We start from the raw sequence: 144179 nt of genomic DNA, 5'->3' as shown, positions 1-144179 counted from the left end.
TGTTACAGCAAGAGCACCAAATAATCTTAGCAGTGGGATGAGACTTGCACTTCCTAGATCTTTGTTTAAGAGACTGTGTTCTGGCATCAAACAGTTTGAATTTTGTCTTAGGCTTACTATAGCTATGAGATATTGTGACCAAAAGCAAGTTGGAGAAGAAGGGGTTTATTCGGCTTACACTTCCACATCCGTAGTTCATCATCACAAGAAGTCAAGACAGGAACTCAAACAGGCAGGAACCTGGAGGCAGGAGCCAAGGAAGGATGTTACTTACTGGCTTACTGCTCATGGCTTGCTCAGCCTGCTTTCTTATACAACTCAGGACTACCAGTCCAAAGATGGCACCACCCACAATGTGCTTGGCCCTCCCACATTGATCACTAATTGAGAAAAAGCCCTACATGCTTGCCCACAGCCCAGTGTTATGGAGACACTTTCTCACTTGATGTTCCCTCCTTTCTGGTGACTCTAGCTTGTGTCAAGTTGAAATAAAACTAGCCAGTGCAGTTTGATTCCAGTTCTGTCAGGAATCCTTGACAGGAAGCAAATGATCATGTGGATTCATTTGCCTCTGGTTTTAGGTAGTTTAGAAAGGGCTTGGCTACCATCACTATTCCAGGTAGACAAAGCTGCTCCTATGACCTTTGGTATGCGGATCCTGGCCCTCCACATGTTTGATTCATTGTGTGTCCCTGAAATGGGAGATCCCTTGTTAGGAATGTTTCTCAGTGCCTCTTAGAGTATCTATACATATGTGAAAAGTGTTCATGTCAAAATTCACTCTTCTTGGGGTACTTTCTGTCCGGAATCCCATGCATTAACTTGGGCAGAGCCTACCCTTGCTGATAATTAGACTACACACCGTGCTTACAGAATATCTTAGCCTGGCCTGTGAAGAGACATAATGAGATTTCTGGGGACAGAATGCATTCTGCCATGACTTTGCTAATGAACATAACTCACACACAAATCCTGTGCTTTATCTCCTCCATGTGGTACTACAGGCATGTGTCTGTGATTTATTGGCGTTGTGTATATTACAGTATTCTTATCTGTCAATGCCACCATGTTAACACTGCATTCTCAACCTGTGGGTTGTGACCCTTCTGGCAAACTCTTTTTTTTAAGAGTAACAAACGTACTTTTAATTGATTTCAGGTAAAAACTCCATAGGGAGGAGGAGCAGTAATTAACTCTGGCCCTAACATATCAGAGCCATGTCATCTACATTAGGAAAAAAAAACCAAGGCATTATGTCCTCACAGGCATTATGTCACACATGTGGCTGGCCACCAAATCTGGTCGTTTATATTCCATATTTCTTCTTTAGCTCTTCTACCTTTTCCACATAGGTCTTCATGGCATTTTCCTTGGAAGTTCCTTTCAGCTTGTTCCACAAGTCCCACTTGGCTTTGCCCTTGAGGTCCAACAGCCCCGGCCGATCTGTGTTTACATCGCCCACAGTAGCTTGTTTGAAGTGGCTGTAGATGAACAGCATCTCTTCATCAGTTGGCTGAGTCTTGAGCCCTCCTCAGCGGCTTTGTCGAATTCAGCCTGAGACATACTGGCAAGGTGACCTGGATGCTGAAAGCACAGGAGCAAGCTCAGAAGAGGGAAGCAATCAAGTTTCTGGCAAACTCATCTCCAAAAATATTCATAACAATAGCAAAATTATAGCTATGTAGTAGCAACAAAAATAATGTTATGGTTGGAGGTCACCACAACATGAGGAACTGTATTAAAAGATGACCGTAACCATAATTGTAGGCTACCTTTTTCCACCACAATCCCTTCCAATTCCCAACACTAAATAAGAGAGAAAGAGGGTTAGAGGGGAAAGGGGAACATTGATCTCATTAGACCTCATTAGACTACTTTTTGCTGTTTCGGGGAATTGAGTTCCTTGGAGTAAGTCCAATCATACTCATCAGGATATCTCCAACTTCCTTCTCCTCTTCTTCCTCCTGCTCTTCCAACTCCTCCTCCTCCTCTTGTCTTTTTGCTCATGACCACTTGACAAGCTGTAACAACAGCAACCACCAGCAACAGGGGAAGCAGAAGCCTCCTTTATCTGGGCTCTGCCATTTTTATACCCTCACAAGAGTCCCTAGAATTCTAAATGTAAACTATGTTCACCTGACAAAAATCACACCCCTGCCAGAGCATGAGACAAATCATAGTCAGCTGCTGTGGACAATCTGAAGCAACCCCATATCCCACACCTGTGATTAAAACAAGACTATATTCACATAGCATAACTGGGGTTTTCTTAAGAAACCAACATGGCATCAGGACTGTGGTACCCTTTGATAATTACACAGTGCTTGCATTGTCTAACCCACAGTAAACAATAAATATTAGCTTTTGTGATGACCATATTGAGATCAGAAAAGGGTCTTAAGGTTGTTGAGTTCTGGGCTCTCATCAGATTCCTAAAGAACAGACAGAAATTTTTTTTCTTTTTTTTTAAGAGCTGGGGACCGAACCTAGGGCCTTGCGCTCGCTAGGCAAGCGCTCTACCGCTGAGCTAAATCCCCAACCCCAAGAACAGACAGAAATTAAAACAAGAAGACACGCACACAGGGCTGGTGAGATGACACTTTCTCTATTTCCAGGGGATCCAACAGTCTATTCTTACTTGCATGGGTACAATACACACACATAGACACACACACACACACACACGCACACACACACACACACACACACACACACTGCATGCATGTATACACACATACTTAAAATATATACACACATTTTTTCCTTTTTTCTTTTTTTTTCCTTTTCCCCATCTTTATTAAATTGGTTATTTCTTATTTACATTTCAATTGTTATTACCTTTCCCGGTTTCCAAACAAACATCCCCCTAACCCCTCCCCCTCCCCTTCTATATGGGCTTCCACTCCCATCCTCCTCCCCTTACCACCCTCCCCCCAACAATCTTGTTCACTGGGGGTTCAGTCTTGGCAGGACCAAGCACTTCCCTTTGCACCCATGCCCTTACTAGGCTAGTCATTGCTACCTATGCAGTTGGAGCCCAGGGTCATTGAGTAGTGGTTTAGTCCCTGGAAGCTCTGGTTGGTTGGCACTGTGGTTCATATCGGGTCTCAAGCCCCTTCAAGCTCTTTCAGTCCTTTCTCTGATTCCTTCAAAGGGGGTCCTGTTCTCAGTTCAGTGGTTTGCTGCTGGCATTCGCCTAAGTATTTGCCATATTCTGGCTGTGTCTCTCAGGAGAGATCTACATCTGGTTCCTGTCACCCTGCACTTCTTTGTTTCATTCATCTTATCTAGTTTGGTGGCTGTATATGTATGGCCCACATGTGGGGCAGGCTCTGAATGGGTGTGCCTTCTGCCTCTGTTCTAAACTTTGCCTCCCTATTCCCTGCCAAGGGTATTCTTGTTCCCCTTTTAAAGAAGGAATGAAGCATTCGCATTTTGATCATCCTTCTTGAGTTTCATGTGTTCTGTGCATCTAGGGCAATTCAAGCATTTGGGCTAATAGCCACTTATCAATGAGTGTATACCATGTATGTCTTTCTGTGATTGGGTTACCTCACTCAGGATGATATTTTCCAGTTCCATCCATTTGCCTATGAATTTCATAAAGTCGTTGTTTTTGATAGCAGAGTAGTATTCCATTGATATACACACATTTTTAAAAACAATGTGATTTGATCATAATACAAGGAAAGGCATATGTACACAATGCCAAAATACATTCATGATTTATTCAGGAGCTCATTCGGAATATTCCTTAAGTACCAGGACTAGGTCTTAGTCACTATTTATGGAATTTTCCCCTTCCCATCTACCTCCCTTCTGTAAACTCTGATCATCCAATACTTTTTATCAGGGTCAAAATTAAAAGTATCAGGCACTGTTCTGAACATTTTTACATATAAAGTCATTGAATCCTAACATTAGACTGTACTATTATGTGCATTTTACAAATGAGAAAACAGGTTCAATGTGGTAACTTCTTGGATAGGAAGTGACAGTCACCATTTAAATCCATGCAACACAGCCCTAGAACCGTGCTTTTTTTTTTTTATCTTTATTAACTTGAGTATTTCTTATTTACATTTCGATTGTTATTCCCCTTCCCAGTTTCCGGGCCAATATCCCCCTAGCCCCTCTTCCTCCCCTTCTACATGGGCTTCCCCTCCCCATCCTCTCACCATTACCGCCCTCCCCCCAACAATCACGTTCACTAGGGGTTCAGTCTTGGCAGGACCAAGGGCTTCCCCTTCCACTGGTGCTCTTACTAGGATATTCATTGCTACCTATGAGGTTGGAGCCCAGGGTCAGTCCATGTATAGTCTTTGGGTAGTGGATTAGTCCCTGGAAACTCTGGTTGGTTGGCATTGTTGTTCATATGGGGTCTCAAGCCCCTTCAAGCTCTTCCAGTCCTTTCTCTGATTCCTTCAACGGGGGTCCCGTTCTCAGTTCAGTGGTTTGCTGCTGGCATTCACCTCTGTATTTGCTGTATTCTGGCTGTGTCTCTCAGGAGAGATCTACATCCGGTTCCTGTCGGCCTGCACTTCTTTGCTTCATCCATCTTATCTAGTTTGGTGGCTGTATATGTATGGCCCACATGTGGGGCAGGCTCTGAATGGGTGTTCCTTCTGCCTCTGTCCTAAACTTTGCCTCCCTATTCCCTGCCAAGGGTATTCTTGTTCCCCTTTTAAAGAAGGAGTGAAACATTTGCATTTTGGTCATCCTTCTTGAGTTCCCTGTAGAACCCGTGCTTTTAAACATTCTTCTGTACCTTCTCACCACAGTCACCAGGCTCTTCTGTGGTGTGTATACCCTTAGATTCCTTCAATATGTAAGGTAAATCTTTCAATGATAAAACAAATAAACAAACAAACGAACAAACAAAGGGACAAAGGGACCGGCAGGATGGCTCAGCAAGACTTGCTTCAAAAGCCTGATAACCTAAGTTTGTTTCCTGGGACCTAGGCAAAGACAAAGAGTGAACATAGTCCACAAAGTCATTTTCTACCTGCACATGCCCCTCCCCACCACACACATCATACACACATAGTAATTGAGGGATTTTTAATTTTAAGACTTTTTATTTTGTGTGTGAGTTTTGTCTGCATACATGTATGTGTACAACATGTGTGGTTGGTGCCTATGAAAGTCAAATGAGGACATTTTGTCCACTGAAAGTAAAGATACAAATGATTGTAGGCTACTTTCTTTGTGCTGGGAACCAAACGTAGGTCCTGTGCAAAAGAAGAAAGTTCTAACTACACTGAAAAGTCAGTGATCTGTTAAAAACTTCTGGTTTCATGGAATCTACTATCCCAACCAATTTTATAGGAAGTTTTGCTTAGCTAATGGTCCCAGGTCTCTCCAGTACCAAATAAAAATTTAAGACAAAAACAAATAAGAAAGGCAATGCCCCAAAATATAGTACCACAAATACTTATGTCATTGACAAATGAAAAGAGGTGGAAGAAGGTCAATGACAGCAGCTGCCACTGTGGAGCACTGTTCAATGCTAGTTACACTGTGTCCCTGTGCATTGTCCCTTAATCTTCACAACACGACTTTGGGATTAATAGCAACATGACCATTTTTAGACAAACAAATGGTGTTTGCACAGGGAGGACCTGAGTATTAACAAAATCATGCCGTTCACAAAGCTAGGGCTTAAGAGCTCTGTGCCATCTTCCTAATCTGTTTTTTGGCTTGGTTGAGTTTGGCTTGGGTTGATTGGTTTGGTTTGGTTTGGCTTGGCTTGGCTTGGTTTGGTTTGGTTTGGTTTGGTTTGGTTTGGTTTGGTTTGGTTTGGTTTTTATAGGCTTGGGAGATCTGAGCTCTGGTTTTCACTTTAAACTGGTCATTCTATTATCAGGCAAGTATGTCAAAGAATGATTGACCCCCTCATGCAGTCCCTGAGATAGGGTGACCAGACAAGGAACCAAAAGAATGATGAAGTAAGGAATCAGCACCTTGGCAATTTTATACCATGCTACAATCATTTCATGTCTAAGAATTCTTATGCATTGCAAGCTCTGATTTTTAGAGTATTTTGCAGTTTGGTAGCTGATTCGGCTCTACCTGTTCTCTGACATTCCCAATGCTCACTAACTTCTAGGTAAGGTAACTTTTCCACAAGTATTATTCTACTCTAAATATTCAGTGATTCTCTCTCTCTCTCTCTCTCTCGCTCGCTCGCTCGCTCGCTCGCTCACTTGCTCTCTCTACCCCCCTGATATTTTATTTTGCAAGGTATTAACAAGAGGCAAAGTGAATGAAGCTAGGAGAAAATTGGAAAGGCAGAGAATGTCAGAGAAGCTTGTCTCTTGGGACTGCCTGCTAAAAGCAAGGAAGGATTCTCAAGACACATGAACAATTAATGTCAGGCTTCCCAGAGCCATATAAAATGAGTATCTCAAAGCTTCCATAGTTTCATTCTTAAAATATGGTAGAATGGAGTTGTTAAAATCACTGAGAGGATAGCTAAGTGCTCAGGAAAGCTGCATGTCTGGCACATAGTGAAGACTTCCTTAGTGGTACCTAGTACTCCTAACCCTATATCTAGTCTTAATTCTCATGCTTTGCAATTGAGGTGGCTCTTTGCTATGTGTCCTTGCTATATGATGCTCATGTCATGATTCTTCTTCTCAGTGTTTTTTTTTTTCTGTGAGCATGGAAGGAAATTGTTGACTCCCCTTTACATTTATGATGGAGTGGTTCCAAGACTCCTCTGCAGATATAAAAATCCAAGGATGCTCAAGTCTCTTATATATAATAGTATGGTGTTTGCATATGACTTTATTTGCATCCCCATATACTTTAAATCACCTCTGGTCTACTAAAAATACATAAGCTTAATGCTACATAAATTTATTTTAACTGTAAGTTTGTGGAATAATCACAAGAATAAAAATCTGTACAGGATAATCACAGACATCGTCCTCTCAAATATCTTGACCAGCAGTTAGTTGAATCTGCTGATCCATAACACAGTTAGTTATAGATGCTTAACTACATCTGCCCTGTGTGTTTCACCTGAATATATAATATGAAGAGGAGAAAGATAAAAGTGTAATATGACGGTACAGCAATAAACAGTGTTGTTAATTGACTTCTAGTAAGCATTATTTCATGGCAAACAATTTAATAAAGTTGGCAACCAGGCATTAGTCAGTACCACATCTCATTATTTTCATCAATCATCTCAAGATGAGAGATTTCTGGGTCGACTTGCAAGTCATCTTGTGCTCTCTTTCATAGAATGTTTAATTAAAATTTAATTAATCTGGAGCTGTAGCCTCATTTGCTGAAACCTGGACAACACATGTCATACTAGCACTGAGTAGAGAGGAAAAAAAGAGCTATGACACAATGCTAAAGATGCTGGCCTGTGTTGAGGCAGACCATGGTTGGCCCTCTCAGAACAAGGGAGCAATTATCTTTGTCTAAAAGACAATGGAAGGTGCTGCAAAGTCTTCTTGTGAGGGGAGGAGGGATGTAGTAAAACCATAGTTGGAGGGGAAAGGAGGCAAACATGGAGACAGAGAAGCCATTTAGGTGGCTATTGTAGATGTCCAGGTTACAAATGTTTGGTGTTTGTGTCTAGTGGAACATCTGCAATGATATAAAGAAAAAAAATATTTAGAAGGCCATCTAAAAGGGAAAATTATGAGGAATTAGGGACAGATTTAATACCCACGAAAGAGGAGTGCCATCAATAGGAACCCAAGTACCACCACCACCAGTCTTCTTGTTGGAGTAAGTGGGAAGATTATGATGTCTTCCCCTAATACAGAAGATAATTGAAAGGAATCAGATTTAGTATATGTTTATCACAAGTAAAAACTGGAATATGTTGACTTTGAAGTGGCCATAGTCGGGGTTGGGGATTTAGCTCAGTGGTAGAGCACTTGCCTAGCAAGCACAAGGCCCTGGGTTCGGTCCCCAGCTCCGAAAAAAAGAAAAAGAAAAAAAAAAGAAGTGGCCATAGTATTTCAAATAGGGAAATGACTACATACAGATATGTTAAGAGCAGGAAAAAAAAAGAAATCTTAACTGAAGGTATATATTAGAGATTCATCATGTCTCTACAATTAATAATTTTCCTTTATCATAACTTTAGCCTATTACCTGCATTTGTTTCCCTCTCTCAACTGAATATGTTATGGTTGTGGGCTCTTGCTTGTTCAAGCCAGTATTTGTGTCTATTTCCAACTCCTGACTCTTGCCAGACTGACACTGTCCAGTTAACTGAGCCGTGGCTTATTGTATTCTGAGATGTAATGCTGTGCTCATTAGGTGTTTCCAGATCACAGATGTCTCATCTCACAGCAAGACAAATTAAGGCACGTAGGTCATGGCATTAATGTGCTGTACAGGAAATGAATGAGATTCTAAACAGAATTCAAGTGGCAGTGCAATGGGAGGCATTTGCCTGCGCATCTTGAATTTTGAGAGCAAAAGTGATAACTTGATACCCCAAGCCAAGAAAGGGGTACAAGTAGAATTCTAATGAGGTTATATTTTGCTGCTAGCATTTTGGACTTTTTCAACAAGGACCCTCAGAAAACAGATTGAGATCAGAGATTAGTCATGGAAGGATACCTTGGGCATCAATGTGTGCTGGTCTCAAGAACATGTTGCTAATCATTCACTCTATTCAAATTGTTTGATACTACTTTACCATGCTTGCATTTTCATGAATAATCTTGAAACCTGGAATAATTAGCTTCAACTAGAACGTGGGCCTGATGTAAATTCTCTTCCTTGGCTACATCTATTGATATCATTGTACTTTATAAATATTTCCATAATGTTTAAAAAATTGAGATACATGGGACTGGAAAATGTCTCACAGAGGACCAAAGTTTGATTACCTACATGGGGTTCAGAACCATCTGTAGCTCCAGTTTCAGGGTATCCACTGCCATCTTCTGGCCTTCTTGGGCACAATAAGCTGCACAGACATACAGACAGACAAAACATCCATGTACATAAAGTTAAATTGAACTTAAATTTTGAAAAATTAAAATAAAATAAAAATTAAAATAAAAACATAATTTAGGTTACAGCCCAGATGTGTTAGCAAGGCCTATAATCCCAGTACTCGGGAGCTGAGTTCCAGGTCATCCACAGGAGTTTGTTGCAAGCCTGGGCTATATGGAACCCTGTCGCTTTACAAATATTAATATGTACTTATTTTCTTATTTCCCACAAATTAAATGTTGTCATCATCAGTCTAGTGATTTTGTAGACTTATGTATCTGGCGTCTTTGTAAGTGTTAATTTTAAGTGTTTAATTTGTTGTTTTGTGAAGGCTAATGACACTACAGTATAATTCGAGCACTTACCTGCCTTCCCTTTACTGTCCCACTGATGGAAAATTATAGTATTTCCAAAGAACGGTATGTGTTCCATTAGCAGTACATAAATTGCTTTAAAATGGTAGCTGGATGAATAACTTTCTCTGTGTGTCTCTATCTGTGTATCTCTGTCTCTCTGTCTCTCTGTCTCTTACACACACACACACACACACACACACACACACACACACACACACGGTTTTCAAAATTGTCAAAAGAGAAAAAAGTAAGTAAGATAGTAGAGGTGGAGGCTGAATTTCAAAAGGCTGAATTTGAAGGCACGGACAGAGTACACAATGCATTGAAGACTAGAGATTGGAATAGACGTACATATTTGTTTGCCTCTATGAGTCTACGTTTTTCTCACCTGCATTCTGGGGTAACAAGACTGTTATAAGGGCTAAAATATAATAATTTATAGCATAATACCTAATAGAAAATAAGCCTTCAGGAAAATATAGCTCCTATCTCCCTGAGTGTAATAATGACCTTTAAACTAAGTAACTGTTGGATCTCACATTCTGTCTGTGCTTTCCAGTGGACAGGGTGAATCTTTAAAGTGCTGGGCATAGCAAGTTTACATCAGTTTCAATATTCAAGTGTTGATATCTGAGGTAGATTTTAGCTGAATGTGACACCGGATGAGAAATTTTCTAATTTGAGCATGGACCTCGGAAATCATAAAATTGTTCTTGTCTTTGGAGATGTCTCGACTGGTTTTTATCTGATTATATTTTCCCATAGTTTTGCGAACTCAGTGACATAAAAAATGAAACTACATGTCTGGGGGAAATTTTTTTTCCTAGATGGTCACAGAAAGGTGTGACAATCTTAAAGGATAATAAATCTGATCATTTTTTGGTCTCACAAATCTTCAGCATAATTAAAGACCTTGAGATGGATATGAAACAGATCAAAATAGTAGTTTTTCCATGCATTGGCTCTATGCAATTCCATCTCCCTTATGTGATTCCAGAAAATCTCCTTGCCCTAAACATCAAAGATATCACACTCAAAGGAAAGTCAAAAGCTGAGAGTTAGATGAGAAGCTACATCTAATAAATTGAGAAAAATCCAGAAGAGATCATTAAAATGTATGAGGATGAATACATATATTTTTAAAGGGGAAGAACTACCAGAAGTTGGAAGGTCAGTCATAATAGAAGTGTGGTACAGACAAGAATTAGGAGGAAAATCTGACCGTGAACAAAGTCATGGGAAAAAGTGCTACTTTTCTGGCTCAGTTTAAACAGTCAGAGCCATTTTTTAATGAATACTTCCCATTTCACATACACTCCTTGACATTCCAAAATGATGTGTATACAGTAGAGAGATAGAATAACACACCACTACCCAGAACTCCTTGAGATTAACCCTACATCATTTGAGTATGAGTTTCTTGAATTTACCTCATCTTGTACCTGACAGCCAGCCACACAGACAAATACTCAGTCAGCTCCTTGTGTTTGTCTATGGCTTCTGTTTCTGTCACCAACTTAAAGATTGAAAGAGGTTTTTTTTTTTAATATCTGTACTGAACATATGCAAACTTGTCTTTCTTCTCATCTAAAGACGTTACAACAGATACAGTACAGCATTTACAGTGTCGTAGATGGTTTATGTAATCTCAAAAATATTTAAAATGTATAGAATTATGTATATGGGTTATACGCAAATGCCTTGTTATTTTACCTAAGGGACATGGGTGTCCTTAGATGTTTGTATTCTCAGAGCTTCCTTGGATGAAACCCTTGTAGATACTGAAGGATAAGTATAGTATATCTCTACTGGGCAGTTAATGAGCACTTCAAACTCATTAAATGTAAAGATGGACTTCGAGAAAAGTCTGTTTCTCTTCCTGTATTACTTACTTCAAGTATATACCACTCTGCCAGATTAAATGTTCATTATTGAAATCCCTATGTTATTTTAAATACTATTCATTTCCTCACTTTTGAGTATAATTTTCAAATACCATCACTAAAGACTTCTCATCTTTATCTTCTGAATCTAAATGTCACTCATTGCCTGCCCCATCCTTGCCAAAAGAGTTGTGCACCAGGATTCACTGGGAGGATCTTATTTTAAATGACCCTTATTTATTTAGCTTGTACTCTACCCAGCCCTCCTTGTTTGTGTTTGGTAGGGGCAGGACCAGAAATGAGTATTTGTAGAAACTCCCTGGGTTCTTAGAAGACTTATGGTCTAAGGACTAGCCTTATAGTCGAGATTTTAATCCATCCCCTCTTCTCTAATCTCCTTACTTATCCAGTTCAATTATCTGAGTTAAGGAACTCATTAACTCTCCCCTACAGGTTTCAAAACTACATGTGATTCTCCCATTGTTGTGTTACCAAACCTTACTGAGGTACCTGATACATTATAAGCTGTCAACATGAGTTTGTGAAATGGACAAGTAAACCAGGGAAAGAGGGTAGCACTAAAGTATTCTGGATGGAATTTTACATGTTTCTCAGCTATTGTCATTCAGTTAAATGTAAGTTTAGCCAAAAATTTGGTCTATCCAATTGTAAGCTTATATGGAAAATTCTATTCAAGAAAATGTTTGTTAGGGCAATGCTAGCAGCTTTAACAAATAAGTCTAGCATTTGTTGGTCTTCTAATAGTACTACCTGTGTATTCCTGGTCAGCAGGTGACTTTTTAGATAATGAAAGGAAAACGGGCTCTTTACATTTTTTGGGTCTTGCATCTTTGATACAATTTCAAGATCACTATGCTCATAAAAATGATAGAAATCACTAAAGTTCACATCCCATTGGCAAGTATTAGCCATATTAAATGTAATTAGAGCTCAGATTTTGCTCCCAGCAACAACTCTCTAGAAATGGGGTAATGCTGACTTTCTGGTGATTAATTAAGCTACCTTTGTCATGCCACATGAACTGGTACACTGACTATGCAAACCCATTTAGCTAGTATAAGTACCTGGACTTTAGCCTTAGAGACAACCTACAAAATCATTATTATTTCACATATTGGTCACAACATTCATCTGTACCAGAAAGAATAGGAAGCGGATTTCTAGCAGACAATGTACCTGGGGAGCATCGCTAGGAAAGGAAGCAAGCACTCAGTGAGCTAAAGAAGCTAACTGGCTCTCCCTCCCTTCTCTTACTTTGCTCTGTATCTATTTGCTTACAAACTAGGCAAAAACACAAAACATGGTTATTTTTAAATATGGGCTTTTGACCTCAGAGCACCAAATCCCTCCTCTGGAGAAAACAAAGCCCAAAGAGCAGCTTACCTAAAACAAAGATATTACATCTGAGTGATAGCCTGGGAAAGTTGCAATGGCCTATATTCATGTCCATCAGGATTTTGCTGCCTGAACACACATACAAAAAAATTGACTGGGTATATTCATGCCAGTCAACCTCTGGGAACACAGACATTTAATCATTTTGGAATGGAATGGCTTTGGGGGACAGCATGTCTTTGGGTCTATTTCTATTCAAAGTCTTAAACTGCTTCAAGTGCCCGAATAGCCCTGATGGATTAGATACTGAACATTGAGGCTCTTGAGGTCAGTGATTTATAGCAGCTGAAAGCTGTGAAATGTCATTCTGCTGAGAGGGCCATGCAACATTCAGGCGACAGAATTAGCAGACACTTGAACACGAACTTCAGCACCAGCTGCTCAGCTCTCTAGAGATGTTCACCATATCCAGATGTAAGCTTCCCAGGAAGGACTGGCTGTCAGAGCCTCAACAGCTGCCAGAGCCAAGGCTACTCTAGCTATCCTTCTAAGATTACCAGAAATAATACCACTAATGAATGCCCTATCATGGATTCTTACCCTCTGTAATTCTGTGGATGAACAATATTTGAAGGAGGGAAAATAGTAGAAATAGTTTATCAACTCAGGCTTAACTATTTCTGGCCATTAAAAAAAAACAAAACAAAAAAAAACAAAAAAAAAAAAAAAAAAACCTTGGGCTGAAGAGGTTGCCTCAGTGGTTAAGAGAACTGGCTGCTTTTCCAGAGGATCTGGGTTCAAATCCCAGTATCTACCAGGCTCATGAGCATATGTAACTCCTGTTCCAGGGGATCCACTGTCCTCTTCTGGCTATATGCTGCACAGACATACATGTGGGTAAAACACCCATATATATAAAATAAAAATAAATAAAACTTTATCTAAGAAGAATGGCTAAGTCATATTCTGCAACCTGTCATAGTTCAAGTGAATCTAACAGAGTAACAAAATCTTGAGCCACATAAAAGAGCATTGCCTTAGGTATGTGCCATCAAATGTTACCTACATGCATTGAAGATTCTACTTCTTGCTGGCCTCCATTGACCCTAACACTAGTAGCTGGTCCTCACACTGGCATTCTTGTCCTTTATCTCACTTTTGCATCCAGATTGCCTTCCCTGTGTTTCTCAGTTCTAGGCTTGTTCAGTAAAACTTGCTGTCTACTCTCCAATCCCACTACAATAATTCATGCAACTTTTAAAAACATTATGAGCCACATCTGGTACTACAGAACCCAATGGTTGGGATATTTACCCTTAGTGACAAAGGAGCTGGATACTTATCAGTGTACATAAAATAGTCAGCACTTATTATCCATTGTTCTCATTGGTTGCCCCAGCTCAGCCCCAAACCAGTTGTTTTGGGGTAAGCATTCAGATATATGAATATCTCATACTGTCAGTTCCCTAGTACTAGGCAAAAGTTCCAGACAGTTTTGAAATAACCAAACACCGTGGGGCTACTGTATTAATTATTATCTGCTGATTCATAAGAAATGAGCAGAACACTTTGCAGCTCAAACAGCACGGATAACTAAACCACTAGGTTTAGACTCAGGGTCTCTACGGAGATGACTGCTCTGACTAGGGCTGTAGTTACCTGAGACAGATGGAGGAGCTCTCACTCATAGCTGCATGATGGTGCCTTCAGTTTCTCACTACCTAGGCCACTCTCTAAGGAAAGCTAGTTGTGCTCTTGATTTATTGAGCTCTGTTCTTGATTATGAATATAACGTGAACCAGCTGCTTCAACTTGCTGCTTCCTTGACTTCCCCCACAATGATGGATTGTAACCTGGCATTGTGTCTCCATGAGGTTGCTTTTGTTAGGCTCTGTCAACGCAGTAGCAGGAAATGAAGCTAAGCAGCAGTGGAGACTATCATCCTCTGTGTTCCAGATAATGTGTGGGTTTCAGACACCTGCTATACTTGCTGTCACTGTCAATTCCGATAAGCCAGACCTGACTCAAGTTACACCTGCTGAATCTGGGAGATCCTACTGTATTTACATCAAATATAGCTGAGGTTTTGTTGCGGTTCTTCAGTATAGGAAGATGATACTCCCAGAGCATGGTGCATTTGTCTGCCAGTACTGACTGTGGTTTTCCATGCTTTGGTTTAGACTTCATTTTTAACCACAGGACTCTCCTCGGTGCCGCTTACACTGCCCTCAACTTGGTTCCTGGGCTTCTTGCCAAGATTGCCATTAAGTTCTATTCATTTTTAGCTGATGACGACAAGAATGCTGAACCAAACTCTTACCAACTGAGAGCCTAATGTGTACATCCTGAACACAGAAAAGTGTCAAGCCGGCTTGGGAAAATGTGAAAGGAAATGAACTTAGCATAGCTATAAATAGCCTTGAGACCTTTTCCTAAGCCTAAAGTACCATGGTGAATATCAGGAAAGCAATTTGCTATAACTGACTGGTTTTTTCTAAATATGTTATTTTAATTACCATTTGAAATTCTCTATGCCAGAAGCTCTAATAACAGTTTTGAATATGGTCTTATTAGTGTCATATGCATTTATATATTGTTACATAATTGTGCCAATTAATTTTTTTCTGCATTTTCATTTAGTATTACTTCAAATAAAACTTTCACACCTGACATGACAGGGAACATCTAGAACTCAGGATAATCACATAAGACCATCGTGGATCCAAGGCCAGCCCAGATTATATAGTTGAGACTTTGTCACCAAAGACTCATACAGGGGCTGGCGATGTGACTCAGTGACTAAATGCACTTACTGGTCTCCAGGGAACTACAGCTCTGGTCCAGATACCCATATAGGTCAGCTCACAACAGTCTGTAACTCCAGATCAAGAAGATCCAAAACCCTCTTCTGGAGTTCACAAGTGTGCATGCACATGCATACACACACACACACACACACACACACACACACACAGGTACATACACAGAGAGAGAGAGAGATGCACACACACAAAAAATGAACTTTCAAAATCTCATATATTATAAATCTCATCTGTGTTTTGAATAGCCATCTTGCTAGGCTGGAAGACAAAGCCATGTCTAAATTTTATGTTATAGTTTTTTGTTTTATCTTATTATATTTTATTGTGTTGGGTTTTGTTGGTATCTTTTGGGAGCCTGTTCTTTTCTAATGGGAGATAGAAAGGGGGTAGGTCCAGAAGGGAATGGAGGTGAGGAGGAACTGGGAGGAGCAGAGGGAAGGAAAACTATAATCAGGAAATATCAAACGAGAAAATAATCTATTTACAATTTTAGAAAGGTATTCTATTTTTTTCCTTCATCTTTATTAAATTGGGTATTTCTTATTTGCATTTCAATTGTTATTCCCTTTCCCAGTTTCCAAGCCAACATTCCCCCTAACCCCTACCCCTCCCCTTCTGTATGGGTGTTCCCCTCCCCATCCTCCCACCATTACCACCTCCCCCCAACAATCACGTTCACTGGGGGTCCAGCCTTGGCAGGACCAAGAGTCCAGGGTCAGTCCATGTATAGTCTTTAGGTAGTGGCTTAGTCCCTGGAAGCTCTGGTTGCTTGGCGTTGTTGTTCATATGGGGTCTCGAGGCCCTTCAAGCTCTTCCAGTTCTTTCTCTGATTCCTTCAACGGGGGTCCTGTTCTCAGTTCAGTGGTTTGCTGCTGGCATTCGCCTCTGTATTTGCTGTATTCTGGCTGTGTCTCTCAGGAGCGATCTACATCCGGTTCCTGTCGGTCTGCACTTCTTTGCTTCATCCATCTTGTCTAATTGGGTGGCTGTATATGTATGGGCCACATGTGGGGCAGGCTCTGAATGGGTGTTCCTTCTGCCTCTGTTCTAAACTTTGCCTCCCTATTCCCTATCAAGGGTATTCTTGTTCCCCTTTTAAAGAAGGAATGAAGCATAGAAAGGTATTCTATGTGGCTTAAGGTAATAGTACACTTATAACATGTAGCCAATATTTGTGATAGATATTGGATAGGAAAGTTAGCGATATAATTGTGTTTTTAAAGATTCATGTTTGTAGCAGCTTTACTCATAATAGGCAGAAACTAGAGACAAATAAATGTTCCTCAAGAAAAGAATGGATAAAGCAAATGATTTATATTTACACAATGGAGTATTACCCAGCTGCTAAAAAAATGAAAAAGAAAAAAAAGAAATGACACCATGAAATTTTCAGGCAAATGGATGGAACTAGAAAAAAATCACCACAGATTCAGAAAGACAAACATGGTCAGTTTTCAAGTGGACATTAACTCTTAAATAATCATGCTATAATCCTCAGAAAGTAACAAGGTAAGTAACAAGGACAGCTCAAGTTGGAGATGCCTGGATCTCTCTGGAACTGAGACATAGAATATATTTTGCAAGTGGGGTGAGCTTGGGTGGGGATGAAAACAGGAGAAATCAGGCAGGAGGAAGAGATGGGGGAAAGAGTATGGTAGGAAATGACTGGAATGAAGGTGGGGAGAATTGGAGGACAATGCAGAAACCCAGTGCAGTGGAAGCTCCTGTGAGGGTGGCCCTAATGAGGACTCCTAGTAATGAAGGATATGGAGCCTGAACAGGCCATCTTCTGTAACCAGGCAAGGCTTCCAAGTGGTGGGACTTGGACATCAACTCAGCCACAAACCCTTTGACATACAATTTTCCTGCTTGCAAGATGTGCTGGAGTAATGGTGTCACATAAGTCATGGGAGTGGCCAACCAATGACTCTGACTTGAGACCCATGCCACAAGAAAGAGCCCATGACCAGCACTTCCTAGGAAGCAGAAGCTGGATTTCCCAGAGACCCATGACAAAACCAAACACAACTGGCAAAAATAAGTCAGTGAAATGATTTCTAATGATATTCTGCTATGCTCATAGATCAGTGCCTAGATCATCATCGAAGAGCAACTGATGTGAGCAGATGCAGAGACCCACAGCCAAATAGGTGGAACTCAGGGAATCCTGCAGAAGAGGAGGGACTTGTAGGAGCCAGAGAGGTCAAAGATACCAGGAGACAGGACCCACAGAATCAACTAAGCAGGGCACATAGGGGCTCACAAACACTAAAGCATCAATCAAGGGACCCTGCATGAGTCGAGCTAGGTCCTCTGCATATGTGTTATGGTTTTGTAGCATGGCCTTCTGATGGGGCTCCTAACAGTAGGAGTAGGGGTTGTCTCTGACTCTTTGGGAACCTGCATGGTCTGAGCTAGGTCCTCTGCATACATGCTATGGTTGTTCAGCTTAGTGTTTCATAAGCCCCTAACAGTGGTAGTGGAACTTATCGCTGAGTCTTTTGCCTGCTCTTGGAACCCTTTCGTCCTATTGGGTTGCCTAGTCCAGCCTTAACATGAGGGTTTGTGCCTACTCTTATTGTAAATTGATACGCCATGTTTGGTTGATATCCTTGGAAGGCCTGCTCTTTTCTGAAAGGAAACAAAGTTTCAGTGATTCTGGGGGAGAGAGTAGGTGAGGTCAACTAAATTAGTGGAGGGAGGGAATGCTGCTGTGGGGATGTACTGTATGAGAGAAGTTTTTGTTTGTTTCGTTGGTTTGGGTTTTTTGTTGTTTTTGGTTGGTTGGTTTTGGCTATGTGAGGACAATGGCCCTAAAACGTGTGATTTATAGTCTGAGAAAAAAGTAATGATGGCAAGTTCAGGCTTCACTTGTGTAACTCACTCACCAGGGAGATTTCCCTCACAACCACAAATATCAAATCATATGTTATTTAAGGCAACAGGACATGGGTGGGACTTGCTACCTGTACTAGTTATTTCTCCTGTTGATATGATCACAACAAAACAACTGAAGGAAGGAAGGGGTTATTTGGTTCATAGTTCAACCCACTGTGGCCCTGAAGTTAAAGCTTGTAGGAGGTAGAGGAATTGGTCACATGGCACCCACAGTCACAAAGCAGGGAGCAATGGCTGCTTGATCACAACGAATTTTCTCCTTTTTAAATGAACTCAGGCTCTCAAGCCGGGAAATGACACTTTTAAACAATCTCTCACAGGCATGCCCAGAGGCTTGTCTCCTTGGTGATTCTATCAAGTTGTTAATCAATAATAGCCATTATACTATACCTGACTGACCTCTAACAGGTCTCTGAATCTCAGTGTTCCTCAAATTCCTTGTCTATAAAATACCATAGAACCACTAAGGGAAATAAATTTGTTAATACTGTTAAATTTCTTATAAGACCCTCCTATGAGACTTCCATGAAAAATTTAGAGAAGAGAGGGATGATGGTGTGAATGAGCATGGCCTGCACAGATTCATGTTTGAATGCTTACAGGTGCTGTCTGGGAACGATTAGGAGATGTGGCCTTGCTGAAGGAGGTATGGCCCGGTTGTAGGAAGTGTATCACCAAGAGTAAGCTTTAAAGTTTCAAAAGTCCACCCCAGGCCCAGTCTTTGTTTCTCCCTCCCTCTCCCTCTCTACCCACCTCATTCTCTCCTGCTCCCAGCAGTCCAGGATGTGAAGCTTCAGCTATGTCTCCAATACCATGCCTTCCTACTGCCACACTCCCCAACACAATAAGACTGAACTAAGCCTCTGCATCTGTGAGCAGATCCCAGTGTTCCGCAAGCTTTCTTGTGTAAGCCTTGGCCATGATATCTCTTCACAGCAAGAGAACAATAACTAAGTCAAGAGAAAAACTTTTTTAAATCACAAGCTCATATAAACATGAACATATGTCACAAGCACTTTTCACACACAAAAGTTCATATCATTTTTGGAGGTTTTATTTATTAATTAATTTATATCCCAAATGTTGTTCCTCTCTGGGTCCCCCCTTGAAGAGTTCTTCACCCCCATCCCCTTTGCCTCTGAGAGGGAACCCTTCACTCAGGTATCCCCTGGACCCCGGAGCATCATAACCCTTTTAATGTAATATTGTTAGTCATTATTTGGAAAATTCACATGATGCACCCCAATCACATTCACTTCCCAGTCCTCCCAGATCCACCCCAGACCCTTGTAATCTCCACCAAAACAAAGGAAAAGAAGAAAAAAAGAAAATACCAAGTCCAATTGAGAATATATGGCCAATGTGTCCTTTTTTAAATTGTTTGTGTGGTGTTTTGCCTGCATTTACATCTGTGCACTCACTACCTGCATGCGGTACCTATGGTAGGTATCCTGAAGTATAAGTGATTTGGGGGACATCATGTATATATATATATATATATATATATATATATATATATATATATATATATATATATGTCCTATATCTCCTAGAATAAGTTAACTTGCTTGACTTGAATGTACATCACCCCCAAGAATCATTTTCTTTCATACAGTGCTTGGGATTTGGAATAATACAAAATTTCTGAGAGGTTTTCCTTCCTCTCCACAATGAGTTTTTCCATTCTAAAAATCAGGCCATTTAATATCTATCTGGTACAGCAAATTAAATATCAGATAAATTAAAGATTAAAATATACCAGAATACAGTTTCTACTGTGTTAAATATATTGCTGCTATTATACACTCTCGGCACTGTCAGTCTTCCCAAGCATAGCCCCAAGCTTAGAAAACCCAAAGAAAAATTATTTGTTAACCACACATTTATAACTTCTGTCTAAAATACCACAAATAAAACTGAAAACTCAAAGACAAGCTTGGAAAAATATTCAGAATGTGATTGCAAATGAATAATCTCCTCGATATATTATCATATAATCAACCCATAAAAAAATCCATAGTAGAAGATAAATAGCCCAGTTCTTTTCTATTAATCTCAAATAAAGATTATAACTATAAAAAAAACAAAAACAAAAACAAAACATACCTTGCCCATCTGGGTCTTTCCTAATACACAACCTTGACATCTCCCACACTGTTTCTCTTTTCACCTTCACTTTCTTTGAAGACTCAGAAAAATAAAGTTTCAGCAAACATTTTCTGTGAAAGAAGAGAGAACAGATATTTGAGGTCTTCCCATAGGACCATATGGTCTTTGTGGGAACAACTTGAGGCAGCACTTTCTCAGCTTTGCAACCAGAGATCATCAGGAAATGAATCAGCAAGCACGGCGTCATCAGATAAAGTTTCATATACAAAAACGAGAATGCTCTGGTCACAGTTTGCCACCCCTGTCCTCAATCACTCCATATTCCCCCCAATCACATTCTGCCACTTCTACTTAGAAAAAAACAGTCTTCCCTTCCTCTTTGCCCTCCTTTTCCCAATCTCTTTTTCCCAATGTTAACCTGAACCCCTCCTAATCATGTTTAATATTACAAACCAAATGCCTGAGACTGTTAAAGGGAACCCCCATCTCCCTGAGGCATTGGAGATCTGTGCACTGTTAGCAGTGCTAATATGACCACTTGCTTTTATGATAAGTTCCATAGGTTTACACTGCAAGCACCCTTTCTATAGCTCACTTTCCTGTATATGAGCAAGGCATTTGGGAAAGGGAAATTTAGCTGCATAATGAGCAGCTGTTGGACTCTCTCTTTGTGGCTCTGGCTGCCTTAGCCAGCTGGACCACCATGGTGGCAGCAGCAGACCTCCGGAACACTAGAAGATGATCACAGTTGATTTCCCCAGCTCCTGAAGACACAGTCTCAGCCAAGGCCATTTGAAACTATTCAGAGCAGAATTGTTTTGCTACCACAAGGCTAAATAAACTTTAGATGACCATACATTTTTCACCTTGGCCACAGTTGAAGCACTGTCTCGGGATTGGGAAGAGGAACTATTGTGACTAGCACTAAGAGACAAGGCTGTCATTAGTCCAAAACACAAGCTTCCAGGGCTGTAATGGATGCTACATGGCAAGATTGGGATTGGCCTGAATAAATAACCAAAGAAATGTCCTACTAGAACTATATAGGCATGCTTTATAGGTTCACACAATATGCCAATGCGTTAGTTGGCTGGGAAGTACTTGCCTATGCTGCCCGGCATGGCTACATCAGGCCCCATAGTGGTTTCTCTAGAACAGTCATTTCATTCAAGTAGCGCAATCTGAGCTGGCAACATGGAAGCAGCAACAGCAGAGATGGCAGAGCTAGCAGAATAGCATAGGCATGAGAACAGAGGCAGCCATAGCTGAGCGGTTTCCAGGCCACACTGTAAAAGCAACAAAGCAGCCAACTGATTAACAGCTGAAGACGGGAGCTCTGCAATTCTAAAGCAGCCAGAGCAGAAAAAAAAGAAAGGCAATGGGAGCTGAGGCAGGAGAGGACAGAGAGCTGATGCTAATGACGTAAAGGCCTCAGGAAGCCAGCAAAGAGCAAACTAAAGACTGGGGTTACCAGAAGAGCTTCAGAAATATTCATCTAGCCTTCAAACCCAAGGGTCTCAGGTCCCAGGTTTAGAATTCTAACACAAGCTTCTAACAGTAACCAAAGGTCACCACGCCCAAGGACTGCATTCAGAGTTTAACCCATGGAAGGTTGAGTTACAGTAGCTGGGGCCTACATAGAGACAGTAACACTCGAGGATGCCAGTTGCTGTTGCTTCTGTCCACCATCCGCCACCACTTGAAGCTGCCAAACATCGAAGGGAAGGAGAGCTGCCTGCAGCCAGCACCTAAGAGCTTCTCCTTGCCTGCCTATAATTTCTACCTAAGTAGAGCGAAAGACTCTTTAGTCAGATGGTTAGTGGCAGTGCTTTGTCAGATATGTCTTCCTTACATCCAGACCCAGATTGGTTCCCTTTCTTAAAACGTTCTTGTGGTGAACTAGATCTTTGATTCATAGCATTTAAACCAATTTGCCACTGTGTACCCAATTTTGTGATTAAAAAAAAATTCATCAAATTGTAAGCCTCGTGGAGACCGTTTTGTTCACTATTATACTTTTTGTTTCCACTTCTTTATTTTTTAACCTTTTATTGATTCTTTGTGAGTTTCACATCATGTACCCCAGCCTCACTCATCTTCCTGCTCCCCTTTATTTAGCCTTCCCTCTTATAATCTCCAGCCAAAATAAAACACGCACATGCGCACGCACACACACACACACACACACACACACACACACACACACACACACACAGCACAGCACAGAAAAAAATCTTATCGTAGAAGCTGTAGAATGTTTGTGTCTCACAGGATATCCCTCTGTCATACATCTTTACTTGCAAATGTTCATTGCAATGAATCACTGGTCTGGTTCAAGGTCTCTGGTCCTCTGACATCATCTATATTGGATCCTCACCCGGACTTCTCCTGGTTATCCTCTCCTTGCATTGTATCATGGAGATCCTGTATCTTTGGATCAGTAAGACTGACCCTTTCACAGGTCCCAACCATTCACAGATGATATAGATGTTGGAGCGGGCCAGCTCAGAGCCCTGCATCTGGGCCTAGGTGGTAGCTGAGCTGGTCAGCATGCTGGTTCTCCCTTATCTGCAGCACTATGACCATCTCTCCAGTATTACTCCAGCTAGGTTACACAATGCTGCCATCAGCAGGATGCAGGGGCAGCTCTCCTGCTCTTGTGCCCTCCGGGCTGGCTCACTGGCACCCACACGTGCAAGAGCCTGCTCCACTGTTCTGCCCAGTCAATGCACAGGGCCCACTCTCCCAAGGGCAGCAGCCTGGGAGGGACTCACTGGGCTAGCTGTCCTGCTCTCACTCCCTCAGGGCAGGCTCTCCCATGCCTTTACCAGCCAGTCCAGATCTATTCTATTGTCCAGGTAAAGTGCAGGCCCTGCTCTCCAGAGTGCTGCAGTTAGTGAAGAGGCATGGCTAACTCTCTCACTCTCAGAGCCAACTCTCCCAACTATCCCAGGTGACCAGGAGGGAAAGAAGAAGGGCATCACCCTGCAACCTTGCCACCTCACAGCAGATAAGTGATGGAGCCAGGTCTCCCTCACTCTTGACCCCAGGGTCAGCTCTCTTGACTGCCTTACATGTTGAGGTGCAGGGGGCAGGGCTTTTCCCCTTGCCCAGGCCACCTCATAGCAGAGGAGTGGTGGGGCCAGCTCTCCCTCAATCACATCCTGAAGGCCATACCCCCACCCCATCACCAGGACCAACTCTACTGTACTGTCTGGGCAAGGTGCAGGGCCACTCTCCCAAGTGCTACCAACAGTGAGGGGAGCAATTCTCCTAAGCACTGCATCCAATGAGAGGAGGGACCAATTCTGCACAGTCCTTGGACATCCACATAGTCCTTTGTCACTGGTCTGACCAGGAATAGCCTCATATTCTCCAGAGTTAATATGATTCATGGGGTTTGACGCTGAGCCCTTCTACTAAGTAGCCATGGAACCACACAAGGCCCACAACGACAGCTCAGGCTGGGACCTCACTATGGCTCTAGACAGTGGGGTTGGCCACTCACAACAGGTTACTCCTCTCCAGTACCATCTGAGAGTCTCCAGTTCCCTCTCTTCAGAAAGATCAAGGTGTCCTACTACCCGTTCTCTATTATCTGTCCACCTGAACATTATGGTAACTCCCACTGCAGACTGGCCACATAGCTCACTGTGCCCAGGGTGACCATCCTCAGTGACAGCTGCATGGCATGATGGCAAATGCTTATGTATGGTGTGCCTGCGCTATGCTCTAGAGGTCAGGCAGGTCTATGGGTGGTATGGAAGTCCACAGGTCTCGGTATGACTTCCTCCTCCCTCGCTGAGCTGTATGGTGGTAGGCCGGGCTCTGTGTGTCTGGGACCTACCTGTGCTGTAGATGGAGGGAAGGTCTGTGGGTGTCTTCACCCCACACCTGCCCACATCGAGTGGCATGGCAGGGCTCAGGTCTCTATCTTCTTCCCCCTGCCCCATGCTGCATGGATTTGACTTGATTTTTATGAGTTCTATGCTGAAAACAGCTTTGGCCACAAAGCCGAGCATCAAGCTAGCATGAGCAAAGCATGGCTGTCTGCTCTGCCCCTGACTGATGTAAGAACAGCACCACCAATGCGGTGTCTCTGTGCTTATTGCCCCCGGAGAGGGCGGCTACTATTATACTTTTAAAGCTTATCCAAGGGACAATAAATCATTGCTCAATGTATAGTTGATAAAAGAATAAATAAACGATATGCACCAAAGGATTATCTTTAAGTAGTAAGTTTATGGGTGATTTGTTGTTGACACCTCCTCCAATTCGGCTTAAATGTGTTTTGTGTGTGGCATTTTTGCAGTGGGAAGGAAAATAAACGTCTAAAGCAGCATAAAATCAATACATTAGTAAATGTGAATGATTCCAGAGTTATAAGACCATTTTGAGTAAATGCATAATCAGAAAGGGTAGGGTTGCTATTTTCAAATTGATCACTGTGTGCAAACAGGTAAAGAGGGACAGAAGGACACATAAAATAAGGTGAGCAAGATCTACAAACTTAGGATGGTAAGAAGTTACAACTGTTCCTATACTGTTACAGGAAGTGGAAATGGTATGCCATAAAGCCAAAAAAAAAAAAAAAAAAAGAAAAGGAAAAAAAAGAAAACCGAACTTGGAGGGTCTCAAAACAAATAGAATGAACTAAGGTTTACAATGTGTTTCAATTAAACTCTTCCCTTCTCTTCTTTTCCATATTGTTTTTCAAAAGTGTGAAAAAAAAATGAGAAACACCCAAAAGTGCTCCCAATGTGCTTTCCAAGGAATCTTTGATTGCTCACATTTACAATCAAAACTTGGGTGTTCTTGTTTAGCCTGGCTCCACTCAGACATGTGCACGCAGACAAAGCAAATAAAGTCCCATGCTAGAGAGTACGGCACTAATTAAGTCACTCCTATTTTTAAAAGAAGAAATGGCTAAGAGGCTTTCCTTAGGGATTGTCGGTAGACTCTTAGCCCCTTGAATTTCAGTTCTTGCTCCTTATCTATCAGAAAGAGTCACTCCCCAGCTATGAATGTGCCAAACATTTTGACCAAGTACTTATCTGCACAGCCAGAAAACCAATATCATCAGTTAGGGAAAAACAATTTCCTCTGGCAAGTAGAGACAGCCTAATTGCTTAATCTGACATATTATTAATGGTTCAAGCCAACCAAAAGCATAATGGATATTGATAACCAGTGGCAGGTTGGACGTTTGATGCATACAGTATTGCTGGAAATTACTTACATCAAGGGTTGCTACTGACCGTTAGACTAAATTGCTCAATCTCCATGGATTTCATTAAACAGTTCCATCAAGTTGATAAAGTGACAAGACAGAAAGTTAGCCCATTAACTATAGCTCTAAAAAAAAGGCTAACAGAGTGGAGGACGTTTACAATATTTATATTCTGTATCAATGTAAAAATATAAATCACCTTAGTAAAACTGTACTTCGGAGGTTGGGGACAGTTTTATCCCCTCTCCATTTCAATGGTCTGGGGAACTAGACCGAAAACTGAGCCAGCACCTGGAAACAAGCATGAATTGGAAAGGGCTGACAGTGGCATTGAGCATGCTTCTAAATGTTCAGGATTCATCACTTGAGAAAAAGCTAAGCCACATTCAAGGCTAGCCTCTTTTCCTTCCCCATTTACAGAGCTATTGGTATGGGTTAACATACAGACAGAAACCTGGATTTTTCCCAGTCTCCTTTGCGTGGATGCAGTTCTGAACCTCATTTGGGCTTTAAAGAAGTATAAGGAATCACTTCTAAGTAACCACAGGAAAGTTATTTATGTTATATTAGGAGTTCCAATCTACAGCCTCCTCTCTAAGACTTTAATAATACTCTTTCCATATGGTCAGTAACAAAAGAGAGCCAAATCTTGAAGGTTAACTTGGACTCAAGACTTAAAGTGAGAAATTCTCTATGAAGCATAAGAGAATAATAAACAGTAAAAGCCAAAACAGCAAGACAAAGAAGAACAAAAAGAAGCCTTCAGCTCTCTGGATATATAGAAAAGTTATGCAGCCTGATCTTCATGTGTGACTCCTAAAAGTGAGCCTGTCTCTGACTCTGTTGCCTGCCTTTGGATCCCTTTTCCTTAACTGAGCTGCCTTGTTTAGCCTCAGTGGGAGAGGATGCACCTAGTCCTACTGTAACTTCATATACTAAGACTGGGTAGTATCCATAGCAGGGTTACCCTTTTCAGAAGAAAAACAGAGGAATGGATAGGAAGTGGAAAGAGGGAAAAATGGGGGAAGGACTGGGAGGAAAAGAGGGAAGGGAAACTGCAGTCTGGATGTAAAGTTTAAAGAAGTCATCAGAGCTAGGTGTATCCGACCAAAGTACGGATGCTTCTTAAAAGAAAGAACAAGGTTGGGGATTTAGCTCAGTGGTAGAGCGCTTGCCTAGGAAGTGCAAGGCCCTGGGTTCAGTCCCCAGCTCCAAAAAAAAAAAAAGAACAAAAATACTCATAGGAGGAAGTATGAAGACGAAGTTTGGAGCAGAGACTGAAGGAATGGCCATTCAGAGACTGTCCCACATGAGGATCCAGCCCATATATATACAGCCACCAAATCCAGACAATATTGATGAAGCCAAGAAGCTCATGTTGACAGGAGCCTTGATAGAGCTGTCTCCTGAGAGGCTCTGCCAGAGCATGACAAATACAGAGGCGAATGCTAGCAGCAAACCATTGAACTGAGAACTGGGTCCCCATTGGAGGAATTAGAGAAAGGATTGAAGAAGCTGAAGGGGCTTTCAACCCCATAAGAACAACAATACCAACCAAGCAGGGCTCCCAGGGACTAGACTACTACACAAAGACTATACATAGATAGACCTATGGCTCCAGCTGCATACATAGCAGAGGATGGCCTTGTTGAGCACCAGTGGAAGGAGAAGCCCTTGGTCCTATCAAGGCTGGACCCGCCAGTGTAGGGGAATGTCAGGGCAGGGAGATGGGAAGGGGAAGTATGTGGGGAGGGGGAACACCGTTATAGAATAAGGAGGAAGGGGTGGGATAGGGGGCTTATGGATGGGAAACCAGGGAAGGGAATAACATTTAAAATGTAAATTAAAAATATCCATTTTTTAAAAAAAGAGCTGGATGTATGGATATATTTCTAAAATCCCAATTCTGGAGGCTGAAATAGGAAACTCAGTAAATCAAAGTCAGCCTGATCTACTTAGGCACCGATGAGGAAAGGGGCACAGAGTGAAAAATCTAGGATGGCGATGCCACACACAATCCTTCAAATAAAATTAAATGACTTAAAAACTGCAAAGCACTGCGAACGGTGCACGGCGTGAACCACCTATGAATATCATTAGCTTCCCAATGAGACTGGAAGAAGAAAATCCCAGGACAGAAAAAAGTCCATATTTGACAAAAGCAGTTCTGTGATATTTTTAAACATTTATTTATATGTTATGTGTATGAACATTTATCTATATGTGTGTATGTGCACCAACTACCATATACATGCCCAGTGCCTAGGGAGGCCATAAGGGGGTGCCAAATCCTCTGTAACAACTTGGTGGTTGTGAGTCATTGTTCGGGTGCTAGTACCTGAGCCTGGGTTCTCCACAAGAACAGCAAGAGCTCTTAGCTGCTGAGCCAACTCTTCAACCCAGATTTTGTGTGTTTTAATTCTCTGGTACATACCATTCCAGACACACAGGTAACTGGCTCGAGACAAGGGCACTGTTGGCATAGTCTCACTAACATTGACCTATCACTGTACCTTGAACAAAGTGCTGTGCAGTGTCTTTTCCTTTGATTCCCGCAAGAACCCCAAAAAGAGAGGCAGAGGTGAGGTGCAGGCTCATTGCTATATGTTCAATGCTTTCCTCATTTCTAGCTCACATTCTTTGGGAGCGAGAATTGTGTCTTTTTTTTACCCTTAGCATGCCCTAAAGAACCTACCGCTCAGCAGACAATTATAGGTACTCACTTGAATACAGCAGCAATATTAAAACTACTGACTCATGGGATGGAGTAAAATGCTTGATAGGCAAGTATGAGGAATTTAGTTCAGAGCCCCCCGGCACCTAAAGAAAAAGTAGGACATGGTGGCATATGCCTTTAAGCCCAACTGTAGGGAAGTGGGGACAGAAAGGAGGATTCCGGGGACTTGCTGAGCATTTGTTCAAGGTGATACCGTGAGTTCTGTGTTCAGTCAAAGATCCTGAAATAAATAAATAAAAAAGTAAGTAAATAAATAAAAGTTAATAGAGGAAGGTTTCCTGGTGTCAATTTCTGGTCTCTACAGACACCTCCTCAGGTATACACACTGCATGTAAATATGCACACACACACAAACATACACACACACACACACACACAAACATACACACACACACACACACACACACACACACACACACAACTGACTCAAAACCAAAGAACCAGGAACGGAAAACCAATTTTACCTCTGCATAATCTTTTTTTTAAGATTTATTCATTTATTATATATAAGTACACTGTAGCTGTCTTCAGACACACCAGAAGAGGGCATCAGATCCCATCACAGATGGTTGTGAGCCACCATGTGGCTGCTGGGAATTGAACTCAGGACCTCTGGAAGAGTAGTCGGGTGCTCTTAACCGCTGAGCCATCTCTCCAGCCCCTGCATAATCTTAATAAGCTAGCTCACCTATAAGCCTCAAAATATCCCATGTGTAAAACAGAAAAAAATAACAGTATTTTTCTAAGACAGTGCCCAGAGAAACAAGAGGTAATACACTGAATGCATTTGACACAGGATCTGTCCTGTGTCCAAGAAAAGATTGTTACACTTAGTATGTATTTGAACATATGAGACACAATTAACAGAAAGAAACTAAAGAATAATGAAAGCAAGAATTAAGGTACAAAGCCTTTGAGATGTCTTTGTCCCACAAAACGATGATTTAAAACAGTACGCACATAAAATGAGATTTGCACCGCACAGACCCAGTTCCAGGAAAGCTCTAAAGGTAAAGAGGAAAGGAGATGAGGGAAGAATGTCCAAAAATAGATTCAGAAACCCATCACTTGGCCTGGAAACCTGAAAACTCTGAAGTCAACTCCTTTGAATATTGTTTTCTGATTTGAAAATGTGAGCTCTGTTACATTAGGATCAAAATACCCTGGCATGAGCTGCAAACATCTGGGCTCTTGCTATAAATTCTTGCCTGTGACGGAAGCATAATGAAGTTGGGGCTTTCTGTGTACATTTTTTTAACCTGTGTAAGAAGGCTAGAGCTCCAGAAAAGGAAGAAATGCAACTGTTCCTATTAGAGTCTATTTAAGTCTATTCAAAGCCAGAAACAGCAAGCAGTTGTCAATCAAATCTAAAAGTCCCAAGCATCCCAGCTAGCAGAGAGAAGAAGGCATGTGCAAGAAGCCATCTGTTTTCCTCCAAACCCTGAGATACATAAAACCCCTTTTGTTTGGTACTCTGAAGAACCCCAGCCCAGCCCACCCACAGAGGTGGCAGCTAGGTTTGACACATGAAGGATGGTAGCGAGGCAAATGTTCCTCCCTCTGGTTCAGTGGCAGCTCTTAGTGCCTGCCAAGATGGAGTTGTTGAGCATTTGCGTACTCTCACCTGGTATCCTCCCAGCTCATAAAGGAACTTGTATTAAAACATCGAAGATCGAAGATCGGGGTTGGGGATTTAGCTCAGTGGTAGAGCGCTTGCCTAGCAGGCGCAAGGCCCTGGGTTCGGTCCCCAGCTCCGAAAAAAGAAAAAAGAAAAAGAAAAACATCGAAGATCTGATGGCTCCAGCTGCATATGTAGCAGAGGATGGCTTTGTTGGACACCAATGGGACGAGAAGCCCTTGGTCCTGCTAAAGGTGGACCACCCCAGTGCAGGGGAATGTCAGGGGGTAGGAAGGGGGTGGTTGAGGAAGGGGAACACCCTCATAGAAGAAGGAGAGGGGGAGGGGATAGGGGGCTTATGGCCAGGAAACGGGAAAGGAAACAACATTTGAAATATAAATAAAAAATATCCAATAAAAAAATAAACATCAAAGATCTGAAGAATATCACAAACCTACTTCTGACCATAAAGGACTGGTATATGATTGTTTGTCCTAGGACATTCCAGGCACAGATATGGTTAGAATTTAACCTGGATGGGATAGGAATGGAACTCCACAGGGAGAACAGCAGGGTCAACAGACCTAGACCCTTGGGAACGCTCAGAGACTAAACCAGCAAGCAAAGACCATACCCAGACTGGACCTAGGCCTCCCTGCTCATATGTAGCAGATGTGCAGCTTGGTCTTCATGTGGGTCCTGAACAGCTGGAGCAAGGGCTGTCCCTAAAGCTGTTGCCTGTCTGTGGATCCTGCTCCCCTAACTGGGCTGCCTTGTCTGACTTCAATGGGAGAGGATGCACCTAGTCCTGCAGTGACTTGAGGTGCCAGGGTAGGTTGGTACCCGGGGAGGGGGGGACCTCCCCTTTTTCAGAGGTAAAGTGGAGGGAGATATGAGGAGAAGGGCTCTGTGAGGAGGGACTGAGAGGAGAGGGGGCTTCAATCAGGGTGTGAAGTGAATGAATAAATTAATGAGAAAGGAATGTATGAAATTCTGCCTGAAATGTAAAGGCAGAAAGTGCTGAGACAGAAAGGCCTGGCACAGAGAGGATAGGAATAGTTGAGAACTTCAATTTGAAATAATAGCTCCGAGTCGGCACACACAGTACCATCTTGAGTACTGTGAGTACTTGGCCACCCAAAAACCAATACTCCAATGTGAAGGGCTGTTGTGCCAACTCAAAATACTTGTCTAACCAAATACTGGCCCTGCTTTTCCACCACCTTTACTGTGGTTTATGAACATGATGATTGCCTTCTTCAACTATTTTACGTTTTCCTTAGACCAGCACTACTAATTGGCTATACTACTCTCATGCATGAATTATAAATGACTCCATACTGGTATATATCTTTTTATTACTCTCTACATTTGCAGAATTACTGGTAAGGTAGTATCCTATATTCCTTATAGAAACTCCCAGAACTTTCAGGGCTACTAAGTATTAGAAATAACCTTTGGGAAACCTAAGTTCAAATCTTGCCCCTGCACATATGAGATCTGAGACAGTGACTCAGTTACATAACACCCCTGAGCCCCAGGCAGCCCTGGAATAAGAGAAATGATTTCGGGCTGGGGAGCTGGCTCAGTGGTTAAGAGCACTGACTGCTCTTCCAGAGGTCCTGAGTTCAATTCCCAGCAACCACATGGTGGCTCACAACCATCTGTAATAGGATCCGATGCCCTCTTCTGGTGTGTCTGAAGACAGCGACAGTGTACTTATATATAATAAATAAATAATTCCTAAAAAAAAAAAAGAGAGAGAGAAATGATTTCATGAAGACTCAAAGGTACTTCTAGAAACGAGGGTAGTGAACTTGAGGTGTAAGAAGCCAAAAGATGCACACGGATTGCCTTTAGAGCACCCATCTTATCTGCAAGGTGAAGGACAAAATTGTTCATATGTCAAAACAATCTCATAAATAGTATAGAGTAAAAGGAAAACTTACCGTTCTTTCTTAAAGATAAGGCATGAAATTTCAATACAAAACTGCCCTGGTTTAAAGTGGAACACTGGGAGAGCACCTGATTCCTACCCGCACTGTGGATTCCCATGTGCCTGCTGCTCAAATAAAAATAGAGAAAGTATACTGTTATTTAAATCTTATAATTGACATTTTTCTGTTTAACACAGAAACTCCCAGAAGTTGAGTATCATATCTACCTGACTTTTAGTATGAGCTGCATACATTTAGTAACATCCATACTTTTAGTTTTACATCCATGGTCTGATCCCTGATCACCTCATCGGCATCATCTCTGCTGCTTTGGCAAACCCGAAGGCCCAATATTGACAGAATTGTGTGTAATTGCTGAGCATGGTAGAGTACACCATCTGAGCGTCTGATGAGATAAGGTGTGTTCTGGATACTATAGGTATAAACTGTAGGATGATGTCATTACACAGGTAAAGGCAGGTACAAGATAGAACGAGACCTGTCATTGGATGAGAAGGAAGGATGGGCGGGAGAGAAGTTTTAGAGAAGAGGAGGAGACTGGAGCAAGAAGAGGAGAGGCAGCCAGGAGAAAATGGAGGCGAATGTTAAGATTCCTCTCTGTATATTTATGGGTTGTTATCAATATTCTTAAGGGATGGATGTGTGCAGGGCTTTGTGTGTCTAGGTAGGCAATTATATCTTATCAATTGGATCAGAGGTTATTGTGTTCTGTGTTCTTTCATGTGGTGATTTAATTGAATTTAAGAGAGTATGTGGTGGCTGGAGACATGTGTATGTCTAGCATAGTGGTAACCTGCCTTGAGAACTACATGGGTAGAGAGATTGTCGCCAGGGTCAGAGAGCAGCCATCGGCAGTGTGATATGGGATACAGCAAAGTGGGTGAGAGGCTTTGTTGACTGAGATTAATATATCTACCAGATATTATGGGGCATTATGGTACCAGATCTAGTGCAGGGTAAAAGACTGCATTTTTTATAATTTTAAAGCAACAATAAAGTAATGCCAACATCTGGTGAGAGGATTGTGAGTTCAGTGCCAGCCTGGGCTGCATACTGAGACTCCATCTCAAAGAAACGAAAGTTAAAAACAGGATAATAATGTGCAACTATCTCCTGGCTAGCTGAGCAGCCCCAAAACTATAGATAAGAAATTCAGTTTCTCCAGGAAAATATTGGAATACAACCTAATATAACATAAAATGATTCAGAGGGAATATGCGGAGAGGAAATGGAAAAGGAGAGAGGGAAATAAGGGAGAAGGAGAGGAAAAGAAAGAGGGAAGGAGGGGGGAAAAGGGAGGTGAGGGACGAAGTGAGAGGAGGAGAGGAAAGGGGAGGAGAGGGGTGAAAGAATTATAAATGAAGTGAACTGAACAGCAGCCTCTTCCCCAAAATATAAAACAGCATGTCCACTTCAAGCCTTACAATCAGAGACACAATAGACAGCCTTACAATGGAGGCAAACTAGAGTGGATTTTCCACAGCCACAGAGCACCTGTACCACCAGAAGCTAGAAGAAACAAGAACATATTCTCCAGGCCCTCAAGAGAAACAACACTAACACTTCAATTTCAGACTCTGGCTCTCCAAAGATGTTATAATTTTCTGTGTGTCAAGTTACTCAATCATGGTGTTTTATCATAGCAGTCTTTTTTTTTTTTCTGGAGCTGAGGACTGAACCCAGGACCTTGCGCTTGCTAGGCAAGCGCTCTACCACTGAGCTAAATTCCCAACCCCTATCATAGCAGTCTTAAGAGTTGAAAATACCCAGAGATGGTCTGCCTGAGTAGTTTCTTTTTAAACTGAGTTTTGGATCACAGGAAGTAGTCAGCCTTGGGGAGATTGGATCTGAGAGGATACTCAAACAAAGAAGAGAATGTCTAAAGATCCTGAGGCAGAGAGAGCTTGATAATCTCACAGAACAGGAATAGAAGCAGGATGCCTGGGGAACCAAACAGAAAACAAAGGTTCACAGGAAGAAGGTTGTGCACTGTTATGCTAATAGGACACAGAAAGGAATTTAGCACTTGTTTAAGGTGTGATGGAATGGTTTTAAAGTTTTCCTCTACATTTAGAGTAAAATCCTAACTCCTGACTATTCCAACAGACTTGGGGCTCACCCTACTCCTATCCTTTTCCCTAACATTGTTTGACCCTCACTGTTTTCAGTCAGTGAGGCTGTTCCCTTTGTCAAGGTCTGTGGCTTCTGAGTCCTTTATCCTGGAATGATGTCACATATCTCTGACTGACAAACAGTTTTGAGTGTCAGCTCACATATCTCCTTTTTTTGTACCTGACATTAACATTCTAGTTTTTATCATTGGCACGTATTCTTTGTACAAAATAAAGGGTTTCATTAGGAGATTTTCATGTATACATTTGAGTGCTTTGACAATAGCTCCCATCTTGTCCCTTCCTTTCCCTGGTTTGCCCCTCGATGATTCTTGTTCATCTTCAGAATTGCTGGAGTCCATAATAAAAGAATAAAGGCTGGAGAGATTGCTCAGTGGTTAAGCATGCCTGCTTCTCTTCCAAAGAACCTGATGTCAGTTCTCAGTACCTATGTTTGGTAACTCAGAAGCAACTCAAACTTCAGCTCCAGAGGATCTGATGCTTTCCTATAGACTCTGCAGGCTTGTGCATGGTCCCAAACAGAAAACACATGTAAAAACATAATTGAAATAATAAAGGAATAAATGATTGAACAAATTAATTAATTAACTGACGGCATGAGGGAAATGAGAACTGATGGAAATTTAAGCAGTTACATTTGGGGAATGGTATTGTGATATGTACGTGCTACATGCACTTACTTATGTGCACACACATAGAGAAAGCAAAGGTCTTCCTCCTTCTCTTTGTGCCTTATTGCCTTGGGACAAAGGATCTCACTCTTTTGGTTAGAGGACAGATCAGATAGATCCACAGCACCTATTGCTGGTATTATGGGGACGTGCATTTGTCATACCCAGAATTTTACATGAGTGCTGGAGAGTCAATCTCTGGTACACACTGAACCATTTCTCTACCTGCCCCCTAGAAGTTACATCTTACTAAATTCTTGCTTTAACAACTAATCTGCTGTGTCCCAACAATGCTAGATAAGAAATTATTCACTCACCAATACATATTAATTAATTACCCATTAGAGTCAGGCATTGTTTGAGATTCTTCAGGAGACAAAATAGACAAAAGCTGTTCTCCTCTTGGAGATTGCAATCTAGTCAAGCACAGTTGTGGAATATTGAAGAAGGTAATGAAAGCCTGGGAAAGGCATGGAGCAGTACAGGGAGACAAATCTAGCTACATTTGTGATGTACTTTAAAAGGAAGATAAGTCAATGAAACTCACAATTAGAAATCACTTTTTCTAAGACTGAGGATGTAGATAAGTAGTAAAGCGCTTGCCCGGAATGTCCAAGGCCCTGGGTTCAATCTGCAGCACTGCATAAAATAGATGTGGTGGCACATGCCTTAATACCTCAGGAGGTGGAGGCAGGAGGATCATAAGTTCAAGGTTAGCTACATAGTGAGTTTGGGGACACCCTCAGATACATGAAATTCTGAGTAAAAAGGAAGCCCTCTCACAGAGAGCTGAAACCTAGCCATGAGCAGTGACTTCAGGTCTAAGACCAGAGGTAAGACCAACTTTTCTGCTCCAAGTGACCTGCCTGGTGGACTCAGGACACAAAGTCAAATTTCCTCTGAGACCAGACACTTCTGGTTTCTATCTAGCAGAATTCTATCAGACCTTCATTGAAGACCTCATACCAATACTATCCAAACTATTCCACAAAATTGAAACAGATGGAGCACTACAGAATTCCTTCTATGAAGCCATTACTCTTATACCTAAACCACACAAAGACCCAACAAAGAAAGAGAACTTCAGACCAATTTCCCTTATGAATATCGATGCAAAAATACTCAATAAAATTCTGGCAAACCGAATCCAAGAGCACATCAAAACAATCATCCATTATGATCAAGTAGGCTTCATTCCAGGGATGAAGGGATGGTTTAATATATGGGAAACCATCAACATAATCCACTATGTAAACAAACTGAAAGATAAAAACCACATGATCATTTCATTAGATGCTGAGAAAGCATTTGACAAAATTCAACACCCCTTCATGATAAAAGTCCTGGAAAGAACAGGAATTCAAGACCCATATCTAAACATAGTAAAAGCCATATACAGCAAACCAGTAGATAATATTAAACTAAATGGAGAGAAACTTGAAGCAATCCCACTAAAATCAGGGACTAGACAAGGCTGCCCACTCTCTCCCTACTTATTCAATATAGTTCTTGAAGTTCTAGCCAGAGCAATCAGACAACAAAAGGAGATCAAAGGGATACAGATTGGAAAGGAAGAAGTCAAAACTCACTATTTGCAGATGATATGATAGTATATTTAAGTGATCCCAAAAGTTCCACCAGAGATCTACTAAACCTGATAAACAACTTCAGCAAAGTGGCTGTTGAAAGAATCAGAGAAAGGACTGGAAGAGCTTGAAGGGGCTCGAGACCCCATATGAACAACAATGCCAAGCAACCAGAGCTTCCAGGGACTAAGCCACTACCTAAAGACTATACATGGACTGACCCTGGACTCTGACCCCATAGGTAGCAATGAATATCCTAGTAAGAGCACCAGTGGAAGGGGAAGCCCTGGGTCCTGCCAAGACTGAACCCCCAGTGAACATGATTGTTGGGGGGAGGGTGGTAATGGGGGGAGGGTGGGGAGGGGAACACCCATATAGAAGGGGAGGGGGAAGGGTTGGGGGATGTTGGCCTGGAAATCGGGAAAGGAAATAACATTTAAAATGTAAATAACAAATACCCAAGTTAATAAAGATGGAGAAAAAAAGAAGTCCTGTGTGTAGAGCGATGGCTCAGCAGTTTACTTTCCGCACTTGCAGAGGATCTGGCGGCAGTTCCATGGTGCCACTTCTAGGAGATCCGGTACCCTCTAGTTCCTTCTTCTGGCCCATGCTGGTACCAGCTTGTCCGTGGTGCTAAACATTCATACACATAAAATAAAAGCTTTCTGTATACTTCAACCCCCAAAGAAATGAACGCCCTAATGAAACTCATTATTATATGTAATTAATATGTGCTGATGAAAATAAATAAAATTTTAAAGAGAGAAAAATAAAGCAGTTCTTCCACGAAGTATTCTGATTTTTCCCCAATCTTGAATTATGTCACAGCACCTGTCCTGTTGGAACACACCCTGTAGTGTTTTGATTAATTTGTCTTTTTCCTGTCTCTTCAACATATCGTATCAAAGTCCATGGTATGATGCATATCTCAGAATAAATACTCTGCACATTTATTAAATATATTTATTTATTTATTATAGTCATCTCTTAGTATTCATGAAGTATTGATTCTATGACTTATAACAAATACTAAAATGTTTTCATTGTAAAGTTCCTTATATAAAATGGTATACTATTATATATAAAACTAGTATATTTCTCCACAGACTTTAAATCATCACTATATTAATTAGAATACCTAGTACATTATAAAAACTATGGAAATAACTGCTGTACTATGTTGTATAGAAAACTACAACAATAGATTGTCTATATGAGTTCAGTTTATATGCTATTGTCTTCGAATATTACGACTCTAAGTTTATTGAAACGTGTATGTTTGGAATGTACAAGTAAGAAGTTAAAAATTGGCGGTGGTGATACACACCTTTAATCCCAGAACTTTGGAAGTGGAGCCTTGTAGTTCTCTAAGTTCTAGGCAAGCCTGGTCTACAGACCAAGTTCCAGGACATCCAGGGCTACACAGCGAAACCCTGTCTCAAAATAAAATAAAATCTGGGTTCTTTACAGCTTCTGGTCCCCCAATGGAGGAATTAGAGAAAGGACTGAAGGAGCTGAAAGGGTTTGCAACCCCATAGGAAGAACTACAATATCAACCACCAAATCCCCCAGAGCTCCCAGGGACTAAACCACCAGTCAATGAGTACACATGGAGGGACTCATGACTCAAGCTGCATATGTAGCAGAGGACAGCCTTGAGAGGGAAGGCCCTTGGCCCTGTGAAGGCTTGATGCCCCAGTGTAGGGGAATGCTAGGGCAGGGAGGTTGGGGAGGGGAGCAGTCTCATAGAAGCTGGGGGAGGAGGACAGGATAGGAGGTTTATGGAGGGTAAACTGGAAAAGGGGACAACATTTGGAATGTAAATATATAAATAACCAATAAAAATATAATAAGGATGATGAACTACATTTTGATAGTCATATTTATTGTTAAATAAATTTACAAACTATATAAGCTATGTCCCTTATCAGAATAGCATTTATTGACCATTCTGTAGAAATTTCTTTGTTTCAATGAGCTGAAACTTTGATCAGGTCTTGTATTAATACAAAATTTTCCTTTCTAGATTGACATAAGAGTCCCTATTTAAACCATAAAAGCATTTGTGCAGATACTGAAAAATCACACTGTCTCATTGTGACAGTTTACCCTGATTAAACATTGCAGTGTCATAAAAGTAAAAAAGTTCGAGATTATAAATATACTGTCAGAAATATTAATGAGGAACCAAATATCCATTCAGACTGCTATCTCACTTTATCAGCAGGCAGTAGCCTGGCACAGCTTTAGATAATTGTCACCACAATCATATTGCAGAAGTACAGCTGAGAAAATATACTAGAAATGAAACCTTTTATCATCCATTTATATTATAAGACAGCAGTGTCCCAGTGTGCGTGTGTGTGTGTGTGTGTGTGTGTGTGTGTGTGTGTGTGCGCGCGCGCGCGCGCGTCTGTGTGTGTCAATCAATTCTCTCCCTCCACCGAGGATTCCAGGGAACAAATTCAGGTTATTCGACTGTATCAAAAGCACTTTTTTAAAGATTTATTTATTTACTTTATGTATATAAGTACACTGTAACTGTCTTCAGACACACCAGAAGAGGGCATCAGATCCCATTACAGATGGTTGTGAGCCACCATGTGGTTGCTGGGATTTGAACTCAGGACCTCTGAAAGAACAGTCAGTGCTCTTAACCACTGAACCATCTCTCCAGCCCAAGCACTTTAACTCAATGAGCCATCTCACCAGCCCTGGATTAAAGTTTTAATAGAGTCAGAATTTACATTATCTAAAAATGGACAACCAAATTGAACATGAAATAAATAAAAATGTCACATGCAGCCAAATACCAGCATCTGGAAAGCAATGACTGCTGCTGTCACTTTAAAAAGCCATTTTTCCACATCTCTAGAACATCTAGTATTATAGAATTTCTTGGATTACCCAAAGAAAGGTTAAAATTCTTGTTCTCAGTGACTGACATATGCCTGATTTCGAATCTTTAAGTCCATTGCAAGTTAATGCATATGGATGTCTATGAGTTGTCTAGCACCAACACGAGTTACAAGTCAGAAGGAGGAGAGGCGAACATGTTAGGCTGACCGTAGTAACTGTAGTAGATTGCCTTTCCTGAAAGGAATCTTCAATTAGACAGCATAATGACTGTGGGTCTCCCTCCTCTAGGCAAACCTTTCTAAAGAACCTAGTTCCCTTGTGACTGACCATCACTTCTCACATTGTCCAGTCAGCAGAGGAACTAGTATCTCTTCTCTAGGGTAAATTTCACAGAAACCTCCGCCCTCCGTAAAATATTCCTAGGTTGATCAAAGGGCAGCGGTTGCTTTCTCCAGTTCCTTGCTTTTGACTTATATCATAACTAAAAAATCCACAAATCCACAGAGAATGCAACAGTATTTACATTTATAGTTTTGCACATTAACTTTTGCAAAAACCTACCAGTTAACCTGTGCTCCAAACAAAAAAAAAGGCATTAGATCCACTGAAAGGCACAAAACACTTGTCATCCTGGAACTAGGGCAGCTGAGGCAGAAGGATGGCAGTAAATTCCAGGCCAGGCAAAGCCACAGCATGCGACACTCTCACAAAATATCCAATATAGGGGCTGTAGAGATGTCTCAGCAATTAAGAGCACTCATTGCTCCTGCAAAGGACCAGGTTAAATTCCCAGGACACCCTTGACAGTGTACAACCATATGTAATGCCAATTCCAGGGGATTGAGTTCCCTGTTTTGGCTTATGTGGGCACTGTATGCATGAGGTACACAAAGATATATGCAGGCAAAACACCTATATGCATAAAATAAAAACAATCCTTGAGTATGTATATGTATAATGTATACATAGTTACATATGTATATATACATGTATGTATAGCAAATATACAACAAAAGAAAAGAATGCCACCTTTGTGATACTCCTGCCTACAATGAATAACATAAATCTAATCATGAGTATACATCGTACAGTCAAATTCAGAGACATTAATTTTAAAAAACTAGCCTGGACCCTTTTACAATTTATTGTTTTATTTTCCCCTTCTTTAACATCTTTTTTTCTTCTCATGGTCCTATTTCTAGTATTATCTGCATAACTCTTACCCAAGGCTTCCAACATTTAGTAGTAAGAGTGAAATCTCCAGAGAATCGTTTACAAACATCTGGTAAGTGTAAACATAGCCTGCGATTTGTAAACATTGAAAGTTGAAAGCATTTAAATATTTTATGTGTATGTATGTTTTGATTGCATGTATATCTGTGTACTATGAGCATGTCTGATGCCTACAGAGATGAGAAGAAGGTGTCACATCTGGACAGCAGTTACTGACAGCTGTGCTCAAGCATATGGGCACTGGGAATCGAACCCTAGTCCTCTAGAATGGCAGCCAGTGGTTTTAACCACTGAGCCATCTATCCAGCTTACTTGAAGTTTTTATTTGTTTTGTTTTTAAGAAATGCTTGTCTTTATAAGTGTATTTTCTATAAACTTTCAGCTAATACTGCAGGTAAAAATGTTGGAAACCAAGAGTCTCTGCCTTATTTTGTTAGAGCTAGGCTGAGAGAGTAATGTATCAAATGCTTTAAGCTGGGGAAAGGCAATAGAACACTTCAGCTGTAGAGTAACTGTGCCTGCAACTGAAATTTTTTAAATGTCATAGTTATGAAAGAAGATTTCAGATTAAAGAAGGGTCCAAGAGACATAATAATTGTGTACCTGTTTGGGTTTTCAAATAATAAATAAAATGTTATTTGAATATTAATAAAAATAGACCTATAAAAGAAGCTAGAGATAGAACACATTCTCAGATTCTATGAGTGTCTGAAGCCCTGGGTTCAGCTTCAGCATGCACAGAGAGAAGGGCGCAATGAATAATGCTAGGCCAGACCATGATTTATATTTGTAAAGGAAAATGTTAGAGAAATTATTCAGAAATTTGAGTAAACCTGCCGATTAGAAAAAGACTGTTGTTGATGTTCATTTAGATAACTGTACTGTGGTTTTATAAGCCTATGTCCTTGTTTATGAAAAATACATACTAATTTAAGGATAAAGGAGAACTAATTTTCAGACAGATAAAATATGCACAGTTATAATTAAGTACAATTATAAAGCAAATGTGACAAAATGTTAAATTGAGGAGAATCTGTGCAAAGATTATCCTAGAAATTGTTTTCACTACCTTTGCAAGTGTTCTATAAATCTTAAATTATCTATGACCATTCCTCCTTGTTCTCAAGTCTGCTTGGCCCACTTACCTAAAAGAGCACACAATAATAAATTCTGTTGGGAAGAGAGCTGAACTCCCAGAAGTGTGGACAATCCTCAGACCTCAGGACAGACTGCCACTTCTGCCCACATTCCCGGCCCAGAGGAAACTGCATAGTGCCTGTGGATACAGGAATATAGGAGCAGTCAGTGGCAGCAACCAGCTGGTTCCTGCCTGCCTCCAGAACTGAACTGAACCAGTCCCACAGCTCCCTGCACCCAAATCCCATAGTGGAGAGAGCTGGACCCTCAGAAGTGTGGGCACTCCTGAGAACCCAGAGGAGACAAATATTTTCTGCCCACAGTTCTGACCCAAGAGGAAATCGACTAGTGCCATCTGTGCCCCCTGGGCACAGGGACATAGAAGCAGTCAAGGGCAGGACCCCTTTGGGTTTCTGCCTGCACGGAATGCTGAAAGTCAGTCGCCAGGAGCACCTACACACCTGAGAGCAGAGGCAAGACCAACTCTTCTAGACTAAGCAACCTGCCTGGTAGACTCAGGACACACAAAGGCAGAAGTCCTCTGGGACCAGACACTTCTGGTTTCTGGCTATGACTAGAACTGAACTGAACCAGTCCCACAGCTCCCTGCACCCATTCCTGTAGGGGAGAGAGCTGGACCCTCAGAAGTGCAGACACTCCTGAGAAATCAGAGGAGACTACTCTCTGCCCACATTCCCAACCCAATAGGAAAGCACCTAGTGCCAGCTGTGTCCCCTGGGCACAGGGACCTAGGAGCAGTCAGGAGCAGGACCCTTTGGGTTTCTGCCTGCGCAGAAAGAGTTTAAAGTCAGTTGCCAGGAGTGCCTACACACCTGAGAGCAGAGCTCTCTGTTCCCAGATCCGGCTAAAAGAAAACAGTCTATAGGAATGCTGACACACAGGCCTACAGGAGGGCCAAGCCATTTTCAGAGACAGCAAGACAAGGTAACACCAGAGACAACATGATGGAGAGAGGCAAGCGCAGGAACACAAGCAATAGAAACCAAGACTACTTGTCATCATCAGAGCCCAATTCTCCCACCAAAGAAAATACTGGATATCCAAACACACTGGAAAAGGAAGATTAGGATTTAAAATCACATTTTATGATGATGATGGAGGACGTTAAGAAAGACATAAATAACTCCCTTAAATACAGGACAACACAAGTAAACAAATAGAAGCCCTTAAAGAGGAAACACAAAAAAATCCCTGAAAGAATCCCTTAAAGAATTACAGGAAAATACAACCAAACAGGGCACTGAGGGAAATTTCCTGAACAGAACACCAATGGCTTATGCTCTAAGATCAAGAATCAACAAATGGGACCTCATAAAACAGTAAAGCTTCTGTAAAACAAAGGACACTGTCATTAAGACAAAACGGCAACCAACAGATTGGGAAAAAATCTTTATCAATTCTACATCTAATAGAAGCTAATATTCAATACATACAAAGAACTCAAGAAGTTAGACTCCAGAGAATCAAATAACCCTTTTAAAAATGGGGTTCAGAGCTAAACAAACAATTCACAGCTGAGGAATGCCGAATGGCTGGGAAACACCTAAAGAAATGTTCAACATCTTTAGTCATAAGGGAAATGCAAATCAAAACAACCCTGAGATTTCACCTCACACCAGTGAGAATGGCTAAGATCAAAAACTCAGGTGACAAGAGATGCTGGCGAGGATGTGGAGAAAGAGGAACACTCCTCCATTGTTGGTGGGATTGCAGACTGGTACAACCATTCTGGAAATCAGTCTGGAGGTTCCTCAGAAAATTGGACATTGACCTACCTGAGGATCCAGCTATACCTCTCTTGGGCATATACCCAAAAGATGCTCCAACATATAACGAAGACACATGCTCCACTATGTTCATAACAACTGTCTTCCTTCATAATAGCCAGATACTTGAAGCAACCCAACTATTCCTCAACCAAAGAATGGATACAGAAAACATGGTTCATTTACACAATGGAATACTAGTCAGCTGTTAAAAACAAGGACATCACGAATTTTGCAGGCAAATTGATGGAACTAGAAAATATCATCTTAAATGAGTTAACCCAAAACCAAAAGGACATGCATGGTATGTCCTCACTGATAAGTAGATATTAGCCAAAAAGTTCAGAATACTCATGATATAACCCCACAGACCCAAAGAAGTTAAACCAGAAGGAAGGCCCAAGTGAGGGAACAAAATAGTGGGCAGAGGGAGAGGGGGCCTTGGTCAGAGAGGGAAGAGGGAGGGGAATAAGGAGACAAGATCAGGTATGGGGAGAGACTGGAGAGAGGGCCAGAGGGCCAAGAGAATGAGTGGAAATATGCAGCTGCTGGATTTTGGGGGCAGAGGCTCCCAGGAGTTAATGCAGGTGAGCTTAGCAGGAATGCTCAACAATAGGAATATGGAACCGGAAGAGACCACCTCTAGAAACCAGATAAGACCCCTAGTGGAGGAATGGGGACACCAACCACCTACAAAATTTGTGACCTAAAATTTTTCCTGTCTAAAAGAAATGCAGGTACAAAAATGGAGCCAAGACTGAGGAATGGCCAACCAGGGACCGGCCCAATTTGGGATCCATCCCATGCACAGTCACCAAACCCTGACACTATTACTGATGCTATGCTGTGCTTACAGACAGGAGCCTAGCATGACGTCCTCTGAGAGGGTCTACCAGCAGCTGACTCAGACAGATGCAGGTACCCTTAGCCAAGCATTGGACTGAGGTCAGGGACCCCTATGGAACAGTTATGGGAAGGACTGAAAGAAATGAAGGAGCTGGCAACTCCATAGGAAGATCAGCAGTGTCAACTAACCCAGACTCCAGTGAGCTCCCAGAGACAGAGACATCAACCAAAGAGCATACATGAGTTGGTCCATAGCAGAAGGCTGCCTTGTCTGACTTCAGTGTGAGAGGATGCACATAATCCTCGAGGCTTGAGGTCCCAGTGTGGGGAAATACCAGGGGGAGCACGCTTTCAGGGGTGAAGGAGAGTGGAGATGGTAGAAGAACTCTGTGAGGGGGCACCAGGAGAAACAGCATTTGTGATGTAAATAAATATAAGAAATGTTTTCAAAAAGTCAGTGCTGCAGTATGCTATTTGGCCACATGAGGGCGTGCTAAAACTACTTTTTCCCCTCTCTAACAAGTTTCCAGCACTTTAGGAAGAAAATGTGTGGGATATCTCAGCTATCTATCTTCAGGTTTCTCCAAAGATTCCTTACTGGACAGAAATAGAAGGACTTAGCAAAGCTAGAATGTCTTCAAAAATCCATTTTCAGCGTGGGATGCATGCACTGCTAGTCCCTTTTGCCTTATTAGTGAACAGCTTCCAAATATGTTCTTCTTGACCTCTATCCCATTCCTCCAACACTTTGGCCCAAAAACATGGATTCCCAGTCATGAGTATGGTTGATGTGGATGATAATCACAGAAGCAGAATATGGCAGTGCAATGAGGCTGGAGAGACTACTCAGTGGTTAAGTACTTGCTGCCCTTGCAAAGGACTAGTATTCAATTCCCAATACCCAAATGGTCTGCAACTCCAGTCCCAGAACAGCTGATGCACTGTTATAGCCTCCCGGAGCATCAGGTACATAGGTGGCACATGGGGAAAACACAAAATATTTCCATAATAATAAAAATTATAATTTTTTTCTCAAGAACATGGAGGTGTATAAAACTGATTGTGGTGAGAGACAGAGAGACACAGACACAGACAGAGAGACAGACAGAGAGTCAGAGACACAGAGAGAGTGTGTCTTAGGGCTTTATTGATGTGAACGGACACCATGACCTAGGCACCTATTATAAAGGACAACATTTAGTTGGGGCTGGCTTACAGGTTCAGAGGTTCAGTCCATTATCATCAAGGCAGGAACATGGCAGCATCCAGGCAGGCATGGTGCAGGAGGAGCTGAGAGTTCTGCCTGCATCTTCATCTGAAGGCTGCGAGCAGGATACTCTCTTCTACAAGCCACCAGGAAGAGGCTCTCTTCCTTAATGGGAGGAGCTTGAGCACTAGGAAACCTCAAAGCCTGCCTACACAGTGACACACTTCCTCCAATAAAGCCACACCTCCTAACAGTGCCAGTTGTTATGGGCCAAGCATATTCAAACCACCACAATCTACCAAAAATTAATCTCTCAAAATAATAGAATTAAAACATCTGGTGACCACCATTTATTTTAAGAGAATTGAGTACTGATGTAATTACAAAATAAATATTTTCAGCCTTCATCTGAGGATAGAGGTAACCCATTCTAAGTCACACCACCTGGAAGGTAAGGAATGTGTGTCTTTCATCAAGGAGCCTATACCAACTATCATCTGGATACCTGATGTTTGCACATTTCTAGTTTAATAAGGTTTGAATGAGTAAACTTATAATTATCAGTTGGAAGTTAGTCTGAAGGATTTTTTTTATAAAGTAACATACCACTTCAAACTGACAAATCCGAATCATGCACTTCAATTCTGGTCCTGCTAAGACTGAACCCCCAGTGAACTAGACTGTTGGGGGGAGGGCGGCAATGGGGGGAGGGTTGGGAGGGCAACACCCATAAGGAAGGGGAGGGGGGAGGGGGATGTTTGCCCGGAAACCGGGAAAGGGAATAACACTCGAAATGTATATAAGAAATACTCAAGTTAATAAAAAAAAAAAGTAGGAACCAACCAGAGCTTCCAGGGACTAAGCCACTACCTAAAGACTATACATGGACTGACCCTGGACTCTGACCTCATAGGTAGCAATGAATATCCTAGTAAGAGCACCAGTGGAAGGGGAAGCCCTGGGTCCTGCTAAGACTGAACCCCCAGTGAACTAGATTGTTGGGGGGAGGGCGGCAATGCGGGGAGGGTTGGGAGGGGAACACCCATAAGGAAGGGGAGGGGGGAGGGGGATGTTTGCCCGGAAACCGGGAAAGGGAATAACACTTGAAATGTATACAAGAAATACTCAAGTTAATAAAAAAAAATCTCAATGAAAACCACATTCCTTAAACTATAGGAAGACAAATATCAACAACCACTATAAAAAGACAATTTTTGTGAGTGAACTTTCATCTACACTAATATCTGACTTATCATACACCTTGTCCTTTAATTAACTTGAAAGAACTAGGTCCATAAGAAACACACTGTGGGTGTTCATCCATGTGGAAGAGGGGTGTGATGTAATGAGCAGAATGATCTGCATATTGCCAAAAATGTATCACAGTAGTGTTAATAGCTAAACCAAACTGTCTTCCAGGACACCAGCTTGTTTTTCAAGACAAAACTAAGGGTTTCCATGTCCCATGACACGTTTCTCTTTAGAGACATACTCCTGTCAGCCAGTAGATTCCTCCAGTATTTCTCTCTGCCCTGCCCCTTGCTGTACCACTACACACATCTGCCATGTCCAGAGCATCCTTTATCACATTGGTCGGCTCCCTTTTTTTTCACCACTCTCTTCTGCGAAAGATCCTGGCTGTATTTAACCTTTTAGCTCTGCATTTGATAACCTAATATCTCTTCGCCCATGTTCTTGTATTTGGATTTGTTCCGACTTGTACGTTATCTTTGCCTGCCTGCTGCTCCTTTTAGTTGTAACCAGATGACTCTTCAGAGGAAGTTAAAGCACTCAATCTTAGAACCAAGGAGGACGCTTGAAGCCTGGCTGTCCAGCAGAGGGAGCTCCTGATCAGCGCAGGGTGAGTCGGCCAGCTAACCGCCCCAAACTGCAGGCCGGCTCTTAGCCTTGCCAAAACATGACCTCCTATTTCTCAAGAAAACCTGTTTTGTTTTGGCTTGTTTTGTTTTTCAGTGCCATTAGAAGTAACTGGATATAATTAGGGACAGTGCATGGCAAGCTGCAGGTATCTTTTTCCAACAATGTATATGTTCAGTTCATAATCTAAGATGCAGAAACGATAGGAATGTAGTAGTATCATCTCATCTGCAATAAGCATTTAATCCAGGTGCCAAATGCCTCTAAAATAATAATTCTTGTTCTAATTACCAAACACTTGATGTGAGCCCTGTAGCAAGTGTTTGGCCTTTGTTTAACTTTCTGAACAAGTCTGTAATAGAGAAGCCACTATTGCCCCCACATTACAGAGGCTCAAAGAGGCTGGGCTTCGGGATTTAGCTCAGTGGTAGAGCGCTTGCCTAGCAAACGCAAGGCCCTGGGTTCGGTCCTCGGCTACGGGGGGGGGGGGGGGGGGGTTAGGGGGGATTAGGGGGGTAGGGGGTGAGGCTGATAAAACTTTTCCTATTTGTTTAAGAAATAAGGATACAAAATCTATCTTAGTTTATTTAGAGCCCCACACACGTCTAGTGTGCTCTACTGCTTTTTGTTCAAAAGAAAAAGTGGCAACAGAAATGCCATTCTCCAAGAATGAGGATAGTAAATGTGAGATGGCAGGATAGTTCACTGGGTATCAAGCCTACCTACCTTCCATCCTCAAGACACCTACAGAGTGAAAGGAGAGTCTTCAGTCCTCAGACGTTCTCCTGTGAATCATGGCATGACCTATAAATAAATAAATAAATAAATAAATAAATAAATAAATAAATAAATAATTTTTTAAAAAAGAAATGGAAATGTGTAAAGCATGGTGATGTATGTCTGTAATGGTAGTATATGTCTATAATGTAAACATTTCTGAAGGGCAAAGATACGGCTCCATAGTAAAAGTGTTTCCACCAAACCTGACCATCAAAGTTCAACCCTCACGGGGACACACATGATAGTAAATGACAACGGACTTCTACCTCTGTCCTCCGACCTCTCTACCTATGTCCCAGGTCACAATCACATGCAGAGGGAAGAACAGGCAGGCGGGCAGGCAGACAAGTAAGACATGAGTGCCGTTTAAATATTTTACAGAATAGGATCTGTGACTCACATAAGAAGAGGGAAACCCATCCTGGTACTGGAAACCCAGCATTATTGGCAACACCATAGACCTTGGAAAAGTAGTTATGACCAAACCAGCACAATCCCTAACTACAGAGAAGTGGAGTCCTCAGACCTCATCAAAGAAACTTTTCTTTGCACTAAATAGAGACAATTATGGAAAAACAACCAATCAAAATGTGGACAGTAGAAGATACACGTACAAAACAACTCCAGCACCCGGAGCTGACCCTGTCCAATAGCTCACTGTACCCAGATCCAGCTGAAAGCAAACAGGTCTGTGGGAGTGCTGACACACAGGCCTCCAGGAGGGTCAAGTCACTGTCAGAGACAGCATGACAAGCTAACACCAGAGACAACTGATGGCAAGAGGCAAGCAGAGGAGACTAAGCAAGAGAAACCAAGACTACTTGACATCATCAGAGCCCAGTTCTTCCACCAAAGCAAATACTGGATATCCAAATGCACCAGAAAAGCAAGATTTGAATTTAAAATCACATCTCATGATGATGATAGAGGACTTTAAGAAGGACATAAATAACTCCCTTAAAGAAATACAGGACAGCACAGGTAAACAAATAGAAGACCTAAAAGAGGAAACACAAAAATCCCTTAAAGAATTACAGGAAAGGGCTGGAGAGATGGCTCAGTGGTTAAGAGCACTGACTGCTCTTCCAGAGGTCCTGAGTTCAATCCCCAGCAACCACATGGTGGCTCACAACCATCTGTAATGGGGTCTGATGCCCTCTTCTGGTGTGTCTGAAGAGGGCAACAGTGACTCATATATAATAAATGAATAAATCTTTAAAAAAAAAAAGAACACAACCAAACAGGTGAAGGAATTGAACAAAACCTTCCAAGATTTAAAAATGGAAATAGAAACAATAAAGAAAGCACAAACAGAGACAACCCTGGAGATAGAAAACCTAGGAAAGAGATCAGGAGTCATAGATGCAAGCATCACCAACAGAATATAAGAGACAGAAGAGAGCATCTCAGGGGCAGAAAAAAACATAGAAAAAAAAGAAAGAAAAAATAAAGGTTTGGAGCAGAGACTGAAGGAATGGCCATTCAGAACCTGTCCTACATGTGAGAATATATATATATATATCCACCAAAACTAGATAAGATGGATGAAGCAAAGAAGTGATGTCTCCTGAGAGACACAGACAGATAACAGCAAATACAGAGGCAAATGCCAGCAGCAAACCACTGAACTGAGAACGGGACCCCCGTTGAAGGAATCAGAGAAAGAACTGGAAGAGCTTGAAGAGGCTTGAGACCCCATATAAACAACAATGCCAAGCAACCAGAGCTTCCAGGGACTAAGCCACTACCCAAAGACTATACATGGACTGACCCTGGACTCTGACCTCATAGGTAGCAATGAATATCCTAGTAAGATCACCAGTGGAAGGGGAAGCCCTTGGTCCTGCTAAGGCTGGACCCCCAATGTAGGGGAATGTCAGGGCAGGAAGGGGGTGGTTCAGGAAGGGGCTACTCTTATAGAAAAAGAGGGAGTGGGAGGGGATAGGGGGCTTATGGAAGGGAAACTGGGAAAGGGAATAACATTTTAAATGTAAATAAAAAATATCCAATATTAAAAAAGTAAAAGAAATATATTTTAAAGACTAGAATATATGCTGTGCATAGTGACTGTTAATTATAACAATCTTGGAGTGGCTATTCCCTCGGGGGTTAAGAGCTGACTGCAGAGGATGTAAGTTGAATTCCCAGCACCACATTGGTGACTCACACCCATCTATAACTCCAGTTCCAGGGTATTGGATGCCCTCTTCTGGCCTCCTTGGGCACTAGGTATTCATGTGATACACTGACTTGCATGTAGTCAAAACACCTATACACATAAAATAATTTTTTTTAGATTTATTCATTTATTATATATAAGTACACTGTAGCTGTCTTCAGATACACCAGAAGAGGGCACCAGATCCCTTTACAGATGGTTGTGAGCCACCATGTGGTTGCTGGGATTTGAACTCAGGATCTCTGGAAGAGCAGTCAGTGCTCTTAACCCCTGAGCCATCTCTCCAGCCCATAAAATTATTTTTAAAAAACACTCTTGGGGCCTAGTGAGATAGCCTAGGAGATAAAAAAAGTCCCGGTACTGAAGAAGAGATCTGACTACTAGAAGTTGTTCTCAGAGTACCGCATGTGTGCCATCACAGATGTGTGGCATGAGCAGAGACAGAAAATAGGTAAATGTGACAGAACATGTAAACACATTGTGGAGGTGGTGGCATAGAGCACCATGCGTATGGGACAATGGACCTTGCCAGGAAACTTGGTAATGTCGAGCGGATCTGAGTCCCCAGAAACTCATACACATCTGAGATGGTAGGCAGCTCCCTGCTCCCTGCCAGATTCCTGGCCTGGGACTAGTGCCATTCTTCCCACATAAGAAAATGTGACCTGTGATCACACAGGACATAGTTTTCCATGCTAATGAGGTACCTAAAAGCCATGATGGTTTAGCCAATACACTCCAATTCCCGAACATTCCTCCTTAATCTCTGCCCACCCTGAGAAGTTGGCACACATGCATCTTCCAAGGTGCAACAACCAATAAACAGCTTGGAACCAAGAACTGTGTCTGTCACCTACCACAGCCATGGCGAGCATGGAGCAGGCCTTTGCTTATGGAGCCTCTGTCTAAATCCCCTGTAGAAGGCCTCTCTGCACTTCCAGCCGCTGTTACCTTCGCCAATGAGCTAGGCCAGAGCACCCTGCCCAGGACCCCTGGCTAGACACTGTCCTCAGCCTACAGACTCTCAATGGTCCTGACTTTGTCATAGCCCATGGATCCCCTATTCTCCGTTCCTGACTCTTCTGTGAAGCACTCTAGTGATGACTAGATGTCTGGGGGTCAGAGAATACCAGCTTTGGTTTCCCACATCTCGGACTATGTTTCCCCACCCCTGAGCAATACCTCCTTGCTTCCCTGAAGACCAGCACCGGCCCAGGCAAGCTCTCCGCATTTCACCTCCTCAGGAGCCACGCTCAGCAGCAGGGCAGAATGCAGCCCCACACATGAATTTTAGGACATCCTGAACTTCACAATTGGTTTGGGGCCAACCTGTCAGATCCTGTCTCAAGAGAAATAGCAGGTAATATGGTCAAATAGGATACAACAACATGGACTAGTTAAAGGATGGTTCATATTTTTAGAAAACTTGTCTAAAATTATATTTTCATTATGCATGTGTATATGATAGTGTGACTGTGTATATGTGTATGGTGTGTGTTTGTGGTATGAGTGCATGAGGTGGTTGTGTGTGTGATATAGTATGTGTGGTATGTGTGGTATGCGTGTAGAGTGTGAGTGGTGGAGGTTGTGTGTGTGGTGTCTCTGTGGTGTGTGGTGTCTGTGTGGTATGTGTATTGTGTGTAATGTGTATAATGTGTGAGTAGTGGTGGTTCTGTGTGTGGTATCTGTGTGGCGTGTACAGTCTGTGTGGTATGTGTATTGTGTGTCTGGCCTGTGTCTAGTGTGTGTGGTATGTTGTATATATGTGGTGTGTGTGGTATTGTAGTATATGTGTGGTGTGTGTGTAGTATGTGTGTGCTGGTTGTGTATGTGGTGGTTGTTGTCTGTGTGGTGTGTGTGTGTGGTTGTTGTCTGTGTGGTATGTGTATGCTGTGTGTGGTGGTTGTGTGATGGTTGTGTGTGTGTGATGGTTGTGTGTGTGGTGGTTGTGTGTGTGGTGGTTATGTGTGTGTGGTGTATGTGTGGTGGTTTGTGTGGTTGTTGCCTGTGTGGTGTGTGTGCATGTGGTGTGTTTGGTATGTGTGTAGTGTGTATGTGGTGGTTGTGTGTGTAGTGGTCATGTGTGTGGTATATGTGTGGTGTCTGTGTGGTATGTGTATTATGTGTGTGGTGTGTGTGGTATGTGTGTGGTGTGTGTGTGGTATGTGTGGTGTGTGTGTAATATATGTGTGGGGTTGTATGTGTGGTGGTTTTGTATATGGTGTATGTGTGGTGGTTGTGTGTGGTTGTTGTCTGTGTGGTGTTTGTGTGGTGTGTGGTATGTGTGTGGTATATGTTGTATGTATGTGGTGTGTATATGGTATTATACTATATGTGTGGTGGTTGTATGTGTAGTAGTTGTGTGTGTGTGTGTGTGATGTGTGTGTGTGTGTGTGTGTGTGTGGTGTATGTGTTGTGGTGGGGTATGTGGTATGTGGTGTGGTGTGTGTGTGAAGCCAGAGTAGGATGCCAAATGTCCTGCTCTTTCTACCACTGTCTGCCTCATCTCCCTGAGACACTGGCCTCTCAGTAAACCTGAGGCTCACCATTTTGTCTAGAGCGGCTGGCCAGTGAGCTCATGAGATCCACGTGTCTGCACCCTACGGTGCTTGAGTTATGGGACTTTATGGTCATCCTAGATTTTTGTGTGGTTACTAGGTATTCAGACTCACAAGTGTGCATGCATAGCCAGTACTCTTAGCCACTGAACTATCCCCTCAATCTTTGAAGTTATATGCCTAAAACAATATTTGTTCATAGATTAAGGCATCTCTCAACTCTAATCTGGGAAGCTTTTATTTGCAGTAGATGAAATTATCACAGAGACCCACAACTGGCCAAGATGCATAAGTGAATGCTCTGCTTTAAGGTGGGGGAGGATACATCACTGCCCCACCCAAGGCTTAGAGATGGAGCAGAAAGTTCGTCGGAGCCAGAGTCAGAGAGTAACTATAAGACAGATCTTCGGCATATATCAAGGCAGCGCACATACAAATTAACAGTGCTTATGACAGCAAGCAGAAAACCTTTACAAGCCCTGGCCAGACCAAATCCCAGTAAATAGAGGGGAGTTAGGCATGCAATTCCATTGCTAACCGTTGAGCAGATGGTGGTTGTTACCTGATTGGAAGGGATGGGTTAGTCTTCTTTAAGACTGTAGTTCCTAGTGGCTCAACCACTAAGACCATAGAAATAAACATATTTTGGGCAGCACAAATTTGTCTGGAGGGTATTTTTAAAGGACACAGAGTTGATCAATAGGGAAAGAGAGTGGATCTAAAAGTAGTAGGGATGAACATGGTTAAGGCGTGTCGTGCGAAACTCTCAACGAACCAATAAACCTAACTTATGTTATATTTAAGACAGTCTTTGTAGCATAAACTTGTATGTAGGTCCAGCACTAGGGAGAATGAAGCAAAATCATGAACTACTGAACCATTGTCAACTAGACTTTAGTCTTTTTAAAAATTGTCTTCTGAAAAAAACAGAAGAAACAGAAAATTTCCTCCCATCCTACTCACTAAATGGGTCCAAAGCAGCCTGTGCCTGTAACCTAAAGGGGGAAGGAGTTGAAACCCATTACCATATTTCATTAAGTTTCATTACAGCCTTGACTGTAAATACCAAACATCAATGCATATTTTGGGCTAATTACAGTCTCACCTTTTCACTCATTTCAGCCCTACGGTAATTGGTTTTTTAATCTATTACACTTTAGTTTTGTTTCAGGCTGATCCGGAACTCCTCCTGCCTCTGCCTCCCAAGTGTTGGCATTTAAAGCATGCAGAGCCACACCCAGCTACTGTCTTGCTTCTTAGCAGCTGTCACAGCAGTCACTCTGAGGCAAGGAGAGCAAGTGTTTCTCCCCAGTCAAGGTGAAATCATGAGCTATCTAGTGAACCACTGTCAACTAAACTAAATTAGCCCTTTTTTTAAAATTGTCTTCCTAATAAACCAGAGAAAACAGAACATTTCCTCCCATCCTACTCATTAAATGCGCCACAAATCAGGGCGGAGTAGAAGGCACCCGGGCTTGTGATAGCCACAAGTCTGTTACGAATAGTCTTGGCTAAATATGCTGGCATCATTGTCTCAAGGCATCCACGGAAAATCCAAGACAGCTGTTGAGAGCCCTAAAGTAGGCCAGCTGGCTGGTTTGATTAGCAGTCCTTTTTGCTGAGTCAGCCAGGGGCAGCTCCGGGAAAGTCCCCACAGCTGTTAATTGCGAAGCCAAATTGCTCCACTCCCACCACACCTGTGCTTGTTTATGAGAAAACTGAAGCCAAGGGTGTTTTCAAATATCAATTTAAAGAGCTGTCATTAATATTAATAACTAGAACATTTACAGGTGCTTGAGGTAGGGACCGTGAGTGACATGCCCCAATAAGTAAACGGAAAGGTGCTTGACGCCAGGCCTGACAACCTGTCCATCCCTATGGCCCACGTGGTGGAAGGAGAGAAACAGTTCCTGTAAGCTGTCCTCTGACCATACACATCACACACACACACACACACACACACACACACACACAGGCATGCACACACACACACACACACAGGCATGCACACACACACACACACACACACACACACACACACACACAAATAAATGAGTGAAACAGAAAAGTTTACAATCAAATTATTACAGGTCTCGAAGACTGCTTCCTGGATCCCTTTTCTAACAATGCGAGCCATGGAGATGTCTAAGCTCAGCTTTGTGAGGAAGAGAAGCGTCTGCCTGACAATAGCTGTTATGGCTCTATTGCCCTTATAGACTCCCTTCCAAGGGTAACTAACTGCACTGCTTATATGTCACCTCAGGGTGTCTGAATCACATTCACAGTCAATTCTTTGTAGAGAAGAGGAACGCCAGTGAGAAGGGCCTTCTATTATCCTAAGCACCGCCCCGGTGTCAGGGAGGCCTTTTGTAAAGTCTTACAAAGCCACTCCTGCAAACAACTCAGCAGAATAAAAAGTCACAAATAAAGGCTTTTGCCACCGCAACCAAGACCAGAGCTGTTTTTTTCGGTTTTTGGTTTTTGGTTTTTGGGAGATATATATATTTTAGTCCCTGCCCAATTTCTAAGTGGAGCCTGATTTAAACGCTAAAGAACCAATCTAGCCTAGGAATGTGTATTTCTGGAGCTCCTGACCTGCAGTGTCCTTGAAAATGAGAGAGCCTTGGTGAAGCTGCAGGCCAAGCCCACTGCTTCTCCTAGAGAGGCATTTGACAAGAGTAAAACTAACACTTCAAACTGTGATACCATGAATCTGAGTTAGTTCAGGGGGTAAGTAAAAAATAATTCTCATGTTATTTTCCCCTTCCAGGTAAGCATGTCTGTTGGTATTATTATTTGGATCTTGTTTCAGTAACTATTTTGCTGAGATCTTCTCGGGTGTAGTTTCCCTGTCATTTGTAAGAGACACAATCTTGACGCATACTTCCTGGTCCCCTGGCTCCTATAGTCTTGCCAATCCCTCCTCTCAGATGTTGCTCCTTGAGCCTTAAGTGCAGGAGTTGTGCTGCATAGGTTTTAATTAAGGCTGGGCACCCCACAAGGAGTTGTTCTCTGCATTCAACCAGTTGTGATTCTCTATGATGGTCTCTATCTTTTGCAGAGAGAACTTTCTTTAATGAGGACTGAAAAATTCACTTAACTCTGGCTATAAGGATGCTTAGAATACAGTTAGGAATTAGATACAGTGAAGTGGGATCCACTCCAACCAAGCAAATGACGACTGTTGAGGGAGGGAGAATTAGTCTTCCCCAGGGATGAGTCCCCTAATTGGTTATCCAGTACCAAGTGGTCAGCCCTGAAATAATATACACATAAGCAATACTCAATGAACTCAGCAGGTTCCGTGTACATATTTATGCATATATGTATAGCAATACTATTAATAAAGGAGACCATGAATTTGAGAGACAGTACAAGACATGGAAGGGATGAAGGAAGGGGGGATGGTAGAAATTATATAATCTTAAAAGTTGCAAAAAAAGAAAAAATCACAGGTATCACACAATTGTACAACTCTTTTTTTGGGAGGTGGCGGTGGTGGTGGTGCACATCTTTAATCCCAGCACTTGGGAGGCAAAAGGCAGATGGATATATGAGAGTCTAAGGCCAGTCTGGTTTATAGGGTGGGTTCCAAGACAGGCAAGGCTACACAGAAAAATTCTGTCTCAAAAATCAAACGAAAAATAATATAACATTTTATATATTGGATAAAAATAAAATTAAGGAAAAACTAAACTACATTTTATTTGTATTTTTTAATTTTTAAAGTTCTTTTAAAAACATGTAGGTATTGGGTATTTTGTGTGCACGAACATGTATGTGCCTGCAGAAGCCAGAAGAGGCTATTGGAACCCCAAAACTAGAGTTACAGAAGATTGTAAGCTACCACATAGATGATGAAACTCAAATCTGAATCCTCTGGAAAAGCAGCCAGTGCTCTTAACTGCTGAGCCATCTCGTGAACCCAATCAATCAACCAATATATAAATAAGTGGAAATAAAATGTTTATTAAATGATGACTTCACAGGGTTTACAAAGGTAAATGGTAAAAAGAAAAATAATTTAAAAATTGACTTCCAGGGGCTGGGGATTTAGCTCAGTGGTAGAGCGCTTGCCTAGCAAGCACAAGGCCCTGGGTTCGGTCCCCAGCTCCGAAAAAAAAAAAAAAAGAAAAAAGAAAAAAAAATTTTAGAGTGTGTGTGTGTGTGTGTGTGTGTGTGTGTATGAGTGCACACACAGTATGAGTGTGCACACGCAGGTGTGTGTGTAGGTGAAAGGACAACCTCTGGAAGTCAATTTTTTTTCTTTTCTTTTTTTCGGAGCTGGGGACCGAACCCAGGGCCTTGTGCTTGCTAGGCAAGCGCTCTGCCACTGAGCTAAATCCCCAACCTGAGTAAAATTTTTTTAAAAGAAAAAAATTCGGGCTGGAGAGATGGCTCAGTGGTTAAGAGCCCGGACTGCTCTTCCAGAGGTCCTGAGTTCAATTCCCAGCAACCACATGGCGGCTCACAACCATCTGTAAAGAGATCTGATGCCCTCTTCTGGTGTATCTGAAGACAGCTACAGTGTACTTATATATAATAAATGAATAAATTTAAAAAAAAAAAAAAAAAGAAAAAAATTCCCGGGGGAAGGTCCTTGTAAAAATCGTATTTAGAATTTCGTCACTCCTAGAGGAACATTTGAACAGCGGAAATCCTAGCCACAGGAAGCTTACAGTCACTGAGGTGGTGAACAGTATGTTCTCCATGGAAGTGGACTCGGTACCCTTCACTTCCTCAGAATCAGTCCCTCCTGCCCATAAATGAAGAACACTGCACAATATTCAAAGACGGAAAGATGGTACCAGGGCCAAAGTCTGCTCCCATTTAACAGAAACCTCAGTAAGGCTTCTAGGCTGACTTCTCATTCAGCCCAGGGAGGTAGAATGATGGGGCCTCATTCACACATTAAAGGAAACATTTATTTTCCTCTTGCCCCTTTCTTCATTTTTTAATTCCATAAAACTTTCAGGCCTTATTAGGCTAATCAGATAATATATTTGAATTAGTTACCATTAGGGGATTATTGAATTCAGAAAACAAATGTTTACAAAAAATTAAACTGCCTAGTTAGTTTAGAAAACATAGTCTTTTTCTACTTGATTACATGGTTATTGTAGAAAAAGTCATAATCCGGGGTTGGGGATTTAGCTCAGTGGTAGAGCGCTTGCCTAGCAAGCTCAAGGGCCTGGGTTCGGTCCTCAGCTCCAAAAAAAAAAAAAAAAAAAAAAAAAAAAGAAAAAAAAAAAGAAAAAGTCATAATCCAATCATTCATGTGTGTGGGCGTGTGTGTGCAATCTCCATTCGGCTACATCCCTTTTTGTATATTTTGTATGTTGTCATATTATAAAAACATGCTAATCTGAAATCTGTTTATATTCTATTTTGAACACTAAATCATATTACAATATTAATCATATTACAAATATATCTTTGACAATCTGTGAAAGATTCTGTGGTAGGCACTCAGTCTCCACAAGGGTGAAGGTGTCTGGGTCACTCATTACAATAAGCCACATAGGCCTGCAGAAGTTTCAGCTTGGCAATGTGAGCCAAAGACTGAGGACCCAGGGCGTTGCCTCGCCAGCGGCAGCGGCAGATCTTGTCTTATCTGTCACTGTAATTGGACCTAATAGCTTCCACCAGCTTAGCCAGAGCCACCTTGTCTTCCGAGTTAACCTGTGTGAAGGCAACAGTGCTTGTCTTCCTGTGGACCAGGCGCCCCAGCCTGGCCTTTCCCTTGGTGATGCAGTAGGGCACCCCCATCTTTCGACTCAGGGCAGGCAGGGAAACCACCAGTTCAGTGGGGTCTACATTATGGGCAATCACCACCAGCTGAACCTTCTTGTTCTCCAACAAGGTGGTGACTGTATTGACCCCTGCCCCGAGGACTCAGAGGACAGGCGGTCTCTCAGTTGGGACGTCCCCTTTGCCAGCAGCTTTCTTCTCAGCACCGGCCAGCAGCCTTTGCTTCTTCTGCTTTGTCTCTGGCCTGTACTTGTGGGCCGCTTAAGCCGATGCGTAGCTGTTTGCCTGCGGAGGGCTTGGGGGAACTGGTTAGCGGCAGGAGGTACTCTGAGCGGCTTCTAGAGGGTGGTCCTTTGCCGCTGCAGCCCGGCCATTTGTCTGTTTTGGGCTGGGTGTCCTGCCCAGAAGTTGAAGTTCTCCGGCCTTTTCTCAAACAACGACTGACCACCCACCTTTTTGGCTTCCTGTTGCTTCATGACAGCAGAGGGCCTGGCCACCTTCTTCCCCTTGGTATTTTGCTCGGCTGGAGGAGAGAGCTGCAATTAACTCTTTTTTTTTTTTTTTTTTGTTTTTTCTTTTTTTCGGAGCTGGGGACCGAACCCAGGGCCTTGCGTGCCCTACCACTGAGCTAAATCCCCAACCCCAAATGGTAACCTTTCCCCCCCCCCCCCCCCCGGAGCTGGGGATCGAACCCAGGGCCTTGCGCTTCCTAGGCAAGCGCTCTACCACTGAGCTAAATCCCCAACCCCTTGCAATTAACTCTTAACTACAAACTAAATGCCTTTATTATGGTTTACAAACAGAGGTAATTTCTAGATGACTTTAACTGTCCCTTCCAACCAGTCAAATGAGGTTTTGTGCTTAGAGTGTGAGTTATTTGGTCATCGGAGGACAGCGGGTTGGAAAGGTTTTCTGTTTACGGAGAGGCCAGCAGCCGCCCATTCACTGTACTTTGTGATTTCTAATTGTTTTCCCTACACAAGCCAGACACTTAAAACTTTTTCACTACAGGCCCCAAATAGCCACCCCAAATATTAAGACAAGAGTCTGATGGGTATTTTTTATTAAATGTAATATAGTTTTATGGATGCAGAATCATCGTTTTATTTAACCCCGTTCATTTTTTTTTTTCACAGAAGATCATCATCTTTAGACAAAGAACAAATGGCTGGGAATATTGCCTGGCCCGAGCTCTCGAGCTCTCGGCTCCTCGGCTCCTCGGGGCCAAGCTTTAACAAACTTAAGGAATACAAAGCAGGGCAATAGGCAATCGTCAGATTTGGTCTTGAACTCGGAGGTGGGAGAGTGGCAGGAATCTAAATGAGGACAGCCTTGGTGACGGGACTGGGAGGGAAGGCACTTGACTCAGTCTCCTGTTCCCACCCGGGCAAGAGCCAGTTGCTCCTCAACCTTCAGCGGCCCAGAGGCTGCTCCTGGTTGAGCCTCTGGAAGAAGCTTTTGCCCAACTCTCAAGTGCTGATCACGGTGGAGCAGGACGGTGCAGCCTTAATGATCCTGGGGAGGAAACCTGCAGAGTCCCCTGGTGCCAGATTCAGCCTGGCTTCTCCGAAGCAGGAGCTAGGGGGAGGCAGCTCTTGGCGGCTTCAGTCTCGTAGCCTCCACTGCTCCCAGTGACATTTGTCGCTGTGTCTTCACCACATCGAAGGGTAGGGTAAGGGTGGCAGCCACCATTCTTGAGATGCCACCAGCCAAAAAGCTGACGCCCACAGATGTCTGTTCTTTTTGTCTTAGCCCATTCAGCCAGCTCTTCTCCAGTCACAGCGAGCGCCAGCCACCCTGAGCCACTGCAGTTCGGACACAGGTAGCCAGTTCGCGGGCGTGACACATGCTGAGCCAGCAGCTTGGTCCGCACAAGCTCCAAGGGACTGACCAATGTTACAGTGCCCATACGGGCGAGGGCAACAGACACCATGGGTGCGTAGAGGTCAGAGGTCAAGGATTGACTACATAGGAAGGCCTTGAATTGGCCAAAAGCAGTGAAGCAGATGGAGGTAGCTCACACAGTCTTCACCGGGGTGGCTGGGAGGCCTCTCCACAGGGTCCTAGCGCCCACATGCCTCACAGTCTTCCAAAGGCATCCAAGGTGTCTACGGAGTGACTGAAAGCGGACCTTCAACATATTCAGGGGTGTCATGAAGAGGGAGGCGACCACAGCCCCAGCTCCTAAGGCCACCATTTGCAGAAGGGAGCTAATGACCCCAGGATTCTAATCATCCACATTGGAGTTTCAATCCGGACTCTGATCTGGTCCTTGCGCGCCACTCCAGGGGCCTGACAGGCCCATAGCGACTCCGCGGCCCGCCGCTGCAGGGTCCGCGCGTTCCCGCTTCGCATAGCGGTCCAACCCCCTTCATTTTTAAATATTGCAGGCAGATTATTTTCAACATTTTATTTTTGTTGTACATGTTTGCTTCACATTAATGAATTTCTAAGTCAGGCCTTTTATGAGGAGTTTATACTGTCTAGGCCCAAGATACGCTGCAAACACAGTCTGAAGCAAAGTAGGAAATAACATTTTTCTAAAGACCCGCTTAGAAACTGTAATCCTGTAATTGAAGATGTTTCCCCTCTATGGTAGAGGGCTTGCTTCATACCTGGCAACAAGGCCCCCATTCACGGGTGTAGCCAAAAGGATGGGGTACAGACCACCCAGAACAAAACCAACTAGTGCACCCCGTGTGTGTCGTACATGTTTCACAGTTCAAATCACCTCTACTCAAACGTAAACTTACAAAACTATGGTAGGACAGATTTGCTTCAAAAACAGGATCACAGCCACAGGTGAGCTAGAAGCTCCTAGACCTTGTGTCACGTTCAAGATTCGCTGAAACAGACTGCTATTAGGTCCCCCAAAGCAGCAATAAGTCCAATATATGTTGATCCATATTCAAGCAGATTCCTGTCTAGTTCTGAAGTTATTTAATTTTTCTGGATATGATATGAAATATTAAATCATCTTTGTTATTGTTTGGTTTATGACTTTCCATCTTGGACCACTCCCACTCCACAGAGTGACTGCAGCTTATGGCCACCTCCCCAGCCGCTCGCTAGCCCTGTGCTTGCTCAGAGCTTGCTCAGACCCTCCCGGGCCGGCCCAATCCACCACAGCCTTCACTAAGGTTGCCTGAGCTCCATCTTCGGAGTTAGCAAGCATGTACTTAAGTTAGCCCTGACTTTTTAAAGTCAACACAATTTCTTTTCAAAACAAAAGTATGAAGCATAATAAGAATCCTCTTACCCACCCTTTGTTTCCTTTGGACTCTTAGGATCTTCCTACAGTGGTGATGAGACACGAAAACTCACTGAGGTTACACACACACACACACACACACACACACACAGAGAGAGAGAGAGAGAGAGAGAGAGAGAGAGAGAGAGAGAGAGGTGGAGGGAGAGGGAAGAGGGAGAGAAAGAGCAGAAGGGGAGGCAAAGGACCTGTGTGTGTATATATACATGTATATATACATATTATATGTGTATATGTATATCTATGTCATGCAAATGTATGCTATATGTATATAATATACGCATATATAGTCATATATATATGACTTGCAGGAGAAATATATATATATACATATATATAGTTACAGGCGGAAGAAAAAGAAAAATAGCATAGAGATATTCCTGCTGGTGATTGTATGTGGCAAGATAAGTGATATCATTTTCCATTTCCTGCCCTATCATGGAGCACAGGGACCTGCAGCTTCATTTCAGGAAAGCAAACCATTTGTGCACTAAATCATGACCTAGAGGCAGGGACAAGTGACTTTTTTTTTAAATTACCATCAGGAGGCAAGAGAATCATGAATCTGAGGCCACCCCAACTCAAAGTTAATCATGTAATATCACCTTGGTTTAAAAAAAAAAAGTAGAAAACAACAAATGCCAACAAGGTAAAGAGGAACCCGGGGAGAAGCTCAACAGGTAGAGCATTAGCCTCCCAAGTCTGACTACCTGAGTTCAGTCCCCAGAACCCATGTACAAAGCTGGAGGCAATGGCACAGTCACAAGATGGAGGCAGACATAGATGTAGCCTGGAGTATGCATCCTGGCAGAAATGAGAGAGATCCTGCCTCAACAAGGAGGAAGGGATCAACTCCCAAAACTCATCCTCTGACCTTCAGACTCATAGCCACTCCTATACACACAAAATTAATTATTAATTAATTAAAGAATGCAAAGGGATCAAAATCCCCGTCAAAAGGGCTAGCGGATGGCTCGGCAGGGAAAAGTACTTGCCTTGCAAGCCTTGTGACCTGACTTTGATCCTGGGAACACCTATTGTAAAAGAAGAAAACCAACTCTGACTTCCATGCCCAGGCTATCTCACACACACACACACACACACACACACACACACACACACACACTCACACACACACTCATACACACCATACACAAACTCAAACACACACACACATACATACACACCACACACACACTCACACTCACATACACACTCATACACACCATACACAAACTCAAACACACACACACACATTCACATACACACCAAGTACAGGCATGCGTATGCACAATAATAATAATAACAATAATAATTTTTAAAGAACCCTTTACCAGTACTTACTGAAATGCCTTGGAGTTTGTTGTTGCTGCTTGTTTTATTTTTGATATGCAGATTGCAGGCTGGATTTGAGTTTGTAGCCATATTCCTCCCCATCTCTTCTGTTACGATTATAGGCATATAGCATTACATCAAACACTATTTGGATTTTAGCTTGGTTTGGGCTTTTTTAAAATTTGCGTGTATGAACTTTTTACACATCCCATGAGTGTCTAGTGCCTGCAGAGGCCAGGAGACAGTACTGGGCCCCCAAGAACTGGAGGTGTAGAGGGTTGTGAGCCACTGCACGGGTGTTGGGAACTGAAGCTCCTCAGGCTGCTGTTAGAGCAGCCAATGCTCAGCCTGGAAGCATGCTCTCCAGATCCGGGTTTGGACTTTTAACGCGGATTTAATTCAGCAGGCAGGTAGTTTTACTGAGGTACATTCCCATCGCTGTTAATGAGAATGTGAAATGTTAGAGCTGCTCAGCAAAAACAATCTAGTAATTTCCCAAATAAATGGACTCATCAGATAACCCAGAAGTTGTATGTTATACACATAAATCTCAAAGAGTATTCAAGCAAATCTCCTGTATAAATAGTCATAGCAGTGCTGTTTAAAATCACCGGAAAGTGAAAACAAAACAAATATCTTTCAATCAACGTGTGGATAAACAAACTATAGCTTATATGTACAATGGAATTTTATTCAGTCACTGAAAGGAAGGATGGGCAGATAAATAGTACACCATGAACTCGCATTAGGTATAAGATGTCAGGCACAGAGAATCGTATATTGCATCATTCCATTACAATTTGCCCACCTTGCCCTCAGAGGATATGTTCTAAAATGTCTCCTCCAAAAAGATCTCTAAAACAATGGATGCCTGAAATTTTATATAGTACCAAACCATTATATATGTGTGTATGTATATATATGTAATATAGTTTTTAAAATATATAGTATTTTTATAAATACACACATGAATCTATGATATATACATACCCTATGATACATTTAATTTATAAATTAGACACAGTAATGGTTTAATAATAATAAAATATAAATAAATAAAGTAAATTGATTATAGCAATATATAAACAAAGTTATATAAATAGATTTCTCTCTTTCAAACTGTATTAGTGTTTTCGTATTTATTATTTCATCACATTTGAAGTCTCCTTTTGAATGACATCTTTTTTCCTTAAATTCTTTTTCTAATATTTATATATTAATTGTGTATGAGTTTCATACATATATACAGAGAGATCAGAGAACAAATTTTTGGAGTTAGTTCTTTCCCTTCTACCTTGGAACATGGGGATTAAAAACTCAGGTCATTAGGCCTGAGCAGCACATACATTTTACCCACTGAACATTTGCCTTGCCAGTCTTTTTTTTTTCTTTTTTTTTGTTTTTTTCCCTCCCCCTCCCCTTCTTTATGGGTGTTCCCCTCTCCACCCTCCCCCCTTGCTGCCCTCCCCCCAACAATCACATTCACTGGGGGTTCAGTCTTAGCAGGACCAAGGGCTTCCCCTTACACTGGTGATCTTACTAGGCTATTCATTGCTACCTATGAGGTTAGAGTCTGGGGTCAGTCCATGTATACTCTTTAGGTAGTGGCTTAGTCCCTGGAAGCTCTGGTTGGTTGGCATTGTTGTACATATGGGGTCTCGAGCCCCTTCAAGCTCTTCCAGTTCTTTCTCTGATTCCTTCAATGGGGGTCCTATTCTCAGTTCAGTGGTTTGCTGCTGGCATTCGCCTCTGTATTTGCTGTATTCTGGCTGTGTCTCTCAGGAGAGATCTACATCCAGCTCCTGCCGGTCTGCACTTCTTTGCTTCATCCATCTTGTCTAATTGGGTGGTTTGCCTTGCCAGTCTTTAATTAAATTTTTTAACTCAGCCTGAATATGGTCCTGTCTTCATCACCAACTTCTCCAGTATCTCATCAATATTTTTCAGTGGAAATCTACTCCTGAATCTAGACACCCATTCCTTTTTTCATGCAGTGCACTTTCCACATACAAACTTAATGCTATTGCCATCCGGCCTCAGTGCTCGGGCGCACAGTTCAGCTGTAGCTTTTACTAAGTGGTGGCAACACAACTAGTGTGACTAGCTGGGTTTTTTTTTTCTCCACAGTTTCATAGAAAAGGACTTTTTAGCCTCCATCTCAGCAACCTCAGCAGGCAGGCTCTTTCTTAGTTTAGGAATCTTCACTGTGGGGTGGGAGAGATGGCCTAGTGGTTAAGAACCCTTGCCACCCTTCCAGGGTGCTGGGAATGGGACTCCCAGCACTCACATGGTGGTGGCTCTGATAAACATTAACTCCATCTTATAATATCCGATGCCCATCGTCTGTCCTTTGTGGGCAGGAGGCAACTGAGTGGTACACAGACAGACAGACAGACAGACAGACAGACAGGCTTGATGTGTTAAATCTTACTAAAATTAAGATCTAATTTTTTCACCTTTTGTATTTAAAAATAATGGAATATATTTACATTCATTAGAATTTTGAAAACTATTACCTTGAGACAACCCTCAGTACAAAAAAAAAATTCTCATGCAGTTGAAATTAGAAATAGGACCATGAAAAGAAAAAAACCAGAGGCAGAGGCTAATAAAATGCAGGATGTATCAATGCAGGCCTGGCAGTTGGAGGAAAGATGGGATTAACCAGAACTTTCCTTCCACCTTTGGATCAGCAGATCAAAGTTACACGTTCAGGGAGGGGGTGCAATATAAAACGAAAGGCACATATGAGAATTCCTAAATGAAAATCAGTATCTTGTGTGCTAATTTAAAAGACTAATCTGAAAAGTGAAAGTCTCTTGACCTGCTGGGCAGTTTGGCCCTTGCTTGTAATTTCAGTACCTAGGGGGTTAAGGCAGGAGGATTAATTTTGTGGGCTCTTGTACAGGGTAACAGAGGGAGATCCTTTCTGAACAGCAAAAATATTATTCTGCCAGGTGTGGCAGGACATATCTGAGACTCCAGCACTCAGAAAGCTGAAATAGGAAGATTATCCCAAGGTGAGGCCTGGCTCTACATAGTGAATTCCAGGCCATCCTGTGCCAAAGAGACGCTCGCTCAAAATATTTTTTTTTCATTTACTGCCCTTCTTAAGAAAGGACCATTAAAATGTAAAGGAGGAAAACAAAGTGCTTTCAATTACAGTATAAACCTGGACCTCAACGCACCAGAAGCCACAGAGGAGGAATTGGGCGGGCTAGAGAAAGGGTCGAGGCTTTGGCAGCCCAGTGAAGTTGCTAGTATTTCTTGCCTTGGAACAGGGGCTAGGTGTACGACTTACTAATGGAGGCTGTAGTGTTCTCCCCCGGAGCCTGCATCACTATTAGAACTGGAGGCAGCTGGTGGCAGTTTAAAAAAAAAATCTAGGTTCAGGGAGCTTTCTCGGAGTTGTGCGCAAGTTTGTGGTCGAAACTAAAAGGCATTTGGGCCTGCACCCACGCAAAACCAAACCAAACCAAAAAATCGGCAGGCCTTAAAAATCGGCATCAGAATACGCATAAAGAAATATTTAATGGCCCCCCAAATGTTTTTGGGAACCCTCCCGTTGTTTTCCAGCACCTGGCACACGTGGGGAGCAAAGTTGCAGTCCCCTAGCCAGCCGAGGCTTTGTAGAAGCTTAACGATGGAGCTTACGATGTAGAAGCTTAAGGGAAAACAAGGGTCCTGAAACTTCTGGATCGTGGCTAGAAATTGCTGGAGAGTCTCTGCCCAAGGCACCACCAGATCGTTTCTTTTTCTCCTCTCTCCCCTTTTCTGGGCTCATTTGCTCCTTTTCACTCTCCACACATCTCCTAAGGAAGAAACTCTCCAAGGATTTTCTCTGAGAAGGCGCCTTAAAGTTTTTAACTGAATTCCTGGAGTTCGGTAGTGGTGTTTTAACTACTGTCGAAGCATATGAAGTAAAATTTCAATTTTTGACTGTAACTTGAAGTGAAAATAAGGTGAAGTTGGGGAATTAATAAGACCCTCCCTCCCTCCCTCCCTTCCTTCCTTCCTTCCTTCCTTCCTTCCTTCCTTCCTTCCTTCCTTCCTTTCTTTCATTTTGACAGGCTCTCACAAAACACCGATCTTACTCAGGAACCTCCTGCCTCTGTCTCTCACATACTGGAATTACAGACATTCGCTACCACACACCTACTCACAAGACTTTTGAATTGGCTTCTTCAGATCCAATTATCTAAATGTCTGGGGAAATTTATAGCTAAATATCATGTGGGTGTATAATCTAGAAAATGCAATAAATATACTAGTCATTTTTAAAAGTATTTTTTAACCTATAAAATGTATTTGGGGGATTCTGTCTAGCATATGAAGGCTGCCAACATCACTCCTTGTTCGCTGGGACTATTACTTAGTATAGCAAGAGTTAGTTTAACATAAGCACTGAGCTATCACAACCATCAATCTAAGAAAACACCCGTAGGCAGATAGTTTACAGGGACGGGGTCGGTTGGCTAACAGCAGCCTAATGTGTCCTCACAATACTCTGTGTAACACAGAAATTCCAATTTATGAACTGTATTAGAAGTTTCAACAGAATATTTCCCTGCTGGAGGTGACCAAAGGCAACTAAAGCTCGGAGGAAACGGACGCCCCGAGGGGATGACCCCTTTCCTTCCTTCCTTTCTTTCTTTCTTTCTTTCTTTCTTTCTTTCTTTCTTTCTTTCTTTCTTTCTTTCTTTCTTTCTTCCCTCAGGCATATTTCGGGCCTGCCCTTTAAAGTTCTCTCCGTGGTACTGAGCAAATTGAAGGGGTAGCTTAGAAATCCACTACTGGATCCCAAATCCCCTGTTCAAAGCAATACAGGTAAAGCTCTGTGCGAAGGGAAGCGGCCTGGTCTTACGAGGAGGAGCAGAACCTCAGATCCAGATTTGAGGTTCTTCTCCTCTTGCCAACAACCAAAGGACTTTTCCTTCAAATTAACGCCCCCAACACACACACACACACACACACACACACACACACTCGTGTCTGGATCATCCTTCGAATTAAGACACAGATGGTAAAGTGAAAAGTGCTCGGATTTTATAATGCAACCGCAAAGTTGCCTGGCCTCCTGCGCAAAGGGCCGCCGCCATTGTGAGTCTGGGACAGACAGGGCTGGCTCCACTGGGAAAACCCTGTCTCGAACCGCCGACTCCCCCAACAAAAGTGAAAATGCTGATCAATGTGCCTATAAAGATAAAAGCGTACAATAGAGCAGTGCCAAACACAAGGACCACAAGACAAGGCATTTAATATTAAGGCTATTAACACACCGTGAGGCACTTGTGAGCATCTTTTGGAAAATTATACAGTCGTTTTAAATTTGACCCGCCATTTTCCAGACGGTGCGGGGGTGGAGGGGATAGTCCCAGGAAAAGGAAGGGGGGAGGGGCGCGAATCAGCACTTTCCCGCCTTTCGAGCTTAGATATCCCAGAATTAGGCGGGCTTTTGGCTTAAGGCAGAGCAAGTTTCTGGTATGCATTTTGTACTAAGAGGCGCCAAACACAAGTAACTTAAGCATTCTTGGGGTATGTTAAGCTTTTGGCAGATTCCTTTACAGTAAGCTGGTACCCTGTTCATTCCTTAAAAAAACTACAGCTCTCTGGAGGTGTTTGAAGAGGCCTGTGCCACACTGAGTACATTGCTACAGTTCGTCTGCAAACCCAACTCGCTACGCTCTGGGGACGCTTCAGGATCCGATTTTAAAACCAATTCAAAAGCTGGAAAAGCTGGCCATGATGGCTCCCAGCACTCGCGAGGCAGCAGCAAGCATGTCTCTAAGTTCGAGACCAGCCCAGTCTACAGAGCGCGTTCCAGAACAACCAGGGGTACACAGAGAAACTTTGCTTCAAAAAAGCCAAAAAAAAAAAAAAAAAAAAGACACACTCACATCCCCAAATTCCTACAAAAATCGACTTCAAGCGGTTTCCTGCCTACCTAAACACTGCTCTAATCCAGATTCTAGGTGTGAGCAATACAAAAACAACAAAAAAAGCCCTAGTCATAAGTCACCGAGACCTTAGTCGAGTCCAGTGTCCAAAGGGTGGCGAGTGGGGGGATCCATTTTGTTAGACTGCGTGTTCCCAGCCCGTGAGTCCACATATTTTTCCTTGGGGGGAAGTAAAATGACAAGGAACTACTGGTACATGCTTCAGAACAACATAAATACTTGAGGGTGTGCGAGCTGGTACGAACTCGGAGCTGCTAAATTACGATTTACAACCCTGTGCAGCCCCTTCCTGCTCTGGGATGCATAGGTGGAGTTGAGGAGTTAGTTAACTGCAAATGGAAGCAGGTCTCTGCGCGCAGTAAGCTCAAAGTCCGACCGGCACTTTAACAAACACTCTTCTTGTCACCAGAGCACCCCCTACAGTGTAGTCCCACCCATGCCGAACTGAAACACTCATATATTTCTTATGGGGGCTTCTAGCGGAGGCACACCACATGAAATCTGATCCCTAGGAGGTGCGTGGGCTGGCCACCCTATAAAAGGAGGCGTGAGTCCTCGACGAGCTGCACTCTGGTGCAGGAGCAGCAGCTGGCACCACCTCTGGTCCCGACCTCCTCACCAGCTCGGCAGAAGCCGAGAAGTCCGCAGGAGCCAGCGACTCAACAACCCACCTCGCTCCAGCCATGGAATCTCACAAAAAGTGCCGCTGCTGCTACTGCACTGACTTGAAGAACTTTGCAGGAGCAGTGAAGGAGGAAACACTTGAGGGTCAGTCGGCGCCTGGACGCGGTTAGATTCGAGAAGAACTCGGGAGGAAAACTTTTTTTTCCGCGCGCGCGCCCACAAGGAGACTAAGTGCTGCCAAGCTCGACGACCTTCGCAGTCTCCACTGCTGCTTTAGAGTGACTCCTCACTCTTGCCACCCTAGCTTCCAGGGCTCCAAACGGTTTTTCTTTTCTTTCCCTTTCTTTTTTTTTTTTCTTTTAATTCCTTCTCCAGATCCACAGCCTAGCTTGAGCTCGACGCTTTTGGAGGGAGCAAACTACCAGGGAAACGAGGAATTTGAAACAACTTACTACTCCAACTTTGGAGACAGCCAGAAGGAGGAAGAAGTGGAGATGGAGAGTCAGTACCTGGATAGGGATAGATTCCTGGAGGGCAATTTAATTTAGGCTCAGCCTCCTGTTCCGGGTTTGCGCTTGGGAGAAGGGGGAGGGCGTGGGGCGGCAGCGGCGGGGAAGGGGACATCGGGGGAGGAGAGGGCGGCCCGGGAGGGGGCGGCGGGGAGGGGGGCGGTCAGGGAGGGGGCGGCGGGGAGGGGGGCGGTCAGGGAGGGGGAGGCGGGGAGGGGGCGGTGGGGAGGGAGAAGGCGTGGGCGCGGTGGCAGTGGGAAGGGGGACGGCGTGAGGGGGAGGGGCGGGCGGAGCAGCGCCTTGGAGTGGAGTGGAGTGGGGCGGCGGTGAGGGGCAGTGGGGACCGGCAGCAGGGACTTGAGGTTGGTACAGGCGGCGGGAAGCGGGGTAGGGACCCGCGTGGTGGACTGGAGTGGGGACGGGCTGTAGGGAGCGGCGAGGGGACCGGCGGCGTGGACTGGCGTGGGGACGGGCATCGTGGACTGGCGTGGGGAAAGGCGGCGAGGAGCGCGATGGGGACGGGCGGCGGAGAGGGCGTGGGGATGGGCGGAGGCGGCAGGGAAGGGGCGGCTGTTAAAAGGGCGGAGCGGGGACAGCGGTGGGAGGTGACAGCGGGGAGGGGGCGACAAGTAGAAGGGCGGAGCGGGGGACAGCGGTGGGAGGTGACAGCGGGGAGAGGGCGACAGGTAGAAGGGCGGCGCAAAGCGGGAACAGTGACCAGAAAGAGGCAGTGCAGAGCGGGATCGGCGGCTAGGGGCAGCATGGGGACAGGCAACGGCGGCGGCGGCAGCGGAGAGGGGGAGACAGTTAGAAGAGCGGCACGAAACGGGGAAGGCGGCGAGGAGGGGGCTACAGATAGAAGAGCCTGGCGAAGCGGGGACCGCGGCGAGGAGGGAGCTACGGGTAGAAGAGCCTGGCGAAGCGGGTACCGCGGCGAGGAGGAAGCTACAGGTAGAAGAGCCTGGCGGAGCGGGGACCGCGGCGAGGAGGGAGCTATGGGTAGAAGAGCCTGGCGAAGCGGGGACCGCGGCGTGGAGGGAGCTACGGGTAGAAGAGCCTGGCGAAGCGGGGACCGCGGCGAGGAGGGAGCTACGGGTAGAAGAGCCTGGCGAAGCGGGGACCGCGGCGAGGAGGGAGCTACAGGTAGAAGAGCCTGGCGAAGCGGGGACCGCGGCGAGGAGAGGGCGACAGGTAAAAGAGCCTCGCGAAGCGGGGACCGCGGCGAGGAGGGGGCGACATGTAGAAGAGCCTCTCGGAGCATGTTCGGCGGTGTGAAAAGGGCGACAGGTAAAAGTGTCTTGCGGAGCAGAGATGGCGGCGGGAGCGCATGGGGATAGGTGGCGGAGAGCGCGTTCGGAGCAGCGGCGGCGGGGAGGGGGCAACAGGTAGCGCGGAACAGGGCCTGCGGCCGAGCAGCGTGGGGACTGGCGGCGGGTAGCCGCATACGGAGAGCGTGGGAACCGGCGGCAGGGACAGGGCGACAGGTAGAAGAGTAGCGCGGAGCAGGGAAAGCGGCTTGCGGAGAGCATGGAGACAGGCGGCGGGGAGCGCGTGGGGACAGGCGGTAGGGAGGGGCGTGGGGATGAGCGGTGGCGGGGAGAGGGCTGCACGAGGAGGGGGTGGCAGGGGGAGGGACTGAGCAGAGCTGAGACAGCAGTGGGGTTGCTGCAGTCAACGCCATCCGCGCGTCTCTTGGACGCCAACGAGCTGGTCTTGTTTGTGCTTTTTCCCTTCCCCAGCCTCTCTGTTCAACTCCATGTTTCTAGAAGAAACAAACTACCAGGAACCCAAGGAACTCGAACCCGCGAGCAAAGAAGCAGCAGCACCTGTTGCAGAAGCACCACGAGCCTGGAAGGGGAATGAAAATCTTGGAGGCGGCATCCTGGAGTCCAACGCTCAGCTGGGGGAGGCGGATGCCACCCCCATGCCGCAGTCCCTGATGCGGCCTCTAATGCAACCTGTTGCACGGTCTTCGCTGCAGCCCCCGCTGCAATCCCTGCCGCCAAACCCGCTGCAGCTCCAGCTCCAGCCGCAGCCCCAACCCCATCCCCAGTCGCAGCCGCAGCCGCAGCCGCAGCCACAGCTGCAGCCCCTGCCGGCAAACCTGCTGCAGGCCCCGCAGCAGCCCGAGCAGCAGCCCCAGGGGCAGCCCCAGGGGCAGCCCCAGCAGCAGCCTCAGCAGCAGCCCCAGCAGCAGCTCCAGCAGCAGCCGAAGCCCCGCCGCTACCGCATTTCCTTCACGCAGATCCAACTGCAGGAGTTGGAAGCCTATTTCCAGCGCGTTCAGTACCCGGACCTGTTTGCTCGGTGAGTGGCTTTTTCCTGAGGTGACACCTATTTCACCAGCGAGCTTGTGGCTTTGCTGGGTGGTAGCTCTCCAGAGTCAGGGGCCCGCTAGGTGGCGCGAAGAGCCAGAGGTTCATCATAGACCTATCTGCTCTAGCTTAGAGCATCTCTCAAAAGCTTGAACAGGTGGCCCGGCGAATGGGGAGGGACCTGACAGCGAAGCTATCTCGTGGCAGAACGCGAATGAGTTCAGGATGAGTTTTTGTAGTTTGGCTTAAAAATATTATAGCAAGATAGTGTTTTCCCGCATTTAGTGAACTTTTTTAAAAAACTTGGATTTTGCGAGCGAAATGGCCGTCCCTGTAGACGCCGGTAGGGCGTGGCTACACCGGGAGCTCTTCTCCCACCCCAGCCCGCAAAGTGCAAGAATTTCCTAAGTCTAGGGGGCCTGGAGTGAAGTCTCTATTTGTAATAGAGAAAAGTGCATTGGGAGGCAGGATTACAACCCTATTTTTTCATTTCGGCCACAACTCCAAATACTAACCATTGCCTTCTTTCTCCCATCAGAATGGAGCTTGCCAGACGCCTGGGCTTGCCTGAATCCAGAGTTCAGGTTAGTAAATTTTTGAAAAAGTTAGTCCGGAAAGGTATTCTAAAACACACATCAGGTTACATTTTGTCCTGGGCAGTGTTAGTTCGCTGTGTTTCTGTTGTCTTTTCTGACTTTGGCAAATGAATTTGATATCTGGGCTGCAGGTGGTTTTCAAGCTTTGATGTGTGCATACTGTTTTTCTCACTGCCAAACTACATCCATGGCATTATCCGAGCATATGTAAGGTTCAGGGCTCACCCCCAACCTATCAAACAAACATAAGCAGAATAACATTTTTATAAAATTTCACATACCTATGAAAGATAGAAAGGTTATAAACATGTGATCTCATATAGGCATTTTTTTCAAATTCCATACAACTTCAATGTTATAAAACTACAAATAAAGTTGAAGTAACTTGTCTATTCGGAAACTTATTCCCTTTTTTTCCAAGTTTAAAAACCAAATTTTATTTTATAAGTTGCCAGAAGAGCTAACTATTAAGAGTAAATCCAAATGATGTTCCTGATTTATTTTACTGCAATGTTCATTTAATTTAATGGTAACTTAATTGATCATATGATCAAAGGTTCTTGAAAGGACACTTTCTCACATCTAAGATATTATTTTCCTATTTTTGGCGGTATTTTAATGTATATTTCCTGGAATCTCATTGAGAAATGCTCTCTTCTCATGCTGCCTTCTTATCTGTGTTAATGTGAAATACTCTTTTCATTTATTCAGGTATTGATAAACTTTCTATTTCAGGAATTAAAAAGGTGACTACTCAGGGTTGTGGGGAAAATGTTTCAAATATAGTTGCATGAAATAACTATTTAGTAGAAAATCAGGATAGGCCTCTTTTGCCATACAATGGGTATGTGGTAGGAATGGCTGTATATTTATTTGGGAAGCATCCAGAAAGACACATTACCAGAAAAGACCTGGTACAGTTCATCTGCATTTATGGCCCAAAAATAGTTCAAAAATAGTAAAGAGAGAGAAGGGAAATACAGCAATATTTCAAGCTCTACCCCAGGCTTAGTTTGCTATTTGTAATTTTAGTGGCATATAATTTTGTTTTCTATTATTACATTTATTCTCCAATATCCTAAACTACTTTTCCCCTCTGATTGAAGGTTTGGTTTCAGAACAGAAGGGCCAAGTGGAGACGACTTCGGCGGGCACAAGCATATAGAAACATGGTTCCAGTGGCTATGGGTCCCCCTGTTGGTGTATTCGTTGATGATCATTATGGTCCCATCCCTGTTGTGGAGGTTATTTGGAAATGTTACCCTATGGTGCCGCGTCCCATGCACCCTCAAATGATGCCTCTTCCACCCAGGGGCCCTCCAATATTCAGAATGCCTCTACCATTTAGGCCACCCCCTCCACCTCCATTTCCATGGCCACCTGTACCACCCGAGATCCACATGCCCAATGCAGCGATGGGTTTTAACCCCAACCCCAATCCCAACCCCAACCCCAACCCCAATCCCAACCCCAACCCCAACCCCAACCCCAATCCCAACCCCAACGGAAATGTCAATTCTGCGGGTCCTAGATACTGAAGTCTACATCAGTTTTCTCAAAGTGTTTTTCAGCCAGATTTATGTTGTTTGTAGACACTATAAGCATTACTCATTACATAGGTGTTAAATGAAATTATGTGCAAAGTTAATGCCTTCTTTGTTATGATTTTCAATAAAAGTTTGGATTAGCAGCATATTGGCTTTGAGAGTTATGCTGACTTAAGGGTATGGATGGATTTAAGGTTATGGATAGTGGGGACTGCCCTACCTGGGGATCCATCTTGTCTGCAGACACCAAACCCAGACACTTTTGCCTTTGCCAAGAGGTGCTTGCTGACAGGAACCTGATGTGGCTGCTCCTTGGGAGGTTCAGACAGTGACTGACCAATGCAGATGTGGATGCTTGGAGCCAGCCATCAGACTCAGGGTACTGGTGGGGGAGCTTGTGGAAGGACTGGAGGAGCTGAGGGGGATCGAAACCCCATAGGAAGAACAACATCAGCTGACAAGACCACCCAGTGCTCTCAGGGACTAGGCCACCAACCAAGGAGTGTACAAGGAGGGATCCATGGCTCCAGATACATAGGTAGCAGAGGATGGCCTTGTCAGACATCAGTGGGAGGGAAGACCCTTGGTCCTACGGAAATTTGATGCCCAGCATCAGCATAGGGGGATGTTGGAGGGGTTGGACAGGAGGGGGAAGCACCCTCATAGAGGCAAAGTGGAGGGAGAGAAGGGGGTTGTGGGGATGGGGGGCTTCTGAAGGGGTAATCTGGAGGTGGGATATCATTTGAGATATAACTGAATGGAGTGATTAATAAAAATATTTTTTAAAAATATATGGATGAAAATTGCTAAGGGAATGAAGTTTGAACAGAATGTTGAAGAGAACTTTTATAAGATAGCAGCCCTAGGTTACTTTCAGTAGACCATGTCATTACGAAGTTTTTCCAAGTGCCCAAAAGCAAGTCTACATGGAGTAACATGCTGTAACTATACCTCCCACTCTCCATTTGCAAGCAGGGTGGTGTTGTAGTCAATCAAATGAACCCATGCCAAATCCTGGACTCCAGGTTACTCATCACTCTAAGGGAAGATAGAAGCCAGCCTGACCAATGCCCCGGTTTTGTAAAATGCTTTCTATTTCATGGAGGCGGTGGTGATTGGAGTCATTCTGATCTATAGCGTTCCATTAAACTTGGAAAAGAGGGTCAGAGAGATAGCTCAGGAGTAACAGTTCTTGCCTGGCAAGGCTGGCCACCTGAATTTCCTCCCTGGACCTGACAGTGGAAGCAAAGAACTGACTCTGACTACCCAGACTGGTCCTGTAACCTCCACACATGCACTGTGGCACGTGCACTCCAGCATTCAACTCGAATCGCACACAAATAAAATTTTATAATTATAATAATAATAATATTAATAAAAACAGACCATAGACAAGGGGTGGTAAATCCCAGCTGCTGGGAAGGCAGGCAGAATTCTGTGATTTCAAAGCCAGCCTAGTTTATACAGTGAGTCCCAGGCTAGCCAGCAATATATAGACTCACCCTGACCTTTTTGTTTCAATCTCCCAAACTGTGATTGTTTGTTAACTGACCAAATTACAAAAATACCATGGCCAACACCTTAATTCACCTGTCTATTAAGCCTGTTTATTTGCTTTTCCCGGTTGCCAGCACTCCTACCTTCCACAAATTGAGTTGTCCTTTTCTTCATTTCCCCTCGTGGGAAGATAATTTGAAGGGCCACAGAAAGTTATTTGCTTCCTTGAAGCGTTTCCCAACTGTATAGATGAATTAGAACCTCCATGCAGATGATGCCAAATTTACCAAGAGATCGAGCAGTCAAGGAATTATCTGTCGAGGCAACCGGCTTTTTATTGATTTCGCCATAGCCTCGCTTGTAGATGACTTCGGGTTGGGGTACCTGCCATGCAATGTATGGTTCCACAATCCTTGGCATGTTATTTGTTGAGCTTAACAAAGGGGCCATTGAAGACCTGCTGAAGACGAAGCAGCTGCAATGCCTTGCGCATCTTTGGGCTTACTCCATTGAGACCTCGGATTCTGACGACAAAAGTCAATTTTGGTTCTGTGGACACGCAGAAGAGCCCAGCTTTCCTTGCCGCCGCCGCCCCCACCCCCCACCCCCCACCCAGCCACTGGAATCTCGGAACATCTGCCTGCACTCTTTGTGAGAGTGTTTTGCCTTCTCAGAGAAGAACTTCCTCCTTGCCTTTCGCAGCTTCTTTGCCTTCGGGACAAACTTCCGCAGGTGCTTCACTTTCCTCCCTGAAATTCCTTAAGGGTTTCTGACACAGCAGTAACCTTTTTTTTTTTTTTATTCTCTGGCACCGCCTTCATGGTTCCAGCCAGAAAAAGAGAGACGACCCTGTTTGTTTGTTTTTTAATTCTTTTATTTATTTACGTTTCAGCCGTTAGCCTCTCCCAATCCCCCCTCCCACAGTTCCTCATCCCATCTCTTCCTCCCTTTGCCTCCTAGGGTGCTCTCCCTTCCACTAGTCCTCATCCTTCCCTGGGACCTCAAGACTCTAGGATTAGGTGCATCTTCTCCCACTGAGGCCAGCCTAGGCAGCCCTTGGCTACGTACGTGTGTGGAGCTGGGGATAGGGTGGCTCCGACCAGGTGTAGGGGGAGGGTGGTTCTGACGAGCGGGAGTGTGCTGCCTGACTGATGGCTCATTCTCTGGGAAATCCCAGGGGTCTGGATTAGTTGAGAGTGCAGGTCTTCCTATGGGGCCCGCCCTCCCGTACAACTTCTTCAATCCTTCCCCTAATTTAACCATAAGGGTCCCTAACTTCGGACTTCAGTTCATTCATTGGGTGTATCTGTCTGTCTCAGTCAGCGGCTGGTAGAGCCTCTCAGAGGACAGCCATGCCAGGCTCCCAACGGTAAGCAAGTCACAGCTTCCGTAACAATGTCAGGTCTTGTTGCTCCCCACTCCTCCTCCCACTACGATACGGATCCCAAGTTAGGCCGCTCATTGGACCACCTTTCCTTCAGTCTCTTCTCCATTTTTATCCCTGCAGTTCTTTTAGACAGGAATAAATCTGGGTCAGATATTTTGACTGTGACTTGTTAACCCGGCCCCTCCACTTTAGGCCCTGTCTATCTACTGGCGTTAGACTCTTCCCATTCCCTTTCCCCTACTGTTGGGCATTTTGGCTAAGGTCACCCCCAACGAGTCCAGAGAGTCTCTCATCTCCCAGGTCTCTGGTACTTTTTCTAGAGGATCTTAGCTTTCTACACATCAAAACCGCTCAGGTTCAGAGCCCAGCCTTTCTGATACTCCTTCTTGGTGGACGTCCCCCCCGCCCCTGCCCCGCGCCTCCAGGTTTGCTTAGAGGTGGTCTGAACCTTGGAATTAGATTTGTCAGGAGTTAGGCCAGGGGTCCGGCCTGCTCTGTGTGATCTGTGGGCGAGAGGGCTGGGCCTGTGGCTTCCTTTGCTTTGAGCTGCCTTCGCGCAACCTGTGTATTGGGGATGGGTGCATCCAGTTGGAGCAGTGAGTGCAAATCGCTCTAGGACCTGAACTGCACAAAGGTACTGCGTGGCGGCACGTAGTGCGTCCATCCGTGAGACTGCCAAACATGTACTTTTCTGGACCAGCTGACCCACACAAACTTTAAAAGATTTTTTTTCTCTCTCTTGGCAGCTAGGAATGCAAGTACGCTTTCACGCAATGCATGATGGCTTCAAGAGATGTGCATGTTACTTTTTTTAAAAAAAGGTTTAAAAGAAAGCTTTGGTTTTTGGTTTTTTTTATATGTGCATTACAGGAAACAAAACACACTTAAACTAATAGAAGGAAAAGTGGGGAAGAGCCTTGAACACATGGACACCGGGAAAAATTTCTTGAACAGAACACCAATGGTTTATGCTCTAAGATCAACAATAGACAATGGGACTTAATAAAATTGCAAAGCTTCTGTAAGGCAAAGGACACTGTCATTAGGAAACCCACAGATTCGGAAAAGAGCTTTACTAATCCTGCTTTCAATAGAGAGCTAATATCCAATATATACAAAGAAATCAAGAAGATAGACTCCAGAGAATCAAGTAACCCTATTAAAATTGGGGTACAGAGCTACACAAAAAATTCTCAACTGAGGAATATCGAATGGCTGAGAAGCATCTAAAGAAATGTTTAACATCCTTAGTCATCAGGGAAATGCACATCAAAACAACCCTGGATCTACCTTACACCAGTCAGAATGGCTAAGATTAAAAACTCAGGTAACAACAGATGCTGACAAGAATGTGGAGAAAAAGAAACTCCTCCATTGTTGGTGGGATTGCAAGCTGGTACAACCACTCTGGAAATCAGAAAATTGGACATAGTGCTACCTGATGACCCAGCTATACCTCTCCTGGGCATACAGCCAAAAGATGCTCCAACATACAACAAAGACACATGCTCCACTATGTTCATAGCAGCCTTATTTATAATAGCCAGAAGCTGGAAAGAACCCAGATGCCTTTCAACAGAGGAATGGATACAGAAAATGTGGTACATCTACACAATGGATTACTACTCAGCTACTAAAAACAGTGACTTCATGAAATTCTCAGGCACATGGACTGAATTAGAAAATATCCTGAGTGAGGTAACCCAACCACAGAAAAACACACATGGTATGCACTCACTGATAAGAGGATATTAGCCCAAAAGTCCCTCCAGTCAGCCTAACAACATGAATTTCCCCACACTGTCCAGACATAGCTTAATGATTCCACGTTCAAGAGGAACCCTCTTTGTCAGTTCTACCATATCCACTAGCTGTAGTTTTAACCATGTGCTCTCCTTTAGGACATTACATTCAGATGATGAGGAATGAACTGTGCACGATGAACACAAATATTTTACCACGATGTACATAGGGACCCCTGGGTACAGCTGTCTTCTGGACACTAGCAGCCTTTCTCTCTCCCATCCTCTTCTCTGCACAACTCCTAAATGGAGATGATGCTAGTAAGAGATTCACAAAGGCCACACCCAGAAGACAGCCCTCCCCCAAAGACTAGCCTGACTTTTAGCGATTCTTTCGCTACTTCTAACATCTTTTAGGCTCTGAGACTTACTTCTAATGCCTGGCAACATTAATCGAAATGCACACCTAACCAAAGGCTAGACAACTTGAACCAGCCAACAGCTACAGTGCCTTTTCCTGAGCACTAATCTTTGCCCTAGCTCACCTCCACCACCTGGTCATCTGCTCAAAGGCCAAGTTTAACCTCCATTTCCCCAGTGTAACCATTCCTATGAAATAAAACAATCCTGAAAAGTGATGTCAGCCTTCTTATTTTTACCATGCTGTGCATGTTTTACATTTAGGCATTACTGTGTGCATGTGCACACATGTGTGCCACTGCACTTGTGTGGCGGCTAAAAGACAAGTTGTGAATCACTTTTCTCCCACCAAGTGGATCCTGGAAATCAAACTCTGGTCACCAGCTTGGTGGCAAGCACCTTTCCATGCTGAGACACCCCACCAGTCCATTATGCACACGTTCTTACGGTTTTGAGACAAAGTCTATATAGCCCTGGCTGACCCAAAACATACATACCCACCTGCCTCAGCCTAGAATTAAAGGCATGCACGACCACATCAAGTCTGTTATGCACTTAAAAGTCTAGAGACTAGGTGTTCCCAGTAAGCACTTTCCTTTCCTCAGCACGTGTACACTGCAGTGAATACACTGCACATCTAGCAAAGGCTGCAGTCAGAAACTGCCCTCTCAACACCAAGGTCTAACCCCTCTTCCGGTTCTCTGCATTCAGCGGTCACACGCATGCAACTGTCATGTTTTGTGGGGATATTAATAATTTATTTCACTTCCTAAGTGGTGTTAGGAAGAGGTTTTTTCTTCCTACAAATTTTAACATAGCTTACAAAATGTCTTTTCACTAACTCTACTTTGTCACACACTGGCACCTCTTAACTGTCTAGTGTCGCTCCTGGGTCTTTTTAGAGGCAGCCTAAACAATTCCATTTCAAAATCACTTGTAGAAATTCGGGTACACACGTGATCTCTTACCTCTATTTTACTGCATCGGCAATCTCTACAGCCAGATGTCCAGATTTAGCCAAAAGTTTAAAAAGGGCCGGGGTGGGGGTGTGGAGAACAGCTTTTTCGTATCGTATACACAGGCCTTCTACGGTGGCAGGGAAGTCTTGGCCAGCATTTCTGATTAGCAGCATCCAAGGTTGCCGCGTCTCAGCTTCTCTTCTGTAGAAGGAAGACCCGCAGCCCAACAACTGATCGTTCCTCTCAACGCAATCCCAGGGCCCAGCAAACCTTAGTCCAGGCCCATCGAGGCATCTGTTCATCCAGGTCTGAGTGCTCATCCATAGGCAGTCCCCTCCTGCCTATGGCCCGCTGTTCTTGCGCAGATCCGCGGGCCCAGAAGGGCCAGTCTTGGTCTTCAGGTGGCGGTCATTCCACCGTGCCATGCCGCCGCCACCCGGAGACGTCCTTGAAGGCCTGGCTGGGGCTTCTCCGTGGGCCCGACCCTGGAGAGGAAGGTGCCGCGCGGTGGCGGTGGAGTCATGGAAGCCGCAGAGGCCTCCACCATCCTGGCGCATCATTGGCAGGGAAAGAGTCACTGCTGAATCACTGTGTGGCCCTGCGTGTGGCTGCCACGAGGGTTCCTGATCCCAGCGTCTGTCGGCAGGACTTGAACCGAGGCAGCTTCCCGGCCTCCTTCCCTACCCCTCCGCTCCTCCCCACCCCCACCGCGGGCTCAAGCACCGGCCCAGGCCTTGCTGGGACCCGGTGGAAGGAGGCCTCACTACCTAGTTCGCTGTACTCTTTGCCAGAATTCGTGCATATTATTTTTAAATATCATACATATTTCAGCAGATTGATGCTCCCTACAATGTAGCTTTTAAATGTTGTTGTTAATGCACGTGTGCTATAGCGCATAGCATATATGGAGATTAAAGGACAACTTGCACGTTCGCTTTTTACCATGTGAAACTCAGGTCACCAGGCTTGGCATCAAGGGCCGCAGTCTAGGCTTTAACAGAGAGAGATTGTGCCAGGCATGGAGACACCTGTAATCTCAGCAGCCAGGAAATACACAGGTAGTTGGATCAGAGGTTTGGGGCCAGCACACTCTACATAGTGAGTTCGAGATCAGCCAGAGATATTTAAGGAGGCAATTTTTAAAATGATCTCATACAAAGAATTCCTCTTAAAGTGCACTTCAAGTTTCCATAAGTTATAGATCAGAAATATATCATCCTAATATACAGAATTAATTTATATTTATATTTACTTATATTTATAAATAGCAGGCGATTTGAAGGTGTTAGTTTGGATTGAAAAGTTACACATGATCTCAGGAGAAGTGAAGAGACATGATAATTGTACTGTCGTCTTATAATTCTGGATGCACTCTTGGCTTCTAAAATTGTTTCACATTCAAGAACATAGGCTGGGAAACTCTTAGGAACAGTAATTGTCATCTTCAAATTATTCAAACAGAAGAGAGGAAATATTTGATTAGGAACAATAAGCTTTTAATTATTTAGACTTATATAACCAAAAAACCCCAATAAAACAAAAACAACAAACAAACAAAAACAAAAACAACAAACAAACAAACAAAAACGAAAAACCAACCTCCCAAACCAAAATAATCAGAAGTTTGAAGATGCTAACCTGAAAATGCTTGAATACCAAAGTCTTAAGCTATTATCTGAACTGCAAGTAGTTAGGAAAGAGGACGAAAAAGGAAGAACCAAGAAATAACTAACTAAGAATAAAAAATGTGGGGGCTAGTGAAATAGCTCAACAGGTAAACAACCGGTGCTTACTGACAAGCCTGACTGAGTTAAATCCCCAGGAACTACATGGTGAAAGAAGATCCTGCAAGTTATTTTCTGATATCTATACATGAACTATGAGCTATGGCATGTACACACACACTCTTACATACATACATACACACACACACACACAACACACACACACACACACACACACACACACACACACTGTGCACATGCTAAATAAATAAATGTTAAAGAAGAATAAAAGTAAAGTGCCTTTCTTGAAATAGATGGGAAAAATGATTGCTTATACAAGGAGGGAGAATATTGTAAATACATAGAAAAGAAGGAAACTGTCATTATACAATTTGTATTCACTTTGAAATGTGGTTAAGCCTCGCCTCCTTCAATGCCAATCTCTGCTTCTCAGATGTCACTGTAGCATTGTGGGTCCAGGACTTAAGGTACAATTGGCTAAGATATAACATTCAAGTGTACCCCAAAATGGTTTGTGTGGCTTCTCATGCAAAAAGTATATCTTATGGAGACTGTCTGCCTTTATTGATTATGTCACTATTTTTAGACTTGAGAAAAACATAAAAGAGTCCTTCTGAAAACACATTCTGTCGTGTGCTTCACAAAGGTTCACAAGTGACCCAAGAGGTAACATCCAGGCACGAGGAGCATAATCGATACACCGGGGCCCTTCAGAAACACAGCAGCCACAGAAAACTAAGCCCTCTGAGAAATGTCACGTTTGAACATAAATTTCCATTCCAGGACTACAGATGTTTCATTGTGGTTTAGGAAACAAAAAACAGGGGGGCTGGGGATTTAGCTCAGTGGTAGAGTGCTTACCTAGGAAGCGCAAGGCCCTGGGTTCGGTCCCCAGCTCCGGAAAAAAAAAACAACAGATAACATAGAAACTAAAAACAAACAAACAAACAAACAACAACAAAACACCCAGTCTCTATTCAGGTCTTCTTGTAAAAGAGACACAAATGAATAGTGCAGAAGAAATTTCAATGGCCGGAGCAGAAAATCAGGTTGTGGTGATCTATCAGAGAATGGAATTCATGTTAGTGGCTGGGTCCTATGGTGTTGCTGGGTTTAGGGGACTGTATGGTGAGTGGCCATTGTCACATGGTTGGTGTCTCTCAGAGGTTGACATTGGAGACCAGGGAGGTAGCTCCGACCATCTGGGCTTAACGGAAGACAGGGAAAAAATGAGACTCAGGCTCATAGTCCTCTGCGCCTCATTCCCCAGCTCTTCCCAGAAGGTGGTAGGCGATATAACTGTATAGGACTGCTATACTACATGTAATCTATCATTGATCAAACTGTCATTATGTGGAGTATAATTTAATATTAGACTTCAACATCTCAAGTAAATAGAATCACACTTGCCAAGAATACAGGTTCATCTGGTTTGTACATGCATTTGTTTTTAAAAGGGGAAGATCACCAGGAGATTCCTTTTTTCCTATTTGTCTTTTCACATTTAAATTTCCATTTATTTGCTTTTGTTACTCCTCACACGCACTGTGTTGAGCTTTGTGGCCCCCTGGAGACAGGAATTAGTGCACATTCAGAACACTTGAATAGTAGTCTTTTACACTTGAATAGTAGTCTTTTTTTCATTTATTGTTCTAGCAAGGAATCTGAAGGCAGCCTGACTCTGTGATACTTTGGTGCTATAATAGATATACTTGCCGTGCTCATTCCTGATGGCACTTTGTGCTATTCCGTCCTTCCTCTAGCTGAATTAGTCATGAACTGCCTGTTTGAATCCTGTCCTTTCTTTCACCTTCTTCTCCTTCTGTTTTCTTTTATCAGAGGCATTACCTCCATGTTGCATAGCACCTGAGTGCTTGAAACGTGCATCACTTACTTAAAAGGAGCTTGCCCAGATTCTAGAAGCATCTGACTGAACGGTAGTTGCTTAGTGAATATAGTCTTTTGTATCCCTTTTTGTACATTCCAGGAATAGCCTTTATTGAGTATCTTAGTTCTTCAGCCATGTTGCCTAATACACGTTCTGAAAGTTGAATACAGATGGGTGTGGCATCTCATATCTTTTACATCAGTATTCAGGAGGTAGAGGCAGACATATCTCTTTAAATTCCAGGCAAGTACAGCCTAGTAAGTTCAAAGAACTATAGTGACACTGCTATAGTTATCAGAAGAATGACTACATTCTGTTCTGCGTTACCCTGTGCCCCAGAGTAAACATACCTACAGAAAATTTGAACCAACCTGCAGCAGTGAGTGAGCCCCATACATAGCTTGAAGCACAGTCTCCAACCTCTCTCAATCAAACAAACACTGATTACTGTAGAAAACCAAATGCTAATTGTTGCATCCAGTTGAATTTTGTACTTGGTTGTTATCGAGCATTAGTTGACTAATATTGGAATGAAGAATAGTAGGTGACATTACTCATTATAGAATACAACATCTGTATAGAAATCCTTTCCCTCCTCCTTCCCCTCCACCAACAGGTACACAGTCTTTGCAAATAGGTGTGTGTGTGTGTGTGTGTGTGTGTGTGTGTGTGTGTGTGTGTGTGTGTGTTTATTTGACTTTGAACACAAGGTCTTGATCTGTAGTCCATACTGGCATGGAATTACTATGTAACTCAGACTGACCTTGAACTCGTGGCTAAGTAAATTACTCCGCAAGGAAGTTAAGAGTACTTTACTGGGGTTGGGGGTTTAGCTCAGTGGTAGAGCGCTTGCCTAGCAATCGCAAGGCCCTGGGTTCAGTCCCCAGCTCCGAAAAAAAGAAAAAAAAAAGAGTACTTTACTAAGCTAGATATACTGGTTCACACCTATAATCCAGTACTCCGGATACCGAGGCAGCATGACAAGCATTGGATGTGGTTGTGGAATTTTCCTGAACAACACAGGAATTTTTAGATATTTGTTTTGTTTTGTTTTTCTCTACAACCACCTGCTGCCTATAGCACAAATAAACCTGACAGAAAATGGGATGGCAACAGAACTCTGGAAGCAGTTCATAAAATAGAAACACACCAGCACACAGTACAATGTATAAAGTAAGTTCTCCAGAGCCTTTAAGTTTTGGTTTGAATTGTCCTGAACCTTCACAAGCCTGTACCTCCTGAAGAAGGATCAGAATCCAGCCTGTTAATGGGTTATCTTCCTGTGTGTAGAAAACCATGCACCACACTGTATGCATAATTAAAACTGTTAATACAAAACAGTATTCACTGAAATGATGTGCTGAGAAACTGGCCTAAATTACCAGTGCTTGCAGACACATCAATTAGCTTTGTACGTGTAATGAGCAGTTGAAAGAGCAGCATGAGAGCTGACAGGTCCAGAAAAGCAGTATTTGCTATGAGTAAGTTAAATTAGGCACTATCATCATTCACAGATTTAAGTTTTGTGAATTAACATGAAAATGATGATGGTAATAACTTTTATCTAGTTCAGTACTTCTTGTAGATAAGTACTTTCCCCTAGTTGTGTCTTAGTCATTGTAGTGTCTTAGGCTGCAAAATATTTAAATAATCTTTAAATAATGTACATGGTGCTTTCTCTACCCACTTCAGCCAGTTCAGCAGCTATACATGTGTTATGAGATGTCTTATAATATTGAGTTTGAGAAAATAGAGAGGTAAGAATCACACAGTTTCATGTGTCCTTTTTGATGGGTAAATTGAGGCCTCTATCCTGCACTTATCTCAGGCTTAGATTCTAAAGCCAGTCATTTAAATGATGTCTGCCCCTACAGGCTTTGCACGTGGGGCTGTTGTAGGTGGCAGAGAGGAAAGCGGCTATGTCTACACTCAGTGTTCTGACCTGTGAACATCTGAATGATTAGTCACCTAACAGTCCCTGAAAGATTTGAGCCTGAGACCTCCACCGTTCTGGTGCCAAGGGGCCCAGACAGGGAGCTAACAACACTGCACAGGCCCAAATGTCTCCCAGGGTAGGGAGCAAGTAAGAATCTAGAAGAATCCCGCCTGGAACCACAGGCCCTGGACAGGAGTGAGCCAATGACAAACAACCCTTGTATTGGGGCCACTGGGGTAGGCCTGATTGAGGAGCAAGCCTGAGACAACCACTAGATCAACTCCATGAGGCCCTGACATGGAGCTAATCTGAGATGACCACTAGTTTGTTGCTACACAGGGTTTGATGGGGAGACCATGCTTAAGATGAACCCGGTCTGGCACCATGATGCACGAACATAGCATTCCTGGGACCACTCTTGAGACAATCCTGGGATCCTGAGAACAGGAGAGATGTCTCAGCCCCTCATCAGCTGCAGCACTCAAGAGAGCAGGCCCTGTACTCTGCCTGGCCCTGATGGAGGTTGCTAACAAGCTGGCCCCTGAGGGTACAAGCATGGGAGAGCCAGCCCTGTCTCTTGACTGTTGTGTGGTGAAATCATCAAGAGAAAAATCCTTTCCCCTCCCTTTTATCCCCCCACCCCCACCACCAGCAGGCTAAAGAGTTGGCCCAGAAAGATCAGGAGAGAGGAGAGCTGGAGAGCTGGCTCCTTCCCTCATCTGATACAGCACTTGGGAGAGCAAGCCCTGAATCTCACCTGAGTAGCACAGTACAGCTGACCCTGATGGTGGGGGAAGAAGTGAGCCAGCCTGGAGGGTGTAAGCATGGGATAGCTGGTCCTGCAACTTATCTGCCATGTTTCAGTCAGTGTTGCAGATGAGAGAGAGACACCCTCCTCTCCTCTCTCAGTCCTTGCTACTTATGCTGGGCAGGAAACCTGGCTCAGGGTCATCAAAGTGGGAGAACTGGCTATGTCCCTCATTGTCTGCAACATACGGGGGGGGGGGGAGCTCTGCACCACTCTCACCTGGGCAGAAGGGTAGAGCTCCCTCTGGTTGTGTGCTAGTAAGCCAATCCCAAGGGCATGAGAGAATGAGGGCAGGTAGGCTGACCAGCTTAGACTTCTCAGGCCCAAATCCAAGGCTTTGAGTTGGTCCACCCCAACATCTACCCTATTTGATGAATTGCTGGAGTGCATAAAGGGGCCAGACCTACAGATCCAAAGCTACAGGATCTCCACAACACAGGGCAACAACAGGATATCTGAAAGGAGTCCCAGCATTGATAGAGTAGCAGAAGCCAGAGGCCTCATACCAAACAAACAAGTATTTGCAATGAACATTTGCAAGCAAAGAAGTGTGGACACTCTTTGACATACTACAACTTTGTGATGATTCGTATATGCTCTGCCCAGGGAATGGCACTATTAAAAGGTATGGCCCTGTTGGAGTAGTTGTATCACTGTGGGTGTGGGCTTTAAAACCCTCATCCTGGCTGCCTGGAAGTTAGTCTTCTGCAAGCAGCCTTCAGATGAAGATGTAGAACAAGGTCTCACTATGTATCCCTGCCCTCTAACTCACAGAGATCTGCCTGCCTCTGTAGCCTGCATGCCGGAATTAAAGATACTTACTGCTCCTGGCCTCTCTTTTCATGTTGTTGAAGTAGGATTTTGCTATACAGGCCACAATTGCCCAGAACACACTGCATAGAATACACTAGTCTTGAATTTTCAGTTATCCTCCTGCTTCTCACTCCCAAATATTAAGATTACAAGTGTGTTTCACTCTGTTGGACATCTCTTCTTGCTGTGTGATCTATCTCAAACTAGACTATTAGCCTATTTCCTAATGCACCCTATATTTTCCCTTATCTTCATATCATTAATCCCTGTGAAGTAAAACTACATTTGTCTAGACCCACTGGCCAATGATTCTAATGTACTCTTGTACCAGGTAGTATTGGGTAAGTTTTGGGCCTCGTTCCCTCTAAAAGCTCTCCAGGTGATACTGTTGGACAAAGCTAGGAGCTATTTATCCAGTTATATCGCTTTAAACTGTGATTCTTTTTCTTTTCTGTCTTCTGTCCTTCTTTCTTTTCTTTCTTTCTTTGTTTCTATTTTGTTTTGAGACAGGATTTTCCTGTGAAGCCCTGGCTGTCCTGGAACTTGCTCTATACACCAGGCTGTCCTCAAACTCAGAGATCTGCCTGCCTCTGTCTCCCTAGTTCTGGGATTAAAGGCATGCGCCACCACTGCCTGGCCCTGAATTCTTAAGAGACTACCCACATCGGTTATGAGGCACCTTCGAAAAGAGCAGATTTTTTGGGTTATATTGCGATCAGCGGTCAAAAGTATTTGTGGGTGGGGGAGATAGCTCAGTTGATAGCATGCTTATTGCCCAAGTATGAAGACCTGAGTTCAAGCCTTAGCACTCACTTTAAGATATGAGGCCTGGTTGTACATGCCTGTAATCCCAGAGCCTCTGCTTCAGACAGAGACCCTGTGTCAAAAATAAGGTGAAGAGCAATAAAGAAAGACACTGATGCTGCCTCTGGCATCCACATGCATGTGTATACTTGCTGGATATGCCTACACATACATACTTGAACCCATACACATATATGCACACACACACACACACACACACACACACACACACACACACACACATCTGGGAATTTGAAGTACAAGCAATTTACCTATGAAGGCATTCCTCAAATAATTTTTGACTTCCTAGCATTCTCCCTACCCCTTCATCTAAATACAAAATCTCCAAGCTATTACATGATAAACCATTAGCCCGATTATACACATTTAGTTAGGGAGTGACTCGTTCTCTTGGGTCTTGGGACAAAACAGTTAAAATCTCTTACCAGGTTGGGGATATAGCTCAGTTGTACTGTGCACTCCTAGCACGTTCAAAGCCATGCTGCAACACAAATGTACAAGATAGCTCCTTTCTCTGTTAACTGCATCCTGCCACCTCCACTGAAACACACCCAAAGGATGGCTGCTAAATGATTAAAATTGAAACTCTCTCCTAGGGTAATCCCTGGTTTTACCATATCACCAGGAAGGCCTCATAGAGAACATTGTATTGAACATAGACCTTGAGAGTTAGAGAAGCATTTGTCAGGTAGGGGAGGCAGGAAGATGTTACCGTTTGAGCAAGAAAGATCTTCATGTAACTATTGGAAGGAGACTGGCATAGACTCTGGGATGAGAGTATAAAAATCTAATCCAGAACCCTAGTCCCTACCACTCCTTTCATGTCAGTGTCCCCCAGTCTTTTCTGCTTTATAAAATCTACTTTGATAGCTACTGAGTTAGGAGCCTCTGTTCCTTTCATTGTGGTCAAGAAAAGATAGTATAAGATTAATAATAATTCCTCCTCTCCACCAGGCACCATCTATTTGGGCATTTGTCTTGTGGTAGCCATTTTTTCCTTCCAGTCCTCTGACTTGACAGGCTTTACCAAGCTCTTAAGACTGCTAAATTGCTAGAAATGGTTGTCCTCACTAGTGAGTGCCTAGTTTGGTATACTTGGTTGAAGATGGCTTAGCCAGCTCCCAGATGACAGAACAAGTTAAACACACAAACTCAACTCAGAAACCTCAGTCCCAGCTACTCACATGTCATCTATGTGATCTCAAACCACCAGTGATTCTTGGTGTAGTCTGAGGAAGACAAGCATTAGAGTCACTTGGAGAAAGGCATAGAGTCCTAGGCCCTACACAGACCTGCTAGATCAAAATCCCTAGACATGGAGCCTAGGAATCTGAATCTTTTTTCTTCTCAGTTGCCACTTTGCTAGTGCATGAATAGGTAAGAAGAACATTGAAAAGGCTATAGAAAAAAATTAGTAGTGGTGCATGTCCCCCTGTTTTACTTATAAGCATATTGTTCGCCATCAGTTATGAAGGATAGAGCCAAGACACTTGCAGAAGTGCTGTTGCATCTTCTGGGAAGCCTGATACCACGTTCAGGTTGGATAAGCTTAAGACATTTTGATTAATCCCATTACAGGATGGTATTAGGAGGAAACAATAGAATGGAACATTGCCTTTCCTGAAAGCTACATTTTTTTAGGCAGGAGCTCTAGGAAATAAATTTTTAATGTGTAAGTGGCCTATGAATAGAATTTCACTTCTATGACAGATTAATGGAAAGCAGAGAAAGCCATCAAGATGGAAAGAAGGGGAGAGAAAATAAAGGAAAGGTAGACTAAGTCTGTTGATGTCTCTTGTTGGCAATGAATTTATAAAGGAACTAAATTTTTATGTTGTTCTCTTAGGAACAAGCCTTGAAAGACATTACCATGTCCTGGGCAGAACTTTTTGTTTAACCTGAAACTCCTGGGGTAGATCATGTCTTGTTCTTGGGAAGTGTAATATGTATGATGGATATGACTATGCTTCTGGGACTCCAGATGGACCCTGGGAAGGACAAAAGGTTAGGTTACCAAATCCAATGGGTATGGCTAGATCTATTTGGCAGCCTTACTGGCCCTCCCTTCTTTTGTCCTTGTGAGTATTAAGGTAAATCCATTGCTATCAATGACAGTGTTTTAAGGGGGAGAGATTTGGGATCTTTAAAGATGAGCAGTTTTGCCTAGAGGAAGAAGAATATCACATTTTAACTTGATAAGCCATTTAATTGTGTTCAACAAAAATATGTAAACCAATCATACTGCATGCGGCACCCTATCCAGAAATGTCTCTTTTCTCTGGCAGGTCCCTTGGCCAGGAGTAGATGACAGCTTCTTAATCTTCAGCATTCCCCGTTCATAAGGTGACCCATTACCCGATTATTTTCCACCAAATTAAGCCCACCCATGAATGCGTGTGTGTAGAAGCCAGAGGTCAGTGTCCTCAGATATTTGTACCTTACCCACTGAGCCATCTCCCCAGACTTCACAAAGCTTCTGACTGCTGAGCTTAGTCTATTTGTTTCCTTTCTCCCCCCCTCCAATCCCCACCCCTTTAACTGAAAACTCCAGGAGAGTATCAAACTCATCTGGGGTTTTTTGCTCGTTTGTTTTTTAATATTTGAAATGTGTTTAACAAGTGAGCAGGATACTTGGAGAATTAGGGGGTCTTGAGCCAGATTTTATAGGTCCTAGCAATGTATCTGAAGACAAAATGGATTTCCAGATAGGGCTTTGAGGAGAGCTGGTGAACTAAACTTGCTCATAATTCAAGGGCCAGGTTAGGGAACAATAAGTACTGCCATTAGAGGGACAGGACAACTAGGAAACAAATGGGAAAGTCACATACACTGAGATGAGGATTTTGCATGATCCAAAAATGTCATGTGCACATGATCAAACCAGCTTAAATTCTAGCATGGACTGTGGAGGGCCTCACAAGGCCATACTCTTAGCTGAGGAACTATTGACAATTGGTAGAGAGAGTGTTTGTCTGTGGTCTGTGATAGGCTGTCATTTTCTAGTGGCCCTATGCCCACATACCTGAGTGAGCATTGCCTGGACTCTGAGATTAGTAGAGGCCACAAAGTCGAGAGGGAAAAGTTGTTGTGTGAACTGTAGGAGGTGGGAAGGAGGAAGAAGGGGTGGATTCAATGACAATACATTGTATTCATGCATGAAAATCTCAAACATATTTGTTGTTGATCTTTGATTATCAACCCAGGATTTCTCTGTGTAGCTCTGACTGTCCTAGAACTCAACTCACTCTAGACCAAGCCGGCCTTGAACTCATCTGCCTACCTCTGCCTCCGAAATTCTGAGATTAAACCGCTGCCCAGCACAAACAATACAATTTTTAAAGTGCAAAAGTTATTTATTGAGTCAAAAAGTAATGGTAACAGTGTTCAACCAATTTTATCCTAAAAGAACAAATTAGACTAAAAATCTGGTCATATTCCTCAAGGACATGCATCGCTCAAATAAACCCTGAGTGAAAACACAGCTTATTATAGAAAAAGGCTTTACCTTTTGTATGTCTCTCTTTCCTCTTCTGTGAAACAGGAAGCTGAAGGAATATAACTAGTGATACTGACACAATGAGGGTTTTATCACTAGGCAGTGATCCATACAAAAGCCAAAGTCATGAAAAAAGCAAAACCAAAGAGGCCACAAATTTTAAAGAGAGCATGGAGTGGTATGTGGAAGGATTTGGAGGGAGGGGCAAAATGATTCAATTATATTAGAACATAAAAATAAAGGAAATAATTTTTAAAACTTCATGAAGTAGATATAGTCGTTAGTACCATTTTACAGAATGAGAAATGGCATAACCAAACACCTGAACACACACACACACACACACACACACCTACATAGGAAATAAATGCGCAGTTGAATACATTGCACAGAAGTGTTACAAATTATAAATTTGTAAAAGCACCATGAAATCCTCAAGAGCATCCACTGTTTCCCTAATATTCCTGCTCCCTACTACTATTTCTTTGTTCTTCAAAGGTTAACACCATCCTCATCTTTAAAAAAAGACCAGGACTGGAAAGATAGGTTAGTGGTTGCTCTTCCAGAGGAACCAGGTTCGATTCCCAGCAATTATATAGGGGCTCATAACCTTCTGTAACTCCAGTTCCAAGGGATCTGACTGTCTTCTTCTGTCCTCCTTGGGCACCAGACATGCAAATGAGCAGGCAAAACTCGCACGCGCGCACGTGTGCTCGCACACACACACATACACACACACACACAAATCTACTAAAATAAAAATAGATAATTGAAAAATACAGAGACCATATAAAGATAAATGCCATGGTTTTGCTCATATGTAGAACCTAAGTTTAAAATAAATAAATAAATGTAATATAATTTTAAAATTGAATAATTTAAATGTTATTTTCTGTGTCTGTGTGTTTGTAGGTTACAAAGCTGGAAAGGACACAATGAGAGTGAAGGATTAGGTGAGGTTGAAAACACAGTAGGTAATGGGTTACATATGAGATCACAAGGTGCACTAACTAGGGGGAAAAGGGCATCAGCTGGAGGAGACAGGAAGGAGGAGGGCAAAGAATCAGTGTAGGAAGAGCACAGTCAACTGCATTTTGTATGCAGATATCACCATGAAACCCAATCTTATATGCTAACCCAGAAAACAAATGTAAAAAGAGCAAAGGTGAGTTGTGCCTGTTCTTGAAAGACATATGTTACAAATAGAACACTACACTGTATGCTGCTTTTTGTCTGGGATAGTTTATCCCCCATTATAATCATGAGATTAATTCATGTGGTCATTTACATTCTCCATGACCTATGGTGTGAGTGTTCTGAAGATGAGGGCTTTGTAACTTTACCTGGGAAGATGCAAACAAACATCTGTTCAATACATACAGGGTGACAAAAACAGACTACAACTATTCCATCCAAGCACACATCGATAAACCAGGGAATTTTTTGAGATCCATCAGGAATGAATTAACTGATTTCAGTGAAGGCCCCATATTTGAGACCTGATTCAAGGAAATTGTGTTGGTTCTTACTCCTGAAACCGCACTGAATAAAGGCCCCTCTGCAGCCCAGGTGACAACCTTCCCCAAGTCCAAGAATGCAACATTAAGATATGCATGTATTCATTCAGCCATAGTCCATATTGTTAAATAGGTTTTAATAATATTGCCCACATCCTTCAACCCAATTGCTATTTTAAGCTATGCAAGTTATTGTTTTATTATTTTTTAAAGACAGGGTCTCACCATGTACCCCTAGTTGGCCAGCACCTAGCTATGTAGAAGAGGAAAGGCTTGACCTCACAGATATCTGTTTGCCTGTCTCCCAAGTGCTGGGATTGAAGGCCAGTACCATCGCACTAGGCCTTGTTTTTATTTTTATTATCCCACAAAGTAGATACTTTAAAATCTCGGTAGGTTTTAGATTCCGCTCATATTTTCCTTTGGAAATTTGGCACTGATTGTTTTCTAATGTTTTTGGAGTGTAATTAACAGCAACTAAATGCACAAATCTTAAATCTTAAAGTGCATGTTCCCCCTTTTCTTCTTCTTTTTTGTAGTGCTAAGGATTGAACCCAGGACCTTGCATATACTAGGCAAGCACCCTACCATCGAGCACCCAGCCCTGTCCTTCCGTCCCCTGTGTCAGACTCCTTTCTGGAATTACATTCTTCTACCTCAAATGTGTTATTCATTGACCAAGAATTTCTCATAATCTTTATTTTTGATTCTGAAAACGCTTTTATTTTGTTCTCATTATTAAATTCATCCCAACCATTCCATCCCAATCAAGGAAAGATCAGCTTCAACAATTTATTTATAATAATTTTATTATTAATTTTATTATATTTTAGTTAGTAATAAAACAACAGGCTTCATTATGCTATTTTTTAAAAACACATATTTTTACATATATACATACCCACATATACACATACACTTTTTAAAATGTACTAACTCTTAAACATTTAATGATCATCATACAATCACCACACCAGAAAAAATAATGCTTCTTTAATATTTAAGATCATTGTTTAAATCGGTCAGTATAAACAAGTGCTGATTGTTTAAAGAACCAACACAATTTCCTTGAATCAGGTCTCAAATATGGGGCCTTCGCTGAAATCAGTAAATTCATTCCTGATGGATCTCTTTTTGTTGTCTGTTTTGTTGAGACGGGGTTTCTCTGTGTAGCTCTGTCTGTCCTGAAACTCACTCTATAGACCATGCTGGCTTCAAACTCAGACATCTGCCTGCCTCTACCTCCCAAGTGCTGGGATTAAAGGTGTTTACAGGGTTTGCCCGTGGACTCGAGTGTACCTGGTCAGTGGCCGGCCTGCAGCATTTGCCAGTCATGGCAGCGGCAGCTCATTCGGCAGCTCATTCGCAGCAGCCGGCTAGGCTGTGGCAGCTGTGGCGGCTTGTTCGCAGCAGCGGAGGCTCGCAGCAGCGGCCAGGCCAGAACCTGCCCTGCCCCGGGTTGAGAAGTACCGGCCACAGACGCTGGCCGATCTCATTTCTTAACAGAACATTCTGAGTACCATTCAAAAGTTCATCTGTTAGGACCGTCTGCCACATCTACTTCTCTATGGTCCTCCAGGGAGGGCCAAGAAAGACATCCACCATCCTGGCCTGGGCTAAGCAACTTACAAAGATAAAGAATTCGGCTCCACCATCTTGGATCGATATCATTAGGGGGGCAATCCTCAGCTTTGCCAGCAAAGGACAATCTTCAAGAAAGGGTTTAGGAGTTGGGGATTTAGGTCAGCGGTAGAGCGCTTGCCTAGCGAGCGCAAGGCCTTGGGTTCGGTCCCCAGCTCCGGAAAAAAAAAAAAGAAAAAAAAAAAAAAAGAAAGGGTTTAAACTTGTGATCCTGGAGGAAGCTGACGCCATGACTCAAGATGCCTAGAATGCCTCGAGATGAGTGATTGAGAAGTTCACAAAAATACTGGGTTTTGCCTCCTCTGTAACTACCTGTCCAAGATCATCCCTGCCTTGCAGTCACGGTGCAAGATTTGGCCCTCTGACACCCAAGCTTATGGTTCCTCAACTGGAACATGTAGTACAAAAAGAGAACGTGGATATAAGTGAAGACGGAAGGAAGGCCCTTGTCACTCTGTCCAGTGGGGACATGCGAAGGGCTTTGAACATTCTGCAGAGTTCCAATATGGCCCGTGGGAAGGTGACAGAGGAGACAGAGGCAACATTCTAAGCTGGATGCTGAATCAAGACTTAACCGCTGCCTACAAAAATATCATGGAGCTAAGGACTCTGAAGGGCTTGGCACTGCATGACATCCCAACAGAGATGATTGTGCACGGAGTTGACTTTCCATCTTCAGTTTGGATACATTTATTGACCAAAATGGCAGACACTGAGCACAGACTTTCTGTCGGCGCCAGTGAGAAGATACAGCTGAGCTCCCTTATTGCTGCTTTTCAAGTTACCATACACCTGATGGTTGCAGAGCCCTAGAAGCTCCAAGGCCTGGCCCCTGCCTCCGACTCATCGGTGACTGGATGACATGCTGCCCTGGGCTACTAGATAAAACCAGGCACAGATGCTCTCCCCAGGCATTTAGGTGGTGCTCTCTGTGGTTGTTTGGATCCACAGAGCAATTTCATAATGATAAAAAAAAACATCCAGTTCCAGTGTATCGTTTAGTAAATAGAACCACAATCTACTGCTACACAATCTTCCTGTTCTCCAGTTTCCCTTGAAAATTCCGTTGAGGAAATTCATCCAGTCGAAGTTTCTGACTATGGATCTTACATGTTGCACCTTCCCTTTCATCTCAGTTTATTCAAACTTGAACCAAATATTATTAGTTCTTAGCCACAGAACCCACATATAAAGTTGACCATCAAAACATATACTTTCCGGGGCTGGAGAGATGTGTCAGTGCTTAAAAACACGCGCTGCTCTTCCAGAGACCTGAATTTGGATCCCAGCAACTATACCAGTTCTTTTTTTTTTTTTGGTTCTTTTTTTCGGAGCTGGGGACCGAACCCAGGGCCTTGCGCTTCCTAGGTAAGCGCTCTACCACTGAGCTAAATCCCCAGCCCCTAACTATACCAGTTCTAAAGTGCCTGTACCTCCAGCTCCAGTGGATCTGACGATCTCTTCTGGGAGAGGGAGAGTCGGTTCTGTTTGTTTTTTTGTTTCTTTTAGGGATGAGGATCCTGAGAGGCCGCCCAGGCTCCAGAAGATGTTCCTATACCCATGCGCACACAGCTAGGTGACATTAGGTGAATTCTATACGATTTTACTTTTTTCTAATTTGTTGTTTTTATTTTCAGGAGAAGTTGAAACAAAAATTTAAGGGTGATTTTCTTTTCTATGGGTTCTGTAAAAAGAACTCATGAAATTGAAGGGGAAAGTATGTGTGTGTGGGGTGAATGAATGGGAAGAATTAGAGGAAAGGGAATAGAGCAATGGATTTATCAAAGCATGACATATGCATGTATGACATCCTCAAACACAAATTAAGATATGTTAAGACATATCTAGAATATCAATACTCAGGAAGTAGAGATAAGAAGATCAACCTATCCTCGTCTGCATAGGGAGTTTGAGGCAAGCCTGGATAACACAAGATGCTGTATTGAAACAGCAACAGAAAGAGAAGAAAAAGAATTACACCACACACACACACACACAAACACACACACACATACACACACACAAACACACACACACACACACACACACACACAACTAGAATAAGTAGAAAATTTAAAACTGAGATAAGCTGGGCCTGGTGGCACAGGCTGGTAACACCAGTCACTCAGGAAGCTAACAGCAAAAGGATTGCAAGTTGTAGATCTCTGACTGGCCACACACAGAGGATAATACTAAATATTAAGGGACATATGTGTTAACAAAGGAAAGATATATGATTAATTTGAATTTTTACCTAAAAACATTTAAGAAGTGAAGGAAATCAGTTTGACTATGTCGCTACATCTTTTTCTTATAAGTATTATCATACTTATAAGCAATCATAAATTTCCTAGCTTTTTAAGTGACTGTATTTCCAGTAGGGGAAGAAATACCTAAGGCCTGTCTCCTTTAGGTGTTCTTATAGTCATTGCTACACATTAAATAAATTAATACTGCTTGGCATACCTGACCAAGATGAGTCACTGAGAAGACTAATCTAAAATTAATACTAAGACTCACAAAAAGACCATTTTTCCCTTGCCAGGTACATATACAGCTCTAAATTAATTCATAAGCTATAAGTTTGTTCTTGCATTTATGATGCCTTTCTTTTATTTGGTACATTTTATAACGTTTTACAAGCCTAAAATAATAGAATACTTTGCATAAATTTTGAATAATGTTCTACTAAGAAAATTAGTATAGAATATCAATAATTATTGCTTTATCTTGTGATTATTAGGACTTACAAATTTATTAGGTATCATTATTAAAATCCAAATACTTTGGAAATGAACAGAGATATAAAACATAAATGTGTTTATGGCATTAAATATTTCCCCAGGCTGGAGATATGGCTCTGAGGTTAAGAGCACTGACTTCTCTTCCACAGGTCCTAGCAGCTCACAATCATCTACAATGTGATTTGATGCCATATTCTGGTGTGTCTGAAGACAGGTACAGTGTACTCATTACATAAAATAAATAAACAAATCTTTAATAAACAAAAACAAAAAATTAAGAAAATATGTCATCTAATACTAACTTGTATTTGAAAAACAAAACGGAAATGTTTCCCCAAAACAAGGGAAAATAGTGACAACATTCAGATTAATTAATATCAAAGCTTAATTAATATCAAATCACTATTGCTCTGCACACCATGTGTATATAAAAAAGAAAATGAGGAGTAGTGGGGAAGACAGGAAAGGAAACCTGTAAGACAGAATGGCATGTAAGGTAAATAAATGTAAAGTGGACATTTTAGAAGTATCTAGAAGAAATACATCCTAAGATGATTAGGGTTACCTTAAAATAAACTAGACCAGAACCTCAGAAGTACCTGCACATGCGGTATAACCGGAATGCAATGAAGTCTACCAAACAGGCCAAATGACAGCATGGAAAAAGGTCTTCCATTTAATGACGTATGTCTTGGTTGTTTTGGGAGACTCTGAAACCCAGACTGTGGTTTTGTTTCCCACTCATCTGCTGAAGCTAAACACGATGCAAGGCATTTCATGGACATTCCACAAGTATTGCCCAATAAACAAATAAGGAAGCAACTTCTGTGTTTGCCTTTGGAGAATGAGAAAAATCTGACAAGAGAGTTGTTTCATTTCTATTCCATACATGATGTATTTTAGTTACCTACTGCCGAGTAACAAGTTCAGGACAACTCCCATATTTCATTATAGTGTGGTTTCTCCGAGTCAGATGAGCTGCTGAAATGGGTACCGTGTCTCAGATCTTCTCACAAGGTTGCCCTCATCTGTAGCAAGTATCCACTTCAAAGCTAACTCAGCTGATTGCTGCCATGGCTCTGTTCTCCACAAAATGTTCCCACATGCCTCCTTCAGCCCTCCGCCCATGTGACCTTCTCCCCAGAGTATCACCCAGCATAGGAGACTGCTTTATCAATGAGCAACAGAGAGGAAAGGTCAAAGTGCCAACAGTACCAGAATAAGGAATACAACAGTCATGGCTTTCCTCTCACAATCTAATCACAGAGTCACATCCAAAAAGTGATGACTTTTACAGTTTCGTTTGTGAAGGGTTCTGTAGCCCAGACTGGCCAGGAACTCAAGACCGAATGTGACTTGTACCAATTTCCCTTCCAAATTTAGGTGTGTGTGTGTGTGTGTGTGTGTGTGTGTGTGTGTGTGTGTGTGTGATTATAAAGTAGTCACCAGGTTCAACAAACATCCCAGGGAAGAAGAGTATAGAAAGTCATTAATTGTCCTAGTCCTCTGGAAAACACTAGAAGCTGCATAGGATGCACAGTGGATGTGTTGGGTTGAACGTGGAGTAAAGAAATGCACAGGAGCTAAACTAGGGAAACAGTGGAGACAGGAAGATGATGGACCTACTAACCTCCTGTGTCTTCTGGACTTTGCTCTGCCTCTTGTCATCAGTCACCTGCTCCTGGCTCAGTGGATCAGTAGCATTCAGACCACCTGCGGATTTGTTTAAGAGTGGTGTGGTTCCTTCCACAGACTCACTGAATCAGCACTGGCGTTTTACAAAGAGCAAACAGCTTCAGTGAACGTTGAACCAGAAAGGATGGAACAAAGAGGGCTCCAAAGCGCACTTATTTTAATTATGGGATTAGCCTTTTCTGCATGACAATCACCTGAAGCTCTGAACAGGGAAGTTCTCCCCTGTCTGCACTTATAGCACTGTTTAAAGGGCTCCAGAAATAAAAATAACCTGTGTCTATCAGTGAATGAATAAAGAAAATGTAGTGCACACACATGATGAGACGCTATATGGCCATAAAAGAATGAAGTCCTGTCATTTGCAGTATCAAATACAGAGAACACAGTGCCAAGGGAAATAGATCAGGCACAGAAAGACAGGTATCACAAGGCTTCTGTTTAATAGAATGATTGTTACTAGAAGTGAGAGAAAGTTGGAGGCACAGCATGCCAAAGATTTGATTAAAGAATTAAGTTAGATAGGAATAGATTCTGGTATGCTATTTTCTCAGTAGGATGACTACAGATAATATATTGTATATTTCAAAAAGGTAGAAAAAAAGGTCTCTGTATTCACTATAAAATGTTTGATTCATATATATTAACCACAATTTAAACATTTAATAATGTATACAGGTATCAAACCAAAACAAGGTACTCTATAAATATGTACGATTTTATCTGTAAGTTTCAATTAAGTTTGGGGACATAACTCAGTTGGTAGAGCACTTACTTAGCATTCAGGAAGCTCTGAGTTTACTCTGCCGCATTCAGGAGGTAGGGGCAGGAGTTCAAGGGCAACAGAGGCTACTTGAGAACCTTTCTCAAATAAAAATAAAACAAAAGAAAATATGGTGTCCAAAGCCGGAAAGGCTTGGATAGCAAAGTAAATGACATAGTACAGAATCAAAACCCAATCTTAAAGGAACCAGGGGCCCAGGGGATGGTTCATTCAGTAAAGTGTTTACTAAGTGAGCATTAAGGCCTGAGTTTAGGTCCCCAGTGCCCACATAAAAGTTGGGTGTGTTGGCATATGCATATAATCCTGTGACTGGGGAGGGCATTAACAGGCAGATTCCTGGAACTTTCTGGCCAGTTGGTCTAGCTATAAAATGGAACTCCAGGTTCAGTGAGAGGCCCTGCATCTAAAAATAAGACAAGGTGGAGACAGGCAGATCTCCTGGAATTTGAGATACTGCCTCAAAATAAATAAACAAAAACAAGGTGGACAGAGGAGAACCTAGGATCATCTTCTGGTCTCCACATGTATATGTATTAGCACATGCACCTCACTGACTCACACATATGAACACACATGCAGACACTCCACTCCACTCCACACACACACACACACACACACACACACACACACACACACACACAAACACACACACAAGAGGGCAGGAACCTGTATTTTCTAAAAGACCACTAAATAATTCTGAATTCAGACCAGGAGCCATCCCAAAAGCTGCTGCCCATCTGTTCTAGTTGGGCTGTGCTGTCTGGCCTCAATGAGAGAGGAAGTGTCTAGCCTTACAGAGACTTGAAGTGCTAGGGTCAGGGAGGTACCTAGGGCACCCCACCTACTCAGAAGAGAAGTGGGGAGGATTGTGGGATGGGGTGACCAGGAAGGAGGCAGTAAGCAGGATGTAAAGTGAATAAGTAAAAATAATGAAATTAAATTTAAAAAAATAATTCTGAGTACATGGGCAAGAGGGAAGCACTATTCCACTGGTTCTCAAATTTGAATATGCATCAGAATAATTTAGAAGGCTTATTATGTCTTATGCATGCTAGGTTGGTGTTCTACCAGTGCAGCTAACATATATCATTAGAGTTTGATCCCCAAGACTAGATTTAAAAAGAACAGCTTGCTGAACCTCACTCCCGGAATTTATTACTCAGTAGGTTTGGGACAGTGCCCGAGAATTTGAGCCTCTCACAAGGTCTAAAGTGATTCTGATTTTGCTAGTCCGTATGTCTGTGTGTGTGCATATCTTAGTGTGGAGGTATCTACATACGGGTATGGGTATGCATGTTTACATATGGGTGAAGAGGCCAAAAGTTGATGATGAATGTCTTCTGCTCGCTGAATGCAGAAGTCATCGATTCAGTTAGGCTGTCTGGTCCACAGACTGTCTTTCTCTCACAGTTCTGGGATGAGAGTTCAATGCAGTTAAGCTGGATTTTTAAGATGTGATTTGAGAGGCTTGAACTCAGAACTCCATAGTTGTCAAGCACCTTACTGTGCTACGTCTTCAACGCCAACAATTTCAACTCCATCTAGGCAGACAAAAATGGACCCCCTTGCCTCCCAAAAACCCCTCAAATATGTCAAAGAGCCTGAGAATAAGCTGTGAGGGGGCAAGTACTCCAAAGAAAGCTAATTTATAAGAAAAATTTAGGGTTGAGGGTATAAAAAGCTACTTAAACTTTTGGATTTTGAATTGGTTGCCTGTGTCACTGAATGGCTTGTAGCAGGTCACTTTCGGTTTAATTGTAAATTCTTTCATCCTCACAATGGAAGGAGGGAGAAAAGGGATTGCCCTGTCAACTAGAGCTGTTCACTTGACTAAATAGCACCAGCACCAAGCAGGAACTTTTGACCTGGGGGCAGGGGAGGGGAAAAAACAAAGGTGGCTCTTTAGATGAACTGACATAGTGCGAACCCCTCCCCCAAATACCTGTCTCTATCCAGGGGAAAGGCTACACTCTGAATAAAAGGCAAAGAAAGACTCCTGGCTGATCAAAATACTGAGGAAAAAGGACTGTTAAGGGCTCAGACTTGGACAAAACATTTATGCCTCTTGCTCACGGAACATTGTGAAAAGGGAGGAAGAAAGAATCTAAGAGCAGGAGGATAGGGGGAAAGGGTTGCAAACTAGCATTCTCTAAGTGGGAACCACAAAGCAGATGTACATCCGGTGCAGGGTCCACAAAAGTGGGCCCTCATAACAGTGGGCTAAGGACCCCTAGGGCTAAACAACAGATTCTGGTAGGAGGGGATCATGGTCTCAGATTGCACACCCACTCCTGAGTCTACCAGGTTCTGATGGTTGGTTCCAAACTCAGGAATACACAGACTGTCCTGATTAGATTTTCCATATGACACAACAGAACAAAACAAACAGGGAGAAGAGATTTATAGAGGGGTGCTGGTAAGGCCCAGAGGAAAAATGGGAGAACGTGAGACCAAAAATGCTGAGTGTATATGTATTAACATGTAAAAGAATAACATTTACTAACAGAAAGAAAAAACAAAAAAGAAAAAAAACCCTCAAGCTCAGTTCTAAACCTGCTGGCACCTCCAAGGCTGGCCTACCATTATTGCTGTAATAAGCCTTCTGGAATTATCATGCAATACTTAAGTTTGCAAACCACCACAGTGGACAATCTACAAATCCTCTGCAAACTTTTAAGTTCTATCACTTAAGTGGTAATAATATGCAAAGGAGAAAAAGGTCAAATTCTCCAGTTTCTTTTACGTTCCTACTTAATCTTAATGAAATTCTTCATAATCAAATCTTCAGCATTTGGGGTAATTTTGATAAGGAAATTGTGTGTGTGTGTGTGTGTGTGTGTGTGTGTGTGTGTGTGTGTGTGAGTGAGAGAGAGAGAGAGAGAGAGAGAGAGATATGCATGCATGCATGTGTACACATGTATAGAGGGGATGAGCATGCTTGGGAATGCTTGCGTGAACACCTCAATTTCCATCAGGTATCTTCCTTGATTGCTCTCCTCTCACTTACTGAGGCAGGGTGTCTTAGGAACTCACTGGTTCCAGGTAGTCTAGCTAACCAACTTGCTTCAAGCATCCCTTCTCTGCTTCTCAAGTGCTAGGATGATTGGGAGCTGCTCCGCTCATCTGGCCTGTGTGGCTTTCAATGGGCTTAGGAGATCTGCTTTCATGCCAAGCACCTTATCGACTGAGTCATCTCTCCAGCCCATGGAGAAAAAATCCATGGGGTCCACAGACACACTGAACAGCAAAGATGTACTTGGAGTTATTGTGAACTAGTATTACCTTCCTCCTGACTGGGGATTCTAGTTCTAGAGGACATTTAACAAAGTACTGAGGAAAACAACCAGAATTGATTTTATAGCTCTAGCTGCCCTCGAATTCTGAGAGGCCTCTGCCACCCAAGGACTGGGATTAAAGGAACCGCTATGCCCAGCATTGTGGAAGTTTTTAGATACTGTGCTTTCCAAAACAAAAAGTAGCGTAAAGCCACATGTGGCTATTGGGCTCTTGAAATATTTTTCAATTCATTTACACAGTCACATATGTCTGGTGCCTACCATAAAGACGATACAGCAATATAGTACCTTAAAAAAGGAGACATACACATGCATGTTTTACTTAGTATCTAACTCACATTTATTAAAAATGAAAGGTTACAGACAGCAAGGATAAGACTGCTTTCTTTATTAAACAAGCTTAATTAATCTACCTCTGACTAATAAATGAACATATTTACTCACACAAAACATTTTAAAAATAAGTCTTGCCAATCCATGAAACAAAAAACAAAACAAAACAACAACAAAAAAAAGCTAAGATTTTTTTTTCCAAAAAAGAAAAGAATCATAGATTTCCCTCTAGTGGCAAGAAATAACATTGTTGATCCAAAAACCCCAAAACCATAAATCAAAAAACAAAACAAAACAAAACAAAAACCAAAACAACAACTCTCCACACACACAAAACCCAGAATGGCACCTGAATCTATACATACAACTATCATAGACATTTCTTTTTTTGGAAACTTAACTTTAAAAGATTCCACAGCAGAATCTTTCAAGGAAAATAGATCATTTTTGTCAACAAAAATTTGACCTAATTTTCACTTACTGTGTGAATGATAATCTCTCTAAAATCTGATCTATTCAGAAAAAAGTTTTGTTCATGACTTTTGGGAAACTGAGACCCTCACAAAACATGTCTATAGAGTCTAGTCAAACTGTGAACCAATGAAAATGGCAATTCTCTGTTAGTGGTAAAGGTTCTGGGATGGAACTTTGAAAGGAGCTGGTTCAGAGTCTAAAGTTATAAGCAGCAGTGGGGTTTTTAAAAAGAGATATACTTAGGATAGTATGAGTACCAAAATTCTTAATAACTAAAATGACTCTTAATTCTGACACTAGGTCAAAAAACAGCTCCATTACATCCCCAGCTTTAGTTATAACCACACAGACTCATTGAGATAACCTGCTAAAATATTTTCATGTGCAAAAGGAACTCAAAAGAGATACCAATTGTGTCCTATTGTTATCCCCCCTCACACAGCTTCAAGGAAAAAAAAAGCCAGGTTTTATATACACTGTAGTAAGTACAGAATGTACAGAAGACTGTCCTATATACAAAAGTGCATTAATATAGAATACATTTTGCAGGAATATAGGAAAAAAGTCCTTGTTGACAATCTGATACTTTTCAGTATCTAAGACTACTGGTACATACCAAACCAGTCAACTTCCTACTTGCTTTGGTTATATTATTCTACAGAACTACTTTTTGAAAAGAAGGGCAATGGGAAGTCCCACAATTTGCAACTCTTAACCATCTATGAGGTGATTTATGTGTATTTGTGTTTATTATTAACTTCTTTTGGTAACAGTCCTATTATTAAATTGCCGACACAAAGATTTATGGGTTTTTTTTAATCTAAACAGGAAATCAAATTCACCCACTACAGGAGGAGACACTATCAGCCCCATTTTCCAAAAGCCTTGAAATCTCATTGTAAACATAAGAGATCAGCTTCGATTTAAGAAAAAAACATCAGCAATCTTAAGTGTGTTATGTACCTGCCTTCTGTACATGGTAATTCCACATTTACCTTGACAGAGTCAAAACAAATATTCATTAATTAAGCAATTCTTCCCTTTCCATCCTATCCACCACCACAAAAAAAAGAACACAGATTTGTACAAGTTCCATTCACCACAAAGGTGTGGTAGAAGAAACCCGACAATAAAGACAACTTACTACATTTTGACATCAGAAAAGATCACACTGGTTTTTCTGAGTTTGGCATGAATGTCAAGTTAAAATGCAAATTGCCATTGTCTGGTTTAGGGCCAAACATCAATGACCTCAATTCCAAAAATATTCGGGCAGTGAGCCACAAACAAATTTTAGTATTTAAGGAATGGAAATTGAATTGTAGAGCACCAGCTTGGATCTTGAGCTTGCCATGAAGCTCCTTAGTCCTACAGCCAGTTACAGGAATTGCCAGAGCTCCTTCTAAGTCTCATAAAGGACATAGACCAAATTCAAATATTTCAAGAACTATGTTCCAAATTATATGCTGACAGAAATGCCTAGCTCAAAATGCCTCAAAGGTTTCCTACTTAATAATGTTCAAGGGGTTGGGGATTTAGCTCAGTGGTAGGGCGTTTGCCTAGCAAGCGCAAGGCCCTAGGTTCGGTCCCCAGCTCCAAAAAAAAAAAAAAAATAATGTTCAAATCTGAGATAAAATTCATCTCATTTTACCAACCTTAAGTCTACTGCAAAGCTATCATATTAGATTTTTTCTCAATTATTTATTTCCTAAGAGTCTCTTTCAAGATGGAATTTATCTCTGATTTAAATATGTCGAATGTCAGTGCTTTCTACATCAACACTACTAGGGAACACAAATGAACTATACTATCAGCAACCCAAACTAACTTTACCCTACATCAATTCCCACAAAGAATTCTTGAAGACAGTGCTAAGAGGTAATTTGTTCAAAGCAAAGAGAATAGGGCACCTCAATGATTACACAAATGAATCCAAAGAATCCTTAAAGTTAACAGAAGAAACACCTTTCTATATAATCTTGGCTCTTCAAGTGTTTTTTGTACAAATCCTAAAATTTTTCTTCCCTGATAAAACTCACCTGGTTTAAAAAGATACATTTCCCAGGCACATCTGGGTCCCAAACACCAGGGAAGCTAAGAGAAAGGATCATAAGTTCCAGACCAGCCTGGGCAACAAAACAAGTTCAAGGCGAGTCTGGACTGTATAGGGAGACCTTGTTTCAGTGGCAAAAAATATATTAAGCAAAATTTTATGCAAATGCAAGGCCCTTCATTAATCTGGTGGCTCAAAACTAGTTTTAAGCAAATGAGTCCAAGATATGAAGGTGTTTATTTTATACTCTATTCTACTGATTGATACATTTTACTAATATCCAAACACCATGAGCATTATATGAACCAAATTATAGCATTCTGATTATCTGATTTTGAGGAAGCCTGATATAGATGCAAATGACAAAGTCCACCACCTTTAAGGCACATGAGGCTACAGAGAAGCCATGAACAAAAAGTCTGCTAAGAGAACCCAAAACAAAAGGACTGCTATAGAGTTTATGTTGTAACATTTTTGGCTTAAATATGAAGATATATAATAAATTTTACAATATTTAAAGCTCATCAGAATCTGGATACCTTTATACAATAATTTCATATAATTTTTCCTTTTTCAGGGAATGTGCCACTTTCTAAAAGCTAGAAAAAATGAGACATCTACTCACACTATAGGTCATTATTTTATAAATCAGTTTCCAGGACTTAATTCAGAAATGTCTAATTTACCCACACAACAGAGAAAGTCAACTAAACTGTCACTATCTACCAAAGAATGAAGACAAAGTGTCATTGGACTTTAAGTTCTCAGTAAGATAGAATGAACTAGCCCTTTACGACTTAACTTACTATATTCTAAAACAACACCTTCCTTTAATCATTTGTAAAACTGTATAAAAATACATGCCATTTTGCTCAATTCATTGTTCACACTTTTAAAAGCTGTAGTAAGGACTGACATACTTGTACAAGATCTAATAAAAAGTCTCTGGATACAGCTATAAAGAGGAGACTTATTCACTCCACTGTCAGTTCTGGACAGAAGATAACCAACACTGGAACAAACTCTGGTCTTCCATTCATTCATTTATCCATACATATTTAGAATGTACTTCAATCATATACACCCGCCATTTTTGTTCTCCTTTTCGCCAGAGCCTTTCCTCTTCCCCAACAGTGTCCCCTTCTACTTTCATGTGTTGCATTTTATCAAATCTAGATTCCACTTGTAACAAACAATATAATGTTTGTGTTTCTGAATCTGGTTTGCTTTGCTTAACATGATCTCTGTCTAGTTCTAGCTTTTTTCTTGCAAGTGACATAATTCCAGTCTTCATTATGGCTGACTATGAATCTATGTTACATTTTCTTTATCTATTTGCTGATGGATATCCATTTATTGGCTATTGGGAGCAGGACTGAATTAGACATGGAAGCTCACACCCAAACCTCTGTCATATACTGAGACTGTTTACTGTCAGCATAGACCAAAGGATAGTACAGCTCCATCGTAAGATAACTCCACTCCTGATTTTCTTTTTAACAAGAGGACACCCATACTGATTCTGACTGGTACAGCCAGTTTATACTGCCACTAGCAGTATATACACATTCCTTCCCATCTTCTCTTCTCACCAGAATTTGCTTTGGGTTTTCTTGATGATAGCTCTTGTGACTGGAGGAGGATAAACTCAACACTTTTGATTTGAGTTTCCCTGACTTTCCTTTTAATTATAACTGATTAAATAGGTTTTTCCACTGAAAAGGAAAAACAAAAGATGCTGACTTGAAGTTGTTTTTAAATATGCCTTGGGAGATACCAGATTTAATAAATTACTACCTATTTCAACAATTCTCTGAATTATCTACATGAAACATCCTAACAGATAACAGAGCACAGATAACAAAGACACGAAGAGACTTTTGCCCTTTTGCGATAGTTTGTTTTGGAAGGAAGGAGAAAGATTTTAACCTCTCTCTCTCTTAGATCATAAACAACTCTAGGAGTTCCACGGTTTTTCTCTTAAATGAAAGCAGTATTCTCCACCAAATCGACACTTTACATTCCAGTCCTAACATATAGAGTGAATCTGGACTTACAGAAAATTTTATGACATACTTCTATAAATACTCAAACCTTTATAGACATTAAAAATCTGCCCATGGCACTTTGGTAAACTTACTCAATAGTGACTTAAGTTAAATCTAAGTTAAGAAGACTACATGATTTTTTTTTGGGGGGGGGGAGAATAGAGACATTGGTCTTAAATTATATCCTGAACTGGTTTGGGGATTTTATTTTATTTTTTTTAGTGAGCATCAACAAATAAATAGTTTGCAAGTGGGTGATAGATAAATGTTGCCCTGTATCTCAATGTGGCTCACCTTCCTCAGAGAATAGGAAAAACACTCGGATTATTTCCTCTGCGGGATTTTGCTACAACGAAGTGAAGGCAGTGAGTTTAAATATATTTGCTTCTCTTCTTTTTCTATTTCTGTACTTAGGAGGGAAAACTGGGTACATTCTTTATTAAGTATTCTAGGATCTAGAGCTCCTTGGTCCTCTAAACTAGGGTGGAATACCAAAAGGATGTAGGAGGAAAGTCAAAAATACTACTTTAACTGAAAGCACACATAGTCATGCTTTATCTTTGTAGCATTTTAAATTCTGATCTTAGTAGGGATTCAAAAGTTACAGCTAGATCACAGGCCTCAGCAATGCTGTAAAGTACTAATTTTCACCCTCAGTTTCAATTCTTTAGCCTTCAAAGGAACAAAATAAAAATTTAAATATTTTAAATATGTACAAAAGTTTAGTAGTAGCACTATGTAGCCCAGGCTGGCTTTGAACTTACAATCCTCACCTCAGCCTCCTGAATGCTAGGATTAAAGGTGTGTACCAACATACCAGGATTAAATCTCTACCTTTAATTCAGTAAAATTTAGGCCTTTATAGCAACTAAAAATTAAGAATTTATGTTGTTAATCTTTTTGAAGAACTAAAGTTAAATAATGTTGAAACCCACAGTTTGCTTTCTAAATGCAGTAATACAACTGAAAATCATGAAAGTTATAAAATTGGTTGATTGTCAGTAGTCTCAGTTTGTATCTTCTCTAGTCCATGTCAATGCTCAAAGACACATAGAAGAAAAGGAATCAGGCGACTTCTAAGTTCATGATAATGAATTCTTTGAAAAAAAAATGTCTAAGGAAACTCCATGATTTCACATTTAGACTAAAGAGTCCTACTAGGCACCAGCAAAGGTGTTTTCTACAGCAGACTGCTTTGTATACCCATAGCAGTCTCTAAAGTTTGTTGAACTCCAAGTGGTCTGTCAGCTAATTTGAAACACCAACCTCACCACATATCAAACATGTAAAATTAGAGGTGTACTACACAAATATTTTGATAGAGAGAAAGAGATAAATGTTCTAGTTTGGAGATTATGCGGCAGGCTAAAATGTAAGGATACAATGGGAAAACTTGATTGGTATCCTTGCCTAACTGGAGTCTCCACTTGAAACTTCATCAACACAGAGTTAAGTCTAAAATTTCACTACTATAGCATTATTTTCTCAGTAGTTATGACTTGCGGAAATGATTCTCTCTTGACATAAAGCACACAAGAAGAAAAAACCCACATCTAATTGGAAAAGACTAGGGCCCTTTTTTATCCCTTTGCACTAATAATGAATGAAAACAGAACTAAACCTAATGAAGGCACTATTGTAAACAGCAATGCATACCTTATGTGCACCCCCACCTCAAAAAGGATTTGCCCCTAGGAACTAAGAATTATACTATGGCCCTTTTGAAAAAGTAAACCAAAAAAAAAATCTTCTGAAGAAGGGAACTGAATTACGGACCCTACATATATACTGACAAAATAAACTACTTCTCATCAGTACTTTGAAATTTCCCAAACTGGAAATGCAGTAGTAGTCTTTGAAAAGCCTACTTAATCGCCATAAAGTTAAAGTAGTTAAGACATTTACCAGTGGTCTTTAAATGAGAATGTGCATGAGAATAGTCTGCCATTGGGTAGAACACAGTGCTGCTCCACATCCACACTGCCTGTGGGTCTGGAATGGAGCCCAAACACAATTCTAAGGTCTTTTCAGGTGATGCTGAAAGCTGCGGGTGCTGGGGCTACTTTCTGAGAACCACTGGCCTAAATTATTAATGGTACATCAGCACAACCCTAACCAAAATTTTGGTCAAGATGTATGTAAACTAATGAAGAGAGAAAAATGCTTCGAAAAAACGCTGACCAATTCACCCTATTACATCAACACATCAACATCCGCTTCATGGTCTTCCTCAGTCACTTTCAAGGACAGCACCTCTTCATTTAGGAAGAGCCCACTGAGCCTCTCCTTCCGCGCCTGCCTCTGCTCCTTCAGCTGCCTCTTACGGAAGGCCTTCTGCTGTAGCTTTCGCTGCTTGGATCGCTTCTGTTAAAGAGAGCAACAGAAGGTCAGTACAGTTTAGACATTGCTGCATGCAGCCCACGGTTAGTGAATCTAATTCTCTGCTTTCGAAATTTTAAGTTGTTCAAATTTCTCTACAGAGTGATTCGTACACTGTTGGCTTAGTTAAGATTCTATTTTTGTGGCATTTCACTAGTGATCCTTTTAACTAGAAAAGGCTGATAATTGATTGGGCTAGCTATGAATAACAAGATACTCTGAAAAATTGCATTTTTAAGTCGAATTAGGGTGTACTGGTATCAACACAGCAAAAATAAAATACTAGGACACAAAAGTGAATATAAAATGCAGAAAACATTGCCTAAATCCCTCATGCTTAAGCTTTCAAAGTACATTTTACCCCGAGGACGAGAACTTTTTCAGTGGCTGTGAAAGAATCATGCCTTCAAAATATTAGGCAAATGTTATCTTAAAAGCCTGTTAGGAACCCAGTGGATACTCAATCATCATCACTGGTAAACCAAAACCAAAAGGGAATTACCACATATCCAGTGAAATTCTTTGGCAGCTAAGGATGGCTTTGTTTCTTCCATTTTGACAAAAATAAAACTTTGACAAAAATAAAACAAAACAAAAAATAAACAAAACGAGGCTAAATGGGGAAGGGATATCTTCTGATCACTAATGAGTTTCCAAAGAGATTCTCCTTTCATCTTTAAATTGACTCAAGTTTGTGCCATTGCAAGGAACCACATTCCCATGCTAAGCCGCCGAACCATTCTATGTACAGTTTGGCTCTCTTTTACAAGTGCTCAACAATAAGGTTCAACTATGGAAGAGGAGAACAGAATTGTGGAAAGCCTTATTAGACTTTTTGATTAGTCAAGGAACAGTTAAGTCTGAAATATCAAGAAAACACTAAACACGCACGCACGCATGCACGCACACACGCACATAGACACACATGCGCGTACACCCCCCCCAACACATACGTCAGTTTTAGGATCTAATAGACAGCAACACCAGCAACATAGTAAGATTTGCTTAGTAGTGAGTTGTAGTCTTGAGAATTAGATGTTATTTTCTTACTTCCAATATTTCTTAATGAAAAGGAACATAAAAACCAGAGAAGACTGAAGGTAATATGGTTGTGGGTTAGCACAGCATTCAACCTGGTCAATCAAAACCAAAACCCATAGGCATCTAGACAGTGGAATGATTTTTAGTTTCAAGAGGTTTAAGTGAAGGAGTACTTTGCTTGAAATTGAATTGTTAATTTTGAATCGTACATTTTTGTATTAGACATTTTACCTTTGAATCCCGAATCCGCTCTGCTGCACTTGCAGATAGGTTGCTGTCGCTGTGTGCTCGACTCATGTTGGCACTGGAGTTTGAAGCCGAGTTTCCAACACTAGACCCACTGCTGCTTGCGGAACTGACCATGCTGGCACTGCTGCTGCTGGCGCTAGCACCGCTCACTCCACTGGTGCTTGCACAGCTAAAGTTGCTTCTCTTCCAGGCCTCCCTTGTAGGCCGCTGACGAAGGCTATGCTCCTTGATATAGTTTCTGACCTTGGGACACACAGACAAGCACTGCTAAGTATTGCACCTTGATATTCTACCCTCGAAATGCTGGGGCATATGCCCAAAGTGCTTTAAATATATAAAAGAGGTAGAATAAAAGGTCATAAGAAATATCTAAATATACAAATAAATACCAACTCAGGTACATTAATTCTGCTCAGCCTGAGCTTTAATATTAGATTCAAGGCCAGTCTTGGCTATAGATTAAGACTGTTTGAAAACAGTACCCAAGAGATGAGGAGTGACAGCATGAAGGAAGGGAAGAAAGGAAGGATTAAAACATCAGCAGTGTCCAAAATGCTATTAAAAATATAAAATATTATGTAGCAAATGTTATTATTGGCTTTCAGAATTTGAATTCTATGAAGACTGAAATGAAAAAACAAAAACAAAAAAACGGATGTGATTATACATTTTCAAAGGTTTCCACTAAAAATTCAAGTAGATTAATGATCTTATGTCTTGATGAGTGTACATTTCCCCCTTAATTTTAGTGAGGGGCACAATGGTACCTGATTTTGAATGCTTACCATACTAGAAAAACTAGCTGAAATGTGGGAGAGTATTACTGTTGTAAGAAATGAGAGAATTTTCACAAATGCTAAAACACAAGACATCAGAAAGAGAGAATTTAAAACATTTCTATTAGAGCATGTGCCAGAGCAAAGGTGTAGCAAAAATGCTATTTGGAAGTGATCAGAAAGGTACATCTCAAAGCACCTGTCCATTTTCCTACCAGCGTGGCTCTTGTTGAGCAGGGCTTGGGGGTTTCCTGCAGGATCTCATGTACTCTAGGCTGGCCTTGCAGTCCTTAACTAGTCAGGAACTTCTCATCTTTCTGCTCTGCATCCCAAGGGCTAGGATCACAGGCATTTGTCACCACTCCAGGTCTAATTAGTACTTTGACTCTGACTACTCATCTGTTTTAAATTCAACACAAATCTGGACCTCAGTCTAAGCCATCCTTTAAGTGGTGAAATAAGTCTGAAGGTCTATAGAACTAAAAGCAGAGTCTAGATCTTCACTGACAGAAAACATCTTAAAACCATATGCTCTCAAATATTATTGTCATTTTTTTTTCTTGGCGGTACTGGGGGTTGAATTCAGGGCTCCGCACATGCTACAGAGTACCACTGAGCTACGACTCTTACCTCAGCCATCATTTTCTTTCTTTCTTTTTTCTTTTTCTTTTAAATTTAGAGAATACTTTATTAGTTTTTGTAATCAAACCCACGTAGATAAGACCTTACATATTTAATACAGTGTATTTGTACAGTTACCCCTGTACAAATGGAAAAAACTTAAGTTCAACATTTCTAGACCAATATGGCTGTTAATTTCTGTACAGTGCCAACTCAACACAGTAAACGGGGATACTTTTTTCCAAAGTTGACAGCACAGCTAAAGTTTCAAAAAATTCAAATTATATATCTGTATATATATATATTTATATTTATATAAAAAGACCAATAATAGCAGTGTGTTATGCATCAACAGCAGCAACAGCTTTTCCAGGTTCTGCAGTCATCTGAACAAAACTGTAGAGACATCCAGCACACTCCATTTAAAAAAAAAAAAAGTAAAAAAACAAAACCCGAGAAAACAGCACAGTTCTGTTACTCTTGTGGTACCTGGCACCATTTTTTTTAAATTAGCTTCTCAATCATCATCTGGAAAGAAAACATTCTGAGCAACATCATTAAAAACAGCTCTGATAAAGCACGGTCACTACTACGTATCGTAAAGCAGGTACAAGCTATTTTACATCCACAGAGGTATGATACAGTACTGTCCTACATCTATAATACTAGAGGATACAGTTTAAAAGGCATTATTTGAGACTTGATTCTACTTTTCCAGCAGAGGGCCCAAAGGACGGTGTGACACAGCTTTGTAAAGAAACATACTCTAGACAGGATTTCCTTTCACTAGTGGCACAGTTCTAAGGATTCATTCTCTCCATGAATGTCAGCTAAAACCGTTATTAAAAAAATGAAATATCCCTAGAACAAAACCGTATAACCACCGGATTCACATGAAGATGACCTAGTGGAGACAAGCTGGACCTCACCTTACCAACAAGCTATCAAATCTGTTATGTTTAAACAGTGAGACCTCCAAGGAAGGAGATGCCAAGTAGTGCTTCAAAGCTTCGGACCACAATCAAGCACAGCATCCTTTTCAACAGAAGCAGAAGCTCATCTGAATATGCTCAAGGATGCTGACATCAACATTTAATCATCTCCTCACTCATCCAGGAAGAAGGGGAGATCAGTTACTACTGTACTTTATTGTGTTCAACCAAATCACCATATTACAAAAATAGCAAGCTGCCATAATAAAAAATAAGGCTCCTCTATCCAGCACCAGATAGCATCATTTTACTTTCAAGCCTAGAAATTGCACACTTGTATATAAACCAACCGAAGATGAGGATTGAGAGTTCATCTTGGTGGATTTTTCCTTTGATGAATATGAAGTGTCCTTCCTTATCTTTTTTGATGACTTTTAGTTGAAAATTGATTTTATTTGATATTAGAATGGCTACTCCAGCTTGCTTCTTCTGACTATTTGCTTGGAAACTTGTTTTCCAGCCTTTCACTCTGAGGTAGTGTCTGACTTTGTCTCTGAGGTGTGTTTCCTGTAGGCAGCAGAATGCAGGGTCCTCGTTGCGTATCCAGTTTGTTAATCTATGTCTTTTCATTGGGGAGTTGAGGCCATTGATGTTGAGAGATATTAAGGAATAGTGATTATTGCTTCCTGTTATATTCATATTTGGATGTGAGGTTATGTTTATGTGCTTTTCTTCTCTTTGTTTTGTTGCCAAGACGATTAGTTTCTTGCTTCTTCTAGGGTATAGCTTGCCTCCTTATGTTGGGCTTTACCATTTATTATCCTTTGTAGTGCTGGATTTGTAGAAAGATATTGTGTAAATTTGGTTTTGTCATGGAATATCTTGGTTTCTCCATCTATGTTAATTGAGAGTTTTGCAGGATACAGTAACCTGGGCTGGCATTTGTGTTCTCTTAGGGTCTGTATGACATCTGTCCAGGATCTTCTGGCCTTCATAGTTTCTGGCGAAAAGTCTGGTGTGATTCTGATAGGTCTGCCTTTATATGTTACTTGACCTTTTCTCCTTACTACTTTTAATATTCTTTCTTTATTTTGTGCGTTTGGTGTTTTGACAATTATGTGACGGGAGGTGTTTCTTTTCTGGTCCAATCTATTTGGAGTTCTGTAGGCTTCTTGTATGCCTATGGGTATCTCTTTTTTTAGGTTAGGGAAGTTTTTTTCTATGATTTTGTTGAAGATATTTACTGGTCCTTTGAGCTGGGAGTCTTCACTCTCTTCTATACCTATTATCCTTAGGTTTGATCTTCTCATTGAGTCCTGGATTTCCTGTATGTTTTGGACCAGTAGCTTTTTCTGCTTTACATTATCTTTGACAGTTGAGTCAATGATTTCTATGGAATCTTCTGCTCCCGAGATTCTCTCTTCCATCTCTTGTATTCTGTTGGTGAAGCTTGTATCTACAGCTCCTTGTCTTTTCTTTTGATTTTCTATGTCCAGGGTTGTTTCCATGTGTTCTTTCTTGATTGCTTCTATTTCCATTTTTAATTCCTTCAACTGTTTGATTGTGTTTTCCTGGAATTCTTTCAGGGATTTTTGCAATTCCTCTCTGTAGGCTTCTACTTGTTCTCTAAGGGAGTTCTTTATGTCTTTCTTGAAGTCCTCCAGCATCATGATCAAATATGATTTTGAAACTAGATCTTGCTTTTCTGGTGTGTTTGGATATTCCATGTTTGCTTTGGTGGGAGAATTGGGCTCCAATGATGCCATGTAGTCTTGGTTTCTGTTGCTTGGGTTCCTGCGCTTGCCTCTCGCCATCAGATTATCTCTAGTGTTACTTTGTTCTGCTATTTCTGACCGTGGCTAGACTGTCCTATAAGCCTGTGTGTCAGGAGTGCTGTAGACCTGTTTTCCTGTTTTCTTTCAGCCAGTTATGGGGACAGAGTGTTCTGCTTTCGGGCGTGTAGTTTTTCCTCTCTACAGGTCTTCAGCTGTTCCTGTGGGCCTGTGTCTTGAGTTCACCAGGCAGGTTTCCTGCAGGGGAAAAGTTGGTCCCACCTGTGGTTCCAAGGCTCAAGTCTGCTCTCGGGGCACTTCCCAAGTCCTCTCCGAGGCAGCAGCAACCGGGAAGATCTGCGCCGCTCTTTCCGGGAGCCTCCGTGCACCAGGGTTCCAGATGGCGTTTGGTGTTTTCCTCTGGCGTCTGGATGTGCACAGAGTGCAGTCTCTTCTGGTTTCCCAGGCTTGTCTGCCTCTCTGAAGGTTCAGCTCTCCCTCCCACGGGATTTGGGTGCAGAGAACTGTTTATCCGGTCTGTTTCCTTCAGGTTCCGGCGGTGTCTCAGGCGCAGGGGTCCTGCCGCTCCCGGGCCCTCCCCTACGGGAACCCAGAGGCCTTATACAGTTGCCTCTTGGGCCAGGGATGTGGGCAGGGGTGGGCAGTGTTGGTGGTCTCCTCCGCTCTGCAGTCTCAGGAGTGCCCACCTGATCAGGCGGTGAGGTCTCCCATCATTTTCTTTCTAATGTTACATTTCTCAGCAGTGATTCTGCTCCTGAGAGCCTATGTATACACATACGATTTCATAAGCCTACACTTTATAAGATGGTGGCATGCTCAGTGGATAAACAATCTCTATTTACTTTACGTACCTGCTTCAGTTTTTCATCTGTGAGACAGTTAAGTTCAATAATGAACTCGCTGTCTGTAGGGGAGATCTGAGCAGAAGGATCAATGATTTTAATAATGTCAAGTTGCTCCCGAAGGCCCATCTCAGTACTGACTTTTCGGCTCAGATACTCAATATATTCCACCTATGTGAAGAAGAAGTACAACAAACAATGCCAGTGTTAAACCCTGACTTTTGCTATATGAATTATGACACATTTTAGACATAAGAAGAATTGTCTTGTCCAGGGCTCCAATGAAGAAGCAACCACTGAACAAGAAAGTTGATTGTTCCTTAACATCATTGCTAAGATAATTTCACTTGTTTAATGGAAAAAAGTTGAAACTCAATTTTAGACTAATTAACCAATTCACATAACTCAGTGGCTATAAAGAGGTAATAAAGGGGGCTTCACATCCTCTCTCCAGCTAAGTTCTATTCCATGTACAGTTTTAATGTCAACATCCAAGACTGTCAACATATTTACCTGTTCATCATTTGTCATTGCACTCCAAGCAAGCTCATCTAGATTCCGGTGCTTGTTTTTCTTTTTAGAAACCAAGCAAGGTGAACTTGGAATACTGGGTATGACATCAGAAAGTACATCGCTTCCACTGGCAATGTCACTGCCTGGTAACTTATAAAAGGAACAAAGATAGGGGTTAAGAACATTAAACACTGCAAGCTGCATTTTAAACATAGTTACACATTTTATACATCAATTACAAGTTACTTAAGCAAGGCATGGTTGGTACACATGCCTGCAATACACAGGAAGTAGAATGACGACGACAAGTAGTCTAAGGACAGCCAGAGCTAAATAACCAGCCTCAGGTCACCCTCACTTACAAAAGATCATGAGTCAAAAATAAAATAAAATTTACTTCAATACAAGACTAATTATCTAATCAGAGAATCTTTTCAGTGAGAAATATTCTAATACGGAACCATACCTATTTTACACAAAACATCAATGTCAGGATATTTTCTTTGAAGTTTCCCACAAAAATGAACTTTCTAAAAAGCATGAATCATAACTGAGACTTACTAACCTGCTAGTCTAAGTTTAAATAATAAATAAGGTTTTGAATTTATAACCACACTATTATCAGGCCATAGAGCTTGAGCAAGCAGGAGTTTGTAATCACAGGAGACCCAAATGATCCACCACTTACTGGTGTGTTTCAAGATACAGAATTCCATGAATCCTCCAATGCACAGTGACAATAAGAACAATGAAGTCTTTTAAAATGTGCTGTTAATATGAAGCAAAAACTCAACAAAGAAAGATTAGAAAAGGAACTGAGAAAGTGGAAGACAATGTATAGACAAAGGAGGAGAAAAACTACACTTAACACACAGAAAAGTTTGATCAACTTCTGGTTTCTGCCTACATGCACCCAGAGCTGAATGGATCCCACAGTTCTCTGTACCCAAATCCCATGGGGGAGAGAGCTGGACCCTCAGAAGTGTGGACAATCCTGAGAGCTCAGGGGAGACAAATACTTCTACCCACATTTGTGACCCAAGCGGAACCTGCCTAGTGCCATCTACGCCCTCTGGACACAGGAACCTAGCAGCAGTCAGGGGCAGGACCCTTGCAATTTTTGCCTGCACCTGGAGCTGAACCACTCCCACAGCCCTCTATAACTAAATCCCTTGGGGGAGAGAGCAGGAATTTCAGGAGTGCAAACAATCCAGAGACCTCAGGGGAAACCAATTCTGCTCACATTCCTGGCCCAAGAGGAACCTGCCTAGTAGCCCCTGGAACCTAGGAGCAATAGCAGCTGGAAACTTCCTCACCTGGAGTTCTCCAAGCCTTGAGGCTTCAGGTCACACAAATCCAGGAGCAATTTATCTGTTCCCGGATCTGGCTTAAAAAAAAAAAATTCTCCAGGAGTGCTGACACAGAGGCCTACAGCAGGGTCAAGCCACTTACAGAGGCAGCAAGACAAGCTAACACCAGAGACAACCTGATGGCAAGAGGCAAGCAGAGGAGACTAAGCAAGAGAAACCAAGACTACTTGACATCATCAGAGCCCAGTTCTCCCACCAAAGCAAATAATGGGTTATCCAAATGCACCAGAAAAGTAAGATTTGGATTTAAAATCACATTTCATGATGATGATAGAAGACTTTAAGAAGGATATAAATAACTCCCTTAAAGAAATACAGGACAACACAGGTAAACAAGTAGAAGGCCTTAAAGAGGAAACACAAAAATCCCTTAAAGAATTACAGGAACGCACAGCCAAACAGTTGAAGGAATTCAACAAAACCATCCAGGATTTAAAAATGGAAATAGTGCAGATGATATGATAGTATATTTAAGTGATCCCAAAAGTTCCACCAGAGAACTACTAAAGCTGATAAACAACTTCAACAAAGTGGCTGGGTATAAAATTAACTCAAATAAATCAGTAGCCTTCCTCTACACAAAAGAGAAACAAGCCGAGAAAGAAATTAGGGAAACGAAACCCTTCATAATAGTCCCAAATAATATAAAGTACCTCGGTGTGACTTTAACCAAGCAAGTAAAAGATCTGTACAATAAGAACTTCAAGACACTGAAGAAAGAAATTGAAGAAGACCTCAGAAGATGGAAAGATCTCCCATGCTCATGGATTGGCAGGATTAACATAGTAAAAATGGGCATTTTACCAAAAGCGATCTGCAGATTCAATGCAACCCCCATCAAAGTACCAATCCAATTCTTCAAAGAGTTAGACAGAACAATTTGCAAATTCATCTGGAATAACAAAAAACCCAGGATAGCTAAAACTATCCTCAACAATAAAAGGACTTCTGGGGGAATCACTATCCCTGAACCCAAGCAGTATTACAGAGCAATAGTGATAAAAACTGCATGGTATTGGTACAGAGACAGACAGATAGACCAATGGAACAGAATTGAAGACCCAGAAATGAACCCACACACCTATGGGCACTTGATTTTTGACAAAGGAGCCAAAACCATCAAATGGAAAAAAGACAGCATTTTCAGCAAATGGTGCTGGTTCAACTGGAGGTCAACATGTAGAAGAATGCAGATCGATCCATGCTTATCACCCTGTACAAAGCTTAAGTCCAAGTGGACCAAGGACCTCCACATCAAACCAGATACACTCAAACTAATAGAAGAAAAAGTGGGGAAGCATCTGGAACACATGGGCACTGGAGAAAATTTCCTGAACAAAACACCAATGCTCTAAGATCAAGAATCGACAAATGGGATCTCATAAAACTGCAAAGCTTCTGTAAGGCAAAGGACACTGTGGTTAGGACAAAACGGCAAGCAACAGATTGGGAAAAGATCTTTACCAATCCTACAACAGATAGAGGGCTCATATCCAAAATATACAAAGAACTCAAGAAGTTAGACCACAGGGAGACAAATAACCCTATTAAAAAATGGGGTTCAGAGCTAAACAAAGAATTCACAGCTGAGGAATGCCGAATGGCTGAGAAACACCTAAAGAAATGTTCAACATCTTTAGTCATAAGGGAAATGCAAATCAAAACAACCCTGAGATTTCACCTCACACCAGTGAGAATGGCTAAGATCAAAAACTCGGGGGACAGCAAATGCTGGCGAGGATGTGGAGAAAGAGGAACACTCCTCGATTGTTGGTGGGACTGCAGACTGGTACAACCATTCTGGAAATCAGTCTGGATGTTCCTCAGAAAATTGGACATTGAACTGCCTGAGGATCCAGCTATACCTCTCTTGGGCATATACCCAAAAGATGCCCCAACCTATAAAAAAGACACGTGCTCCACTATGTTCATAGCAGCCTTATTTATAATAGCCAGAAGCTGGAAAGAACCCAGATGCCCTTCAACAGAGGAATGGATACAGAAAATGTGGTACATTTACATAATGGAGTACTACTCAGCTATCAAAGACAATGACTTTATGAAAATCGTAGGCAAATGCTTGGAACTGGAAAATATCATCCTGAGTGAGGTAACCCAATCACAGAGAAACACACATGGTATGCACTCATTGATAAGTGGCTATTAGCCCAAATGCTTGAATTACTAGATTCACAGAACACATGAAACCCAAGAAGGATGATCAAAATGTGAATGCTTCACTCCTTCTTTAAAAGGGGAACAAGAATACCCTTGGCAGGGAATAGGAAGGCAAGTTTAGAACAGACACAGAAGGAACACCCATTCAGAGCCTGCCCCACATGTGGCCCATACATATACAGCCACCCAATTAGACAAGATGGATGAAGCAAAGAAGTGCAGGCAGACAGGAGCCAGATGTAGATCTCTCCTGAGAGACACAGCCAGAATACAGCAAATACATAGGTGAATGCCATCAGCAAACCACCGAACTGAGAACGGGAACCCCGTTGAAGGAATCAGAGAAAGGACTGGAAGAGCTTGAAGGGGCTCGAGACCCCACATGTACAACAATGCCAAGCAACCAGAGCTTCCAGGGACTAAGCCACTACCTAAAGACTATACATGGACTGACCCTGGACTCTGACCTCATAGGTAGCAATGAATAGCCTAGTAAGAGCACCAGTAGAAGGGGAAGCCCTAGGTCCTGCTAAGACTGAATCCCCAGTGAACGTGATTGTTGGGGGGAGGGCGGTAATAAGGGGATGACGGGGAGGGGAACACACATATAGAAGGTGAGGGGGAAGGGTTATGGGGATGTTGGCCCTGAAACTGGGAAGAGGAAGAACAACCGAAATGTAAATAAGAAATACTCAAGTTAATATAGAAAAAAAAAGAACTAATACGTTAAATTTCGAAAAAAAATAAAAATGGAAATAGAAACAATAAAGAAGCACAAACGGAGACAACCCTGGAGATAGAAAACCTAGGGAAGAGATCAGGATTCATAGATGCAAGCATCACCAACAGAATAAAAGAGATAGAAGAGAGAATCTCAGGGGAAGCAGAGACCTTAGAAAACGTCTACACAACCATCAAAGATAATACAAAATGCAAAAAGCTCCTAGCCCAAAACATCCAGGAAATCCAGAACACGGTGAGAAGATCAAACCTAAGGATAATAGTCATAGAAGAGAGTAAGACTCTCAGCTGAAAAGACCAGTAAATATCTTCAACAAAATCATAGAAGAAAACTTCCCTAATCTAAAGAAAGAGATGCCCATAGGCATACAAGACACCTACAGAACTCCAAATAGATTGGACCAGAAGAGAAATTCTTCCTGTCACATAATAATCAAAACACCAAATGCACAAAACAAAGAAAGAATATTAAAAGCAGTAAGGGAATAAGGTCAAGTGACATATAAAGGCAGACCTATCAGAATCACACCAGACTTCTCACCAGAGATTGCAAAAGCCAGAAGATCCTGGACAGATGTCATACAGACCCTAAGAGAACACAAATGCCAGCCCAGGCTACTATATGCAGAAAAACTCTCAATTAACATAGATGGAGAAACCAAGATATTCCATGACAAAATCAAATTTACACAGTATCTTTCTACAAATCCAGCCCTACAAAGGATAATAGATGGAAAACTCCAATACAAGGAGAGAAACTACACCCTAGAAAAAGCAAGAAGTAATCTTGCAACGAAACCAAAAGAAAAGAGACACATAAACATAATTCCACCTCTAACAACAAAAATAACAGGAAACAACAATCAGTATTCCTTAATATCTCTCAACATCAATGTACTCAATTCCCTAATAAAAAGACATAGACTAATAGACTGGATACATAAAGAGGATCCAGCATTTTGCTGCCTACAGGAAACACACCTCAGTGACAAGGACAGACACTACCTCAGAGTAAAAGACTGGAAAACAAGTTTCCAAGCAAATGGTCTAAAGAGGGAACCGGAGTATCCATTCTAATATCAAATAAAATCAACTTTCAACCAAAAGTTATCAAAAAAGATAAGGAAGTACACTTCATATTCATCAAAGGAAAAATCCACCAAGATGAACTCTCAATCCTAAGTATCTATGCTCCAAATGCAAGGGCACTTACATACATAAAAGAAACCTTACTAAAGATCAAAGCACACATTGCACCTCACACAATAACAGTAGATTTCAACACCCCATTCTCATCAATGGACAGATCATGGAAACAGAAATTAAACAGAGACGTAGACAGACTAAGAGAAGTCATGAACCAAATAGACTTAACAGATATTTATAGAACATTCTATCCTAAAACAAAAGGATATACCTTCTTCTCACCACCTCATGGTACTTTCTCCAAAATTTACCATATAATTGGTCATAAAACAGGCCTCAACAGATACAAGAAGATAGAAATAATCCCATGCATCCATTTGGAAGGTAACACAATATCATCCATGTACAACTGCACAATGTAGCATGTGCCAGATATTAAAAACAGAGACAGGCAGATCTTTGGGGCTCACTGGCCTGTCAGCCTAGTTTAACTGATGAATTTCAGGTCAGTAAGAGATCCTCTGTCAAAAAATGCAGATGATATTCCTGAGCATAACACCTGAGATTGGCTTCTGGGTTCTACATGCATGCCCCCCCCCACACACACACAGTCAAACGATCATGAACACACAGACAAACATACACTAAAAATACCTATACTTGGGCTGAAAAGATTGCTTGGTTACTGAAAACACTTGTTGCTCTTGCAGAGGACCTGGGTTTGATTCTTAGCACCCGTATGATGGTTTACAACCATCTGGAGCTCCAGTTCCAGGGGTTCTGATGCCCTCTTTTGACTTGCAAGGACACCAAGCATGCACATGGTAAACAGACTTACATGCAAAACATTAATAAACATAAACCCAATAAATCCAAAAAATATAAAAATTCCTATAGTTTCAAAATTTAAGAAAATTTTCTTTTAATTTCTGGAGCCTGTTTGTTGGGGGGGGGGTCAAGCTGTATGATACACACTTAATTTTTGTCTTTGGTTTGTATTTGTGGTGGGAGATGAGGCAGTATAAAAAAATAATGGAGAGTAGTTTTGATAATAGGAAGTTAAAAACACCCTAGAATGAATACATACTATGTACGTACATAATACATACACACATTCATTCATTCATTCATTTATTTGAGACAAAATCTCAAGCTAGGTATCAGGCTAGGTGGAGCTCTCTATATGTAGCCCAGGTTGCCTTGTTCCTCCTGCCTCAGCCTCCTAAATACTGCAGCTACAGGGATTGTAGCATCATGCTGGCTGATATTATGTAAGTTAATTAATTTACGTTGATCAGACTCTTCAGCCAAAAGAGTGCTGAGCTTTTTTTTTTCATGTCCCCAACTTGAGAAGCTTTGAAAACACAAGTGACACTTGGTAAAATGTATTTTGTTTTTCTATTCTTTGCCATGGTTTCTGATTACTTAAAAGATAGTAAAAGCCCTTAGAGAATGTGTCCTATGTTGCTAAATTGATTTGCTTATTTTTTACAAGGTAGTGCTTAATGACATCAGAGAGAAAGGAAAAGACATTTGGGAAAGAAAAATAATTCAGTAAAACCATAGATCACAAGAACACGGGATAAGGTTAAGAAAACGACATTAATAATAACAATAATAATAATAATAATAATAATAATAATAATAATAATAATAATAATAAAAGATCCCAGGAGTGATGGAGCATGCCTTTAATCCTGGCCCTTGGGAGGCAGAGGTGCAGAGGCATAGAGGCAGGAGGATCTCTGTGATTTTTGAGGCCAAGCTGGTTTTCACAGCAAACTCCAGGACAGTCAGTACTATGCACACAGATCCTGTAGATCAACAGGCAGGCAGGCAGGCAGGCAGGCAGGCAGGCAGGCAGGCAGGCAGGCAGGCAGGCAGGCAGGGTAAATAAGAAAGAAGGAAGTAAAGAAAATTAGTGCTGAGAATGTGCACAATACAAGAACTAGAAGCACTCCTGTGGCATGTAAGAGTAGACACAAAACGGTTTCTAAGTGACAGAACTTGAGTAAACAAACAACAAAGGTCAGCACTAGACATGAAGATTTTGTTGTAATCTCACAAACACTCTGATACACATAAACAGAAAACATGGATGGATGAGAAAGTTTTGAAGAAATAAAATGATTTATAAGTTGTTTAGGAGCACTCAGTGCATCACTGACTCCTGATGAAGACTAGCTTCCTTGAGATTCTGCTTCTAGGACTTACTCAGCACAATGGACCATACCCCCAGAATATAAATAAACCCTTCCTTAAGAAAAAAAGACCTATCTGATAACTAAATAGTTACTAAGGAGTCAAATATTAAGACTAATGGAAAATATTTCACAATTACATAAGCCACCCAGGATAGTATACTTTAAACTTTTCAAGTGTTAACCAATTCTTCTAGCTTAACACACTTATTCCCACACATAATGCTATTCAAAGAAATTCATTTAAGTGGTGACCAAATTCAAAATTGAACACAAGTACAGTGTTTTCAAATATGCCAGGCAATCTGGCCTGTAATGTACTATGAAATAAGATGGCAATCTGGATGTGGACCGCAGGGAAATGGGGTGTGTACAAATATTCTTTGAATAGACAACAGTCATTGTTCACTGTATTATGTTATGTCACAAAGGCTCATGTACTTTGTCCATGGAACCACTATAATTTGAAGTAGCATCAGGGATCAAGGACTCACCCTCAGATAATGGGTTACCATGGCATAACAAGGTCATTCAAGTGAAAACGCCAAGTAGTCAATTGAACATAAGGGGCTACAGTAGCAATTGTACAGCCCAATTAATTGTATTAGCTCCTATATATCAGGCCAGCAATTTCCCACTTTATAATTGATAGAGTATTTCAGAAAAAAATGCTTAATGAGTTCTATCCTATATTTTTCGTAGACTGTATTCAGTATCTTTCTACCATAATCAGTAGCTGTGACACATGGAGAGAATTAAATCAAACCTCTGCCATATTTTCTGCAAGATACAGCAGAATTCTGGGAGTAACCTCATTTCTATAACAGCTGATGTGTAATTTCAGATTGTGCTTCTTGATTTAAAGTGTGACAGCATTATTACTCACTCTTTGCATCCTCTAAGCTTTCCTGCTCAACAAGAGATGATGTCTGAAAGTATGACTAGTCAAATATAACTTTCCAAAGAATAGGTGAATCACTTATGTTAACTAGGGTAGCACCGAAACGTTTGCCCAAAAGTTTAAACAGAGGCAGATTTTAACCCTGACAGTGGATGATGTTTAACCTCTAGCTTCAATGATTTTGCTCTATTAATCCTAACAATAAGTTGCAATCATTATCTGGCATGATCTACTTAATATTAGTTAATACTTGATAATACTTAATAGTAATCAATAATATCTCACAAGGTAAGGAAGCATTTCAAACTTCCTTACATATTTAAATGTTAAATATCCATGGGAACAGATTACCTATACTCCAACACAAATAGGAAATCTGGCTGTAGAGTTGGCTCAGCAACTAAGAGTCCTTGTTGCTCTTGCAAGTGGATTTCTGGGGGGAGGAAAGCAGTAGCTAATCTAAAAGGCAAGATCTTAGTCTTTGGATGAAGTAGCATCTTAGCATTTACAGTGCTTTAATCAGTAAATGCATAAGTAATGTCAGGAAACACCTCCCTTGGAGAATATTCCATAGTATTTTCTCATTTGACATATAAAGCCTTTTATCATCTATATAACACCTTTATGATTACATATATCCGTAATATTAGATGGGCTACAACTTATGAACGTGCTTTCCTCATTTACATTTGCTTGCTTGCTTGCTTATTTCTTTCTTTATTTGATATGTTGGGGGAACAGGGTCTCACTATGTATTCCTGGCTGGTATGAAATTCACTGTCTAGGGCAGGCTGATCTTGAACTCGCAGATATCCACTTACCTTCACATTCTGAGTGCTAGGATTAAATATGTGTGTCACCATGCCTAAGTCTTTCTAGGGGACCCATATCACCCTAATAAACAAACCTCTAACAGGCTATAAATCTTGTTTGTCAAATTGGCTGGATAAGGAGGCAAGACTTTAGGTACTTTTGTGAGAGAATTTCTTTTTTGGATCATTTAAAATGGGAAGACCCACCCTAAATGTGGATGGCAGTCCAGATACCAAAGAAAGAAAAATTTAAAAGCTAGAAGGAAGCTTTCTTCTTACCTTTCTTTTTTCCCTTTTACTGGCAACTTTATTTACTCTGTTGCAGTTTCTACTGCTCTGTTCTCTGCTGATATCAGAAGCCAGTTTTGGGTTTCCAACATGGGCTGAAGACTACTGGCTCTCCACAAACTCTCTAGACCTGAAGCACTAGATTGAAACTACTGAGACACCCAGCTTCATGCATTGGGCAACTACAAAGTTTTCAACCTCCCCATTGCGAGACGACAAGTGTTGGACTACCCAGGCCACACCATGTAAGCCAACCTAATAAGTCTCCATTTAGTATGTATTTATTCTATTTGTTCTTTGCTTCCAGCAAACCCTGACTAATACACAGACACAAGAAATTTAGAGACTAGTTTCCCTTACAATTATGAATATAAATTTCCTTAACAGAATACTATAAAACTACACTCACAATTAGTTTAAAGGGACTAAATACTGTGAAACGTTAGGGCTTATTTCAGAGCTATAAAGATGATTAAACAGGAAAAGCAATCAATGTAATAGCATCAAGTTTATTAAAAGATCAACTTTAATCATTCTATTAATAGAATGAAGAAATCATCTAACATTTCAATAAATACAGAAAAAAATTTGACAAAACCACTTTCGTGATAAAAAGATTATACTGACAATACTAGCGATAGAATGAAAATCCCTTTTTGATATATAGCATTTACTGAAAAAAAATCTACTTTTATCATTATATTAAATGGCAAAAGACTGAAAGTACTCTTCCTAAGAACAGGGGAAAACCAGTAAGCTTTCTCCAATGTTGTTATTACCTTTTCTACTTTTTTTTCAGGTAGAAGGATACCCAGGGTCCCACTGCCTACCCAAGGCTGCCTCCCAGCTCCCTCAGTGTCCTGAGGGGTGGGGTTATAGGCATGCATCATCATTACTAGGGCCACTTCAAACATTTTACGGTTAAAACACTTTAATGATCTAGGTAGGATGAACAGCAAGAAATAGACTGGAAGGAAAGAGAAAATCATTCACTGAAAACATGATCTTAAAACACAGATGAATCCACATAGGAGGGAAAACGCAATGCTAGCAAACAAGTTATGAACCAAATGGATTTAACAGATATTTATAGAACATTTCATCCTAAAACAAAAGGATATACCTTCTTCTCAGCACATCATGGAACCTTTTCCAAAATTGACCATATAATCGGTCACAAAACAGGCTTCAACAGATACAGGAAGATTGAAATAATCCCTTGCGTCCTATCAGATCACCACAGACTAAGACTTGTCTTCAATAACAACAGTAATGACAGAAAGCCCACATATACATGGAAGTTGAACAATGCTCTACTCAATGACAACTTGATCAAGGAAGAAATAAAGAAATTAAAGACTGATATAGCTGTTTCCTGAGAGGCTCTGCCAGGGCATGACAAATACAGAGGCAGATGTTTGCAGCTAACCACTGAACTGACAACGGGGTCCCCACTGGAGGAGTTAGAGAAAGGACTGAAGGAGTTGAAGGGGTTTTCAATCCCATAAGAACAACAATACCAACCAACCAGAGCTCCCAGGGACTAAACCACTACCCAAAGAGTACACAAGGACAGACCCATGGCTTCAATTGCATATGTAGCAGAGGATGGCCTTGTTGGGCATCAATGGAAGGAGAAGCCCTTGGTCCTGCCAAGGCTGGACCCCCCAGTGTAGGGGAATGTCAGGGTAGGGAGGCAGGAAGGGTGGGTGGTTGGGTGGGGGAAAGGGGATAACATTTGAAATGTAAATTTAAAAAAAATTGAAGAAAGAAAAGCAGGGAAAAACTTACCTGCCATTTTTACTTATACAATAGTGATGTTGATAGTGGGAGGGACCTTACCTGCCATTCAAATTCACTATCTGACCAATCCCAATACGTGCTGATAGAAGAGGAGACATCACTACAGACACTTCCCTCAGGGAACAAGTCAAAAGAAGTGAAGTCTTGATCATCTAAGAGGGAATAGCAATCATCTTGATCTCCAACAGAAACTGACGAGAAGAGCTCCTCACTACATTCTGAGCTTGCGACACTCGTACCACACGAAGTGAGGTTCCACCTTCAAAAGCACCAGAGAAATCACATAAGGAATCACAGAATTCACACAATTTAAAGACATTAATAAAACCCACTTAGTATACTCACAACAAAGATCTTTTGTAGTATGAGGGTAGTGGGGTTATTTCTTAGAGTCTTTACCCTTTAAAAATATACTAAGGGATGGCTCAGTTACTGTGAGGACTGTATGAGAATAGAAAATTTAGCACATATAGAAAACTCTCAGTACATAGCAGTTATTACCATTACTGAAAATGAGGTGACCCATTTCAGGCCAGATAAAGGAATGCAAAGTGGAGATAAATTCAAGTACCTCTTAAAGAATAGTTAATTTATTTACTTTATACCTCGACTGTAGTAGTTCCCCCATCCATTCATCCTCCATTTCATTTTCAGAAAGCAAAAAGGTTCCTCTTAATTTAAACAATCACTTCTTTTTCTGTGTGCTTCATGTGTGCAGGTGCCCACTGAAGACAGATAATGATGTCAGACATCTGGAACTAGAGCTACAGGCCACTGTTAGCCACCTGAGCTAACTGACTTAGGTCCTGGGACATCAACTCAGGTTATCTGGAAGAGCAGCAAGTTCTTGTAAGCACTGACCCATTTCTCTGGCCCTGTAAATAACTTTTACCAACGTTAAATAATCTCACTATAAAAAAATGTAGGGATAAGAAATGAATGAAGGGTTGGAGAGATGCCCAGCGGTTTAGAGTACTAGATGCCCTTCCTGAGGTCCTGAGTTCAATTCCCAATAAGTGCATGGTGGCTCATAACAATCTATAATGCAATCTGGTGTCCTCTTCGGGCCTGCAGGCATCCATGCAAGCAGAACACTGTATACATAATGAATACATATGAAAAATAAAGAGATGAGTGTATAAGATTAACATATTAAGTCCACTATCTGGCAATACCTACTACATAGCTTCTTGGTACCTTTTCCCATGTGCTCATATATTTTAGTATCATGCTTTCACTTAGCATTCACTATATACTGAACGTTTTAAGTAAATGCAATTATCTTATCTGACATGTTTGGGGACTGGGTATGTTTTAATAGTTTAACGATTTCAAATTTCAGGAATATCTGTGTGTGTGTGTGTGTGTGTGTGTGTGTGTGTGTGTGTGTGTGTGTGTGTGTGTGTGTTGGAGATGAAATCTAAGTCTAAATATAAAACCAATTTCTATGGGACTGTTCTTGCAGTGGATCCGCTTCAACTGCCAACACCTACATGGCAGTTCACAATCATCTGTAACTCTTTCCGGAGGGTCCAACACAATCTTTCAGTCTTTGCAAGCATCAGGCATGCCCATGGTACACAGATACATGTATGTAAAATCAACTATTTTTACATGCACTCTATACACATAATCTGGATGTCGTCCTGGGAACTATATATTTAATATGTTGTGTGTGTGTGTGTGTCTTTAAGTCACAGAACAAGTTGCAGGAGTTGGTTCTCTCCTTCCACCATGTAGTCCCTGGATCAGAAGTCAGGTCATTAGATTTGGCTGGTGGTTAAGTGCCTCTACCTGTGCAGCTATATACAGTCGTTCTCAGTTTTTCAAGACAGGGATTCTCTATGTAGCTCTGGCTCTCCTGAAACTTACTCTGTAGACCAGAATGGCCTTGAATTCAGATATCCACCAGCTGACCTGAGTTCACCATCCCTGGAAACCATACAAAGGTGGAAGAAGAGAGCTAACTCCACAAAGTTTTCCCGTGACGTCCATGGCATCTATGCCCTCCACACACACACAGACACACAGACACACACACACACACACACACACACACAGACACACACACACACACAGAGAGTCAGTCTGACTATACATACACAATAATAATGGATAAACTGTAAAAAATAGTTTTTGTTTAATTTGTTTAAAAGTGTGCATCTGGCCAGGTATGGTGGAGCAAGCCTTAAAACCACTCAGGAAGCAGATGCAGGTAGATCTCTATGGACTCAAGCCTACCCTGGTATACAGCAATTTCTAGGCCAACCAGGACTACATATTGAGACCATGCTTCAGAAAAACAAAGAAAAAATATGTATTGGGTATTTTTCTATTATTTGTGCTAGTGTTTCATTACTATTTTGTGTGTATTCAAGGATATATAGCATTTTGTCACTAGTATATATTACAGGAGAGGTTTGGTGCATTAAGACTATCTTGCAGTACAGTGATCTTTTTTCTTTTGTAAATTTTCACCAGTTTTATAACATTGTTCATTAAGATCCCGCATAAACACAAACTGCCTTGCTAGTAACATAGGAAACTAATCCTTAAAATAATAATTATTATTTCCAGTACTAATAAGCCCCTGGAATAATGACTTTCTGAAGAAAAGTCTATTATTAGGTTGCACCTCATCTTTCATTAAATCCAGCTTTTCTTGAATTATGTAACTTTGAACAATTTCTTATCTGTTTTGTACAGCTACCCTTAAATATAACAGCCCATGACTTACAAAACGTAGGAAATAAAAATTGCATGGTATATTATCCTTTGAAGTAAAGGTAAAATATTTTAAAGCACTGAAACAGAAATGCTAATTTAGTTCCCTAAATAAAAGAGCAGACATCAATAAACTTACTTAAATACAGAACTCATCTAAAAATTTTAGAACACTTTGCTGTTGGGTGTTGTTTGTGTGTGTATGTTTGGGGGAGGGGATTCATGCATGTATATATGTGTGTTTATGCCAGCATATTACCTTGTTCAGTTCTCAGGTACCATACACTTTTGTTTTGAGACAGGCTATCACTGGCTAGAACTTACCAAGTAGTTTAGGATGACTGGCTAGAGAGTCCCAGGAATCCATACATGTCCCTCTCCTAGCACTGGGATTATAAGGCATGCTGTGTTACCAATTCTGAGAACTGAACTCTGCCAGTCCTTTCCCAACTAAGCTATTTCCCCAGACCCTAGAACATTTTCTGATATTACTTAGTTTTATCATATGGTTAGTAGGTAGATAATATTCTCATTAGAAAAAAAATACTAGGGCTGGGGAAACAGCTCTGTACATAAGTTGCCTGGAGTTGCAATGTGAGCACCCGAGTTTAGCTTCAGCACCCATGTAAGAACGATTGACCTAACAGTGTGAGGGAATACTTCCTGTGATGGGCAAGTGGAGACAGAAGGATCCTGTCTTGCTGGTCAGCTGGTCTAACCAGATCAGAGTGCTCTCGGCTCAGTGAGAGATTCTGTCTCAAAATAATAAGTTAGGTGCTGGAAAGGTGGCTTAGTGGTCACTCTCACAGAAGACACAGGTTCAGTTCCCAGCACCCACATGGCAGCTCACAACCATCTGTAACTCCAGTTCCAGGGGTTCTGGCACTTTCTTCTGGATATCATGAGTACCACATGTATGTGGTACAGACATACATGTAACATGTAGGCAAAACACATGTACAGAAAATAAATACAGATTTTAAAAATAAGGTGGGGAATAACTGAAAAAGACCCTTGACATGAATCCTTGCATACCCATGAATATACACACATATATGAACAAATAGAGACTAATAATAGTACACAACCCAGAGGAATTAACCTCATCACCAGGTCTAGCAATAAAGATTCTAAATAGCAATTATACCTTTATTCATTAGTCATTTAGAAGTTATGTCCTGGGTGTAGCAGTAGACTGGGCAAACTATTTTTTCTTGTCTTCAAATTCCACGTGACTCCATACCAGTCTCTACCTTTATTCATTAGTCATTTAACAATTATTCTTAGTCAGTAACATCTCGGTGCCAAATACTATCTTCAGTGATGGGAGAAGCTGCAACTAACCTTTTTTTTAATTATTATTATTAGAATTGGCTTTCAGCTTGCAAAACTCCTGTGGAATCCTTTGCCTCCTTGTGAAATAATGACATTTTTCACAAAAAGCCTGTCCCACTTACGAACCTAACTAGTCAATCACTGACAAGAGTCAGGCATTTGTGTGCTTTTGCACTCTCTCAGTGTTCCTCAGGTTTTCAGATTTGGGAGTGTATATCGAGGCTTGGATACACTCAGATGTGGCTGCCTTTTTGCTCAGCAGTAAGTGAACAGGATTCACAGCTGAAACAAAAATTGCCAAAAAAAGAAAAATAGTACCTTTTCCTGTCAAAGATTTTAAATTCTATGTACATATATCTAGTGTCACTTACAAACACAATTCTTATATCTTTAATGCAGAAAAAATGGATAAAAATACTTTTATCCATTTCTAGCATTTGATACGAAGTTCATCCCTTGGACTCAGTAATTCCCCTTCTAGGATTCTACTTCCCTCAAATAGAAATTTTGAAAGTAAAAGATGTATTAAATTATGTACAAATAATATTATTTTTAAAAAATAAAGTAAAAAAAATAAAGTAAATAAAATTAAATGTCCCAAAGCCTTGAAGAATAACCAGTTTATGTCAACAATCGTATTTTCAAACCACTTATCAAAAATGAAAGAGCTGGGCTGGGGAGGTATCTCAATGGTTAAAGCATTTGCAACACAAGCCCAAGGGCCAGAATCTGAATCACAGAACCCATGAAACTACGCAAGTGAGCATCACTGTCCACTGGAAACTCCAAACCCCAGGACAAGCTGGCTAGACAAAATTAGCTGAATGGGCAAACCAAGGCTTCATGAGAGTTCCTGCCTGAATGAACAAGGTGGAAAGCAGACAAAACCACCAGCAACATCACTTGGGTGTACTCCCACAAACAGGTACTAACATACAAAAACACATATAAACTTGCGCACATACTCATGAGAAAGAACAGGAATGTACAGAACCACATAATTATAATAAATAGTTCGAAATAATACATATAACCTGACCCTGTTTCATTATATAGGTTGAATATCTGTAATCTAAAATCCAAACTTTACAGTGTCCCCAAATCCAAAACATTTTGTAGGCAAGTTTATACAGAGTCATCTCTCCAGTCCAGCCCTTACATCTTAGTCCATTAAGGCTGCCAAACATCACATTTCTAACTACAACCATAAAATTACTCATAAAGGAGACTTTCCCTAAAACTTTGAGAGAAAAATGCTGATAAAAATCTCAATATTTATGATGATTGACTTTAACAGTTCAACAAGTATTGTTCAAATGTTAGTTAAAATATAGTAAAGCTAATAGCATTTCTTCCCAAGGCTGTTCCAGAGTGTATATGAACTAAAGACTTAGTTATTTTCAGAAGCAACATGGTGTGTTCCAGGCCAGCTTGGGCTATAGAACAAAACTATGTCAAATATAAAATTACAAAAATGTTCAAATTCAGAAAAGAGCTAGGTATAGGTATGGCAGTGTTGAGGAAGCAGAGTTAGGAGGATCAAGAGAAGTGCCAAACCAGCTTGGTCTTCACAGTGAGTTCCAGGCCAGTTAGGATCATAGAATGAGACTATTTAAAAAACAAACAAAAAACAAAAACAAAAACAAAAAAAGAGGCCTATTGAGATGGCACTCTAGAACAATCTTTAGTTCTGTAGAAACAAATCACCCAGCTGAGTAGCTGATGTCTCTGATACCTCTTTTCATATCCTGCCAAACGAGTGTGAAAAGTAAGATCATGTCCTCACCTGTATACTTTTCCCAATGGTTCATGTCAATGTACATATTCTCTTGAAAGAACCAACTACATTATCCTCTTTAATCTCATATTTTAGTCACAAGACTTACCAATCTTGTTAGGAAGGAAGCAAGAGATAGAAAGGTAGGTCAACAAAACCTCTATTTACAACAGAAAAACCTCAGCAAAAGAAAATGCTTTCAACTCACATATGTATTTAACACTGCCATTTTGCTTAGACGTCTACTCACATTTGACTTACAAAAATGTATTCTACTTTTCCAAAATTCCAGAAGACTAATCACATCATATGATATACTCACAGCAAAGGGTAAGTATTTCTAAGATGGAATCTAGAAACTTAACTCCTGGGCTCTAGTGACCTTCCTAATTTGGCACCCCAAGTAATACAGGACCATATGTGTGTGCAGCTCCAAAGATCTGGACAGTGAGTTCCTTACCTTAATAAGGCTATTTACTTGTGACAGGATTTATTTTTCCCCAAATCTAGACTGCTGGCATGGTAACCTCTATCACAGATGAGAATCGACCTGAGAGGCAATTAGTACTGGTGATGTGACTCCCTGAGTTAGTGAGATTGTAGATCCATCCTGGTATCTGATAAATGAAAAGGCACAACATTGTCATCCTCACAAGGCCCTCATCAAGAGTATTATTTGAACAATCTGGCCATTTTCTTATCTGGTAATAAACAGGAAGCAAAATAAATATAATCCAAATATCTAAATAGTTTCCTTTATGGTGACTAAACTTTAAGTAGGATTTTCCTGCTTAACTATTCATATGTGCTCTACAGACAGCTGCATGGACTTGGCAAATGATGTGAAGAAAAGAAGTGATGCATACACCTCCAAAATAAAAGAGCTCCCCAAATTAAACTGTGCTAAAATATATGACTTCTCCCTAAAAAGAATCGGCAACAAGCCCATGATCTCCCCAAACACCATCTTGCAGAAGGACAAGAAGGCAGAACACTACAAAAAAGAAGGACAAGTCAGGTACGATGGCTCCCACTGGTGAAGTAGGATCTCAATGAATCTAGGGCCAGCCTGGGTTGTATAGTGACGTTCAGGCCAATCTGGGGGCTACAGAATAATAAACCTTTCTTTTTAAAAAAAAGCCCCCCAAAGATTTATGAATATAAAAAAAACAAAACAAAAAACAAAAAAAGAAAGAAAAGAAAACGTTTTTTAGTGATATATGCCTGTAATCTCAACAACCCACACATACCAGGCTGTATCTATGATCTCATTAACTCAGGGAGTCACAGCACCAGTGTTAATGTCTTAGGATGAATCTCATCTGTGACAGAGGTTACCATATCAGCAGTCTAGATTTGGGGGAAAGATAGGAGGATCCCAAAGTAAAGCCTACTCTTGGCTACATGAGATGATATCTCAAACCTGTGGCCAAACACACATTAAAAATAATAATAATAATAGCAAGGCATGGTGGTGCACACCTTTAATCCCAGCTTTTGGGAGGCAGAGGCAGGTGGATCTCTGTGAGTTCCTCTATAGAGAGGTCCAAGACAGCCAGGGCTGTTACACAGAGAAAACTTGTCTCAAAAAAGAAAACATTAACTACAACAACATCAAATTTAAACCAAGATGGCCTAAGACAAAAACCATCATCAACTATATATCTATTACCAACTCCTCCTTTACTTTTTGATAAAACATATTCATAACCAGGATTCCTGCTTGTAAAGTATTGGGTTGGAAAGGCAGGTATGAAATGAAAGAGCCAATCCAGGTTTGGTGGCTCTTGCTGCAATCCTAGCACTCAGAAGACCAGGCCAGAATTGTCTCAACCTAGCCTGGGTTATACAGTGAGTTCCAGACCAGCCTAGACTACAGAATGAGACCCTGTCTGAAGTAAAGAAAAAATAACTAACTAAATAAACACACAGACAGTGGGTAGAACTAATGTTTGAGTTCAGAAAACTGAAACATCCACCTAGACCTTAGAAGAATCTTTAGAGCTGAGAACAGGACAAATTGTAGAAGAAAAAACATCCCTGGACGCTGAGAGCAGAATATAAGTCCTCTGTGAAAGCACTGCACTCTCTTAACCAAAGAGCCATTGCTCGAGCCCCTCAACCTCCCAGCCAACCGCTCACCCCTAATCACCAGATTTTGGCAGTGCTTTACCCCCAACCTCTCACCCAGCTGATTGCCCTCAATCCATCACAGGAGTTGGCAAATACTGAAATTATCTCAATTTACTGGGTGTGTAACTTGGTCTCCTGCTTCAGAAGTCAAATACCTTGAGCTCACTTCAATTTTGCATGCATGTTCACTTTTCATAGGCTAAGGATGCTTCTCTAAGTTCAAGGAAGTGCTGTGATCACTGATAACATTAGATCCTTTAGCTCTAATCCAAGTTTGACCTCTGGCTCCAAAGGAGCAATCTATATCTGCAAGGCCTTCACCTGACTAGGGGTTATGAATTTCATACTTGGTCTTTCTCTCTGGACTTCAATTTCTTCCGTTTGCCATAAAGATTTGGAATTTTTGTAAGAAACTCACTGTCACCTCATTATAAAATGTGTTGCCTTGGTATTCTGAATAACATTGTTTCTAAAACTATAGATTTACCTTTATAAACCACATGATATGTGTAAACACATGGGTTACACAGTAAAGAGATACTGTTTTAAGGTTAGCAGGGGGATATATGCAAAATATGTAAGGATCTGACTGAACTCATATAGCAAAGTTGGATCAGAAACCAGAACTGGATTCCTTATTTCTATTACCCTTACATGGACCCTTTCCTCATCTCTTATCCATACTCTGTGTATGTATGTGTTAGAGGTTGGAAATATGGCTCCATGGTTAAGATCATGTAATGCTCTTTCAGTCAACCCAAGTTCTGTTCCCTGCATCCACATCTAGCCTGGCCACAACCACCTGTAACTCCATTTCCAGGGAGTCTGATGTCTCTGGCCTCCATAGACACCTGCACTCTCATGCACATGCCCACCCCCGATTTGCACACAATTTAAAATAAATTATTTTTTTTTTGGTTCTTTTTTTTCGGAGCTGGGGACAGAACCCAGGGCCTTGCGCTTCCTAGGTAAGCGCTCTACCACTGAGCTAAATCCCCAGCCCCTAAAATAAATTATTTTTAAAAGTTGAGGCTATATTGAAAACCCCTGTCGTATTGCCCACGTTAGGCATAACATTTAAATGTTTGCATGAGATAATTCTCCAGAACACTGCCTTCCAATAAAATAATTTAGATGAACACCTTTAAAAAATTATTTGTATAAATCAGCCCACTAAACTCACTCTACTTCCCTCATCAGTGGTGCAAGGCCAGTGGTATGCTATAGGAGGGAATCTTCCAGAGTTTACATTACTTTACAGAAAGAAGTAAGGCAATGTATTCATTAGGAAGGGGGAAATGACTAGTTTATAGAGTAAGGATATACCTCAGATTAGAAAGCTTATCTAGCATGCGTGAGGCTCTGGTTTCAAGCCATAGTACTGAAAAAAAATTATAAATTTGAACTAAGCTTAGTTGGACATCACAAATGTCTGTAATCAAAGCACTTGGGAGGCAGAGGCCAGAGGACCAGGAATTCAAGGTCATCCTCACTGCATAAAACAGTTTTGCTTATGGACTAACCTCTGAGAGATCCTGGTCTGAAAGCAACAATGGGGGGAAAAATGACAATTTTTCTGGTACAATTCAGTATAGGGTGAGGTTAAAATTGAGAAAGAGGAGGTTCAATCTTGAAAAGTGCTTTTGTAAGAGCTACTGATCGATTTTGGGCTCTCTCAAATTTACTCTGTAGTGTACCGGAAATGAAAGGGGTTAAACTTTTGCAGATGAATCTAAAAATCAAGAGTTGGGGTTTAGGATTCTCAGCGTGCTGGTGGGGGCAGGGGTCACGAAGAGGTAAAAGGAGAAGATCAATGAGGAAGGGAAGAATTGCTAGAGTGTAAAGAGGAAAAGGGAAGAAGAAAGAAGGTGCAAGGAAGCTGGTCTTAAGAAAAATCAGAGGGCAGGGGGTGAAAACAGGGAGGAGCTGAGAAGAGCTTTGGTCAAAGGAAGATGGGGGAGGGGGCAGCCCGCAGCTCAGGCTTGCAAGAGGGACCAGGAGAAACCCTGCAGGAGTGCAACCTGGCGTTCTCAGGCCGCCCGCCTGGCTGTGGGAAGTCCGCCCCGGTTCTGGGAAGAGCTCCTTTACCTGTTGGTGTGAAACCGGTGGAGCGGATCGGTGCGATGGCAGGAGGAGAGCTGGCAGCCAAAGTCGCTGATGTCCAGGCAGCCAGGTTCCTCGCTGGGGCAGGTGCCCACCCCACGAGGGGCCCCTAGGAGAGGGAAGGGCTCCTCTGGGGTTAAAAACTTCTCATAGGAAGTGGTGGCCGACGCCTCGTCGGACATCGTGGGAGGTGGGCCGGCTTGGATTCACTGACTGCCGATGGGCTACTCGGGCGCTCACCCCTTCCCCCACGCTAACCTGGCCGCGGTGGCCGCCGCCCCCGGGTGTGCCCACCGCAGCCGCCCGAGAAGGGAAGGGCTCCGCACAAAGGTAGCTGCGAGGCCGCAGCAGCCCACCGGCCACACAGTCCGCTCCTCTGAAACCTCCGAAGCCGCCGCCACCGCCACCGAGCCCGACGAGTCACTGCGGCGCCGCCGCCCGGCCCGGCCGCCCCGCCCACTGCGCTCGCTGCCCGCTGCGGGCTTCGGTCCGCCCCACGGCCGCTGCCAGCTCCAGGGCCGCCCCGAGCCGCTGCCCTTGCCCCCTGCTGGAGTGGAGGAGGAACTGAATGTCCGTGGCTGAAGCCCAGGGCACCCAACCGGCCCCGTGCTCCACGAGGTCCGGGATTCCGGGATGCTTGAAGGGCCCACGCCTCAGCCAAGCCGACCTCCTCCCCCTCCTTCTTCCTTCCCTTCCCCTTCTCCCCCTCCTCCTTCTCCTTGTGCTTCCTACTCTCACTCCAGAACCGAACGATGGCCAAACAGCAGCTGTAGCCCTTCGGACCAGGGACTTAGCCAAGGTCACACTGAGAGAATATATGAAAAGCGAGTCCCAGGTGCCCTTGAACACCAGCACGTGGGACCACCCTGTCTCGAATCTACTTGTACTGAGCTCCTGCAGTAGGTGGGCCGAGCCAAAGCAATGAACTGTAAGAGAAATGGACCATGGAGTGAGGAAAGAGAGGGAGAAAAAAAAATCCTGCCTCACTTTTAAATCGCCTCGCTTCAGAAACCCCTATAAAGCAGCTAGGCTGCTCAGAGCTGCTGGACTATAATGTTCTTTTGTGTTCTGAGCTTTCTTTCCGTGTACTCTGTTTGGAATGTCCTGCTATTCTCCTCTGCTAATCCTTAAATCCCCAGCTCAAGCGCTGTATCTTCTTGGTGAAGCCTTCCCTATCTCCCAAAGGAGACTTATGTAGTACTCCTGCTGTTAGGTCCTACATCCCTGCTTCCGTTGATATTATGGAGCTTAACTCGTTTGACTTAAATCAACTTACTAGGTATCAAATGATGCTCTTTGCTCCTAGCACTGCATTTTAATCTGTGTTCTAGACAAGTGATTTCAAATCTTCGAGGCCTGTTTTTGTTTTAATAGTCGACTGTTTTTAAAGAGCCTTTATATCCCTGGAATAACTCTGATTAATCTTGAGTGCAGGATCCCAAATTCCTTATATAAAACATATAAATATATAACTTGCATATAATCTATACAGATTTTTCAAAATACTTTAAATCATCTCTAGGGTGCATAAATGCTATGAAAAGTTATGGCGATTTGTTTGAAGAATAACAAAAATCTGCATGATTAAAACACATATGTATGTTGGGAATTGAACGTAGGCCCTTGGGCATGCCTCCCAACTGTTCAACCACATAGATAGCCACCTCTACCTTCTGGATGCAGGCATTTAGATACCTACTGGATGGGGCTCTTTTATTCAGATTGTAAAAAGTAAAGATGTACTGCATTGAGAATGTGGCTTTCAAAATGATCATTCCTTAAGATCTAATTGGGTTGACCAATTTAAAGACTGAACAACTGATGTTTTGCATCATAGTCCTCAGTGTACCAATCCACAGAAGTCTGTCTGGGATTAGTGAGGCCCAATGAGCCATGCTTAAACAAAGGAAGGCTTGCGGTATGTCTGAAAATAAGTGGTGATAAAGTGAAGTCCTCGAACGATCCTGTAGGCAGCATTCTGAAGCTCAAGAGCACATGCTGGCAAATAACTAGTATGTTTACATTTCCCAGGGAAGTTTTATTTCAGCAAATATCATGAGCCACATTAACTTTTAAAAGAACCCTGTACTCGGTTTGTAAATTTACTTTCATATTGAATTTGTATAAGCCGAGTGTGCAGGTAGGCAGTTTTTGTTCTCAGTCCCTCCTGTGGCTTGTAGACTTTGCCTAAATTAAAGAAACTATTAATAACTCAGGGTGGAGAGCCAGGCATAGTGACTCAAGCTGGCAATCACTGCACTCAGGAGGATGAGACAAGGGGGTGGCCAAAGTGGAAGTCAAGCCTGGGCTGCACTGTAAGGCCCTGTATATAAAATAAAATAACTTGGTACAATCATTCCATATCTTCACTCCTGTTCATGGTGTCGCAGTGACTATCAGCTTCTCATCCATGGTTATTCGGACCTCCATGTTTAGGTGTTATTTAAATCTGTATTCAGGTTTCTTTGTACTTCTTATTGTATGACAACTTGTTGGAACAGTGGATGGAACAATGGATGTGATGGGAAACCACACATCTAAAACTGCAAAAACAGACAAATTCTTGTAACAACTGTGATAGAAGTTATAGCTAAGAATGCTGCTCCAAGCAAGGGACTAGGTTAGCTTCCATGCTCAGTCCGAAGTCTGCAGAAGTAGCTATGATGTAATTAACCAAACTGTCTGAGGTAAAGTGTAGTCTCTGGGGATTGAAATACTATTTCTGCTCCCCTTTCCCCTCACCCCCTCCAAAGCAGTCCACATTCTCAAAAAGTAATCTCATATCCTGAAGTAACTATTCTGAACCAAGGGCTTTTGGATTTCATGATCTTCTAGGGCAAGAAAGTCTTGAGTGTTACCTTAGATATCTTCAGTTAATGTAAACGACTTCCACAAACCTGTTAACTTAAGACAACAGCAATTTACTTTCTTGTAGTACTGGAAGCTGAAAGTCTGAGGTCTGGGAAGGCCATGCTCATTCCAGAGTTACTAGAGAAGAAATGACCCTTTGTCTCTTAGTTTCTGGTGGCAGCACATAGCTTCAAGCACGTGTGACTTCATCTTTACATTTCATCGAAGTTTTCAGAATATTTCCCCTTGTGCGTGCTTGTCAGATTTCTGTCTGCCTCATGTCTGTAACCACATTGTTACTAGGCTTCAGGCATAGTCACATAATTCAGTCCAAGGTCCTCCAATCAAAATTCATAATAAATCTGTTATTTTGCCATTCTGTAGTGATATTCACAAGTTCCACATATTAAGATATAGATATATCTTTTGAGAGAGCTGTTATTCAACCTACCACAGAGCATGTTTTAAATCACCTTTTATTCGCTGAACTATAACATGTAGAGCTTGTTTACTTATGAGTCCTCTTATCAGGCATAAAATTAAGAGGACTGGATCTACAAGTTTGGTCAAGTAGTTAGGGTTTCAGATGGTTTGTTTTGTTGTTATTGTGGTTAGAACCCAGGGCCTTGCACATTGTAGGCAAGTGTTCTACCACTGAGTTATATATCTAGCCCAGAGTTCCTAGTATCAGAGTTCCCCCTTCATTTCCAATGTCTTGCATTACCTATTTTTTCTTAAAAGACAAAATAATATCAAATGAATAATTTCAGAGACAATTCCAATGATAAAGGCAATTTGACATGCTTTGATAAAATAACTATAAGGATAGTAATTCATTTAATTTTCCATGAAGACTGGAGAGCCAGAGGCAGGATAATTATGATTCAAGGCCATTGTTGGCTACATATGGAATGTTAGGCCAGCCTGGTCTAAGTGATCCCTTGGCTCAAAAAGATGTAATTTTATTATAATTTCAAAAAATAAAAAACAAAGTTAAAAAATCGGACCCTCCCTTCCTTTGTCTTTTGTTGGGGTTATACTATCCTTCTACCGCCAAACAAAATTCCCAGTCCTCAATTTTATCATACATTAAAAAAAAAACCTTCCAGACAGTTTTGTTAATTAAGTTGCAAAAACTGGCCTTATATTTCTGTTCATTCTAGGCCACAACCTCTTATCTTCCTGGCTCAGGCTCCCAAGTTGCTGGACTAGAATACAACAGCTACAGATACATAAATATTAAAGCATGAATTATAATACAAAGTACAGTTATGGACTATGCCACAGGTACATCATATGAAAACTGTTTATTTCAGTTACCAAACCAAAAGAAATCTCTTCATAATCTAATTTTGGGAGTCAGGATGCAAATGTACCTTAATGAAACAGACTAGAGACTGAATTTAGCACAGTAGTAGAGCAGTTGTTACCATGTATGATGACTCTTTTTCAATTTCCCCCATAGCTGAGCAAACAAATATGTCTTGCTATATAGCCCAGGATAGTCTGAAATTGATGCTTCTCCCACAGCTTTGTGCTCATTGATTATTGGATTATAGACCTATGCCCACTATATGTGGCCCAGTGTGTGTGTGTGTGTGTGTGTGTGTGTGTGTGTGTGTGTATACATGTTTGTGTATATATTTGTAGTGTTTTGTTTCTGCTTTTTGAGATGGGTTCCTAAATTGTCTTAGTTAACCATGAACTTACTACAAAGCTGAGTCTACAGACTGATTGATACTATAGGCATTACTAAAATATTGGCTAGAGACAGAGCTATATACTCTCTTGGTACTCTGCTAACTAGACATTGTGATCTATCCTACCAGGTCTATAAAGAATGGAGTGGGGTGAGGATCTTGCACTTTTGCCTGA

General features: G+C 42.0%; 2 protein-coding genes and 6 pseudogenes across 2 annotated transcripts; 3 read left to right on the top strand and 5 right to left on the bottom strand.

The window, feature by feature from the left end:
- Positions 1 to 1117: 1117 nt before the first annotated feature.
- On the bottom strand, positions 1118 to 1566 carry Dbi-ps1 (diazepam binding inhibitor, acyl-CoA binding protein, pseudogene 1; annotated as a pseudogene).
- Positions 1567 to 59861: 58295 nt separating this feature from the next.
- Positions 59862 to 60795, bottom strand: Slc25a39-ps7 (solute carrier family 25 member 39, pseudogene 7; annotated as a pseudogene).
- Positions 60796 to 60985: 190 nt separating this feature from the next.
- Positions 60986 to 61555, bottom strand: Tmem126a-ps1 (transmembrane protein 126A, pseudogene 1; annotated as a pseudogene).
- An 8123-nt stretch (positions 61556 to 69678) lies between these two features.
- On the top strand, positions 69679 to 74844 carry Esx1 (ESX homeobox 1). The gene is made up of 5 exons (XM_039100644.2): positions 69679 to 69875; positions 70107 to 70232; positions 71980 to 72547; positions 73094 to 73139; positions 74258 to 74844. Exons 1-5 carry the CDS (start codon positions 69791 to 69793, stop codon positions 74687 to 74689), a joined length of 1257 nt encoding a protein of 418 aa, XP_038956572.1. The 5' UTR covers positions 69679 to 69790; the 3' UTR covers positions 74690 to 74844.
- Positions 74845 to 76279: 1435 nt separating this feature from the next.
- LOC134484020 (large ribosomal subunit protein uL30-like) lies at positions 76280 to 77016 on the bottom strand (annotated as a pseudogene).
- A 4030-nt stretch (positions 77017 to 81046) lies between these two features.
- Positions 81047 to 96185, top strand: Rfc5-ps1 (replication factor C subunit 5, pseudogene 1; annotated as a pseudogene).
- LOC120099503 (small nucleolar RNA SNORA17) lies at positions 86198 to 86312 on the top strand (annotated as a pseudogene).
- Positions 96186 to 104204: 8019 nt separating the features above from the next.
- Positions 104205 to 139908, bottom strand: Fam199x (family with sequence similarity 199, X-linked). The gene is made up of 6 exons (NM_001271176.2): positions 139440 to 139908; positions 129422 to 129641; positions 117943 to 118092; positions 117439 to 117600; positions 112448 to 112708; positions 104205 to 111160 (listed from the first exon to the last, which is right to left on the bottom strand). Exons 1-6 carry the CDS (start codon positions 139634 to 139636, stop codon positions 110990 to 110992), a joined length of 1161 nt encoding a protein of 386 aa, NP_001258105.1. The 5' UTR covers positions 139637 to 139908; the 3' UTR covers positions 104205 to 110989.
- Between the last annotated feature and the right edge of the window lie 4271 nt (positions 139909 to 144179).

This window comes from Rattus norvegicus, chromosome X, assembly GCF_036323735.1.
Source record: "Rattus norvegicus strain BN/NHsdMcwi chromosome X, GRCr8, whole genome shotgun sequence".
Lineage (NCBI taxonomy): Eukaryota > Metazoa > Chordata > Mammalia > Rodentia > Muridae > Rattus > Rattus norvegicus.
The sequence above is the reverse complement of the archived record's forward strand: the minus strand, read 5'-3'. Positions and strand labels throughout refer to the sequence as shown.

Bases quoted from the DNA above. Each gene is read 5' to 3' on its own strand.
- Esx1 (XM_039100644.2), top strand. From the start codon at position 69,791: ATGGAATCTCACAAAAAGTGCCGCTGCTGCTACTGCACTGACTTGAAG. The intron at 69,876-70,106 runs GTCAGTCGGCGC...TTCCTTCTCCAG, and splicing joins GAAGGAGGAAACACTTGAGG to ATCCACAGCCTAGCTTGAGC. The intron at 70,233-71,979 runs GTCAGTACCTGG...TCCCTTCCCCAG, and splicing joins GGAAGAAGTGGAGATGGAGA to CCTCTCTGTTCAACTCCATG.
- Fam199x (NM_001271176.2), bottom strand. From the start codon at position 139,636: ATGTCCGACGAGGCGTCGGCCACCACTTCCTATGAGAAGTTTTTAACC. The intron at 112,709-117,438 runs GTACGTAAAGTA...GTGTGTCCCAAG, and splicing joins CAGATGAAAAACTGAAGCAG to GTCAGAAACTATATCAAGGA. The intron at 111,161-112,447 runs GTAAAATGTCTA...TCTCTTTAACAG, and splicing joins AGCGGATTCGGGATTCAAAG to AAGCGATCCAAGCAGCGAAA.